The sequence below is a fragment of the Mus musculus genome, chromosome 4 (genome assembly GCF_000001635.26).
Source record: "Mus musculus strain C57BL/6J chromosome 4, GRCm38.p6 C57BL/6J".
NCBI classification, from domain to species: Eukaryota; Metazoa; Chordata; class Mammalia; order Rodentia; family Muridae; genus Mus; species Mus musculus.
Window position 1 is genome coordinate 44289773 of NC_000070.6, and position 144179 is coordinate 44433951.

At 44.9% G+C, this 144179-nt stretch overlaps 1 protein-coding gene and 1 non-coding gene across 3 annotated transcripts; one reads left to right on the forward strand and one right to left on the reverse strand.

Moving 5' to 3' along the window:
- Positions 1 to 11136: 11136 nt before the first annotated feature.
- Melk (maternal embryonic leucine zipper kinase) lies at positions 11137 to 74903 on the forward strand. 2 transcript variants are annotated; one of them, NM_010790.2, is made up of 18 exons: positions 11145 to 11300; positions 13799 to 13894; positions 16260 to 16345; positions 17218 to 17334; positions 19134 to 19277; positions 20518 to 20586; positions 22392 to 22484; positions 28252 to 28350; positions 34428 to 34496; positions 35869 to 35967; positions 43108 to 43194; positions 50854 to 50973; positions 55141 to 55251; positions 57352 to 57583; positions 60072 to 60168; positions 61170 to 61338; positions 71100 to 71203; positions 73938 to 74903. In NM_010790.2, exons 2-18 carry the CDS (start codon positions 13837 to 13839, stop codon positions 74113 to 74115), a joined length of 1932 nt encoding a protein of 643 aa, NP_034920.2. In that variant the 5' UTR covers positions 11145 to 11300; positions 13799 to 13836; the 3' UTR covers positions 74116 to 74903. The 2 variants fall into 2 exon arrangements, with proteins under 2 accessions (XP_006537703.1, NP_034920.2); XM_006537640.3 differs by lacking the exons at positions 34428 to 34496; positions 35869 to 35967 and having other exon boundaries at positions 11137 to 11300; positions 73938 to 74529.
- Positions 74904 to 122696: 47793 nt separating this feature from the next.
- On the reverse strand, positions 122697 to 122823 carry Gm24376. The gene has a single exon (XR_003955505.1). It is a non-coding gene; the product is annotated as a small nucleolar RNA SNORA17 (small nucleolar RNA).
- Between the last annotated feature and the right edge of the window lie 21356 nt (positions 122824 to 144179).

Consider the following 144179-nt stretch of genomic DNA (forward strand, 5'->3'; position numbering starts at 1 on the left):
AAACAAATTTAATTACTTTATTTTGTCTGTTTCTTTAAAAAAACTATTTAATTATTTTATGTATCTGAGTATCCTGTAGCTGTCTTTAGACACACCAGAAGAGAGCATCAGATCCCATTACAGATGGTTATGAGCTACCATGTAGTTGCTGGGAATTGAACTCTGGGCCTCTGGGAAGAACAGCCAGTGCTCTTTTGTTTGTTTGTTTGTTTGTTTGTTGTTTGGTTTTTTGGTTTTATTCGAGACAGTGTTTCTCTGTATAGCCCTGGCTGTCCTGGAACTCACTCTGTAGACCAGGCTGGCCTCGAACTCAGAAATCCACCTGCCTCTGCCTCCCAAGTGCTAGGATTAAAGGCATGAGCCACCACCTCCCCAGCCAGCCAGCGCTCTTAACCACTGAGCCATCTCTCTAGCTCTTCCCTGTTTCTTTTTCTTTTCTTTTCTTTTCTTTTTTTTTTTTTTTTTTTTTTTTTTTTTGGTTTTTCGAGACAGGGTTTCTCTGTATAGCCCTGGCTGTCCTGGAGCTCACTTTGTAGACCAGGCTGGCCTCGAACTCAGAAATCTGCCTGCCTCTGCCTCCCGAGTGCTGGGATTAAAGGCGTGTGCCACCATGCCCAGCACCTGTTTCTTTTTAAGATGGGTTTCAATATATAGCCCAGACTGGCTTTAAGTCATGATCTTTCTGCTTCTGCCACCTGAGTGTTAAGGGACAGGTATGATTTACTACATAAGCTAAATCACATTTCTAAAAAGTTGTGGGAAACTAGGTGCTGCTTTTAATCCCAGTTACTCAAGAGGCAGAGTCAGGTCAGGTTCATTCTCTAAGAGTTCAGGGCCAGTCAGGTCTACATATCAAGTTCCAGGCCAGCAGAGGCTACATAGCAAGATCATGTTGTTGTTGTTGTTGTTGTTGTTGTTGTTGTTGTAATGAGGAGGGGAATGGATACCACAGCAGGAGAACACTTAGTGGAGTCAGCTCTGTCCTTTTACCTTGACCTGCGTTCCAGGGATTGGATTCAGGAAACAGGTCTTTGTGGGGCAAACATCTTTTTGCCAGATCATCTCACAGGCTCTAATCATAGCTTTGGAAGGACTTTTGTTCACGATTTCGTTCCTGGACTTAGGGGTCTAGGCTGGTTCCATTTTGACTAGAACTCAGACACTGGGTTTTGAAGAAACCCACAAATGACAGTGAGTATATATATATATATATATATATATATATATATATATATATATATATATGTATAATCCTGGCATCCCGTGGGCGAGACAGAGTCGCAGTAGTCCAGGCTGGCTTTAAATTCTGTCTTTGTGAGGAGGACATTAAATCCTGATCTTTCTGTCTCCAAAGACTTTTAAAGTTTAACTGGGGATTATTCAAATGTTGGGGGTATAACACAATGTTAAACACATGTGTGGTGGTTTGAATATGCTTGGCCCATGGGAAGTGGCACTATTAGGAGGTGTGGCCTTGTTAGAGGAATTGTATCACTGTGGGGGTGGGCTTTGAGATCTCAGTGCTCATGGTCTGCCTAGTGTGGAAGAGACCCTCTTTCTGCCTGCCTGAAGGAGACAGTCCCCCTCCTGGCTGCCTTTGGATCAAAATATAGAACTCCTGGATGGCTCTTCCAGTAGCATGTCTGCCTGCAGGCTGCTGTGCTTTCCATCATGGCGATCGTGGACTGAACCTCTGAAGCTGTAAGGGGGCCCCAGTTAAATGTTTACCTTTACAAGAGTTGCCTTGGTCCTGGTGTCTCTTCAGAGCAATGAAATCCCAACTAAGACAATGTATGTTAATTACACATACATATATTATATGTTAATGTATATTATAGGTGTATAATATAAGTAATTATATATTATACATATTCTCTCTCTCTACATATATGTGTATATGTTCATGTATACCTTTTGTTTTCTTTCTTTCTTCCCATGGCTGAGAGCTTCACAATTGCTAGGCCAACACTGTCACTGAGTCATACCCACCACCCAATCCTGCATGCGTCACCCCTTCACCTCCTAAGCTGAGAACAGAATACAGGGCCTTGTGTTTTGCAGGCAAGCACTTCACTGCTGAGATAAATCCCCAACCCCCATGTATGTATCCTTTAAAAACATTTTCTTTCAAAGTTAAGCCCTATATGATCATGAGCCTATCCCAAATTGAAAGGTTGGAGGGATTGTGCAGGCACAGTGAAGAAAGTACTTGCTTATGTAAATGTGAGTACCTCAGTTTAAATTCCAAGAATCCATGTCAATCCAGGTGCAGTATTAAATATCTGTAATCCCAGCATTCCCACAGAGAGATGAGAGGCAGAGACCAGAGATAACTTGGATGCTCTTGAGCCTGGTAGTTTGTTATAGGCAGTGGTGAATAGCAAACTCTGTGAGGGGCTAGACTCAGTAGCTAGACACTGGCTGCTCTTTCAGGAAACCAGTTTCTATGCCTAGCACCCACATGCTATCTCAATACCATCTGTAATTCCAGTTCCAGGGGATGTGACAACCTCTCCTCGCCTACTCTGGTACCAGGCATGAACATTGTACACAGATACAGTCATATGTGCAGTCAAAGCGCACATGTGTGCATGTATACACACACACACACACACACACACACACACACACACACACGAAAGAGAGAGAGACTCTTTCTTCAAAACAAGGTGGAAAGCAAGAACCTATACTTACATTTGTCCTGTGACCTGCTCATGTGTGCTGTGCTCTGTGTGTGTGTGTGTGTGTGTGTGTGTGTATGTGTATGTGTGTGTGTGTGTGTGTGTGTGTATGTGTGAGAGTTCATATCTGGATCCAGAGCATTTGACTCAATGGCCTCACTTATGAGAGGCACGTGTTCTTTCGCCGAGCTCAGGTTTGGCCTTCTTTTTGCATGACAAGGATGCTTCATGGATGGTGCTGTGTGTGGTGTATGAGCCCATCAGGAGTTACATCATGATGGCCCTCTTTCTGTCCGTACCACTTTTAAGGTAGTATAATGGAATCGGTGGTTAGAGTATACTGCCACCAAGTGGTAACAGTTGGGTATGGGCACAAAAGGATATCCTGGGAAGGATCTGAGATCCTGGGAAGATTTTCCTACAGTGGATCATAAATTGCCACGATCCCCCAGACACGCTGAGGTGCTGGATATGGAATCTGGGCCTTGTATAAACTAGGAGAGGTATCTACCCCTGAGCTGTATCCCTAAGCTATCCAGTCTATATCACTACTTAAATGGGTAGATAGATAGATAGATAGAGAGAGTCTCACTCTGCAGCTGTGGTTGACTTAAAACTTGTGGGGCAAAACAGTCTGACTGCAAACTCGTGGCAATCCTCCTGCCTCAGCCTTCAAAAAGCTTGGATTGGATTATAGTTATGTGCTACCATACCTGGCACTACAATGTTTCTTTAACATGACATTTACAAGCATTAAAAAAAAAAGGGGGGGGGTCTTGTGTATCCTAGACTGGGTGTTAATTTACTATGAAGCGCAAAGATGACCTTGAACTTCTTTTTTTTTTCTTTTCGAGACAGGGTTTCTCTGTGTAGCCCTGGCTGTCCTGGAACTCACTTTGTAGACCAGGCTGGCCTTGAACTCAGAAATCCATCTGCCTCTGCCTCCGGAGTGCTGGGATTAAAGGTGTGCGCCACCACGCCCGGCTGACCTTGAACTTCTTATCCTCCTGTTTCCAAATCCAGAGTGCTGGGATTATAGGTAAGCCATCAGACCCAGGTTTCTGCAGTCTTTGGGATAGAAGCTGGGATTCATGCATGCTAGGCAAGAACTCTTCCAGCTTAGCTGCTCGAGAGTCTAACAAGCTACCTTTTAGAGTAAACCAATACTGTGACTCCACGGCACATTATAATAGCCAGAAGGCATTGAGCCCAAGACCCTCATACAGCATCCAGGATTACTAAAGCCAGGTATGTCAGTACATGCCTATAATCCTCTCAAGTAGGAGGTAGCTGCAAGTATGGGCCCAGTCTGGGCTAAATAGTGAGGCCAGCCAGCGCTGTATAACAGTGTGTGATAGATAGCAAGGGCCAGCCAGAGCTCCACAGCAAGATCCGGTTTTTTTTTTTTTTTTTTTTTTTTTTTTTTTTTTTTTTTAAAGATTTATTTATTTATTATATGTAAGTACACTGTAGTTGTCTTCAGACACTCCAGAAGAGGGCATCAGATCTTGTTACAGATGGTTGTGAGCCACCATGTGGTTGCTGGGATTTGAACTCTGGACCTTCGGAAGAGCAGTCGGGTGCTCTTACCCACTGAGCCATCTCACCAGCCCAAGATCCGGTTTTTTAAAAAACAAAACTGGGGCTGGAGAGATGGCTCAGTGGTTAAGAGCACTGGCTGTTCTTCCATAGGTCACAGGAGTGAGGGGTCACCTAGGGAGCATGTGTGGTGAGGGGTCACCTAGAGAGCATGTGTGGTGAGGGGTCACTTATGAAGCAACAGCACCACGGACAGGAACACCCCAACATGGAGGGTGACTTCCCTGTAGCTGCGTAGATTGTCTCCTCTCTCCAGTTTAACACCCATAATCAATGTGCTCTACCTCCAGTTCTTGTACAATAGGGGTACAGTGACATGCAGAGGGCTTAGAGGCAGACGGGGAACAGGTAGGAGCTCAGGTGAGAATCCATTAACCCTCCCCAATCTCTCCTTCGATGAAGAAATAACAGTGGTCAGAAAGCCTGATGTCTTGCAAGTAACAATTGTGATAAGGATAATGGACTATGCTCAGATGTTTGGGAGAACATATTGTGAACCATTTAATGTAGAATATATATAAAGAATTCAGGCTGGGCTTGGTGGCTCATGCCTTTAATCCCAGCACTTGGGAGGCAGAGGCAGGCAAATTTCTGAGTTCGAAGCCAGCCTGGTCTACAGAGTGAGTTCCAGGACAGCCAGGGCTACATGGAGAAACCCTGTCTTGAAAAAAACAAACAAAACAAATTTAGTACATTTTCTCTAGATTAGGACATTCACTCATATCTCATAGTTCACTAGTTCACCATCCAAAATCAGAAAATTTCACCAATCCCTGAAGTTGCTTCAAAATCAAATCCCTGAATGTTTTCTTTTTGCAATAGGATCTTGTTACATAGCCAAGCATGGCCTCTGACCTTGGCCTCCTGCATGCTGGGACTATAGACAGGTACCACCGCACTCAGCTTTGCTCTGAGCATTTATTATTTCATTCACTAATTTATCACAAGCACACATACACACACAGAGTAATGCAATAAAAATTTAACATATAAATGCCATAACATTGTAACAATGAAATATTCTTTAAAAGCGATTAACAAATATTTATGGGATGAGTTGGAGGCTGCCCAGATAACAAATATTTCTCCCTTTTGTTTTGTTTTTGTTTTCTGAGACAGGGTTTCTCTGTGTCGTCCTGGCCTTCCTGGAACTCACTCTGTAGACCTCTTGTAGCTGGCCTTGAACTCAAAGTTCCAGCTGCCTCTGCCTCCAGAATGCTCGGATTAAAGGCACATGACGTTACCACCCAGTTTGTAAATATTTGTAATTTGCTTATCAATTATTAAGTGTGTGTGTGTGTGTGTGTGTGTGTGTGTGCATGCCCTCATGAGTGTCAATTTATGGGAATGATTTCTGTCTTTCTATCATTTGGATTCTAGGTTTTGTATTGTTTTATCTTATGCGCATTGGTGTTTTTCCTACTTGTATGTCTTTACATGAAGGTTTCAGATCTTGGAGTTATATACAGTTGTGAGCTGCCATGTGGGTGCCGAGAGTTGAACCTGGGTCCTCTGGAAGAACAGTCAGTACTCTTAACCATTGAGCCATCTCTCCAGTCCCCATGTGGATTCTGCTTGTATTGAATTCAGATCATTGGTTGCAAGCACCTTCATCTGCTGGGACATCTCGATGGCCCTAAACTCAGCTTTTTAAAAAGTAGATTAAAAAAAAATCCATCTCATTAGAGAGCGGTTGACGAAGGCACCCAGTGCCTGCACACACATCTGCATACACACCTGTACACACCTGTACCCACAAAACCACAGGTATGTTAGTGAATACATCCTATCTCCTCACCCCCCCCCCCCCTCACAAGCAGACTGTTACCTGAGTTTTAATTTTGTGTGGTTTTCAGCTTGTAATTAGGTTGGCTATAAACTTCATTTGGTTTATAGTCTGAGGCTGGCCACCCTGGGTGACCTCACAGAGCAGAGGATCTTGCTATGAACAGTGCCTTCAGCCTGTGGACGGCAGCTTTTCTCTCCTGCTGTATTGATGACTCAGTCACACATGGCCACAGGGATTCACAGCTTTCCCTCCAACATTAGAGACTCACCCATGCTAACCCACCCCTGCCTTAGTAGGCCAGGCACATTCTCAGCTGAGTGGCTCCTCTGGCTTTCTCTGAAATGCATATCTGCTCATCTCTGCCTTCTGGCCAGCATCCCCAGAGAGAAGGCTAGTACCCAAACATGGGGTCTCCTGTGTGTCAGCCATTTCTCTCTTATATGTCCTCTGTACCCCATGCTCCCGTTTTGCTGAACAGGTCTTCCTTCCTTTCTTTCTTTCTTTCTTTTTCTTTTTTTCTTTCTTCAAGACAGGGTTTCTCTGTATAGCCCTGGCTGTCCTGGAACTCACTTTGTAGACCAGGCTGGCCTCGATCTCAGAAATCCACCTGCTTCTGCCTCCCAAGTGCTGGGATTAAAGGCGTGTGCCACCATGCCCGGCTAGGTCTTCCTTTCTTACCATCCCCTCCCTGTGTCCACCCAGATTGCTTTCCCCCACCTTTGTGCTTCTGCACACTTATTTCCCCCTGTCTGGAGAATATTAGTCTGTCTGTCTGTCTGTCTATCTCTGACTGTCTCTGTGTCTCTGACTCTCTCTGTCATTCTCTCTCTGTCTCTGTCTTTCTGTCTCTCTGTCTCTCTCTTTTTTTCTCTAGGCACTTTGCTAGGATGTCTCAATTCTGGTCAGAATGAATTGTTCCTCTTTGAGCTCTACCCGGCATGGCTGGCTGCATACACTCATGACAGTACTTCTAGCTTGTTCTTTATTAGCACTGCTTTCTTGTTTATGAGTTTTGCGCGTCTCTGAGCTCCCTTGGGCAGAAGCCACATCTCTTTTCTTCTTTTCGCTGGCAGTGCCTTGAAAAGGGCCTGGCAAAGGGTAGACGCTGGTGACTGCCGAGAGAATGAGGGCACAGATTATCCTGTGTGACAGGGCAGGCCCTCGCGTAAAGGGGTGACACATGTATGTGTGCATTAGTTGTTTGTAAAACAGTAGTGAGTTTTATCATTGCCACGAATGGTGGTGTTGTTGGTAGAGATGTTCCGTTTTAAATGGCCTGGCCTAGTCAGTTTAGACACTCTTGAAACAAGGAGCAGCAGAGTAGGAATTCAGTTTCCTTATTGCCTGAACAAGGAAATAAGCCCACAGAGGTTTTGGGGCACAGAGGCTCATGGCTCCTGCCTTCTTGAACTGGGCTGTTTTCTCTGCTGTAGTATTATTGTTTCTTTCTTTTTTTGTTTTCTCTATGTAGCTTTGGCTGGCCTGGAACTCACAGTGTAGGCTGGCCTTGAACTCACAAAGGTACATTTATCTCTGCCTCCTGACTGGTGTGATTAAAGCTGTGTGCCACCACCACCTGGCCTAACTATTCTTTCGAGTGTGGTGCTATTCAAAATAGTCGCTCAAAATCATCTTGGGAATTTTAAATAGATATTAAATTTTTTTCATCATAACCTTGATACACTTTCTAAATGGTAACTATTTTTGGTTGTTGGTTGTTGACTTTGTTTGTTTCGCCTTTTGAGGCAGGGTTTGTCCTGGAAATTGATCTGTAAACTCACAGAAATCCGGAAATCCACTAGTAATTTTAATTTTTTTCAAAACTCTATTTTTTAAAAGATGTATTTATTTTATTTATATGAGTACACTGTAGCTGTCTTCAGACACACCAGAAGAGGGTGTCAGGTCCCATTACCAACAGTTGTGAGCCACCATGTGGTTGCTGGGAATTGAGCTCAGGACCTATGGAAGAGCAGTTAGTGCTCTTTAACCATTGAGCCATCTCGCCAGCGCACAAACTGTTTCTTTATCATTCACACAGTTTCTTTCTCTTTTCCCCACTCTTCATATTTCCATCCTTTATATTACCTTAAGTTTCCCCCTTTGCTTGAAAATCTTCTATCCAGAATCCTAAAACCCTTCACTATTATAAACTAAATATCTAGGGGTATTCTAGTTTGCTCTCTATTGCTATGTAAAACATCATGACCAAAGCAATCTGAGGAGCAAAGGGTTTATTTGGCTTAGACATCATTGGGAAAAGGCAAGGAAAGAACTCAAGGCAGGAATGAGGAAGGTAGGATTAGAGACCATGGAGGAGTGCTGCTGACTGGCTTGCTCCTCATGGCTTGCTCAGCCTGACTTCTTACACACCCCAGGACCATCTGCCCAGTGGTGGCCCTACCTACAACAATTTGAAGCGTTCACATCAATCATCAATCAAGAAAATGCTCCATATAAGGACTGAGGGGATGGCTCAATGCTTAAGAACGTTGACTGCTCTCCCAGAGGACAGGGGTTCAATTCCTAGCATCCCTGTGGTGCCTAAACTAGGTTATCAGAAGCACTCTCTTCTGGTCTTTGGAGGCACTGCACACATGTGGTGCTAAGATATCTACACAGGCAAAACACACATACACATACACATACACATAAAACAAAATTAAGTAAAAACTAAAAATTAGAAAAAGAAAAAAAGAAAATGCCCCACTTGCTGGCCTATCCAATGGGAGGCATTCTCTCTCTCTCTCTCTCTCTCTCTCTCTCTCTCTCTCTCTCAAAGATTTATTTTTTTATGTGAGTACACTGTTTTCAGACACAAGAAAAGGGCATCAGATCTCATTATAGATGGTTGTGAGCCACCATATGGTTGCTGGGATTTGAACTCAGGACCTCTGGAAGAGCAGATAGTGCTCTTAACCACTGAGCCATCTCTCCAGCTCAGGAGGCATTTTCTCAGTTGAAGTTCCCTCTTCCCAGATACCTCTAGTTTGTGTCAAGTTGACAACAATACTAATCAAAACTGGGAGCCAGTGAAATAGTTCCTTTGTAGAAGTGTGTGAGAAGGGGCAGTATGTCATCAATAAATGGTGATGGAACCATTAGCAAACACAAGCTCATCTATGAAATAGGTTTCTAAAAGCCTGCCCTTGGACAGGCTTCATGAAAGAGATTGGGACTCTAAATGTGTCCATTGATACAGGTTCAACAAAATTGCACTAGGGCACGCCCCATGTTGTATTCTGCTTTATGATTATCTGTGGGGAGGGCTCACTAAAAAGCTCTGTACATTGGTACCCTCTGTCTCTTTGGTAGCTACTTTCAAAACCAGACAGTCCATGAAGATGTGAATTAACTGCTGAGTGTCAAATAATTATAAAGATGCAAATACATATGCATCTTTATTTTTTTCTTCCCCATGGTTGTAACTCCTAATATATATATTTTTTGAGACAGGGTTTCTTTTTGTTTGTTTGTTTTTTTTCGAGACAGGGTTTCTCTGTGTAGCCCTGGCTGTCCTGGAACTCACTTTGTAGACCAGGCCGGCCTCGAACTCAGAAATCAGCCTGCCTCTGCCTCCTGAGCGATGGGATTAAAGGTGTGTGCCACCACGCCCGGCTCTAATATTTTTCTGGTTTGGGCTGTCACTACAATTTAACTCATGCAACCTATGTAAGTTTTATAATGACCAAGCTCATGACTAGGTATAATAGGGATGCTATGATGAAAAATACTTCTATTGGCATACTGGGTGTTTATGGCGCATTGAATTTTTCTTTCTTTCTTTTTTCTTTTTCTTTTTTTCCAAAAATCATTTCTGTATTTGTTTGCAGGGAGGGGTAAATGAGGAAGTCAGATTTCTGGGGATTGAATTTAGGTTTTCAGGGCTGGTGGCAAGTATCTTTACCCATGAGCCACATTGCTAGCATCTTGATGGGTAGTTAATTTAGTTCCTAAGGTTTTATAACTTATAGCAACAGATTTTAGTAAGAATTATGAGATGCACAGGGAAAAGTGGCACAATGTTAGAGCTCTTGCTTAGAATAGCCAAGGCCAGGGAGAGCCCTCCCATGAACCAGAAGGGGGAAAAAGATCAGGGGAAAGAGGGGTCAATGGGTAATGGCAATTGGTACCAAGTTGACAGCTTGACTTGATTAGTTAGACCCATTAGGTGGCAAGAGAGAACCAACTCTTGAAAGTTGTCCTCTAACTGCCACAGGTGTGAAGTGACACGTGCCCCCCTTCCCACAAGCACGCACTCGAATAAATGAATGTAATGAAAAATTAAGAACATAAAAAACTTAATTATATGAAAACTTTTTTTTTTTGTTTTGTTTTTGTTTTTCGAGACAGGGTTTCTCTGTGTAGTCCTGGCTGTCCTGGAACTCACTCTGTAGACTAGGCTGGCCTCGAACTCAGAAATCTGCCTGCCTCTGCCTCCAAAGTGCTGGGATTAAAATATGAAAACTTAGCAAGTCAATGTCTTCTGGAAAAAATTTCCTTGTCCCTATGAGATATGCACACTGCAGTTAGTAAAGGCAAACTATTAAAAAAAAAAAAGGAAGTGAAGATGAGAGAGGGTTTTGGGTGGTGTGGGGAGCAAGAAGGGAGAATAAAGTGGATATGATCAACATACATTGTATACGTGTATGAAAGTGTCGAAGAATAATGGTATTTTTAAAAAAATAAAAATATTCTTAAAAAAAAAGAAAGAAGGAGGCAAGGCCTTAAGTCTTCAGTCAGTATCTTTTTTTTTTTTTTAAATTAGGTATTTTCTTCATTTACATTTCCAATGCTATCCCAAAAGTCCCCATACCCTCCCCCCCCCACAACTCCCCTACCCTCCCACTCGCACTTCTTGGCCCTGGCGTTCCCATGTACTGAGGCTTAAGTCAGTATCTTAAAGTCTTCACCATCACCGATCCTGAGCATTTGACATCCTACACATTTAGTATCCCATCAAAAGTTTGAGCCTATCTCGCCCCGCCCCACCATCGCTCCGCCCAGTTTTCTCCCGGCCCCGCCCCACCTCCCTGGGACTGGGCTCCCTTGGGCCCCGCCTCTTCCGGCCCGCGAGGTTTGATTCCTTTGGCGGGCGGAAGCTGCTGGAACTTGAATCCTGCAGAAATTCCCACCGACTTGTTCCGGCTTTGCTAGACTCTGCAGCCGGCTGCTTCACCTTCTGTCCTGTTCGGTCCTGTTCGGTCCTTGCTGGGCCCGCTGCCCTTCAGGTCAGTTCTTCCGTCCTCGGGCCGCACTCTGGGCCTCGTGGGGCGTGGCCGGGAGACGGAGTTTCCCTGGGGTTCCACCCATCAGCACTGTTCTCTGTGAGAACGTCTAGGTTTTTCGACCCTGGCTTTCACAGATGGTGGATGGTAGTTTTTTTTTTTTTTTTTTTTTTTTTTTGTCTCGGGTTCTGAGATGTATCTTGCGTCTTGAACTCACTGGTCTCGAACTCACTTTGTAGCCAAAGTGGTCCTTGAATTCTGGATCCTCCTGCCTTACCTTCCTGAGCGCAGGAGATACAGGCGTGAGCGCTCCCCACTCCCCATTCCCCGCTCAGCGGGTAATTGATAAAGTTTGACAGAGCATTTGACGCCCCGGAGGCTCCCATAATGGGAATTTCCAGTTCTGTTTCAGTGCTTTTGACTGTCTGCAAAAGCGATTCAGAGATGGGCTTTGAGGCACTTACACTTTTCAACTCAGTTTTCTGGGGTATTCCAGTTAAAAGAGAAATGTGTGTAACCCCTTTGTAGAGCCCAAATCCTTCCTCACCTTGCACCTCTAAAGCAAGTGGCCCGAGACTCGTATTGTAAGGACGCCCAGAGGCTATAGCAGTAAATGGAGGAGCCAGGTGGCTCCTGCCAAGAAGGGTGTGGAGGGGAGCAGTTCCCTGCTTCTCATCCCAAGGCAGGAGCTCACACTAAGGTGAGGTAGTGAGTGTTCTAGTCTCACCTTAGGTAGATTTCTGTGGTTAATGGAGGAGGAGGAAGAGAGGGTTTCAGAGGGGTCTGAAACGTTGGCTAGAGAATTTAGTCCCAACTTTTGTTCATGTTTTGGCTTCTGTTTCTTCTTAAACACCTTCGTGGAAACAGTGGCTCTGTCCCTTTTATCTATTATGAACCAACTAGATGGACAGGTTAGTCCCTAAATGCTTTTGGGAATGAATGCCTCTATTGCTGCTCTCAGAAATCTCCGCAAAGGAGCAGAAGGGTGCCGCCACTCAACTGTATTCTAAGGCCAGGTTGTAAGCCATTCTGCACTCTCATCTGAAATGACCAGATCAGTGTCAATGAGCACGAGAGGCAAGTTAATGTGTTTTGTAGTAAGTGATAGCATGGCTCAAATAACACCATACTGGTAGCAAAATACCCTCAGTTTGCCTTTTATGAGGACTCACTGTATAGTCCAAGCTGGCCTCTAACTCACAGAGATGCACCTACCTGCCTCTGTTCCTGAGTGCTGGTATAAAGGCATGTACCACAGTTATCTAATAGAATCACAAATTTCCCAATATCTAGCTAATTTCTTATTTTTTTCAGAAAAGTGTCTCTATTGCATATACCCCATTTCTTCACCAACTAGAGGAGTTCTGAGATATCATATTTTTGCTTTCTGTATTCCAATTTCTAGAAGGTAAACGGGATGTGTACAGTTATTTAGACCCAGCTTTATACCTACAACATGATCTAATCACTAGTCTCTTTTGGGGGGAGGTGGGGTGGGGTGGGCTGAGGCTTTGAGACAGGGTTGCTCTGTGTAGCCCTGGCTGTCCTGGAACTCACTTTGTAGACCAGGCTGGCCTTGAAGTCAAAGATCCACCTGCCTCTGCCTCCCAAGTGCTGGGACTAAAGATGTTACCTCTGCCCAGCTAGTTTTTGTAATAGTAGCAAAAATGATCTTCCCTGGATTTGAAGATGATATAATCTAGCCTTACAGTGGTGATACTCAAAGACATGGTGTGATTTCAGGGAAGAGGGTAGTCAGAAAAAAAAAAGGATTTAGTGTTTGTGCAAGTCTTTTCCTAGGAACTGGACATTTTAAAAGTCCGTAGGGAGGAATCTGTGAAGAAGTTAATTATGAGCCAAGCCTGGTAATGCAGTTGTAACTGTGTGTGTGTGTGTGTGTGTGTGTGCTACAGTGTGTGTGGGTGGAGGTTAGTTGCCAGCTATGGGAGTTGGTCTTTCTGTCATGGGGGTCCCATGGGGGTCCTGGGATCAAACTCAATTTCAGGCTTGGTAGCAAGTGCCTTTACCCACTGAACAAGTGGGTTTGTTGTTTGAGGCATAGTCTCCTGTAGCCCAGGCTGGAAGAACTTGCTGTGTAGGAAGACCTTGAGCTCCTGCTTCTACCTTTCAAATACTGGCATTACCGGCAAGTCCTCTCACCTTGGTAAAGTTCAACTCTTTATTGGAATTTGATTTGTATAGATGATATGAGACAGGAAGCCAGGTTTTGATTTTTGTTTTGTTTTGTTTTTGATTTTTGAGACAGGGTTTCTCTGTGTAGCCCTGGCTGTCCTGGCACTCAGAGATCCTCCTGCCTCTGCCTCCTGAGTGCTGGGACTCCTCCACCCAGCTCTGTTTGCTTGATTTTTTTTGCTATGGCTAGTTAGTGCTTCCATGATCATTTACATGCCTAAGCTTTGTGTTTACCCCTGTTTGCAAAGGGAGCTGGTGAGCTCTGACAGTCCTTTTATTAGATGTGTGCTATTTCTTCTGTGTTACAGGTTCTGGTTGTCATTTTGAATAACCTTCCAGGTGGACTATGAAAGATTATGACGAACTCCTCAAATACTATGAACTATATGAAACGATTGGGACAGGTAATTGTCATCTTTTTCTTGGAGGCAGAGTACGAATAAAGTAATTCAAAGTATGGTCTATTTGGGTGGTCATGAGGTTTTTAGTATAATTGATGTGGCTTAAATTTTTTCTTTATCTATAACTAAAAAGTTTGAATTTGCTCTTGCTTTTGCTCTTGCACTCTTGCTCTCTTGCACTCTAGCTCTCTTGCGCTCTTGCGCTCTGGCTCCTAAAGATGTAAGCAATAGAGCTCTTGCTCTCTTGCTCTCTTGCTCTCTGGCTCCTGAAGATGTAAGCAATAAAGCTTTTGCCGCAGAAGAAAAAAAAAAAAGTTTGAATTTATTTTAGTGTGTGTGTGTGTGTGTGTGTGTGTGTGCGCGCGCGTGTCTGTCTGTCTGTCTGGTGTGCATCTCTGTGTATGATGTATATGGGGAACATGTCACAGTATACACATGGTGGTCAAATGACAGCTTGTGGAGTAGATTCCTTTCCACCTTTATTTGGTTTCTGGGGCTGGGATGCAGGTTGCCAGGCCTGTGTGCCAGTTGCCTTTGCCTGCTGAGCCATCTCTTCTGATGCTCTGCCTTCTTTAATAAGCAGAGTAGAGCAAGGGTAGCTAGCCTATCAGAGAGAGGCTCACAGGTCACTACAAAAGTGTTGTATTTTAGTGTAACTAAAGCCATTGGAGAGTTTTCAGCTAAGGAGTGATATGGCCTTTTTTTTGAAAGGGTCGTCCTGGCTGCCTGAGAGTGAAGACCCTGGGTGGGGGAGGGCATAGCTGTCAGAAGCAATGGCAGGCAGGAGAGTCCATGCCAGGCGAGGATGGCAGCATGGTTAGAATGCTAGGGTGAAGCTAGTGAGACTGAGTTATAACATACAATAAACTGTGCATAGGTCTGAGTTTACGTGAATATATACATAGTCATGCACTACCTGCTCAGAGAAGGCTTGGGCAATTTAGTCAGAACCTGGGTCCTTTCCCCCAGGAAGTCACTGGTCTGTTTCCCCATGTAAGTAGGTGGGATTTGCCTATGAGTTGTGCATGGAATGCCAGAGAAACGAAGTCTCATGGTCTTGTGCCCAGCCACCTGGGAGAACAGTGGGGAAGACTATGGAAGAAACTATCAGAAACTTCTTTTTGGGTGTATTAATTTGAACATCTTTCAGATAGCTAGAAATATTTAATCAGCCTTTGACCCAGTTCTAATACATTTGTAGTTTTTAAGCTCATTGAAGTTTTGTATAATTTGTCTTCAGTTTTAGTAACTTTATATTGTGTTCTAGCATGTTCATAATAAAGCAAATTTTTTTTAAAAGATTTATTTATTTATTTATTTATTATATGTAAGTACACTGTAGCTGTCTTCAGATGCACCAGAAGAGGGCATCAGATCTCATTACGGGTGGTTGTGAGCCACCATGTGGTTGCTGGGATTTGAACTTCGGACCTTCGGAAGAGCAGTCGGGTGCTCTTACCCACTGAGCCATCTCACCAGCCCCAATAAAGTAAATTTAATTGAAGTATTAAACATGGAATATGGTTAAAGATTTACTTCTATGTATGTGTGGTCTGTGCATGGGTAATCCTTATGTCTGTGGGTGTCTGAGGAGAACAGGAGAGGGTGTCTGTGTGTCTGGAGCTGGAATGATAGACAGCTGTGAGCTGCCTGATGTGGTGCTGGGAACTGAACTCTGATGGTCCGTAAGAGTGACAAACATACTTTATTAGCAGCCATCTCCAGCTCCCATAGAGCATACTTTAAAAGAGTGAATTTTTTTTTTCTGTTTTTTTCAAGACAGGGTTTCTCTGTGTAGCCCTGGCTGTCCTGGAACTCACTCTGTAGACCAGGCTGGCCTCGAACTCAGAAATCCTCCTGCCTCTGCCTCCCGAGTGCTGGGATCAAAGGCATACGCCACCATGCCCGGCTGAGTGAATAGTTTTTTCCTACTTCTTTATTGTAAAATTAGGTATTTGCTGTTCATGGTAGGAAAACAAACTCTATCTATAACAGTGGTTCTCAATCTTCCTAATGCTGCACCTCTCTCATACAGGTTGAGGTGTGCCTCAACCAAAGAATTATCGTTGCTACTTCATAACTTTAATGGCTACTGTTAGGAATTGTCATATAAATATCTGTTTTCTGATGGTCTTGGTTTCCCTTGTGAAAGGATTGTTTGACCCCACCCCCACCCCAAGGGGTTGTCATTCACAGGTTGCAAGTACTGGTCTAGAAACATGGACTGAAAAGAATTTGCAATCCCGGCTAGCATGTTGGAAGTGACAAAAGAAAGGAAAATTTCCAGAAAAACGTGGCTTGATAAAGTCTTTTAAAACATCTGTGTTTGGGCCCTCATTTTTCTCCGTTTGCATTTTTCTGTACTCAGGTGGCTTTGCAAAGGTCAAACTGGCCTGCCATGTCCTCACTGGAGAGATGGTAGCTATAAAAATCATGGATAAGAATGCGCTAGGGGTAAGTTTGAGATGACTTTTTACCTTAATTATACAAAGTTCCATTGATACTTTTATGTATGAATTATAGTACGTTGGTCATATTTGTCTCTCATGACATTAAAAACTTAATTTTGATCAAGGTGTCCCTATATATAGCTGTCCTAGGCTCACCTTGTGTGGAAGTTGGCCTTCAGCTTGCGATCTCTGCCTCACCCTCATGATAGTTAGGGCTGCTGGTGTATGTCTTCACACCCTCCTAAGAAGTATATGTCTTCTCATATGTGTGTGTGCATGGCATGTGTGTGGGAACACATGTAGGTGTGTGTGCACGTATATATTTGAATGGTCCCTTTACATTAGTGTGAGATTCTTTCAGGAATTCTAGGCATTGTACTGTTGACCTACTATGTCAGTAGCTTTTTGTCACTGTGACAAATACTTGAGGGAAACAATTTGAAAGGGGGAAAGGTTGCGTTTTGTCTTGTGGTTTGCTTTGGGCCTGAGGTAAGGTTGGATGTTAGGATGGTTTGAGCTTGTGCTTCAGTGGCAGCGAGGAGACAGTGCGTTCCTTGGCTAGGAGGTACTCTCCTTTATCTCAGCCACGCCCAGGCTTACTGAGTGGAGTCACCCACGTTCAGTGTGGGTCCTCTCTGAGTCCTCAGCTACTCCTGGTGTGTGCTTGCTCGTCTCCACCCACGCAAACTGGCAGATTGAGTTTGCCTTTATAACATTCCTCAGGATACTAATTTTGCAAGGCTTTTCAGTTTTTTGAGCAGTTTGTTTTAGAGCTAGTGATAGCTGCCTAGTATGAAAGTTGCTGATGCTGATGCTGATGCTCGGGACACTTGCCAGAGAGCTTGTTGCTTATCTGAACCAATGTTTGTCAAACAGAGTGATTTGCCCCGAGTCAAAACTGAGATCGATGCGCTGAAGAGTCTGAGACATCAGCACATATGTCAGCTCTACCATGTGCTGGAGACAAAGAACAAAATATTCATGGTTCTGGAGGTTAGTGCTGGGTTCCAGACAACTGAAAGTTTTTGCTTGCTCTTTTAGTAGGTGAGAGAGAATTCTGTCTTCTTAGCTGAAAAGTCAGAATCAGTGTTTGTTCTAGTTTCCTTTCCGTCGCTGGGATAGCGTACTCCTTATAGAACATAATTGAGGAAGGGTTAGCGCAGTTCCAGGGTCACAGGAAGACTGAGAGGAGAGAGAAAGAAATAAATGCTTGCTTGTCTGCTTGTGCTCAGCTGGATTTCTCCAGTCTCATACGCAGTACAAGACCCCTGTCTAGGGAACAGTGCCACCCATAGTGGGCTGGGACTTCCCACATCAATGAACTTAGTAATGGCAGTCTCCCACAGACATACCCACAGGCCAGTCCCATAGAGTCAACCCATGATTCTCTGCCCAGGTGATTCTAGGTTGTGTTAGGTAATAAAGCTAACTGTTATTGTTATTTGTTCTTTTCTTTCACCTTTATGTGGGTTCCTGGGATGAAAGCCATCTTGCTGGCCCTTTTTGTGCCTTTTATTAGTATATATTAATTATATATAATGTGTTACATTATGATATTTAGTACATAACATTTTTGTATATGAAATATATTTATTTTATGTTTATGAGTATTTTTTACCTGCACATCTGTGTGCACCATTTGTGTACCTGGTGCCTAGTGAAACCATAGAGGGTGTTGGATCCCCTGGGGCTGGAGTAATAGACAGCTGTGAGCTGCCATGTGGGTGCTGAGAAGTGAACGTGTATCCTCTGCAAGAGCAGCCAGTGCTCTTAACCCCTCAGTCATCTGTCCAGCTTCCTATCTAATGTTTTGACCATATTTGACCATCTCTGTTACATTATTGCCTCTGGTCCCTTCTTCTCAGCTAGCCCTGCTTCTGCTTCCATGTCTTTGCTTTCTTTTGTTTTGTTTTCTTTTTTTTTTTTTTTGGGTTGCTTACAAGAGCATGGCTACCTTACTAATGACTGTATCCCTGAAGAAAATGTTTCTCCTCCCTTATCAACCATTAGCTATATAAATCCTGAAGAGGGGGCTTCGTAAGCTCTTTTTCTTACTTGCCTTTTCGCCTATAGATAAGTGCATGGTTTTGTGTCAGACATCTGTGTGCTTGTGGGCATGCACACTTGCACACGTGCGTGTGGAAACGCAGAGTGTCTTTCTAGCTTGTTCTTTCCCTTCCTTGTTAAGATCTCTCACTGAACCTGGGTTAGGCTGGCTGGCCAAGGGCCCCAGCTCCTTGTCACAGAGGCTTGTCCCTGCCTGTGCTGGGATGACAGCTCTGTGTTGCCAACTGCAGGCTTTTATGTGGGTGCTTGGGGGTCTGAACTCAGGACCTCATGCTTGTTCAGCATGAACCCCTAGGGGGCTCTTTTTAGGGAGATTGAAAATCAGTGGTCTTTGGACAATGACCAGCAATAATTACTGGAGAAACAATAATTGCTCCTGCTTTTCATTTTTAACTTTAGATGACTGTACGAAATGTGAATTTGTTAACTTGAGAATGAGTTTTAGTACTTTGCTATAAAAATATAAAGCCCAGAGTGAGTTTTTTGAAATCACAGTGGTAGTTGGTTTAACTTCTATTTATTGGTACTAAAACTGCTCAAGGGAAGACTTACTGTTCTCCTTTCTGGAATAATTACTGCGGTGTTGGATCCTGAGAGTGCAGTTCTCTCACTCAGTTACCTTGCCTTTAAAGTTAAACTAATATTGAGTTTGCAGTAGTTTTACTTTCCATTCCTGGGAAGTGATTTCTGTAACGTGTGTAAGTGTGAGTCTCTTGTTGTTGAAGTACTGTCCAGGAGGAGAGCTGTTTGACTACATAATCTCCCAGGATCGCCTGTCGGAAGAGGAGACCCGGGTCGTCTTCCGTCAGATACTGTCTGCAGTTGCGTATGTCCACAGCCAGGGCTATGCCCACAGGGACCTCAAACCAGTAAGTGGCCTTATCAGCCTTAGATGTTTACCTGGGAGTTCAGCACGGTATGCCTCATCTCTCCAGGTGCCCACGTGCTCTGCTTAGAAACCGTCCAGTTCTGCTCCTTAGATTCTTGTTATAGTCAGGATCTGGCCATTCACATTTCTTTCTTAGCATCCTCATGTACATGACATTATAGCTGCCCTTTGTCAAGATTTTATCCCTGGGAAAAATGAGCCATCCAGTATTTTCCATTCAGTGTTCTGTTTTTGTTTGAGACATTGTCTACCTACATAGCCCAGGCTGGCCTAGAGCTCATAGTATAGCCTTGGCTGCCCCCAGCTTAAGATACTGCTGTCTTAACCATCCAAAATGCTAAGATTATATTCCGTTAATTTCAAACCATTCCCCCCAAGAAGGGGGCAGCTCAGCAGAATTGACAGCTTGTACCTTAAAGGACTGATGAAAGATGTGAGCATTCCTTTAGCTTTTAGGATCCAGTGTGTGTGTGATAGTGAGTGTATATTTAAACGTAACTTTGTAAGACAGAGTCAGGAATGTAGAATCAGTCTGCAGCAGTGTTATCTCTTTTAAGTTTTTATACCGAACTCTTCGGTCTGAGTTCCATTTAGTCTCTCTCTTGTTTTTTTGTTTTTGTTTTGTTTTTGAGACAGGGTTTCTCTGTGTAGCCCTGGCTGTCCTGGAATTCTTTCTGTAGACCAGGCTGGCCTCGAACTCACCGAGACCCACCTGCCTCTGCTTCCAAGTACTGGGACTAACGGTGTGCCATCACTGCCTCTCTCCCCTTTTCTTTCTCTTTGTGGTTCTGGGGAGTAAACCTAGGGTCACAGGGTTGCTGGCACAGTGCTCTTCCCTCTGAGTGACATTTCCATTCTCCAGCCTTTTTCTCTTGTTTTCCTTGTTTTGTTTTGTTTTCTAAGTCAGAGTTTGGGGGATGGGTTGGGGAAGACAGGGTATTGCTATGTAGCCCTAGCTGACCTGGAACTCACTATGTAGACCACGCTGGTCTCAAACAGGTCCCCTTGCTTCTGCCTCCTGAGTACCGTCATTAAAGGTGTGTACTTATCCCTAGCTCTATTTTTTTCTTGTTTTTTAATTAGCTTTTATTTATGTTTTAACTTATATTGGATCTCAGCTTCAAATAGAAACAACTCTAAATTATTTTTAGAAATGGTTGGAAGTGGGGTATGACATAGGACATCAGAATACAGTTATCAAAATATCTTTGTTTTCTCAGGAAAATTTATTATTTGATGAAAATCATAAGCTAAAGCTGATTGACTTTGGTCTTTGTGCAAAACCCAAGGTAAGTATGGAAATAAAAATGCATTTATGTCTATAACTATAACTATAAATATCTATGTGTTATTTTTCACTTAATCTTTATTGTTTGGTTATGTCCATTTAGAGGAATATTAAATTTTATCCTTAGCATTAATAGTTTTATAAGTATGCTACATAATTCTGAGATGGAACCAAGATTGTGAGTCCCCCCAGGGAAGCTATGAGAATCTCGAGTGACAGGTAACATGAAGCCATTATGATACGATACTGAATCATGTGCTTGTAGTTTGAGTATTTTGCCACTAGATGATGCCTTTGTTCATTTGTGTACAAGTTGAGAATTGAGTGTGTATCTAGTTTTTGTTACCCAAGTGGTTATATAACTAGGGGTAAGTTATACGCCGAGGTGATCCTCTTTCCTTGTGAAAGAAGAGGGGAGTGGATGGCCATGGGCTTCTACAGTCACTCTGCTCAGGAGTCCCCTCATTTGCACTACGTAGTAAGTGCTGGTGTTCTTCAGCGTAACTTCTCTTTGAGGTGACTTTGAACTTCTCAGCTCTGCCGCTGCCGCTGTCTCCTGTGAGGCTGCTGGTTGGAGGCTTCCTTCTGGGTTCTCTAATGATGGCGCTGCGCTGCTGAGATGAGCTGTCTGTACTCATTAAGAATGTTGAAATTGCAGACTCGTCTCAGCCCTTTGTAGTCCCATGATTATTTCCTGCCCCTCAGAACTAGCAAGGTGCAGAGGGAAGCAGATTTTGCCTCTTCAGTTCTGAATGTCTGCTTCTTTCTGATTCTTCTCCCACTGATGTCTATTCTGAGATCACCAGTGGGGGCTTGTGTCGGGAAGCAGATGATTCAGAAGGCAGGTTTAAAAGGTTTTTTACAGACATAAAAGCTTATAAAGATCATCCTTTGGCATGTAAGTTATATTCTCCACAGGAGGTAGTGGGGATGTTTGTAGAAGACTCCCATTAGCTTTTTTGGTTTTTGGTAATGGCTGCCACAGATTCAACTCATATAGACAGCATCTAAAAAATGGGGAGGTTTGGGAAAGATTGGCCTCAGTTCTGTGGGGCTCTCACTGCGTCACCACGGCCTGGCTCATTTGTAAACAGAGTCTTAAGGTTTCTTGATCCTTTGCCTCTGGTAGAGCTCAGCCCAGGAGTGCAGCGGCAGCTTCGTTTTTAGAAGGCCTGTCTATGTTTCTGTGGGAGAGAAGAGGCTAACGGATCACCGGGGAAGGCGGCGATTGGTCTTAGCACAGAGGCTAGACAGTAGATTAGCAATGCATTCATTCTCCTATGCAGCAGTTGCTTCTTCCTGGGAACAAGAAGGAAGACCTTCTGTATTGGCAAAGATGTGATGTTAAAGCTAGGGACTTGAGTTCTGTGGGTATTCCTTGAGTTCTTGGGTGTGGGAAATCATGGGTGCTCGTATAAATGTGGGGTTGATTACTGTGCAGATGCGTATCTGGGGAAGTATACAATTGATCTGACCTATCTGAGGGGAGAGGATCTTCATGGAGCTCCAGTGGTATTGGAAGTGTAGAGAATCCCAACTGATACAAAGAACTGTGGCAGAATTCCTCACTTTGGGGGATAATTTTTCATCTATCCTCTCTTTGAGTTCAAAGGGGAGAATTTATTAAAGTTTAATGCTTTTAATGTTTATGTTTGTTTTCTGAGACTGGTCTCATGTGGCTGAGTCTGACCTTGAACTCCTGATCTTGCTGCTTCTGGCCAAGTGCAGGGATTACAAATGTGCAGGAGCTGAGACTCACTGTTCCTGGGGCCATAACTACAAGTGTTTGGTTTTTGTGTTACGCAGGGCAACAAGGACTACCATCTGCAGACGTGCTGTGGGAGCCTTGCTTATGCAGCTCCTGAACTAATACAAGGGAAGTCGTACCTTGGATCAGAGGTAATTGTTACTGATTAGTCGGATGTGTCTCTTCATCCTCATTGTGCTGGCTTTTGTTTAAAGTGGCTATAGTTTGAATTGGTTAGGTCAGCTAGGAAGGGTCCAAGGCGATGGTGTTGCGCCCAGTTTTCAAAGATGTTTATTAATTAGCACAGAGAAAAACTTATCCTTCTAGCATAGCTGACTTGTTTCTTTTTTTGTTTGTTTGTTTTTGTTTTTGTTTTTTTTTTTTTGAGACACGGTTTCTTTGTGTAGCCCTGGCTGTCCTGGACTTGCTTTGTAGACCAGGCTGGCCTCAGACTCACAGAGAGCCACCTATCTCTGCCTCCTGAGTGCTGGGATTAAAGGTGTGTGTCACCACGGCCAGCTTGCACTTGTGTCTTAGTTCAGTCAGCTATCTCATTCTCTGCAGCTCAGGTGGTGCTGATGTTAGTGTCATAAAGAAACAAGACACGAGAGGTCAGAAGCTCAGGACTGTGGGGCTGAATGCCTCCTGTCTTTCCTGCAGTCTGGTACAGGGTGCTCTCTGGAAAGGACTAGCACAGGTGGCAGCTGGGCTCAGCTTGCTTTACCTACAGCACCCACATTTCTCATGGAACATCTCTGGGCATAAGTGCTATGTGGGAGAAACTTTAGAAATACTAGCCTACTTAATCTGAAACAGGAATAGATGGGAATTTGTATATTTTTAGTGACTTCATTTTGATCTAAATTTAAAGTATTGTACAAAAATAGATTTAAGACATTTGGTATGTTTTTATTTAAATTTGTAATTATTTATATTCTTCCCTATTTGCTTTATTCTTTCTCCATACAATTTTATGCTCATCCTTCTTAAAAATCATATGAATGTGACCTGGACATCATATTCCTTTTTAATTAAGAATTTGCGTGTATTGTATTTTTTTATATATTGTCTCTTTAAAAACTGTTATATCTTTATTTTGTATGTACATTGGGGCAGCACATGCCCAGTGTACATATGGATGTCGGAGGATAACTTCTGGGGTTAGTTCTCTCCTCCACCATTCGGGGTCCAGGCACTGCACTCATCTCGCCAGGCTTGGTAACCAAGCAAGTGCCTTTGAGGAGCCTTTACCTGCTGAGTCATTTTGCCAGCCTGCATTTTTTTTGTGTATTTATGTTAAATGAGCCAAAATTTTAATTTGTTTATTTCTTGCTTTTGAAATGCTCTTCCATGACCTCTTGGCCTGAGATTCTTTGCCACAGTCTGTACCCGCTACATAGTTGCAACCAACTACTTTATGGGGTGAGGGTGGGATCGGGAGGGGAGGGGAGGGTATCCCACCTTGATAGCTGCACACACAGAGGCCTAGCTCTTTAGCTTGTTGTGTCAACTTTAGGTTGATTTGGTGCTCAGCACAAAGGGACTCCATCATCCTGGTATACATACAAACAACCTGATAAACACACATATACATACACAATTGGGAACAGACACACAAAGATGTGCTTGGAGCTTGCCTAAGGCTTTCAGTTCTGTGAATCATGTGCTAGGCTTTCATGGTTGAACATATTCTTTGGTTTTTGTTTGTTTGTTTGTTTGTTTGTTTGTTTTTTGGGGGTTTTTTCAAGACAGGGTTTCTCTGTATAGCCCTGGCTGTCCTGGAACTCACTCTGTAGACCAGGCTGGCCTCAAACTCAGAAATCCGCCTGCCTCTGCCTCCCGAGTGCTGGGATTAAAGGCGCACGCCACCACGCCCGGCTTGGTTGATCATATTCTTAAGCTCCTCCTGTAAAGCTGGTAGTGCACTTCCTGCAGCAGTGCCTTCCTTGGCCATGGAGGTGGCGAAGGGCGGGCGAAACTGAATCCTGAATACACTTTGAGGCCCTCACTGGGAGACTTGGCAATGGCAGGGAAAATGCTTATTTGTTTATTTATTTTGGAAGAATAGTTTATTGAGTATGCTGCAGGAGGGCAACAGGCTGGGTAGTAACTGGCATGCTGACTGTAGCTTTATCTATGTGTATTTTACTGGATATTAAACTTAGGGCCTTGAATATGTTAACACTATATCACTGACTAAATCACTATCCCTTTAGTTCTGTTGTTGATATTTTTTTCTTTGTTATTTTGAGATAGGATTTTGCTGAGTTTTCAGTTGGAAACCTGAGGTCCTCCTGCCTCAGCCTCCTGAAAAGGACGTTTTTTCGTGTGTGTGTGTGTGTGTGTGTTTGCTGTGTGTATGTCGGTGTTCATATATTTATGTGTGTAGGTCTGAAGTTGACATCAGGTTGATAGTTTGCGCATTATTGAGGCAGGGTGTTACTGAACCCTGGAGTTCTCCAGGTCTGGCTAGGTTGGGTAGTCAGGGTGGCAAGGGAAGCTTGTCTTTGACTTCTGGGCTAGGCATAGAAGTCACACCGCCTAGCTTTTATGTGGTTCTGGGGTTCTAAACTCCCATCCACAGATCTGCCTGGAAAGATGTTTATTCACAGAGCGAAACCCATTTTGGATCCTGTGCTGGACTGGAATTCAGTATGTAGCTCGGGCTGACCTTGAGTTTTTGGGTGTTCTTGCCTCATCCTCCCAGTGCTGGGGTTGCAGATTTAAGCCATTATGCTTCAGACCCTCTAAAACGTGCTTGTACCGATCATCTTTATAGTTGTATTATATTGGTTATTGTATTTTGTTAGCTCTATCTACATGTATGTATGTATGTATGTATGTATGCATGTGTGCATGCAGATGAAGGCCAGAGGACAGCTTATGGGGATTGGCTTTCTTCTTTCACTATGAGGGTCCTGAGAACTTAGGATGTAACCCTAGGCAACAAGCTTCTTTTCCAGCTGATCCTTTTTGCTGACCCTCTTGAGTTCTTTTTAATCTGGAAAACTTAGGTTTTCTTTGTTTCCCTTAATTTTTTTTCTCTGAGACAGACTATCATGCTGTAGCTCTAGTCGGCCCAAAGCGCATTCTGTAAGTCAGGCTGGATTCCCGGAGAGCCCTGGCCTCTGAGGGCTGGGATTAAAGGTATGCACCACAATGCCTGGCTTGTCTGGTTTTTGAAACAGTCTTATAGATCTCAGGCTGTGAACTTACTATATAGCCAAGGATGGCTTTGAACTTCTGACCTTGTCTCTACTTTCCAAGTTGTGGAATGACAGACACGTGCCATTCAGTTTATGGGGTGCTGGGGATCCAGTCATGGGCCTCATGCGTGCTGGACCCCACCCCCTCAGCTTGTTGGTTTTTGTTTTTGTTTTTGTTTTTTTTAATTTTAACTTTGGAAAAATACAGATAACATAAAATCGACCATTGTAATTGCTTTGCAGTTCAGTTTGTTAAGTGCTGTCACATTGTTGTACATTGAAGCTCTGCAGTGCTCTTTACTTGTACAGCTAAAACCCAGCGCTCATTGAACAATACTCCCCCATTTCTGCTTAATCTCTCTGGCTTTTGTTCCATTCTCTGTGTCTCTGAATTTGGTTATTCTGCATTAGGTATAATTTTAATAATTTTTTGTGACTATCTTATATTCTTCAACATGCCTTCCAGGTTTATCTGTGTTATAGAATGTGTGGGACTACATTCAGGCTTGTCTTTCAAAAACTGTGTGTCGTGCGTGCATGGCAGGGCATTCCCTGAACCGGGGGCTCACATTTTCTTGACTAGGCTGGAAGCCAACAGTCCACAGCAGTTTTCTGTCTGCTGTCCTTGGAGCTGGACTGTATAATTTTATGCAGGGTGCCAGTGGGTTCCGGGGCTCTTACTCTTGTCCATGGGAACCTGACTGTCTTAAGAACTGTACCAAGGAGTCCTCAGGCATCCTTGAAAGATGCAGAACCTGAGGCCTTGGAGGTTGTTTAAGTTGTGAAGTAAGCAGTTGAGATAATTCTGGTGTTGGCCTGCAAAGGGCACATTCCATGGTGGGCTCTCTGAGGTTCTCACAGATCCTAACGGGAAGTGTTTCAGCATGCTTTCTTCCCCCAGTTCTTTTTATCTTACTGCCAATCGATAGGTTTATTTACATTTACTTGGACTTATGATTTTAGTTAGTGTGTTCTCTCATCTTGTGTGAATCAGCAGCGAAATGAGGTGCTTGATGAGGCGACCTGAAAGTCTGGTTTCTTTCCAGGAGGAGGGTAGATTGTGTGGAAACATTACTATACTCTTTTCATCTTTCAGTTTAATCTCACACATAATCTGTTTTGACTTCTCGTGGTATTTGGTGTTCACTTCCTGTTTTGCCATAACTTAATGAATTACATGTTTGCATCTCTCAGGCATAAATGCTTAACTTTTGATCTACAACTTGGTACACAAATTACCTGTTGACTTGAAAGGCAAGCTTTTCACGTCCGTCCGACATCCTGGAGTCCTGGCTGGGCTCTGGTGTGATTCAATTGACAGCTCTACATCCGCTGTGTACTCCTAGATAGGCGAGGCTGTCGCATTGTTTAACTAGTTTCTCTTTTATTTGTCTTTGTCAAAAATGCAGTCCTTTACAAACTTCACAAGAATAAGTGAGGGTGGAGACTGACTGACAGTTAGGCACTCGATCTTTGGGCTATTCGCAGCACGGAAGCTGTGTTAGTGTTCTCTAAATCACCAGAACTTACTGAATGGAAGGAAAATACAGATTTATTAAACTGATTTATAGATTATAGTCCAGATAATCTGTTAATGGCTGTCTCACAAGGAAAAGCCAAGAATCCAGTACTTGTTCAGTCTATGAGGCTGAATGCCTTTGCAGTCCTGATCTGGTGCTGGTCTGAGAGGATTCCTAGAGAGCCTAGAAGGTTTTCAGTCTTCATTAGAATCCTGACAGTAGTGGATATGATACCAGCCGTGAGAGCAGGATAAACGGACTTGCCAGTGAGAGTAAGCAATAGCTTCATTCTTCCATGCCCTTTTATGCGGGCTGCTACTGGAAGGTGTGGCCCAGATTTAGGGTAGGTCTTCCTACCTGAAATATATATTCAAGCAAACCAATACTGTGGTTTAGTTGATTCTAGATGTATTAAAGTCGACAACCAAGTTCGGCTACTACGGGAGCCATGATTAATAATGAGGCATGTTTATTGCGCAAAGCGGGTCTTACTTGAATAGTCATTGCTCAGGACTCAAGGAAATCTCAGAAAGTTACAGCTTTTTTCTGAAGTTTAGGATTTGTAGTGCTGTTATGCTAATTTCTAGCCTACATATTTGAAAAGTCAGCCACTGAATTTTATTAAGATTTCTTCCTATGCAAAGGGTTTTGCATCATAGCTTAATTGCACTTTCAGATTAACAGGAAGTTGTTAGACTTGTTTTTGACATCTCTAAAGGTTTGCACAGTCGTCCTATATAACCTTAGCCTCTGGCAGCCTTAAACTCGTCTTTGAGAATCAGAGAATCAGAATCAAGGTTTTGTTTCTTTATGACTTAGTTTCTAGACCTTTGGGGATTCTTTTCTTTTTATCATTTTTGGTTTTTCAAGACAAGGTTTCTCTGTGTAGTCCTGATTGTCCTGTTTAGGTCTGCTGGCCTTGACCTCACAGATCATCAGCCTCTGCCTCCCTAGTGCTGGGATTAAGCAAACGCACCATCCTGGCCACCTGGGAATGATTTCTAGTCAGTATTAGCGTGTAGCTAGAGGAGTATACGGAATTGAACGTCAGCAGGCCTTCCATTGAGTCAGTGACTTTGGACGAATCTTCTTTTCTAGGCCTTGTGTTCAGTCAGAAGAGCGATTCTGTGATTCTCTTTTAGGTGCCCTGCCTTTCTGAAACGTGTTTTGTGTTATTTTTTTCTCCCTCTTAGGCAGATGTTTGGAGCATGGGCATCCTCCTGTATGTGCTCATGTGTGGATTTCTACCATTTGATGATGATAATGTCATGGCTTTGTACAAGAAGATAATGGTGAGTATATGAGTACAGAATTTCAGAATTAAAGCTGTCTGTGCTGCTTATTATGTGCTTGCATGTATAAAAGTACCAAAATGTTCCAGGCTGTTAGAAGATAAGACTATAGCTAGTGTTTGGCCATGGTTAAGGGGAAAATAGTTGGAGCCTGCATTTTCTTGACCTGGATGTTGGTCATACTTTTTGTATTCAGTTTTTGAAAGCTTACCAAGGTATGCATTTATGATTTATGTCTATCTCTCTTTATGATAGATATCATATATATGATATATATGTACGTATATATATATCATATATATATGCACACATACATATATACATATATGTGTGTGTATAAAACTTTCAGCTTATATTTTGTTAAACTCTTTGAGTAAGTACTAAATATATATAATATATGATATATGATATATGTCATAATATGTGTCATATAATATATATCATACTTACTTAAGGCCAGCCTGGGCTGCATGAGACCTTGATTTCAGAAAAGGGAACTTTTTGTTGGCATTGTTTTTGGAAGTGCCATCCATTTCTTATTCTGAGACCGGGCTGTCCCTAGACTCCTGTGAGTGTGAAAGAGGATCACACCTGGCAGAACCAAGCAGAGCTGGAAACGGAGTATGGAGGATGTTCAAGGTCTGCATCTTCATCAAAGCACTTGCTTTCCGATGGTTTTCCAGATGCTCCTGGCTGGTGGCTTGAGGAAGCTAGAATCTTACTGTGTTGAGATTACTCATTTTTTCTCCAGGAACCCCAAAGCCATTGTGAAAAGGACAGCTCAGTGGGTCATCAGAATCACCAGCCTTGGTGCCAGGCTGCACGGTGAGGGGTGAGGCAGATAGCTCACGTGCATACTTCATTTGCATTTAATAAAAGAACAAGGTAGCAGGAAAGATACACTGAGCAGTGCAGGATCACCTGAGTGTTTGCATCTTCAGCTTTAGGCTGCTATCTAAGCCACTCAGCTAAGATTTGAGGAGTGCTGTGCTTTTCCTGTCTAGACCTTAAATTACTCCGTTGTTTCCTTTCCTGCAAATTCACACTCATGACAGATGTGTCATTAATATGTTAATTATTAATATTGTTTAACTAGTATATTTATTTGAGTGCACTAGTGGATCTTGAATAAATCTTTTGGGGGCTGAAACTTACCTTAAAATAATATGAAAGTGCTCTGCCTTAATAGTAAAAACCAAGGTTTTATTTTTGGGCAAATTGAGTGCCTTTGCAATTGCATGAATGGTAGAACATGTCTAATTCTCGTTTGGGAGAGATTTGGCCTTCTTAATTAATATTATTTACTAATACTGTATATTCTTTGTTTTTCCTACTTTGAATTTTATTTTTTAGTTTTTCATGTATTTGCAAGTTGAAAATTGATTCAAATTAGGATTTTTATGCATTATTGTGGAATTTAATTTCACACATTATAGATTTTGAAATTTATTGTAATCTTGACTCAGAACTATTGTTCCGAGTCGCAGTGTAATACAGTCTGCTGGTTGAATCTAATTAAGGTGTCGTATCACTTGCATACAGTATGTATCTGCCTAGAATGTTCTAAAAATTCTCACTTAGGACTAGTACAACCCTCTCATCTTGGCTTGATTGAAAAACTCAGCAATATTTGACACATTGTGAAACTGATTTAAGAGGCAGCCTTTGTGTATCTTGCATTTGTTGGCTATCTTAACAAAACCCTGAAATGTAATTTTCAGCATGATCACTTAGAGATTGTGTTTTAATCTTATTAAAGTCACCTATTCATTTGCTATCACTGTATTTGAAGACAAGCATGACCATACTTCAGTTCTGGTATACAAGTATTAGAGTGGTCTACATAATTTAGAAGTCAAAGTTGGATAGTCAGAAGGTAAAATTTCTTACCAATTGTTACTTTCAAATTTAAGGGAAATGAGTAACTTGTTTCTTTATGCGATTACATTTTTATAATTTTATAGAGTTGACTATGGTGCTGTCATTGTGTGCTGGAGAGATTGCCTGCCTTTCTTAGCACCATGTACACAGTGAACAACTGAAGGCTGCTAGAATTCCCAGGATTATCCTTAGCCCAGAGATCCCCTTCTCCTCCCACTTGGCTTCTGCCCACTGTTGCTCTTGCTCTCATTTGCAAGGAAATCACCCTTTAAATAAAGAAGCAGGACTAAGGGGCACAGCCCTGGCTGGCACAGGGCCTTCTGTGGTGCTGCCCCTCCTCGCTGCACTGTTCCCTGAGGTCTTCTCTGTTTAGTCTTTGGATGTATTGTATATCTTACTGCTTAAATCACCCCTCTGTGTACTTGTGGGCTTCCTTGAGTTATATAAGCACAGCAGAAAGTGCTGCATCTCCCTCTCGTCCTTTTCTAGCCTTCAACATACGCTGTTCTGTAACATGTTTCTTAACCTTGGCTCTCTTCTTGATATTTGGGATGAGCTCACTCTTTGCTGTAGGTGATGCAGCGCAGAGCACTGGGGTGTGCAGAGCACAGTCTGTACTTACTAGATATTGGGAGCAGCCCCAGCCTGCACACTCAAGCCAAGCACAGACAGGCTTCTGCTCGAAGTTTCTCGCGCTGGGGTAGTGGTACACAGACTGTGGAGTACTCCCACCCTTAGCTAGCAGTTTGGGTCCTTTTTTCTTTCTTCCTTTTATTTTTATTTTTTATTCTTTTGGGTGTTAGTTTAAGGGCATAACATTTCTTTTACTTTGGTAGTTAGGAGCCTATATTTGAGTATCAGAAGAGCTGGGAACCTGGAGCCAGACTCTTCCTTGGGAAGAGAGGCTGGTGGGAGAGTGGCACCTGAAGGAAGCTGTGGGAGTTGCTTAGTGCTTCTAAAGTCAAGGACTTGAGGGTGGTGGCTTAACACGATTCAGATATGCCCTCTCACAGTTGCAGGTGGGCACAGTTCGGTGTAAAGGGGGTCAGGGTTAAGCAGACACCTATAGCAGTCAGCATGGGGGTGCCCAGAGCACAGCCTGTCCAGTGAAAGGCATGGCAGAAGAGCAGGGTCTGCTCAGGCACTCAGGTAGGCGGTGGCCATTTGATAAGCAGGTAGGCAGGCCCATCTCTTCTCGCTGTGGCAAGAGCAAGCTGAAGTGTGTGAGAAGCAGGCGGATAGGCAGATGGCTGCCTGTGTCCTTGAAGAAGTGCTGGGGTAACAGGTGCAGTACCACATAAAGGTTTTCTCAGTGTGGGTTTGGGATTGAATTGTGGGTGCCCAGCAGGTGTGGCTGGTGCCTTTATCCACTGAGCCATGGGTTTTGAGTGGTCTCATATAGTCCAGGCTGACCTAGGACCTGCTGTGGATCGTAGGGTAGCCTTGACCTGCTTTCCTGTCTCTAGGATTATAGGTGAGTGCCGCTCCTCCTGGTCCTCTACAGTGCTGGGGACTGACCCTGCCTTGCGCATGGTAGGCAGTGATCACCAACGGAGCCACATCTCCATATCTAAGTTTTTGTTCCATTAGTTGAATATAATTTCATGCTTATTGGCCACTTAAATGCCTTGCCAGTATTCTTTGCCTGCTTTCTTTTAGAATATATGCTTTTTGTCTAATTTCTTCCTTTAGTCAAAAAATATGAATTGAGTACCTTATGCACACTAGGACCAGCCACTGTTCAGGTCAACAGAATGGCACAATCCTCGTATTAAGGAGCTTGTGTCTGAATGTAGTGAGGCATAAAGTGTAAATTGAGAGTGGTACTAGGGCTGTAAAGCAAATAGGAATGACTGGTGTGGGGCGCTGTGGTAAATATGGGCAGGCCAGGGTGGGCCGATCTTCACTGGCATTAGGTGGAGATCTGAGGAAGACTGCCACATACACTCTGCTGGCACCCAGCACAGCATGACAGACAGGCAGAGGGAACTGAGTGCCGAGGCCTGAGGTAGGCTGCTTTCACTAGTGACTGTCTATAGTTAGGAGATGGAGAGTTTGAGAGGTAGCAAGAAGCGGAAACAGACCACCGTGAGCCAGATGGGGAACCACTTGGGGGAAGGCTTGGAGTGGTGAGGTGCCATGACTGTCCCACTATTTGAAAAGAATGTAAGCAGTAATGAGTGAAGACTAGACTCTAGGCCACAGTGATGCAGTCTGGATGATCAGTTAGCAGCCTCACGCAGGTGCCACAGGAGGCGTGCATGATAGATGAGGATGCTGGGGATATTGTGAGCACAGCCAGGATGCTGATGCGTTGAGTGTGGGTTGAGAGGAAGAGTTAGGAGTTGACAGTTGGCAGTGCTCCCCCCACTCCCCGGGGCAGGGAGGCAGTGAGAGTGGCTGCGGTGGTGATACCCGAGTGACTCAGAGACCTTTCTGTGTGATGAAGTGTGGGTAGTATCCTTTCACTTCGGCAGAAGAGGCTTTTCCCTGATGGCTGCTAATCTTGCTAGTGTTTTGCTGTTCAGAAATGTAATGTGTTTATTTTGTGGTGATAGTCTTACAGTTTTTGGTTTTACCGTCATGTCTGAAAAAATTCTAAAAGCAATTTCTCTTGCATTTTTTTTTTTTTTCTTTTTGGTTTTTCGAGACAGGGTTTCCCTGTGTAGCCCTGGCTGTCCTGGAACTCACTCTGTAGACCAGGCTGGCCTCGAACTCAGAAATTCGCCTGCCTCTGCCTCCCGAGTGCTGGGATGAAAGGCGTGTGCCACCACCGCCCGGCTCCCTTGCTTTTTAAAAGTATTCTTAGGATTTTGTATTTGCATTTAATTTGGGTGAAGTTAGTTTTCATGCATGCTATGAAATAACATATTAAACTTTAGGTTTTCTCAAATAATTATCTTGTTATTCTAGCATCATTAAAGAATTTGATCTCTGCTCTAAGAAATTATTATATCATTTCCCCAGAGTTGGGAAAGAGTGTTTGTGGCAGGTCTATCAAGAGGTATCTTGACCTGAGTTAAGGTTTAACAACCTCCTGGCTTTGCCTTTGGTTGATGATAGAGTGACCACAATGTCTCAGTCAACCAGGTTGTAAGCATCTCTCTCCTCAGTGACCTCCATTCCCTCAAAAATAATTTGCCTTACAAAATGCTTTTAGATGGCTCAGTGGGCGAAAGCTCGTGTGCCCCACAAACTGATGACCTCAGTTCAACAACCAAGAGGCGCTGCACAGGGGAGGGGCCGACTCCTCAGAGCTGATTTTGGACCTCCACACATGGACCTGCATCTACATGTGCATGCTCACACAGTAATAATGTCTTAAAAAAGAAATTCCAGGACAGCCAGGGCTACACTGAGAAACCCTGTCTCGAAAAACAACAACAACAAAAAAAAACACACACAAAAAAATTGGCTTTTTTTCAGTTTGCTTTAGTGATTTTCAAGCATCATTTTTGTTTTGTTCCAGGGATGGGGACCGAATCCAAGGTTGTAAACATTTGCTAGGCAAGCTCACCACCACCGAGCTCATTCGCTATCCACTGCGACTTCTGTTTATTTGTTTGTTCAAGACAGGTTTCTCTGTGTAGCCCTGGCTAGCCTGGAACTCACTCTGTAGACCAGGCTGGTCTTGAACTCATAGAGATGTACCTTCCTCTGCCTTCTGAGTGCTGGGATTGAAGATGTGTGCCACCACCACCACCTGGCCACTGTGATCTACTTTAACCACATGTCCTGCTATCAGATACATTTTGCTGTTGCTTCACTGTGTCACCTGATAATTGCTCTGAGATGATTAACTCCACTTTGCTTTAGCAATATAAAACGAGTGTCGTATTCTCCTTGCTGTTCATGTAATAATGGTATGGATTCCAAAGCTTCAGTGTGTGTGTGTGTGTGTGTGTGTGTGTGTGTGTGTGTGTGTGTGTATGTGTGTGTATGTGTGTGTGTGTGACTGTTACAGTCTCAGTGCTGTAGTCCTTTTCTGATACGTGGATAATTTAGAGGTGACGAAAGGATTTAATTTACTGGATTTTGTTCTTTTCAGCAAGAACTGGGAGTTGTTCTTGGTGTCGACTGAATCTTGTAGTTGGTTAGAGAAAGTTAGAGATGCAAACCTTAGCAGCCCATTACCTTAGAATACCAGCAAGGTGGGTTGGACCTAAGTCGTCATGTTTCCTTTGCTTTTTTTCTAGAGAGGGAAATACGAAGTTCCTAAGTGGCTCTCTCCCAGTAGCATTCTGCTTCTCCAGCAGATGTTGCAGGTAAAGTTTGCTATTTATTTTTAAGTTATAGAAGCTCATAGTAATGGTTTGATTTAACTTTTAATATCTGTGGAACTGCTGCATTTATTGTTTCCTGTGAGCTTAAGAAGGATTCCATTCATCATGTATCTTGTTCTCTCTGGGAACCTCTACTAGTTATCCTGTAAGCACAGTTGCTCTAGACTTTGCCTGTCTTAGACGATGTGCCCTTTTCACATTTATTTATTTATGCATGCATTCATTCATTCCTTCATCCACTCAGCAGTCATTCTGTTTTCTCTAGCTCTTGCATGTTAGGCATGTGGAAGCCACCGAGCAAATGCTTGGATGAACTGATGTGTAATCTATGGCCTGTGATCTAGTAGAGTGCTTTTCAAACGTCACCATGTGTCAGAGTGGCCAGGTGGACTTGTTAGTGGGCCCCATTCTATTTGTCTGATCTGACAGATCTGGAACAGGACCAAGCATTTGCATTTCCAAAAGGCTCCTGAATGGCGCTGATGCTGATCTGATGTTTTGGGGCCACTTTGAAAATGACTCTGATGGGATGAAGGTGAAAGCCTAGGTATTCATCCTATTAATCAGTCAGTAGTAGACTTATCTCCTAAACTATTGGGATCTATAAAAAGAAAGGGGCATGTCTGAGCCGACCGCACTGCTCTGTGGAATATTTTAGATACAGTGATTGGAAATGCTTGGAAAATGAGTATCTTATTAGTGAATCATTTTACTCACTGTGTTACCTGAATGTCTTCCAGTTTTCCAATGATTAAGCCATCTTTACCTTTAATTTAAAATGTACCTCAGGCTCACCCACCTTGATTAAGTAGAACCAGACCACCAAATCTCCATAGTGAGATTGAAAAATGCCTTGGCCTTTCTTCTGGACCCCAGACTTAATCTTTGTTGATTAATTTTTCTCTCCTCACATCTGAACATCACAAATGGAAGCGAAAGGTGTGCTTTTCAGCTTGTTCTATGTGATTGTGAGTGAATCGGAAGTAGAGATTGCATATTCAGTGTGAATGCCCTGCGTTGCGCTTACTTGAATACTAAACTGGTGAATCTTTCCCATGAATAGGTTTTCCAGCAAAAAGACTATTACATCATACAATAGATTGACTGAACTTCATGAATAATGTCCATACCAATGAAGTTCGTGTTTGTTAAACATTTATCTTGTAGGCCTGTGTTGGTTGCTATAGTTTTCTTGCCTCAATTGCCTTTTTAAAAGAATTCATTCCAAGGCCATTTTAAGGTCTTTGACAGCGTTATTTGTGATGATAACATTTACATCTATTCTGGTGCCTTTTGAGTTTTCAGGAGAAAGGTGTTATAGTCTCTGTTTGAAATGTACTTTAATGGCCACTAGGTGGACCCAAAGAAACGGATTTCTATGAGAAATCTCCTGAACCATCCCTGGGTCATGCAAGATTACAGCTGTCCCGTGGAGTGGCAAAGCAAGACTCCTGTAAGTATGCTGAAACTACCCAGTAGTTTGTTTTCAGAAGTTTGTGTGACTTCAGAACCTGCATGCTCTAAAGTATGAAAGAAAACGTATTTTGCATACTTAACCTGGACTGATGGTGGAGACTTAGCCCAATCCTATCCTGCCTGTCAGTCAGTCTCTGGGCCAGTGAGTGGTCGCTCAGCCTGTACTGCACACAAATCACCTGGGACCTTCAGAAGCAGACCCTGCTGGGAATAGCGACGCCTGTCTCTAAGTCCAGCACTTACTGCCGTCTCCCATTCTACAGTACTCAGTGAGCACATTCAGAAGCTCCCGGGTACAGTCAGGGTTGTGGACAGTGCTCTGGAGTTGCTGCTGCTGCTGCTGTTGTTTTGAGACCGGGTTTCTCTGTGTATCAGTGTCTGTCCTGGAACTCATTCTGAGATCCAGGCTGGCCTTGAACTAAGAACTCTACCTGCATCTGCCTCTGCTTCCCAGGGTTAGGATTAAAGGCCTGTGCCAGCAAGGCCTGAGTGCTGTGGAGTCTTGAGGAAGTTATTTAACTCTGCTTGGCCTGTTTATTCATTTGTAGAAATAGGTTGAACTTGTTCTGCTTTCCAGAGTTATGAAGTTACATTAGTTTTCAGACATCTAAGCCTGAGGAATGTTTTGCACCCTTAATATATATTTATTAGCTCATTAAAAAGTAACAGTAAAAGTTGAGTGTAGTGACACATGCCTGTAATCCCAGCACTTGAGTCAGGAGGATCGCAGGTTTGAGGACAGCAGGATCTATACACTGAGACTATCTCTAAAGAAAAAACAATCAAGAAATCTGTTACACATTATGAATACATATTTTCATGAAGAAAAATCATTTAAAAATAATTTGTCAAAGGAGTGGCGTGTTGATGACTTTCCGAGCTTCGGCGAGCCTGGTATAACAGGGGATGTCTGTGTCGTCTTTGGTTTCTGCACTTAGAAAATGCAGCCTTACCCAGACAGAGGGAAAAGGGCAAGTATCTTAGTAACCTGTCAGGTAGTTTGTGATGATTCCTTAATGCTTGGTTGTTTCTTTTTTCTTTTCTTTTTAAAAAAATCTTTGTTTTAGTTTATGTGTGTGGATGCCTGTACCCTGTGACCAAAGAGGACAGAAGGGGACGTGGGGTCTCCTGGAACTGGAGTTGGAGACGGTTGTGAACCACCATGTGGGTGTTGGGAACCGAACCTTGGTCCTGAGTTATGAGAACAGCATGTCTAGCCCTCAGTTTGGTGGGTTTTGAAGGTGGAGTTTGGAGTCACATTGTTGAACACTGTGGATTCTCCCATAAAGCCCAAGAGTCAGGTCTTTTCTTCATGTTCCACTCTGTACTGGTCATGTGGAAAATATTTGTGCACTGAGTTGTGCAGGTTTTCCAATGCTGACACATTTTTTTGACACAAATACCATCAGTTAATTTACTTTGTTGAGCTTTGACAAATTATTTCTCAAATACCCAAATTTGGATAACCAGTAAGGAATGATATTCCATGACTATAGATTCTTTGCTCAGACAGCAATGGCTTTGCATCCGACACTTCCGTCTTATATTAAACACACACATGCACAATGTTGACATGTAATAGAATAATTCTTTTCTTTGCTTCACCAAGGGTTTAATTGAAACCGACATATCAGGGGAATCGTGAGTCCATGCTTTCTACAGAAGCCCCGTTTCACTCATTGCTGTTGTGCTATAGCTCAAATGTCAGCACTGGGGAACTGTGAGAAACACACGTGTTATAAAAATGGTGTGAGCGCCTCAGGACACTGCAGACCACACTCTAAAGAGTGGTCTACTATACATGACATTCTCCTCATTGCTCTCACAGGCACATGTGGTACACACACACATGTGCACACACCATATACACCCTGTACACACACTTGCACACATGCAGCTTAACATATGTAGTTAGAAACGGCAAGAGTGTCTTTATAGGCTTTTCAGGTAATTAAGACTGTTCTCCACTTCTGCAATGGCATGTGTCTTGCCACATGGATTGGAATAGCTTGGAGGTGTGTCTCAGACATGTTACATGTAGACAAATGGTAAGTTTGTCTCTGGAATAATCACACCAGTGAAGAGAAATACTCAGTAGCCAGCTAGTCTTAGAAAAGTTGACTTTTGCTTCAGGCCGCTACTCTTGTCCCCATGTTAGGGCCATACAGGCTGGACTAACCTCCTCTCCCCCATTTCCCTGTGATGGTTAACTCTCAGTGTATCTCTTATCCATATTCTCCTTGGTTCTCCATGATTTAATGGATATCTATTGAGTAAATGCAACCTAATCTAGTGATTACTAATGCCAGAGCCTAAGAACCATGTGAATATCTGAGCAGGTCAGCAGAAAGAACAGGGAAACTGATGTGCCCCTTGTGAGGTGGAGATTGGGGGTGCAAATGCCTGTGTTCAACCATTGGGGGTCATCATTTCTCCACGTGTAGAAGGCTTCTATCTTTTGAGCCATGATTCTAATAGAATAGAATACACTACTATTCATGTTAGAATAGACACCAAAATGAAGTATGTGTCTCATTGTTTGTTCTTGAGACACAGTCTCATGTAGCCCAGGCTGGCCTCAGACTTGTGTAGCTAAAGCTGGCATAGAACCTCAGGTCCTCCTAACTCTGCTCCTAAGGACATTCTCCCATTTAAACAAACATCAGAGGGTTTGTGTGTTTGCTTTCTGTTCTTTGTTTTTAAATTTGGGACATAGTATAAAGTAAGATGTAATTTTCAGTGTTCCTTTATTCACATCTTAATATAACTGCTGGTCAGCTGTGGTGGCACAGATCTGTGATCTGAGCTCCTTGGGAGGCTGGGCAGGAGGAGGACTAATTTGAAGCTGATCTTGTGTCTTGGGAAAAAGACAGGAAAACAGTGAACTGATAATCTGGATCTGGGGCATCGTTGTCATCCTAGCTCTTGGGAAACCAAAGCAAGAGGACTGCCATGAATTGAGGCAGCCTGGGCTACCGAGTAGTTCCAGGCTAGCTATGGCTACAGTGTGAGACACTGTCTTAACTAAACTATTGCTCAATGGTTAAGAGCACATATTTACTATTCTTGGAGAGAACCCAGGTTTGCATCCCAGCACCCATAGCAAGTGGTGGCTTACAACCTTCTGTAACTACAGCTCCAGCCAGGGATCTAATACCACCGGCCTCCTCAGGCCCCAAGACACACAGACACACACACACACACACAGACACACATAGACACACACACACACACACATAGACACACACAGACACACACACAGACACACACACAGACACACACACACACCCACCACCGGCCTCCTCAGGCCCCAAGACACACAGACACACAGACACACACACACACACACACCACCGGCCTCCTCAGGCCCCAAGACACACAGACACACTAGACACACACACACAGACACACATAGACACACACACAGACACACATAGACACACACACAGACACACACACACACACACACACACACACACACACACACACCACCGGCCTCCTCAGGCCCCAAGACACACACACACACATGTGCAGAGCAATACAAATAGACCTTCAAAATTTGCTAGTATTTGTTGCATTCTACATTAGCGTGCTACTATGGAATGATATGGGTAGAAGTCTTTGGGTAGTACTTTTCGGTAAAGTGTTGTTCTGTAGCCTCTGTTAACTCATCCCACCCTTGTACTAGCTCTCTGAACGGGGGCTATTATTGCCCTCTTTTGCAGATGGAGCTAAAGGATGTACATTTTCATGAAGTAACACAGTTGAGTGGCCAGTATGCATAGAGTAGAGAACCAGAATTTGAATCCAGACAGGGGCTGCGGCCTGGAAAGGACCTGAGAGGTCAGTTGATTTAAGTGCGGGCCTGTATCATGCCCGACTGCCACATTCCTGGTCTGGTGTCTCCTGAACGAACCGTAGACAGGTAGCATCATGGCGTGGTAGAAAAGTCTGAGCCAGGAATCAAAATGCCAGTCTTGGCTGGGGTTGGGGCTGGGGTTGGGGCTGGGGTTGGGGCTGGGGTGGGGCTGGGGTGGGGCTGGGGTGGGGCAGATGTACTTCATTTCATCATCCCTAATCAGCACTTTGGTTAGTGTCCTGTCTGTAGAGTCGGGGTACCTTTCTCCATCAGATTACTCATCGCTCTCCTGCCTCACAGAGCTGTTGTGGGTGAAATGAGTTGTAAACAGAGGAGGTCTAAGGATTGTTGTCGCCTTTTGAAGGATTTGCTTTTTTCTTTCAGTGTGTGTTATCAAGTATGAACTATAAAAATAATGCTGATTTACTTGGATATTTAAGGCATAGATGCTGTAATAATTCTACGCATGATCTCCTCGTGCTATTTTCATGCACAGGTCTAGTACCCTAGTATTGTATCAAATAGAAGTTATATTCAGTTTCATTTTCTGCCCTAGTGAACAGGAAATGTAGCAGGCACGGATAATCCAAAATAATTGGCTACCTTTGGACATGCATTTGTGTCCTTAACCTAACCTGAGTGCGCAAGCTGAGAATTCAGAGCACCATCAAACTGCCGAGCCCCTCTGCGGGACTCGGTTTGAAATGAGAGACTTTCTCAGACCCTTGTCACCCTGTCCTTTTTAGTCTAGCTCAGGAGTCCAACAGAACGCACAGTGCCTCCTTCGTGCCTGTCCTGCTTTTCCTGTGATAGCATGTGTAGATGCACAGGGCACGGCGGCTGGAGGACAGGCTCTTGTCTGTTTCCTTTAAAAACGTGGGGCTTTTGTTGTGTTTTGCATTTATTTATTTTTGTGTGTGTGTGTGTGTGTGTGAGAGAGAGAGAGAGAGAGAGAGAGAGAGAGAGAGAGAGAGAGAGAGAAACAGTATGTATGAGAGAGAAAGAGACAGACAGAGAGAATGTGTAGGGCAGAGAAGTCAGCTCTTTCCTTCTATCCTGTGGTGTTCACAATCCCAGGCCATGGAGTTTGGTGGAAGGAGTCTTTACTTCCTATGCCATATTGCCAGACCTGGTTTTTTTTTTTTTTTGTTTTTGTTTTTGTTTTTGTTTTTTCCCCTTTCTTTTTCTCATTTAAAAATAGGGTCTCCCAAAGCGGGAGAGATGGCTTAGCATTTGAGGGCACTTACTGCTGTTGCAGAGGACTGGGTTCAGTGTCCAGCACACACATGGTGACTCACGGCCATCTGTAACTCCAGTTCCAGGGTGGTCTGACACTCTTCTGAACTCTTTGGACTCCAGGACTTTGGTGTTGCACATACACACACTCAGGCACACTCAGGCACAGACAGTTAAAGTCCTGTGTAGCCTGTGTAGCCTTGAGTTTGCTGCATAGCCCAGTCTGGCCTCGAACTCTTGATCCCCTTTTCTTAACTCCTTGAGTATTAGAATTATGGCTGGCATCATACCTGGCCGAGAAGTATTTCCTGCTTAGGGCGTAGCTTGGGTATGGAAGGAACTCAGTATTTTTCTTCTTCCTTGAGCAGTGACATCAATAGGAAGAGGCCCAACTGGGTGTTGAAATGTTTGGGGCTTTTGAGGTTGAGGTCATCCTAATGAGGTATCTGTACTCTGAGAGTCACAAAAGCTAAAGCAACACATTGAATATATGTCTTAGCACTCTGGAACTCTCCAGTGCCACTAATATAAACCTGTGTGGGCTGTCCTTTTTTTTTTTTTTTTAAATGACCCTTGAGTTTGTGCTTGTCCCAGCCAATAGCGTAAGTTTGTCTTGCTCTGCTGAGTTTGTTCTGGAATGGAGTGCCATGCACTGGGTGGCTGGGAGGCTCAGGCACAGCCTGCCAGGTGTCTGGTCCCTGTCATCTCACCTTCCATCTCCCAACACTCAGGTTGCTCATTAGGGGTCAGCGTCCAGTCTTAAAGGAACACAGACACTGGACCACAGAAAGGTAGTCGTCTTCCTGTTTCTCTCCGTTCATGAAGGTGGGATAAGTTTCTTGGGAGCTCACTGTCACTTGTGTGTGGCACATGAGGGTGGTGGTCGCGATAATGCTCTGCCTTGTGCAAGGCAAACGTCTCCTTCATGCTGTGTCTGATTCCAGGTTGCTCATTTGGAGGGGAAGAGTGGCTGTAACAAGAATATTTAAATTTCTGAAAGATATCAAGTTAAAGAGGAACTAGAATTGTGTGTATTAGTAAAAATAGTTAACCATTTGTTGAGGGCCTTGTCTGTTTTAGCTATACTTGAGCTTTCCTGAGTTACATGTGTGGCAAGGCATGTACCATGTCTTTTACAGATGGTAAAACAGGCTCAGGGAGGTGTACTGGAATATTCAAGGTCAAATGGGTATAAAGTGATGTCACAATGAAAACCAAGATCTCTCTAATCTCAAAGCCTGTTATCTGTCAGGCTGTGCTGACTCAGTAGTGAGAGATCCCATGGAGACACTCTTAGGTGACAGAGAGGCCGAGCACCCCAGCTGTCCCACTTCCCTTCAGAGGAGAGCTGGGAGCAGAAAGTAGACCGTTCTGTTCAGGAGCTGTTGTGGGGAGAATGGAATATGGCTTACTTTGGAAGCCATATTCCTCATGATTGTCTTCACACATCATCTTCTGAGGGTTTTCCAGCCCAGACAAAGCCACTCCTGTCATTTTGTTCTTAAGGACTTGGTAATTGCCCTTAGGCAAATTGAAATTTAAGTTGAGTTTCAGTGTGTTGACATTACGGTCTGCTGTATCTTCAATGTGACTGGCTCTGCTGTGTTTGTCACACACTATCACATGGCCTACTGGGATTGTGCAGACCTAAACCTGCCCAAAGTGCAACACGACAAGTCAGGTCACCCTTTGACCACTTAGGAAAATGCTGACTTCTATACGTGGCTACTGTCTTGTCCCTTTGCTGCACAGAAGCACTGACTGTCAGTCAGGGGACGGCATCTGAGAGCCAGACACGAACTCCCTTCCTTGAAATGGTGGTCGGCCTCTGATGGCTGGGAGTAGCGAGGAGGCTGCTGCGCTGATAACGTAGCTCACGTGGGTTCGGGGCCAGCACTGCAAAAAGAAAAGAGTCATAGGAATGTTAATGTGTAGCCAAAAGTTTGACAAGCTCGTGATTATGCTGATTTTAACTTTTAGAAGAGCACATATGCAAACAGTGTATGAAATTGTGTTTTGTAGTTGACTCACCTCGATGAGGATTGCGTGACAGAGCTTTCTGTACATCACCGCAGCAGCAGGCAGACAATGGAGGATTTAATTTCGTCGGTAAGAAATGCAGCATGAACTGAAACATGGTGACTTTTGTTTCATCGTCCTTCTGTTTTGTTTGTGATTGACAGTGATGTAGCATTTTTAGGACCATGGGCCATCATGAATGTAACTGTGGCAGTGTATATTCGTGTATGAGACAGTTCTTTCCTTGCATCTTCTGGATGATGTTCTCTTAAAACCTTCGATGGCTTGTTTATTTGCTTGTTCTGTGTGTATGTGTGTGGGTGGGTGAGCACGTGCTGCGGGAAGTGTGTAGAGCTCAGAGGACAGCGTGTGGAAGTTGGTTCTCTCTTTTTACTCAGGAGGTCAGCCTGATGACGAATGCCTGTACCCCCTGAGCTCTCTCAGCATTCCTCGATGTCCTCTTTAAATAAGAACACTCTGCGCTTTGGACATTGGTTAGAGAGATGTGATGTTTACACAGTTGAGAATCAGAGCAAGTTAATCCACAGGGAAGTGGTAGTGCTTGTTGTCATGGTTTTGAAGTTCTCAGACGCAGAAATCTGGTTCTGCAGTAAATATGAAGAAGGCAACATACTTACACATGCTTTCACATACGTCCAAGGGTAGGCATGTAGCCAGTGGTAGAGTACTTGCATGGTATGCTTGAAGCTCTGGGTTCTAGCTCTAGCACCAGAACAAAACAGGAACAAAAAGGTTTCTTTTCAAACAAACAAGGGGCTTGTATTGTAGTCCGGGTAGTAGGCTCCAAATAACATGCCCTATACTCTCTCTGTTTCTGACTTCTTTGTCTGTTTTTCTGTCTGCATATCTCTCTCTCTCTCTCTCTCTCACACACACACACACACACACACACACCCCACACACACACCCCATACACACACCCCACACACACACACATACGAACGTATGCACGCACGAAACCTTGATGTATGCATCTCTCTCTCTCTCTCTCTCTCTCTCTCTCTCACACACACACACACACACACACACACACACACACACACACACGAACACACACACACGAACACACGCACGCACGCACGAAACCTTGATGTATGCCTCAGCTGGCCTTACCCTGGAGTTCACTGTCTACCTTGAACTGTCTTCCTGCATCTGCCTTCCTGGCACTGGGAACACAGGCATCTGCCACTGCCCAGCTCACACCATAGTTTTCTTTCCTAAAACAGCCCTGTGGTCTGCTGTTCATCGTCCAGCTTATGAAGCTCATGGTTAGGACAATATTGGCACGATTTCTGATGTTGGATTGCTTTTGCTTTTTCAGGTCCTTTATATCCACATGAAACCTGTAGTCTCCCTAGAGATCACAACTCTGAGTCCCATCTCGGGTAGCAAGTGAGGCTCATACCTCCATGTGCTCCTGTTCAACACTTTGTCTTTGTCACCCGTGCTTTGTATTTTTGTTTGTTTGTTTGTTTGTTTTGCATAGTCCAGTTTAGAAATCTTAACAGTTTGTTTTGAAACAGCTTTACTGCTTTGCCATGAGAGCTTTGCAATGTGAAGAAACTCTGAGTGCCGCCATGCAGTGGTTCTGGGCCATGGTGACAGAATGTCAAGAATTGGAAGCTAATGCAGACTGTCTTAATGTCCCCTTAGTCTCAAACAGTACAAATTTGAAATTTCTATTTCAGCAACCTAAAAATTTTTGCATGCTTTTTTGGGAGGGGGTGGGGGATAATCTTTAATTAAAAATTACATTTAATGCCACCTGTAATCCCAGCCCTCAGAAGGCTGAGGCAGGAGAGAGACCGCCTCACACTGGCCAGCCCCACAGCCGTGGGAGCTCACTCCTATAATTTCAACTTGGGAAGTTGAAATGAGGAATTTGATGCTAATCTGGGCAAACCTGGGCTACATTCTGAGACTCTGTCTCAAAGAATGAACAAAAACCAGCTCCTGGTCACCATGTAGGATTAATGCTGCCCTTGGCTCTAGAGAAGTTTCTTACTGCAGAGGGAGGGAGGCAGTCAATGCAGAAACCTCTAACTGGTCAGAGTGATGGCGCCGTGTGTGACCCCAAATGAGCCATCACCTTCTCCAAAGCTCAGAACATGTAGAAACATGGACAGAAAGAGTGTATGAGTGTATGAGCCCGAGGATGGGGCTGTGCTGTGAAAGATGTCTTTCTGGCCTTTGTACTCATGCCCTCACTGCACAGGATCGGCCGGTCAACGTTTCATTGTGGGTGGGACGATTGGCATTAATGGTTTCAGGGGAAGGTGCCATTTTCTCGGTGCCGTAGTCACTGATAAATTGGCCACACTCCAGCAATAGCCTTCACCCAGTGGGCCACACACAGCCAGCAGGGTGGGAGGAGAAGGCTTGTTGGGAAGAGGGGTTCATGGGAGTGGGCGTGGTATGAGAGGGGCTTGGGGCTGACAAAAACTAAAATTCATTGGGTACATATGTGAAATTCTCAAAGAATAAAGGTAGGGTTACATAGGTTTTATATAATTATTTTTCTTTAGAAAGGTTGAGGTTCAGAAAGTTCACATTTGTTCTAAATACTTTCCAGTTTGAGATAGAAGCCAGCTCTGTATAGCCGAGGCTGGCCTTGAACTTTCAATCCTGCTTCAGCCTTCTTAGTACTGGAATCACAGTGTCACCATGCCCAGTCTTTACTTTCCAATTAATTAATTAACTAATTAATTAAATTTGGTTTTTTTTGAGACAAGGTTTTTCTCTGTAGCCCTGGCTGTCTTGGCTGTCTTGGAACTTACTCTATAGACCAGACTGCCCTTAAACTCAGAGATCTGCCTGCCTCTGCTTCCTGAGTGCTGCGACTAATGGCATACAGGGCTTTTACCTTCCAGTTTAAAGATCTTTGGTGATCCACCAAGGTTGTTATAATTGCTAAGGAAGTTTGGAGCTCTGCCTTTGTTTTGGGGCTACCTTGACCAATCAGTTCTCGTGCCTTATGCTACTGTGGTACCATTGATCTTTGTGACAAGACAGAAGAAACACTGACACACAGACGGAGGCTCTGCAAACACTCCTAAACTTTTCCCTTGTCTGTCTGCTTGCTTATTTTGAGACAAGATTTTGCTCTATAACCCAGGCTGGTCTGGAATTGCCTGTAAAGTCCAGGCTGGCTTCGTATTTCCACCAGCTTTCCTGCCTCAGCCTCCTGAGCGCTGGGATTAAACATTTGAGTCACCATACATGACTTCTAAATTATTTTATTGATAAATGTTTCTATGGAGTAGTCAGATTCCCCCTGGCTTACAGGTTGGCCCATGTCATTGTTCCTGTCCTGGAGTCCCAGCAGTGGTGCCCCGCTTCTGGCTTATCACTGCCCTCCTCTTCCTGCTCTGAGTGGTTCTCCCGAGGGCCTGTGAAGCTAACATTTAACTTCGAGAGGATTGTAGCGCCCTGTGTGGTGGTGCGCCCTTTATTCCTGGCACTCAGGATTCCAATGCAGGCAGATCTCGTGAGTTCACAGCCAGCTTGGGCTACATAGCAAGTGCCAGGACAGCCAGAGCTGTGCAGAGACCCTCTCTCAACAAACCGGGGAAGTGGTCAGTTGTCAAGACAGCTCAGTGGGTAAAGGTGCTTGTTGCCAAGGCTGACAACCCGACTTCGAGTCTGGAACCTACAGAGTAGAAGGAGGCTGTGGACCCTTTGGCTTCCGTGTGTCCATTCCCCCACATAAACTTTTAAAAAGTTAAAAGTGTTTATAGTTCTCTAGAGAGAGAACTTTTTCCTAACAGGCAACCCTATCAGCATCAGACATTTGCTTTCAGAGGAGGGAGTGACCCAACAGGTGAGGATGCAGGGGGGAAGCCACTGCATTGCTCTCTCTCCCCTAGCTTCCCGGGCCCTCATCGAATCGGAGGGGTACAAAGGGACCACAGCCCAGAGGGTTTATAAGTGGATGGCTTTTGCCAAGGGAAAGAGGAAGCACAGGCACGTGTAGAGAACACGCATAAACTGTTGTGAGGTAATTCTACCAGGGACATATGGACGTTCTTAAAGCTGAATAGAAAGTCTGTTCTAAAATATCTAGAGCACTATCCTCAAATCATTCACAGTGCTTGGATTAGGTTAGTATAGTGACAGCCTCCTCTTTTATTTTGGTGGTACTGGGGGGTTGAACCCAGGACCTCAGGTGTCCGGATGAGTGCTGTACAGCCTGCTAGCTAATGTCTTTCTTATCCTCTGTCTCTGTCTGTCTGTCTGTCTCTCTCTCTCTCTTTCTCTTTCTTTCTTTCTTTCTTTCTTTCTTTCTTTCTTTCTTTCTCTCTCTCTCTCTCTCCCTCCCTCCCTGTCTGTCTGTCTGTCTTTCTTTCTTTAAAAGATTTATTTATTATTATATTTAAGTACACTGTAGCTGTCTTCAGATGCACCAGATCTCATTACGGATGGTCGTGAGCCATCATGTGGTTGCTGGGATTTGAACTCAGGACCTTTGGAAGAGCAGTCGGTGCTCTTAACCACTGAGCTATGTCTCCAGCCCATTCTGTGTCTTTCAAACAGGGTTTGTTTGTTTTTATAAATTTGTTTTCAAAAGGTGGCAGCACACGTGACACGATGGATGTGGAGGATCTTTAGTATAATTGGGGAAAAGGAAGGATTTAGTTCTGCAGTTCTTTCTCTGAAGTCTTTTCTGCCCCCTGCTATGATGTGTACAATAGTCAGAATTCCACTGTAATTATCACAACATACAGTATTTTATTCTCTTTCTAGATTGAAAGGACCAGCATGAAAATTTCAACTCATTTATTATATGTGAGCCTATGTAAAATATTAACTGACAAAATAACAAAAGCTATGCCCTTTGTGCCACGCCCTTCTTGAGAGCACATCATGGCATTAAATATTACTCCATTATTAAAAGTTAGCGCCTTTTTTTTTTTTTTTTTTTTTTTTGGTAAGTACAGAAGCTCGTAGTCTGAATTTACTTTGAGTCTGTAAGTATTTTCTGAAATCTCATTAAAACAATAGAAAAGGACTTTAAAAAAATTAAAAGCTTTCTAGGACACATATATAAACAGGAGACAAATGGACATCAAGAAATTTTTTAAATTTATGAAATAGGTCGCAGAGGATAAGAGGAGTTGGGAGAAAGCCGACGGCCACCTGTTTGTGAGGGAAGAGGTAATGGGGGCACCGACTCGCGCTCTAGAATTCCGGGAAAGGGTCAGTTAGCAAGGAAGAAGGACGAGAACGGGAAGGCATGGCAATCAAATACATAATGCAGGAATGGGGAACTGGGTAAAAAGAATAATATTTTCAGAACTAGGGGAAGCTAGTTAGTTCTTAAAGAAGATTAAGGTGTGTTCATAAAGAACTTTTTAAGTGCTAGCCCCCAGAACTCGAAACTCTCCACAGAAATAAAAAAAACTCAGTAGAAATGTTTGAAAATGAAGTTAAGGTGAAGTTTTCAAAAGTAGGAGTAAGAAACAAAAGATACAAACTGAGAGAAGGGGTAAGAAAGCTGTATCGTGACATTTTAATTGTAGTAAGAGAAGGCTAAACAGTGACATGGTCAGGGGAACCATCAAAGGAAATGGACCAGGATTTAGCATTGTGGATGAAATCAGATACACAAATCAATGTCTCCTCTAGAGGGATTTCAGAAAGCTGGGGAGGACCACAAGTTTCAGAGACAAAAACTAAGGCCATATACAAAGGCATGGGAGCTAGACTGTGTGTTTGTATGTTAGTATGTATATATGTATGCATGCATGCATATATGTGTGGGTTATTTTTTTTTTTTTGGTTTTTCGAGACAGGGTTTCTCTGTGTAGCCCTGGTTGTCCTGGAACTCATTCTGTAGACCAGGCTGGCCTCGAACTCAGAAATCCACTTGTCTCTGCCTCCCGAGTGCTGGGATTAAAGGCGTGTGCCACCATGCCCGGCACGTGTGTATTTTTTAAGACAAGGTTTGTTTATGTAGCCCCGGCTGTCCTAGAACTTGCTCTGTAGATCAGGGTAGCTTCAAACTCAGAGCTCTCCTGCCTCTGCTTCCTAAGTGCTGGGCTTAAAAGCGTATGCTACCATCCAACCTGCGTTAGACTTTTAAAAATAGCTATGCTAGAATCAAAAGGAATAGTATCTTCCAAACTATAAAAATTGTTATTGGTTTGTAATTCTTTACTTGACCAAACCAGAATCAGTCATAAGGACAGAATGCTGTCATATATCAGACATGCACAATTTCAAAACATTTATCTCATGTCAACCCTCAGAAAGTTACTGGAGGATGGTTTCTACAAGAGTGTCAATCAAGAAAGAAGACTGCTTGGGTACATTGTAGCATGGAGGAGAAAAAAGGTGCTAGGCTGGCAGGTGGCACAGGGAATGCCAATGGGAAATGTCTCTAGAAGGGAGGAGGTGGGTTAGCCAATGTATTGAGAATGTTGAGAGGCAAGTCTACTACAATTTGTGGTAGAATTAGAAAAATGAGGCACTTAAAAATTTAATTTCAGAGCCGGGCGTGGTGGCGCACGCCTTTCATCCCAGCACTCGGGAGGCAGAGGCAGGTGTATTTCAGAGTTCAAGGCCAGCCTGGTCTACAAAGTGAGTTCCAGGACAGCCAGGGCTACACAGAGAAACCCTGTCTTGAAAAACCAAAAAAAAAAAAAAAAAAAAAAATTTTTTTTTTTAATTTCAGGAGTGGCATCGTTCTAAAACATCAAAAAGAAAAATACAGGAATCGAGACTCTTTATTATCTTCTGTTTTAGTGTCTTTTTGTTTTTAGTTCTTGTGTGGTTTGGTTGCTGGGCTTGTAGCCAACCAGTGTGGCTGATATTAAGGTATTAATCCTGGAGGTGGTGATGCTGCTCTGAGTACCTCCCTGTCCCCGTCTTAGATACTCTGTGTACTTCCCCGATATCTTATTGTTACTTTTGTGGTGCTGGGGATGGAACTCAGAGTCTTGCAAGTGCTAGGCAAGTACTCTTATCATTGAGCCACTTCCTCAGCCCTGCGTCTCATAAATTGTTAAACAGTTAACTAGTGATGTTATAAACATTCATTCATTCATACATACATACATACATACATACATACACACACACACACACACACACACACACACACACACACACACACACACACACACAGTCTAGCTCCCATGCCTCTGTATATGGCCATAGTTTTTGCCTCTGAAACATTTGTGGTCCTCCTCAGCTCTCTGAAATTCCTCTAGAAGGCCCGAATGCCTTATTGGCCACCTCTTGGTCTCTATTCTGACTTGTTGTATTGGGGTAACAATACAGTATTTAAAACCTACCTCTTTCTAGTTGTGAATGCTACTTATAAACTCATAATGATGTAAATTTGATTTAGCTGCAAATGATAAAATTACCAGAGGAGGAGGAGATGAGAAGATGTATGTAGGAAAGATGTTGTAATAGATCAAATTTTTTACTTCCCATACTAAGAGTTCTATGGGGGAATATCTGAGGATAAGACAACTTGAACTACAAAGGAAATTAGCTTAGAAATATTCAATGGAAACAAAATAGCTTTTAGGTGTTTAGAAGTTCTTTCTGTGCAGGGCAGTTTTAGGTGTGCAGGTGTGATGTGGAGAAATGTTAAGTGTCACGTCTGAAGCTGTTGACTGAATTCTGAATGCCTGTGGCACTGAAGAAAATAATTTAAAGTAGAGTACTGTTCCTTCACACACATGAGTGTGTTGACTGCCTGGTTTCCTTTTCCCTCAGTGGCAGTACGATCACCTCACAGCCACCTACCTTCTGCTTCTAGCCAAGAAGGCCCGGGGGAAGCCGGCTCGTCTACAGCTCCTGTCCTTCTCTTGTGGAACCGCCAGCACCACTCCAAAGGCAAGTTGTAGAAGCCCTGTGTGGCCACCTGCTCACCTGGCCTGCAGCCTTAGTCACGAGCAGACCCACCACCGCCAGTATGAGTAAGCCAGATGCAGATGCAAGAAAGGGTGTGTCTTCTGCAGTGCTGGGATTGAAACCCGGGCTGTGCACATGCAAGCCAAGTACTTGACCACTGTGCTCTTTCCAGGGGGTTTAAACATCGTGGTGAGAAAAGTGGGAGTTCTGAACTTGATATGGCATTTAAACAACCCTTCCTCTGCCCCCTTTCTCCTTTTCCTTTTTTGTCCTTTTATAGCACATCGTGCTTATTGGGAAATAGATTAACTAAAAGAAAGTAATAGAATTTACTTAGAAACCTGCTAGCTACAGATGATAGAATTCCTCTTTTTAAAAGATTTGTCTACTTACTTATTTTAATGTATATGAGTGTTTTGTTTGCATACGTGTGTGTGTGTGTACCACTGTGCGTTGCTTGGTGCTGGAAGAGGCCACAAGAGGATCTCAGATCCACTGGAAATGGAGTTAAAGATAGTTGTCAGCCACTTTCTGGGTGCTGGGAATTGAATCCAGGTCCTTTGCAAGAGAAGCCAGTGTTTTTATCCACTGAACCATCTCTTTGACCCTGGATAAAGTTACCTCTTCAATGTGTCTTTCCTGTCTCTGCTCTGAGTACTTGACAGGGCTTTAGAAGGGAGTCAGGCCTGTGAATACATGATGTTCTGCATTTTATATGACAGGGACTACTTGAATATGAACACTTTCATGCTTACCTCACTGTTGAGATTTAGGTTTCTGCAGTTGTCAAAGCTCGAGCAACGTAAACTCTACTAGAGTAGGTTTTAAGCAAATTGTGATTCTTTTACGTGTTTCCTCTGTCGCGACTGTTGATAGTGATGGAGTTTCTGTATTGTAAACAACATGTCGTTCCTCTTAGGCTCCTAAGAGATTTGTTTTCTCTTTAATTCTCTCTTCCATACTTGAAATCTATTTTATATCACTTGTTTATTTGTTTGTCTGACTTATTTATTTTATGTGTATGAGTACACTGCAGGTGTTTTCAGACACACCAGAAGAGGGTTTGTTTGTCTGTGTGCGTGTGTCTCATGCTTGTGTGTGTGCACTCGTGCCACAGCATGCAGGTGCTCAGAGGAGAGCTTTTAACAACTGATTGTCACAGGGGGTTGAGTTTATGTTCTTAGGCTGGCACCTTTCCCCACTAAGCTATTTCTCTGGAGCCCCTCCCTGCATGCCCACTCTTGCTTAAAATCTAACGGACAGTTGTTGGAAGGCTGAAGCAGGAGAATTACTGTGTTCTGAAGCCAGCATGGGCTACATATATGAATTCAGGCCAGCCTGTGGGTACGGAATGAGACCCTATCTGTAAAACAAACTGCTTGAGGACTTTGTTAGGTGGGTGTGGGATGCTGGAATATAGTCTTCGCTCAGTTTAATTCAGACTGCAGTTTAATGACTCCAGTGTTAGGAAACATACAGTAGGGTTGCAGCAGTTGCTCAGCGGTAGTGGGTTCAGTTAGCATGCATGCCTGAGGCCCTAGGTTTGATCCCTAGTATCACAGAGAACAAAAGGAAAAAATCAGAAAGGAAAATTTATTTTTGCTATCCTCAGAAAGCCACAATTGACCTTCTTTATATTTATTTGATATAATCCAAATGGCCCTAAATTAAGCCCCCTTTTTAAGATCTCAAAACTTTTTAAATATGTTAAAGCCATTGCCTTCATGGTCTCTAGTTTGTTTTAATTCCTCCTTTAGAACTATTTCATGGCCTGTCAGTTATGAGCTGTGGGTCAGGTGGATGTTAGGGTCCTGACAGACCTTGTCCACCTCCTGTCTTTCCTCCCTTCTTGATATTTTGACCAAACTCTGGAGTAAGAGTGTCAGGCAGTTGACCACTGTGTAAGTCTGTGGAGTGAGGTACTCTCACCTCCAGGCTGTAGGCTGTGAAGGCTTGGAGAGTTCTGTTAGGCTGCTGAGTGCCCCGTGCTCTTCCTGTATGTGGAGTGAATCAGCCCATCACCTTTCTGGATGCTTTAAAGGGTCAAATCCTTTTAACTCTAGATTCATTTGGGTCCAGGAGGACATAAGAATATGAGCTTTGTTTCTGGGTACCTGCAGGAAGGAATGATTTACCTCTCCATCGAATAGTGACTTCAGCCAGATACATTCAGTTCAGGTCCCTGGTGCGCTGGCCTGAGCCTTGGGTTTTCTTGCTTTTGCCTTTACATGGTCTCAGTGAGTGGCTTCTTTGATACATAAAGAATCCATGTGGGAAGATCTGAGAAGATACACCTGACTTCCATTCACTACTTAGTAAACATTTACCTAACCATTGTATTATTTGGGCAGTCATGTTACTGAACCAATTTTTATAGCAAATAGACATTTTAGTGACCAGAAAATAAGCAGAAATCAAATTTTGAGTTCCTTTTTGCTGTTTGTGCTAATTAGTGAACTTGAGCAGGCAGTATAGTTTCTTTGCATTCTGATAGGATGGCCTCTTTTCCTGTGGTTTTGTTTTTAAGAGAATTAGTAATTCTGACTTACCAATCAATTGATGGTGCTTTCATAGAGATAATTATTAAAGTCTGAGTCAGGAATCACTGAAGACCACACAGTTGTGAGCAGTAGTGTTGCCAGGCACCGTGGCCTTGGAGAGCAGGTTTATCTGAGTTGGTACTTGCTCTTGGAATAGTCGCGCTGAGGGAAAACACAGACACACAAGGACTCTGTACCTCAGTGGTCGAGGTGAGGACTTTGGGAAATAGGAGTGACCACCATTGGGAGATTCAAACTGGATCAGCAGTTGAGTCTGAGTTTAGAAAAATGGAAAAGAGGGAGTTGTCAAATTAGAAAGAGAATTCCTGTATAGAATTGTTTAGTCAAGTCAGGTGTGTCGGCACACACCTTTAATCCCAGCACTTGAGAGACAGAGGAGTTTGAAGCCAGTCTTATCTACAGAGTGAGCTCCAGGACATCCAGGGCTACACAGAGAAACCCTGTCTCAAAATACAAAAACAAACAACCAACAAGAAGACTCATTCAGTCAGGGACGCTGTGTGGCAGTTTTGCCTGCTGTAGAGTCATCACCGCCATCCTTTGCACAACACTGAACTTCTGCCGACCTGCCCTAGACTTAGCATCAGTGTTCTTCTCAGCCTGGCAGTCTACGTATGCAGTGAGTTCTCACTGATAGTACTCGGCAGCCCCGGAGAACTCTCAGGGTACGTGAGAGGGTAGGAAGGTTCCCTGTTTGAGGAATATAGATCTGAGGAGATTTGGCCTTGAACTCAATTAGCTGTAAGTCTGGGTAAAGGGGTGGATGTAGGTGTTAGGAATTGAGTGGTACTCCACAGCCTCAGCCTTTAGGCTGTCTAACATACTTTTAGTTTGTACAGGGGAAGGATGAAGGAAAGTAAGGTGTTCTGTTGGGAGTGTTAGCAGAAGGCCCACGGGGCCTGTTTATGGGCAAAGTATTACCATAGAGCCCAAGTGTCCTATTTATGGGTAATCTTTCATAAAGCTAACTTACTCCTGGCCAAAATGATGAGCTTTTAAAATTTACTTGTACTGTGTGCTTTTAATGTTTTCTTTTTTAATTAACACCCTCTTAGCCTCTATAGGCACCATTTATGCATGGGGCACATAGACCTGTATGCAGACAAAATACTCTTAAACATAAAATAAAAATTAAACAAATAAAGTTTTGATTGAGATTGCATAATGTATGAGTGGGGGTATATATCCATGCCATGGCAGGGTTTGGAGGTCAGAGGACAGCTTGGTGGAGTGAGTTCTTTCCTTCCACCTCCATGAGTTCTGGAGATCAAACTCAGGTCACCAGGACTGCAGGGCAAGCGCTTTTACCTACTGAGCTACATGCTGGCTCCTGGTAGGTGCTCCTCAGTGTCAGAGGTTATGTCCTTTCCAGCTTCTGCTTTGGTGAGATTATACTTGTGAATTTGCAAACGAGGTGTCTAATATTGCTGTGTAATAGTGACAAGCTAAGTCAGTCGCATTCCATATAACCTCTAGCTTGTCTCTGTGTCTGCTTCCAGACTTTCTCCCTGTGCTTGGGATATGCTGCTGTAAAATTGGAATCCCCATGTTGTTATTGCTAACTTCTTTTGCCTTTTTGAATTAATAGTCAAAGAATCTGAGCCTGGAAGATATGAGCACAAGTGATGATAACTGTGTGGCTGGATTGATAGACTATGAATTGTGTGAAGATAAATTATTAGCTCCCAAGACGCCACAGGTGGGTAGTTTTATTACTACTTAAAGCAGAATGCATGTCTTAATTATAAACACATCTAGCCCAACAGGAAATCAGGTCTGTGCTTGTAAATTTATTTACTCTCTAAGCCACTGAAGACATTAATGAGAGATTATTGGAATATTAATGAGGGGGAAGTCAGTGATTTCCAAGTTAAGAAAACCAAGATTCCATTCTGGAGCACTTCACTGCCTCTGCCCTCTTTGATGAACTGGAATTTGCCTGTAGTTAAATAGTTGAAATTCGCCCTTAGAGTGTTTAGCTCTGTGTTTAACAGTATAGAGCCACCAGAAATTGTGACACAGTAATTCTGTTGCCCTCTCAAGGGTCTCTTGTGTCCTTCTGTGAACGCCTTTCCTCTTAACTCAGGGCAGCGGCAGCGATGTCTCCTCCTCTAGCGTTCTTGTCTGAAGCCGACTTCACGTTTGTTGTTGGACTTCTCAGGTGTGTGGCTCAGAGTTTCCACCAGTTTTTTTTTTTTGAATGTGAGGTTTTTTCTCATTATAAGTTTTGTCTTTATTCTGTTTTCTTTCTGTTCCTCGGAGTAATTTTGACCCACCTGTTTCCAGTGTGCTGATTCCCTTTCTAGTGGTTCCTGACAATGCTGTGAATTATTCTAATAAGTCAGTCACCCCCTCCCCCCTAGTGTGTGTGTGTGTGTGTGTGTGTGTGTGTGTGCGCGCGCGCGTGTGTGTGTGTGTGTGTGTGTGTGTGCGCGTGTGTGCGCTGTGCACATGCAGCACACCCCCATGTGTGTCTGCCCTCCCCACGGCAGGGCCTCGCCATCACTGTAGTGTAGTGCCGGTTCCCCTGGAACATACAGTATAGTTCTCAGACAGCTCCCTCATGCCTCTTCTATACCACTGTGCACAAGTACTTTTTAAAATATCACTATACTTTTCAATTTAGAATTTCTGGGTAGTTCATGTAATTTTATCTCTGTTGATTCTACGGTGTTGCCCTTATACTTCAGTTCTCTAGAACCTAGCATCTTATTTGTTAATCCCAACTTGTTTATCTTGAGTTGAACTGAACTCTTGAGTTGAGAAAAATTTGGCAGGATATTCTGTTGTCTTGTTCTTATAGTCTGATCTCAAACACTAACATATATACTCTTCATTTGATAATTTTGATAGCTGATATTTTTCTGGTCTGATTTTGAGTCTTTATTTTTATTTAGTAGGAACACACACAGGCATGCGTGTGTGTGTGTGTGACAGAGAGAGACACGGAGACAGACAGACAGACAGACACACACACACACACAGGTCTACATTGGGTGTACTTCTCTATTATTCTCCATCTCATTTCCTGAGACAAGGATCTCTCGTTGAACCCAGAGCTCAGCAGTTAGCTAGAGTGGCTGGCTACGGTGCTTTAGGGATCTGCCTGTGTTAGTGCCTTCCCCAGGGTTATAGACGACCATCACACCCACACCAGCTTTTACATGGGTGTTAGGGGCCAGAGTACAGGCCCTCATGCATGTACAAAAGCTATTTTTCTAACTGAGCCATCCCCCCAGCTCCTGTTAGAATTTTTGTTTGTTTGTTTGTTTTTTAAGACAGGGTTTCTCTGTGTAGCCCTGGCTGTCCTGGAACTCACTCTGTAGACCAGGCTGGCCTAGAACTCAGCAATCCACCTACCTCTGTCTCCTGAGTGCTGGGTTAAAGGTGTGTGCCACCACCATCTGCAAAGAGTATTCTAATACCTTTATTTTTTTTTTTTTTGGTCCCAATCACTGAGAAAATGTTTATTTTTGGTACATATTAGAGTTAAACCATGACAATGTAGGTATTAAGAAACATGACATAGGCTGTGTGTGGTCATTCCCAGCATTGTCTGGGATCCTGAGTGTGTTTAAACACCCATTCTGAAATGGGGAAATCCCTGCTCGTAGAAAAGACAGATGATCTACCTGTGCCGAGGAGAACTGAAGACACTGTCAGGCATCCTGGTGTGCCAGCAATGTCCTCTTGGTGGCCTTGAATTTTAATAAGAACAGTACAAGTAATTTGCTGATTATTAAGGTATATTGTAAAGAAATAGGCTTTTCTCCTTTATCTTGGACCTTTTTTCCTCTAGGTTACCAAACACTTGGCAGAATCAAATCACGCAGCATCTAAATCACCAGCGCCAGGGGTACGCAGAGCAGTGGCAAATAAATTAATGGACAAAGAAAATGTGTGCACTCCCAAGTCTTCTGTGAAGAATGAAGAGCAGTTTGTATTTTCTGAGCCGAAGATTCCAGTTAGTAAGAACCAGTATAAGAGAGAAATACCCGCCTCACCAACCCGTTTCCCAACACCTGCAAAAGGTATTTGCTAGGAAATAAGCAGAGATTTAAAGGTTCAAGTGTAATTCTTACTGTTATAAATAATACGCTGGCTTTTGGAAATATGTAGCCTTGTTGGCTTCAGGGGTGGGTCAGCTGCCTTTATCTCAGATTCTTGAATTAGTGGAAATGGAGATAATACTAAACTTGTAATTCACAGTGGTGCTCTTTCTTTCTTTTCCACATCTAAAGATTTATTTTAGGTGTGTGTGTGTGTGTGTGTGTGTGTGTGTGTGTCCCAAAGGAGTCTTGCAGAGAGAGGAAGGCGCCCCTGGAGACGGAGTTACAGGTAGGTGTCAGCCACCAATGTGGGTGCTGGGAACCAGACTCTGGCCCTCTCTGGAAGCACAGCCAGCACTCTTAGCTGCTGCGCCATCTCTCCAGCCCCTCTGTCACATTTGTGTGACTGAGTCGTTGCAGTAGGATAGCAACTTAGAGTGTGCCATGTTTCCATGTAGGAATGGAGACTTAGAGGAGTGGGGGGCTTTGCCGAGGTCTTGCGTCCAGGCTCAGCCTACTTCACCCGCACTGGGACTCACTCAGGCTGGGGTTTCTGCTGAGCTCTTCTTACTCTCTGGTTCTCCATCCTGGTCATCTATCGGGTCTGCCCTGCCCCTCAGTATCCTGGAGTCCAGAAGGCAGGGGAGTCTGTGACTCCTTCCCAGCCTTCAGGTGACATGTCTTTCTCTTCGTGTCCTCTTTGGTGTAATGTCTACCAGTTTTTAAACCGTTTCTCCAGGACACTTAGTGTTATGGTTGCTGTCTCATCTGGACACATTCTGCTGTGTCAGTGTGAGGCCAGTTTGCTGGGACCGGGTCTCTCCACGACAAGTAATCCATGTTTGCAGCGGAGTGCTGGGACTGAAGGCGCGTGACACCACTGCCCAGCTTTTTGCTTTTTCAGACTCTCTCATGTAGCTTAGGCCAGCCGTAGACTTGCTGGTATTGTGTGAGAATGACTCTGAACTCTCGATTTTCTTACTTCCACCTCCCAAGTGCTAGGGTTGTAGATGTGTACCTTTTTGCCTGGTGGAGAGAGGTGGGGATAGAGATGGGGAGAGGAGAGGGGATGAGAACGACTATGTAGGCCAGGAGTCATCCTTGACTGTATTCTTCAGGAGCCACCTACTTTACTGAGACAGAAAGTTTTAGTGGGCTCTGAAGTTTATTTGGCTAAGCTGGTCAAACATCACACATCAGGAGCCCACCTATCTCCGCCTCTGCCTCTCTAGTGATGGAATTACAAGTTCATTCGAAACCACACCAGGCTTTTTTTCTTTTCACTGGGGTGCTGAGGACCTAAGCTCAAGTTTTCAGTTTTTCATAGCCGGCAACTGTCTTAGTTAGGGTTTCCTTGCTGTGAAGAGTCACCGTGACCGAGGTAACTCTAATAAAGGCAAACATTTAATTGGGCTGCCGTACAGGCTCCAAGGGTCAGTCCATTGTCACCATGGAGGGAAGCATGGCAGTGTGCAGGTAGGATGGCACAGGAGAAGCTGAGAGTTCTAGATCTTGTTCCAAAGGAAAACAGGAGAAGACTGGCTTCCACGCAGTTAGGATGAGGGTCTCAGAGCCCACTCCCACAGTGACTCACTTTCTCAAGCAAGGCAACACCCACTCCAACAAGGTCACACCTCCTAATAGTACCACTCCCTGGACCAAACATATTCAAACCACCACACCAATCCAGCCATTTCCCAAACCTCATTCAGGAATTAAAAAGAACAGACAAAACAACAACAGAAAACCTCTTGGCCAGATAGGGTTTTTTATATACTTTTTTAAAAAATTATTATTATTGATACTTTTAAAGTGATTGTAAAGGTTTTGGAATGTGGACAGTTTGAAGTGTAGTTTACACAGCTTATCCTTGCAACATTGTGTTAGTGAAAAGCTTGATATTAGTAGCTATTTTTCTTTAAACACAAGAGCTTCCACAGAGAGCAAGTGGCTGAAGATGCAATTTGTAGTTCCCATGAGTGCATCTTACTTTTTTTTGATGTGAATATTAATTCCTGCATGTGACTCCTGTGTCCAGGCTGTAGTAGTTGTCATAGGACAACTATGTATGGTAACATGTTCTGTTAGAATACAAAGATAAAGACGTTTTTAACAGGCACTTTTAGTTAGCTTTTTTTTTTGTTCCTGTGAAACTAGGGAGAATAGAATTAATTAGTTAAAAACAAAACAAAACCCCCACTTAAAAAATGTTATCAATATTACTATTAAAGGGAATAAAACGTGTGTTTTGCTGGGGATTGAACACAGGACGCTGGGCATGCTAAGCAAGTGCTCTTCCACTCAGTACAGCTGATGGAGCTGTAGAGCACTCAGCCACCCTGCCAGCAGTATAAAACTCAGACCAGAAAAGACGTTAGTCAGTAGTAACCGGACCTGTTGATGCACGTCTGTTGCGGACCATGCTGGAGCCTTGTCAGCTACATGTGGTTTGTGTTTATTTTTCTAATAGCTAGAGCCCAGTGCCTGAGAGAAGCCCCGGTTAGAACACCAGGGAATTCCGCAGGAGCAGACACACTAACGACAGGTGTCATTAGCCCCGAGAGGAGGTAAGTGCTGCTCTTCCGACTCCATTCTTTAGTGTAGGCCATGGGATTACTCTTCTCATCTGGGAGAAAAATCAGCAGAGGGAGCCAAGACAGATGCTGCTGGAAGCGGGCATCTCTGTGTGAGGACGGCCTGGGGCTGAGCATGGCTACTGGAACAGCATGGAGTCAGAAACTAATGACTTCCAGCACAGCGAGCCAGGAAGGCAGGGACCCTGCCTCTGGCTATCACTTCCTTCTCCAAGGCCACTTAGGTCCATTTCTCTGCCAGTGGAGTAGAGGTGCAATAGTGAAATAGTAGAGGTGAAAATAGACTATAAACTGGTTATTGGATGCTGCTGCAGGTATTATCAGTTTTTATGTTGTTGATACTGTGGTTGGATAAGAAGATATTCTTACTTGTTGGATGTGTACACAGAAAGAAGTGTTTCAGAATAGAAGAATTATGATACCTTCTGGCAGCTAAGCAAGTATGTAAATGTACTTAATCTGTGTATTGTCTATATACACAGAGAAAGCCACTGACCAAATATTAGCAGTTGTTGGCCCTAGGAGGATATGTGGTATTCTGATGTCTCTATGTTTGATTTAAACAAAAAAGTGAAAGGGCTGAGCCTTGTGGCATAGCATAGGCCTGGATCTCACCTACTTGGGAGGCTGAGGTAGGACCACAAGTTCAAGGTCAGCCCGTGTAACTTAATGAAGATCCTACCACAAAAATAAAAAGTAAAAAGAAGCATTGGTAGAATGCTTTCCCAGTATAAATGAAGACCTAGGTTCAATCCCTGACATCTCCCAAAAATAGAAACAAAATGAAAGGAAAGGGAGACTGATGCAGCAGGCGGAGGCCCTGTCTGTTGGAGATGGCTTTAGTGTCCCCTCCCCAGGGGGATTGAGGTGACCTGGCTGGCTCACCTGTCTATGGCCCTTGGTGTATGGAGGAGCAGGCACGGGAACTGTGAGGGCAGCAGGGCAGTGCCATTAGTGCTCTGTTGGTTTTTAAGGTGCCGTTCAATGGACGTGGATCTCAACCAGGCACACATGGAGGATACCCCGAAAAAGAAAGGAACCAATGTGTTTGGGAGCCTTGAGAGAGGACTGGATAAGGTTCTCACTGCGCTCACAAGGAACAAGAAGAAGGGCTCTGCCAGAGATGGACCAAGAAAGCGAAAGGTAGGTGGGCCAGAGTCTGTTACAGATTTCAGAAGCTGACTCTTAATAAGTGTATCTAGCACCGCCCTTCTCTGTTTGGTTGGCTAACCCAGGCAGTCTTCTTCCCTCAGCCTGCCAAATGCTGGGGTCACAGGCATGTGCTGCCATGTGTCGTGCTTGTCTGTCTGGGGTGTTTCCATCCCACCTCCCATGTTCCTGTGTGTGCACACATGCATGTGTGTACATGTGTGTACATGTTACTGTTGATCCAGGGGCTAACACAGGGTGTCAGGTTTGCGGATCTGAGGCCCTCAGCCCCTTGAGATCGTCCTTGGTGGGGGTAAGAAGGTGCAGAGTCAATGACAGACTCCAGAAGTCAGGTCAGAGGCAGGAGCAGACTCGTTTATTGCAGGATGGAGAGTGCCTTTATACCTTTCACCTGTGTCCTATTGGTCCATGACATCTCGTTCCCTGTAGCTGGCACCATCTGATTAGTTGTTCCAGTCATGGGCTCTGTTTCCAGGAGTCAGGCAGATTTCACGGTTGCCAGATGTAGAGGTAGCTGTTGTGCGTGCGTGGGCCACTATGGGCCACTATGGGCCACTATGGGATAGGCTGACTGGTTCCTCCTACACATGTCAAATGCTTTGACCTACTTAGCTGTCTTGCCAGTAGATGTTTTTGCTTTTTAAAAACAACTATATCAAGTAACGTTACTGTTCTTTTTTTTTTTTTTTTTATCTTTTTTTTTTTCCATTTTTTATTAGGTATTTAACTCATTTACATTTCCAATGCTATACCAAAAGTCCCCCATATCCACCCACCCCCACTCCCCTGCCCACCCACTCCCCCTTTTTGGCCCTGGTGTTCCCCTGTACTGGGGCATATAAAGTTTGCAAGTCCAATGGGCCTCTCTTTCCAGTGATGGCCGACTAGGCCATCTTTTGATATATATGCAGCTAGAGTCAAGAGCTCCGGGGTACTGGTTAGTTCATAATGTTGTTCCACCTATAGGGTTGCAGATCCCTTTAGCTCCTTGGCTACTTTCTCTAGCTCCTCCATTGGGAGCCCTATGATCCATCCATTAGCTGACTGTGAGCATCCACTTCTGTGTTTGCTAGGCCCCGGCATAGTCTCACAAGAGACAGCTACATCTGGGTCCTTTCAATAAAATCTTGCTAGTGTATGCAATGGTGTCAGCGTTTGGATGCTGATTATGGGGTGGATCCCTGGATATGGCAGTCTCTACATGGTCCATCCTTTCATCTCAGCTCCAAACTTTGGCTCTGTAACTCCTTCCATGGGTGTCTTGTTCCCAAATCTAAGGAGGGGCATAGTGTCCACACTTCAGTCTTCATTCTTCTTGAGTTTCATGTGTTTAACAAATTATATCTTATATCTTGGGTATCCTAGGTTTGGGGCTAATATCCACTTATCAGTGAATACATATTGTGTGAGTTTCTTTGTGAATGTGTTACCTCACTCAGGATGATGCCCTCCAGGTCCATCCATTTGGCTAGGAACTTCATAAATTCATTCTTTTTAATAGCTGAGTAGTACTCCATTGTGTAGATGTACCACATTTTCTGTATCCATTCCTCTGTTGAGGGGCATCTAGGTTCTTTCCAGCTTCTGGCTATTATAAATAAGGCTGCTATGAACATAGTGGAGCATGTGTCCTTCTTACCTGTTGGGGCATCTTCTGGATATATGCCCAGGAGAGGTATTGCTGGATCCTCCGGTAGTACTATGTCCAGTTTTCTGAGGAACCGCCAGACTGATTTCCAGAGTGGTTGTACAAGCCTGCACTCCCACCAACAATGGAGGAGTGTTCCTCTTTCTCCACATCCACGCCAGCATCTGCTGTCACCTGAATTTTTGATCTTAGCCATTCTGACTGGTGTGAGGTGGAATCTCAGGGTTGTTTTGATTTGCATTTCCCTGATGATTAAGGATGTTGAACATTTTTTCAAGTGCTTCTCTGCCATTCGGTATTCCTCAGGTGAGAATTCTTTGTTCAGTTCTGAGCCCCATTTTTTAATGGGGTTATTTGATTTTCTGAAGTCCACCTTCTTGAGTTCTTTATATATGTTGGATATTAGTCCCCTATCTGATTTAGGATAGGTAAAGATCCTTTCCCAATCTGTTGGTGGTCTTTTTGTCTTATTGACGGTGTCTTTTGCCTTGCAGAAACTTTGGAGTTTCATTAGGTCCCATTTGTCAATTCTCGATCTTACAGCACAAGCCATTGCTGTTCTGTTCAGGAATTTTTCCCCTGTGCCCATATCTTCAAGGCTTTTCCCCACTTTCTCCTCTATAAGTTTCAGTGTCTCTGGTTTTATGTGAAGTTCCTTGATCCACTTAGATTTGACCTTAGTACAAGGAGATAAGTATGGATCGATTCGCATTCTTCTACACGATAACAACCAGTTGTGCCAGCACCAATTGTTGAAAATGCTGTCTTTCTTCCACTGGATGGTTTTAGCTCCCTTGTCGAAGATCAAGTAACCATAGGTGTGTGGGTTCATTTCTGGGTCTTCAATTCTATTCCATTGGTCTACTTGTCTGTCTCTATACCAGTACCATGCAGTTTTTATCACAATTGCTCTGTAGTAAAGCTTTAGGTCTGGCATGGTGATTCCGCCAGAAGTTCTTTTATCCTTGAGAAGACTTTTTGCTATCCTAGGTTTTTTGTTATTCCAGACAAATTTGCAAATTACTCCTTCCAATTCGTTGAAGAATTGAGTTGGAATTTTGATGGGGATTGCATTGAATCTGTAGATTGCTTTTGGCAAGATAGCCATTTTTACAATGTTGATCCTGCCAATCCATGAGCATGGGAGATCTTTCCATCTTCTGAGATCTTCCTTAATTTCTTTCTTCAGAGATTTGAAGTTTTTATCATACAGATCTTTCACTTCCTTAGTTAGAGTCACGCCAAGATATTTTATATTATTTGTGACTATTGAGAAGGGTGTTGTTTCCCTAATTTCTTTCTCAGCCTGTTTATTCTTTGTATAGAGAAAGGCCATTGACTTGTTTGAGTTTATTTTATATCCAGCTACTTCACCGAAGCTGTTTATCAGGTTTAGGAGTTCTCTGGTAGAATTTTTAGGGTCACTTATATATACTATCATATCATCTGCAAAAAGTGATATTTTGACTTCCTCTTTTCCAATTTGTATCCCCTTGATCTCCTTTTGTTGTCGAATTGCTCTGGCTAATACTTCAAGTACTATGTTGAAAAGGTAGGGAGAAAGTGGGCAGCCTTGTCTAGTCCCTGATTTTAGTGGGATTGCTTCCAGCTTCTCTCCATTTACTTTGATGTTGGCTACTGGTTTGCTGTAGATTGCTTTTATCATGTTTAGGTATGGGCCTTGAATTCCTGATCTTTCCAAAACTTTTATCATGAATGGGTGTTGGATCTTGTCAAATGCTTTTTCTGCATCTAACGAGATGATCATGTGGTTTTTGTCTTTGAGTTTGTTTATATAATGGATTACATTGATGGATTTTCGTATATTAAACCATCCCTGCATTCCTGGAATAAAACCTACTTGGTCAGGATGGATGATTGCTTTAATGTGTTCTTGGATTCGGTTAGCGAGAATTTTATTGAGGATTTTTGCATCGATATTCATAAGAGAAATTGGTCTGAAGTTCTCTATCTTTGTTGGATCTTTCTGTGGTTTAGGTATCAGAGTAATAGTGGCTTCATAAAATGAGTTGGGTAGAGTACCTTCTACTTCTATTTTGTGAAATAGTTTGTGCAGAATTGGAATTAGATCTTCTTTGAAGGTCTGATAGAACTCTGCACTAAACCCATCTGGTCCTGGGCTTTTTTTGGTTGGGAGACTATTAATAACTGCTTCTATTTCTTTAGGTGATATGGGACTGTTTAGATGGTCAACTTGATCCTGATTCAACTTTGGTACCTGGTATCTGTCCAGAAATTTGTCCATTTCATCCAGGTTTTCCAGTTTTGTTGAGTATAGCCTTTTGTAGAAGGATCTGATGGTGTTTTGGATTTCTTCAGGATCTGTTGTTATGTCTCCCTTTTCATTTCTGATTTTGTTAATTAGGATTTTGTCCCTGTGTCCTTTAGTGAGTCTAGCTAAGGGTTTATCTATCTTGTTGATTTTCTCAAAGAACCAACTCCTCGTTTGGTTAATTCTTTGAATAGTTCTTCTTGTTTCTACTTGGTTGATTTCACCCCTGAGTTTGATTATTTCCTGCCGTCTACTCCTCTTGGGTGAATTTGCTTCCTTTTTTTCTAGGGCTTTTAGATGTGTTGTCAAGCTGCTAGTATGTGCTGTCTCCCGTTTCTTCTTGGAGGCACTCAGAGCTATGAGTTTCCCTCTTAGAAATGCTTTCATTGTGTCCCATAGGTTTGGGTACGTTGTGGCTTCATTTTCATTAAACTCTAAAAAGTCTTTAATTTCTTTCTTTATTCCTTCCTTGACCAAGGTATCATTGAGAAGAGTGTTATTCAGTTTCCACGTGAATGTTGGCTTTCCATTATTTATGTTGTTATTGAAGATCAGTCTTAGGCCATGGTGGTCTGATAGGATACATGGGACAATTTCAATATTTTTGTATCTATTGAGGCCTGTTTTGTGACCAGTTATATGGTCAATTTTGGAGAAGGTCCCGTGAGGTGCTGAGAAGAAGGTATATCCTTTTGTTTTAGGATAAAATGTTCTGTAGATATCTGTCAGGTCCATTTGTTTCATAACTTCTGTTAGTTTCACTGTGTCCCTGTTTAGTTTCTGTTTCCACGATCTGTCCTTTGAAGAAAGTGGTGTGTTGAAGTCTCCCACTATTATTGTGTGAGGTGCAATGTATGCTTTGAGCTTTACTAAAGTGTCTCTAATGAATGTGGCTGCCCTTGCATTTGGTGCGTAGATATTCAGAATTGAGAGTTCCTCTTGGAGGATTTTACCTTTGATGAGTATGAAGTGTCCCTCCTTGTCTTTTTTGATAACTTTGGGTTGGAAGTCGATTTTATCCGATATTAAAATGGCTACTCCAGCTTGTTTCTTCAGTCCATTTGCTTGGAAAATTGTTTTCCAGCCTTTCACTCTGAGGTAGTGTCTGTCTTTTTCCCTGAGATGGGTTTCCTGTAAGCAGCAGAATGTTGGGTCCTGTTTGTGTAGCCAGTCTGTTAGTCTATGTCTTTTTATTGGGGAATTGAGTCCATTGATATTAAGAGATATTAAGGAAAAGTAATTGTTGCTTCCTTTTATTTTTGTTGTTAGAGTTGGCATTCTGTTCTTGTGGCTGTCTTCTTTTTGGTTTGTTGAATGATTACTTTCTTAGTTGTTCTAGGGCGTGATTTCCGTCCTTGTATTGCTTCTTTTCTGTTATTATCCTTTGAAGGGCTGGATTCGTGGAAAGATATTGTGTGAATTTGGTTTTGTCGTGGAAACTTTGGTTTCTCCATCTATGGTAATTGAGAGTTTGGCCGGGTATAGTAGCCTGGGCTGGCATTTGTGTTCTCTTAGTGTCTGTATAACATCTGTCCAGGCTCTTCTGGCTTTCATAGTCTCTGGTGAAAAGTCTGGTGTAATTCTGATAGGCCTTCCTTTATATGTTACTTGACCTTTCTCCCTTACTGCTTTTAATATTCTATCTTTATTTAGTGCATTTGTTGTTCTGATTATTATGTGTCGGGAGGAATTTCTTTTCTGGTCCAGTCTATTTGGAGTTCTGTAGGCTTCTTGTATGATCATGGGCATCTCTTTTTTTATGTTTGGGAAGTTTTCTTCTATTATTTTGTTGAAGATATTAGCTGGCCCTTTAAGTTGAAAATCTTCATTCTCATCAATTCCTATTATCCGTAGGTTTGGTCTTCTCATTGTGTCCTGGATTACCTGGATGTTTTGAGTTAGGATCCTTTTGCATTTTGTATTTTCTTTGACTGTTGTGTCGATGTTCTCTATGGAATCTTCTGCACCTGAGATTCTCTCTTCCATTTCTTGTATTCTGTTGCTGATGCTCGCATCTATGGTTCCAGATCTCTTTCCTAGGGTTTCTATCTCCAGCGTTGCCTCGCTTTGGGTTTTCTTTATTGTGTCTACTTCCCCTTTTAGTTCTAGTATGGTTTTGTTCATTTCCATCACCTGTTTGGATGTGTTTTTCTGTTTTTCTTTAATGATTTCTACCTGTTTGGCTGTGTTTTCCTGCTTTTCTTTAAGGGCCTGTAACTCTTTAGCAGTGCTCTCCTGTAATTCTTTAAGTGACTTATGAAAGTCCTTCTTGATGTCCTCCATCATCATCATGAGAAATGTTTTTAAATCTGGGTCTAGATTTTCGGTTGTGTTGGGGTGCCCAGGACTAGGTGGGGTGGGAGTGCTGCGTTCTGATGATGGTGAGTGGTCTTGATTTCTGTTAGTAGGATTCTTACGTTTGCCTTTCGCCATCTGGTAATCTCTGAAGCTAGCTGTTTTAGTTGTCACTGTTAAGAGCTTGTTCTTCAGGTGACTCTGTTAGCCTCTATGAGCAGACCTGGAGGGTAGCACTCTCCTTAGTTTCAGTGGGCAGAGTATTCTCTGCAGGCAAGCTCTCTTCTTGCAAGGCAGGTACCCAGATATCTGGTGTTCGAACCAGACTCCTGGCAGAAGTTGTGTTCCACTCACTAGATGTCTTAGGATCACGTGTGGAATCTTGTGTGGGCCCTTGCGGGTGTCAGGCGACTCAGCTGGCAAGGTAGCCCAGGGCTCGAGTGGAGTGGAAGGGGTTTGTGCCCCAGATCAAGCCCGGGTAGCCTGCTTCCCTATGTACTGCAGTCTCAAGTTCCGCGCGATTGGATTGGGGCAGGCGCTGTGTTCCACTCACCGGAGGTCTTAGGGTCCCGTGGGGAGTCCCGTGTGGGCCCTTGCGGGTGTTGGGCAAGACTCTGCTGGCAAGGAAGCCCGGGGCTCGAGTCGAGCGGAAGGGACTTGTGCCCCAGATCAGGCCCGGGTAGCCTGCTTCCCTATGTACCGCAGTCTCAAGTTCCGCGCGATTGGATTGGGGCAGGCGCTGTGTTCCACTCACCGGAGGTCTTAGGGTCCCGTGGGGAGTCCCGTGTGGGCCCTTGCGGGTGTTGGGCAAGACTCTGCTGGCAAGGAAGCCCAGGGCTCGAGTCGAGCGGAAGGGACTTGTGCCCCAGATCAGGCCCGGGTAGCCTGCTTCCCTATGTACCGCAGTCTCAAGTTCCGCGCGATTGGATTGGGGCAGGCGCTGTGTTCCACTCACCGGAGGTCTTAGGGTCCCGTGGGGAGTCCCGTGTGGGCCCTTGCGGGTGTTGGGCAAGACTCTGCTGGCAAGGAAGCCCGGGGCTTGAGTCCGTTACTGTTCTTTTAAAAGATTACTTATTAGTTCATTTATGCCCTTTTTGATAGTTAATACTTGCATATTCTTATATGGTAGATTTTAAGAATGCAGAGGTGGCCTGGAGAGATGGCTCAGTGGTTAAGAACATTTGTTGTCTTGCAGAGGACCTGAGTTCAGTTCCCAGCACCTACATGGGGGCTCATAACCACCCACAATTCTAGTTTCAGAAGATCTGGTGCCCTCTGTAGCCTCTGCAGACGCGAGGCACACATATCCTGCACAGATGTGCAAACAAAACAGTCATACACATAGCATAAAGTAAAAACCTAAAAAATATTTTCTTAAAGAGTGCAGAGGTAATTTAGGTATAGTTGCCCTCTTCAAAGAACATATAACTAGAATTCAAATACCTTAATCACACAAATTGATCACAGGACAACATAGAGGTGGGGAACATGGGATATATATGGGGAAGGAAGAGCTGCCTTCAGGCTGGAGACCTGAGCGTGGCTGGCACATTACCGATACCGTTATAGGTTCTCATGAAATATTTACATTCAAGAAAAGTAAATTTGAATTTTTAAAAAACAGTTGTTTAAAAATAGTTCTGCTTATGGAGGTCAGAGGACAGCTTGCAGGAATCTGGCTTCTCCTTCTACTGTGTGGTTTCTGAATAGCAAACTCTGGTCGTCCTGCTTGGGAGTAAACTCTTACTCATGGAGCCATCTTTGCTGTCCTAATTTGAACTTTGCATTGTAGTATGTTTGGGGAAGACAGTGAGGCAGGCTGGAAGGCCCAAAGCCTGGCTAAGAGGCTCGCTTCTTATTTAGTAACTCTGTTACACTTTAAAATAGTTAAGCTGTTGATGTAGACAAGATACTTGGTGGGGAAGGAGAAAACAACCTATTAGAAGTACCGGGCGTGGTGGCGCACGCCTTTAATCCCAGCACTCAGGAGGCAGAGGCAGAGGCAGGCAGATTTCTGGTCTACAAAGTGAGTTCCAGGACAGCCAGGGCTATACAGAGAAACCCTGTCTCGAATAACCAAAAAAAAAAAAAAAAAAAAAGAAGTGTCTCATCACTGTTTTATGTCGTGATGAGATACTATGACGAAGGCAACTCTTATAAAAGAAAGCATTTAGTTGAGTCTTGCTAACAGAGGTTTAGCCCATTATCATCATGGTGGGAAGCATGGCGGCAGGCATGGTAGGCGTGGTGTTGGAGAGGTAGTTGTGATCTGCAGTCAGCAGGAAGAGAGCCTCTGGAACGTGCATGTGCTTCTGAAACCCCAAAGCCCACCCCCAGTGACACACTTTCCCCAGCAAAGCCACACCTCCTAATCCTCCTAATCTTTTGAAATAGTCCCACTTTCTGGTGACTAATCATTCAAATACATGAGCTCATGGGGCTATTCTTATTCAGACCAGCAGTGACATTCTGTTGGTCCTCATCAGGCTTGTAGCTATATCATAATGAAAACACAAATTCAGTCCAACTTTGAAAATCCCAAAGTCTTTCATAGTCTTAACATTACTTAAAGTCCAAAGTTTAAAGTCTCTTCTGATATTTACACTAATCTCTTCAACTGTGAACCTCCCAGAACGCGGGTCACACACTTTGAACATACAATAATACAAATGTACATTACCATTCCAATAGCGTGGGAAGGGAACGTAGCAAGTAAAGTCTGGGTCAGAGCTAAGAAACCAGCAGGCAATTGCCAAATTCTGCATCTCTGTACCTGGTGTCAAAGTTCTTCAGGTCTCTGACTCCCTTTAGCTCTGGTGACTGCAGCACTCTTCTCTCTTGGGCTGGTTCCACACCCTGTTTGCAGCTCTCCTTGGTGTCCCACAACTCTGGTGGCATCTTCAGTATCTTGGGGTCTGCAAGGCTTCATTTACCCTTATAGCTTCACACGGTGGCCTCTCCTGTCCTCCATGCAGGAACACCTCTGACATGTCTGACCTCAGCAGCCTTCCTTAGCCCTGGAAGGAGATTTCACACCCTCCTTTTTTATCCTTGTTTCTAAAGACACGTATACACACACACACACAATGAAAATGTAAGTTGGAAAATGTAAAAGATTGGTAAGACAGGAAGATGAACATGTACAGTTGACATGAGGCTGGTGAGAGGCTCAGTGGGTAAAGACGCTACTGTGGAAGCTCAGCGAGCTGAGTTCAGTGTTCAGTCCCCGGAGCTCACGGGACGGCAAAGGGGGAACAACGTCATATACAGTGCGATTCACTCATGCTCACACATATGTCATGTCTACACACACGCACTTTTTATTTGAATGGGGTTGTTTCTGATGAAGCCAGTCTCCCTGGCTTCCCCCCTGCTGTGCTAATGCGGCTGGCTGGCTGGCCCTCCTGTGTTTTCTTCAAGTGTTCTTATTTGAAAAGGTGCTGTCTTGGGTTTTTGTGTCGCTGTGGAGTTCAAGTCCTCAACCTTTCTCTCTCTAAGCTGCACTACAATGTGACTACAACTCGCCTGGTGAACCCCGACCAGCTCCTGAGCGAAATCATGGCTATTCTTCCAAAGAAGAACGTGGACTTCGTACAGAAAGGGTAAGAAGCTCGCCGACTGCCGCCGATGCTGTCACTCTTCCCCTTCCTGTTAGCGCACTGTGGTTGTCTCTCCCTCCTGCCCCGCTGAGAATGCCCTGCAACCACCGCTCTCCAGAGGGGGCTGTGCCAGTGCCATTGCTCATGCTGATTATCTTATGAGCTGAGAACACTCATGGTCACCACTTTCAAGGTTAGACTTCCATCTCAGAATTGGGAAACCGGGACTTGCATTTGTTGTAAGACAATTCTCCTGTACATCCTATAATTTTCTGCTTTATTTTTACTACTTATCAGTTGAATTATTAACCAGTAAGACACTTTGGACAAGTGAAAATTTGTAGCTCATATCTTTGTGACTACCTCATGGAGTTTTGGTAAATTAAGGAAGTTATTTTGACTGAGTGTCCCTGCTGAGAGGCTCCGTGTGTGCCTCGTGGTCTGAGGAGCTAGGTCTCCTCGGAACATGCAAATTGTTTCTAAGAATTTCAATAATTTATGTCTTTAAAATGACTTAATTATTTTAATTTTAGTTTTTATTTTACGTGCATGGCTGTTTTGCCTGCATGTACATATGTCTATCACATATGTGTGCCTGGTGCCTACAGAGGCCAGGAGAGGGGCATCAGATCCCTAAGAGCTAGAGTCACAGATCACTGTGAGCTGCCCTGTTGTTGCTGAGAATTGAACCTGGGTTACGAGCAATCTTTTCTCCTAGCCATTGAGCCGTCTTTTCAGCCCTACTCATTTATCTGAAACACAGTCTTACTGCGTAGCCCAGGCCAGCATGGAACTCCCGATCTGGACCGCCTCCACCTCGCAAGCACTGGGATTACAAGTATGCTATCATAGCAGCTTCTAAATGCCTTTATTACAGCAGCTGTGTACATACTGACAGCATGCAGATAGGATCATTTAGATGGAGTTCAATTTCTTTGTTTGTTTAGCCTTTTGAGACAGGACCTTGTACTGTAGTCCAGGCTGGCCTCAACTTTTGATCCTTCTGCCTCAGTACCCTGAGTTCTAGGTTATCTTGGGTTGACCTGGAACTCAGTTAACTAATCCAGGATGGCCTTAACCTTTCGATTCTTACCTCTACCTCCCGGCTCTGGGTCGCTGTGGCCGTTAGAGTAAGACTTTAGGCAGTCCTTTGTGAAGGGATCATTACTCAGGCGCTGCAGGTGTGTTACCTATGTGAACTCTTGCTTTTCTCTTTTCAGCTTCATTAGAACATGTTTCTCTGACTCACTCTTAGTGCTTTTTACGTGTGGTGCTGTTTCCTTGGTCCCAGAAGCTCTGGCTGACTCTCCGAGGCGGGGGGATGATTGCTCCTTTGGCTTGTGATTCGGCAGCAGATCACTAGCTGACATCCACCCAGTGTTTTGACCTCCTGATGTCCTGAGCCACCAAAGGGTCTTGACTCTGTTCTGTTCCTTTCTGTTTGTGTTTACCTTGTGGCAAAGCTTTCCTGTGTGATGTGGTAGCTCATTCTCTTTGGTAAGGATGGATCACTTCCCACAGAACTACACTGCTTTCATTTGCCTGTGAAGACCCTTCGCCATAGGGTGTTCCTTATGACATTTCTCAGGCTGGTTGTTTATTTCTAAGGCTTTATGTCCCTTCTCCCACCCAGTCACTATAACTAAGGAAGACAAAGAGTAATGTTTTGTGAAACTTGATAATAAGTGATAAAATCAGTTGCAGTTGTGCTTAGTAGCACATAAGTTATTGTGAGTTTAAGGCTGGACTAAACTATATAGTAACTTCCAGGCTAGTCTGGGCTAGATAAGATACTATTTCTTGTTGTTTGGTGGTTTTCTGTTTGTTTGTTTTTGAGACAATCTCAGGTAGCTCCGCTGACCTCAAGGGTCCTAAGTAGCAGTGTGGAGCAGGGGAAGACCTTGAACTGTCTCTGTCTTACAAGTTCTAGGAGTCCATGGCTACAAGACCCTATGCCAAAAAACAAACCAGAAATGTCCATACTTCTGAGAAATGATGCCTAATCATACGCGTAAATAGTTAAGAGAACTTAAATCTAAAATAAACTCTAGTGTTTCTTGTGGCTGTTATGTATTGAAGATCAGTAAGACATAACTCATTTAAAATATAAAGTAAATAATAATTTTATTTATATGAATTCAATTCATGCCACTTTCATAGTCAAGGTCCTGTTTTGTGTCGCTAGGGAAGGGAACCTGGCAGCTTTGATATGCATGCCCTATGCTTCCAGCAGGACCATCTCCTGGTCTTTTTTTGCTTTCCTTTCTACTGTAAAGTGTTATAGTAAGCATAACTTCTACACATGTATTAGAAAAATCTGAAGGCAAGTCTTCCTAGAGAGTTAATTGCTTCAGCTGTACGTAAGTGAAAGTTACACGTCTTAGAGAGAAGAATATTCTAAAGTTCCCTTGTTTTCTTTTGTTGGGAATGTTGTGGAAATGGCCTCGTGTTCCTGGACTACACATAAAATACCAGGCTGCCCGGGCATGCGTGTCGTGTGCAGCTGGGAGAGGAGGAAGGCTTTCCTGTGGTCTGAGAGCCGAGCACTGTGATCACCGCACTCTTAGGGTCACCACTCAGCACTGTAGCACAGCCAGGCCAGTGGGAAACTATGGGGAGTGGATTGCTAGAGCAAAAGAATGCCTCACTTCCCCACCAGCTCCTGGGGGTCAGGAACCCCCTTGCATCATCCAGAACACTTATGGCTCCCTAACTGCTGGTGTCTTGTGTCTTACAGTTACACTCTAAAGTGTCAAACGCAGTCTGATTTTGGCAAAGTGACAATGCAGTTTGAACTGGAAGTGTGCCAGCTGCAGAGACCTGACGTGGTAGGCATCCGGAGACAGCGGCTGAAGGGTGATGCCTGGGTTTACAAGAGATTAGTGGAAGATATCTTGTCTGGCTGCAAGATGTGACCGATGACAGTGTCCGTCTGCCCGGATGAATGTGGGTGTGATGTTGCACACAGGAAGACTGTGAGATTGGTTCCATTTGGGGGCCATTGGATCTATGGAACTACAAGCTCATTTAAATAGCCATCTTCAAGACCAATGTATTTTTGCTTTTTAAACAAAAATTTTTACTTTGTGGCTGAATCCAAGGCAACTGTTCTGTCATTATCAATTACTCTCTGTTTTAATCATGGGCTTGGTATGTTAGTAACTGTTTTTATATTCACTTCCATCAGGGGATGCCAGCTCTTCACTGTGACTCATTTTGATGTACAGTTTCTTTCTGAACTAAAACCATTTGTGAATATATCAAGCTCTTTTTTGTATCTGATTTTGATCCAAATAAAACCTCGAATGGCTTCCTGACTGTTAAGTAGAGACTATTTGGAGTGTGTTTTATCTGTTATCAAATATGCCTTGGGCAGAAAAACAGATAAGAATTCATTTGCATAATTTTTTCCTGTCTCTGATTTAAGTAGGATTTATTGAGATCGTTAACTAAGTCACAGCTGTGGTTACCAGAGTTAAACAACACATTTAATATGTGGAATAAAAGCGTATTGACTTCAGTAAGTATGTCCAGTCAACAATGATAAGTATCCGAACTGCAGGCCCCATGAAATGTTACTTTATGGTAATCTCTAAGTCTCAACGATGGCCCCAGATTTGTATTTTTATTTCATTTTATTGGTCTCTAAAGGCCAGAACTCAAGTTACATTTGTATGGATTTTACCAATTAAACTAGTTGGAGAAAAAAATAGCACTGTTTCTGGTCAGTAGCAAGGGGGTGTTTGTCATTCATTTATTCACTAAACATTTACTGAGTGCTTACACGTGTTTGCTTCTGGGGCTGAAGCTGGTACTGTCTAGCAAACCAGGGAGTTCAGAGTCTGCCATGAGGGCCAGATGTTTTCGTATTCACACATGATCTGAAGGTAGGAATGATGTCTTGGGGAAAATAGCATTTATTCTTGACAGATCCACAGGGAGACACTGGACAGAGGTGGGGCGTATGCTGTTCTTAACAGAACATACGCGAAGGCAAAGCAGTTTCAGGTGTAGTGAATAGAAAGTTTAAAGGAAAATGGAAATGACATTAAGTGTTGAGAGAAAATAGATGAGATGGAAGTTTAGCCAAGAATAAACCTGGGAGGAACTGAACCCCCTACTGAAGAGAGTACCTGGGGTAAGGAAAGCTGACGGCAGGATCTTAAACTCTGTAGTGACAGCTTTATTGACATGTAAGTCACACACTACAGGCTCCACCTTTTAAAATATTGACAATTCAGTGGTTTTTAAAAAGCATACTCATGGGACAGTGAGATGACTCAGCAGGTAATGGTGCCCGCTGCCAAGCATCCCCGAGCCCACATGGTGCAGAGAACTGATCCCAAAGCTGTCCTCTGTCTGCATGCACACATGCCATGGCGTGCCCCCCTTTCCCCACTCCTCTCCCATGAGGGCTGGAGAGACGGCTCAGTGGCTAAGAGCACTGACTGCTCTTCCAGAGGTCCTGAGTTCAATTCCCAGCAACCACCTGGTGACTCAAAACCATCTGTAATGGGGATTTGATGCCCTCTTCTGGTGTGTCTGAAGACAGTGACAGTGTACTCACATACATGAAATAAATACATTAAAAAAAATCTTAAAAAAAAATAAATAAGGACTGGGGTATGGCATCCGAGAGTGAGAGCCGGAGCTGGGATCCCCAGAACCCCTGCAAATGTCTACCTGGAATTGTAGCCTCAGAAGGTGGAGATGGAATTCCCCAGAGCAAGGTGCAAAGTCTAAATTTGACCTTGCTCAATGAATATGGCAGAAGAGTAATGAAAGGTGGTTGCTAGTACCAACCTCAGACTCTGATGTGCACACATGCGAACATATAAAAATGGGAAAAAGCAAAGCTTACTCATTGTTCTGCCAACATCACCACAATCTGATTCTGTAAGACTTTTATCCTCACAGAAACTGCACTGCAAAGACTTGCTCTCCATTCCCCCATTGCTCATCCATATCCCTGATGGGCACGACTCCGCTTTCTGTCTTTTCAGACTATCTATTCTGCATAACTCATATAAATGTGCTCCAGTCTCACTCTTGCTTTGGCAAGTAGCACAACCCAAAAGCAACTTAGGCATGCTTCAGATTACACTTCTGGGTCACAGTCCATCACTGAAGGGAATCCAGGCAGGAACTCAAAAGGCAGAAATCATGAGGAAACACTATTTGCTGGCTTTCTTACAGACCTGTGCTTACTGTCTTTAGGGTTTTTTTTTTTTAATTATTTCTATGTGTGTGTCTATGTATGGACTTGTGGATGTTAGAAGAGGGCATTGAATTCCTTAGAGATGGGCATAAGTTGTGAGCCGCTTGAATTTGGAATTGGATTGAATTTGAATTTGGAAATTGAATTTGGGTCCTTTGGAACAATGTGTGTTTTTAACCACTAAGCCATCTCTTCAGCTCCAGCTAGCTTTCTTTTCTTTTAGAATTATTTATTGTATGCATGTACACTGTCTTCAGACATACCAGAAGAGGGCGTTAGATCCCATTACAGATGGTTGTGAGTCACCATGTGGTTGTTGGGAATTGAACTCAGGACCTCTGGAAGAGCAGTCAGTGCTCTTAATAGCTGAGCCATCTCTCCAGACCACCCCTACCCCTCAAGCTAGCTTTCTTAAATGGCTCAGAGCCACCTACGTGAGGAATGGTGCTGCCCATGGTGGGCTGGGCCTTTCTGATCCATTAATGATTAAGGTAATTCCTCACAGAAGTGTCCACAGGCCATTCTGATCTAGGTGATTGTTCAGTCTAGGCTTTCAGATGATTCTAGGCTGTGTCGGGTTGGCAAAACTATCGAGGGCAAAAGGGGGTTTGAGAGAGAGCTCAGTGGTTGAGAGCCCTTGCTGCTCTGTCAGATCCCCACACCCACGGCGGCCAGCTCATAGACACCTGCGACTCCACCTCCAATAGAACATATGCACGCACACAAATATTTTCAAAAGAGAAAGCAAAGATAATTAGGACAAAATGTGGTCACGTGTTACTTTCGGGATCTAATTTCTTAATGATTCCAAGACTTGTTATGATGCCTGTATTAGTACTTCATCCTAATTCGTAGCTGAGTAATAATACTCCATTGATGTTTACAAGAGCGATAAGCACTCTAAACTCCTGCGCCATCTCACCAGCACCTTAGTCTGTGCTTTTTGTTTGTTTGCTTGTTTATCTTTTTTATGTCTGTGGGTTTCCTAACTTGATGGTGAATTTTGAGGAAAAAAAGTTATAATTTTCTGAAGCCCAGGTTACTTGTTCTTGGAAGGCATAAGACGGCGAAGGCATTCTACCTCTACCTCCATGGGGAATTGCGTCGTCTAGGAAGTGAATCTCAGAACTATGTTTACCAAAACCCACAGTAAATTCATATAATGCAAACCCCCGTATGTTAGTATCTCACTTGGGGATTTTGACGAGAGAGTTTAGGGGAGCCTAGAAGACACCAGATCCATTAAGAGTCCCGAGCATAACAGGGTCTTCACCGGTGTGGCTTCCAAGTCAAAGAACAGATAGCAGAGAGAAGATCAGCTGAGCTCAGAAGTTTTGTGTATGAAGAGCGTTACACAGTCATTTACCATGCGGAATTTCTGGAGTGTAACTTCTTTCATTTAACATGATTCTGAGATTTGTTCATGCCATTGTCTATATTAGTAACTCATTTTTATTTTTGAATAATGTCTATCAGTGCATCCTAATCAAAAAATCTAAAGTACTCCAAAATGGTGTGTATGTGTGTGTGTGTATGCATATGTGTGTCCAGCCCCTTGGTTCTATTCCTCTAGAGAACCATGACAAATGATATTTAAGGAAAGTCTCTATCTATCTATTTATCTATCTATCTATCTATCTATCATCTATCCACCTATCTATTTATCAGTCTATCTATCATCTATCCATCTATCTACTATCTATATATTCCTCTATCTATCATCTGTCTATCATTCATCTATGTAGTGACTTTCCTAAATTTATATATTCTTTTTTTTTTAATTTTTTATTAGGTATTTAGCTCATTTACATTTCCAATGCTATACCAAAAGTCCCCCATACCCACCCACCCCCACTCCCCTACCCACCCACTCCCCCTTTTTGGCCCTGGCGTTCCCCTGTACTGGGGCATATAAAGTTTGCGTGTCCAATGGGCCTCTCTTTCCAGTGATGGCCGACTAGGCCATCTTTTGATACATATGCAGCAAATTTATATATTCTAGTAGCTTTTTGAGGTAGATTTGTAAGTGTTTTCTGTACATGTAACTATATCATTTGTGAACACAGGCATCTTTTGCCTTTTCGAATCTGCATGCCCCTTTTCCATTTCTTATTATATCATTTGGGCTAGGACCTCCAGTTGTTATGGTTAGTATCAATTATCAACTGAACAGAATGTAGAATTGCCTGTGGGGTATTGTCTTGACTGGATTAATTGGGTGGGAAGGCACCCCCTTAAATATGGATGGCACCTTTTCTTGGGCTGGGTCCTGGACTGGCTGAGTTGTCGATGTCTGCTTTGTGCCTGTGGATCCTGTGTGATCAGGCACAGTGACTGTTAGCTCTGCCAGAATAAACCCCTTCCCACCTAAGTTTTATCGCACTGTCAGGAAAAGAGACTAAGACACCAGGATATTGTTGTAATAAAAGTGACTTTAAAAGATAACCTTCTGCCAGGCAGTGGTGGTATACGCCTTGAATCCCAGCACTCGGGAGGCAGAGGCAGGCGGATTTCTGAGTTCTAGGCCAGCCTGGTCTACAGAGTGAATTCCAGGACAGCCAGGGCTACACAGAGAAACCCTGTCTAGAAAACAAAAACAAAACAATAACAACAACAACAACAAAAAGATAACCTTCTGCATATTCTTCGGGGGTTGTATGGTTTTTCTCTTAGACTGGAGCATGCGAATTATAACAATTTTACTTAAGACTTTTTGCACACAATGTAAGGGACAGTGGCAGGAACAAAAGTACTTCTTGCCACAGTTTTTGAAATTCAACCTAGGGTCTCTCAAATATAAGCAAGCACTACCACTGAGCTATATCCCCAGCCTAGAGGTTTTTCTTCCTCCCTCCCTCCCTCCCTCTCCCCTCCTCCTCGCCCTCCCTCCTTATAACAGTCTCACAGGATGCAGCCCTGGCTTTGTACATCAGTATCCTGAATCCTGTGCCTTTCTCCCATCAAGAACTTACCCTTAATACAATTACTAACATAGTCGGATGTATAGCTATCATTTTGCTATTCATTTTCCCCTTTTATACCCACCTTTGCCTTCCTTTCACTGTGGTATTACTTGCTATCTGTTATACAGCTGTTAACTCTTTTTAAAGATCTGTTTTATGTGTATGGGTGTTTTGCCTGCATGTATATTTATGCACCACATGCATGTCGTGTGTCCCGAGAGACTGGGAGAGGCATTAGATCCTCTGGAACTGGGGTTATAGGTGTTTGTGAGCTGCCATGTAGGTGCTTGGGACTGAACCCAGGGGTCCTCTGCAAAAGCAGCCAGTGCTCCTAACCCCTTAGCCATCTCTCCAGCTCTGTTAACTTTCTTTTTAGTGAGTACACCAGATTAGTGTGCTATAGCCCCCAAATGGCTTTCTAAGCAGTGAAAACCTAATTAATTATGTTTCTCCTTGTGGTGGTTTGGAAGAAAATGGCTCCCATAGGCCCACAGAGAGTGGCACTGTTAGCAGGTGTGGCCTTGCTGGGGTTGAGCTTTCAGCTCTCAGATGCTCAAGTCATACCCAGGGTGGCATTCTCTTCCCGCTGCCTGTCGAGATCAAGATGTAGAACTCTCAGCTCCTGCTCCAGCACCATGCCTGCCTGCACACTGCCATGTTTCCTGCCATGGTGATAAAGGACTGAACCTCTGAATTTTAAGCCAATCTGGCCCCAATTAGACATTTTTTTTTTATATATATAAGAGTTGCCATGGGCATGGTGCCTCTTCACAGCAATCAAACCCTAACTAAGACCCTCCCTCCCTCCCTCCCCTGCCTCTTGCCATTTGCCTTGATTTTGTTTTTTTTGTTTTTTTTAAAAGATTTATTTATTTTATGTATCTGACTACACTGTAGCTGTCATAGCTGTCCACAGAAGAGGGCATCAGATTCCATTACAGATGGTTGTGAGCCACCATGTGGATGCTGGGAATTGAACTCAGGACCTCTGGAAGGGCAGACAGTGCTCCTAACCGCTGAGCCATCCATCTCTCCAGCCCCATTTGCCTTATTTGTGTTGCCTACATCTTGAGCTCAATCTGCCCGGCTGTTGCTGTGTTTCCTAGCTTTCTATTTACCCACATGTCTACCCTTTCCACTGCACTATGGGTCAATGGAAAGGGTAGACTATGTCACCTTGGGTCAGCTACGGTCACCATGGCTTTTGATTTCTGCATGAAGTGCTCTTGTTGATTTTAGAGCAGCTTTTCCAGGATAAATTCTTCTATTTTCTGTTTATCTGAAGCCACCTTTACCTTGTTTGTATTTTTAAAGCTTTCCCCACTACTATAGAATTCTAAATGGGTACAGTTGCTTCTCTGTTGTCCCAAGTTTAACGGTGTAGATTCCATTGTAACCTGGATCCTAGAATTAATTTTTGGGAGGCGTTAGCATCTGCCTTACTTGGAAGAGGATGCTTGCTGCATTTCTCAGCATATTTCTCTTGTCTTTAATTTTTTTTCAAGTAGGGTGATGATGTAATTGTTTTGTTTTTTCTCGAAATGTATGCTGTCTGGGCTCTGTTGGTAATTTTCTGCTACCTTTTATTAGTTTAATTTTTTTTTTTAGGTGTTACCTTTTAAAATGGCGCTTTTACTCCCCCCCAACCCCCTTTTCAGTCTGATTCACCCCAGAGCCTTGTACATGTTAGGCTAATGCCATGTCAGAGGTAAAGCTCCAGCCACTCCGCACCCCTCGTCCCCTGGGACTGCAGTCACACGTAAGTGACACTTTCCCTGCTGTCTTACATCTTTGGTACTTTTTGTTGGTTTTTCTCTGTGCACCTCACTTTGCTGACCTATCTTCCTATTCATTCATTTTGTCATCTTTTATGTCTAAATTGTAGCTATACTGATCAGTCGGTATATAGAAATTATAAATGTAGACATTATACACACACACACACACACACACACACATATATATATATACAAGCTTTTTATTGATTCTTTCTGAATTTCACATCATGCACATGAGCCCCATTCATCTCCCCATCCCTTCATATCCACCCTCAGTCTTTATAGCCTCCCCCCCAACAAAATAAAATAAGTTAGAATAAACAAAACAAAATTAAAGCCATCTTGTCATAGAAGCTGCAGTGTGTCACAGTATACCCGTCACACAGTATACACATCTTTACTTGCGAATGCCCATTGCAAAGAGTCACCGGTCTGTTCGAGGCCTCTGGCTTCTGCAACATCATTAATACTGGATCCTCACCAGGACTGCTCTCTGATATCCTGTTGTTGTCTAGTGTCATGGAGGTCCTGCAGCTTTGTGTGGGGAGCGGGTGTGGCGGCAGTCCCAAAGGCGCCAGGGACTGCAGCTAAGTCATATGACTTGCACCTGACTTCCTCATATAAGACACAAACATCTTGAGTGCTGCGCAGGTGTACCAGGATACAGGTGAATCCAATTTGGTGGAGATTTGCCCCTGCTGCCCTGATTAGCTGAAGCCTCGTGACTGGCGAGGGGGCGTGGCCTGCGGTGCGTGGATGAGAGAGAGTATAAAAGGAGTGAGAGGCCCAGGGTTCGGGGGAGATATAAACAAGAAGAATCAGGACTGAATAAACTGCTGTTAGAAGGACTGGTGGTCGCGTCGTTCTTGCTGGTCGAGAGCGGGTGCAACAGCTTTGGATATGCAGGACCGTCTCTTTCACTTGAGTTAGCAGATCCTAGACGGAGTAGATGTTGGGGTGGGCTACCCCAAAACTCCAATCTGGGCCTGGGTGCAGCTGAGTTGCTCAGCCTCCAGTGCTCTCACACCTAAACCACTGGGGCGAGCTTGCCAGCACTGCCCCAGCTAGCTTGCCTAATGCTTCAGCAGGCAGGTCAGCTGCCCTGTGCAATGCCCTTGGGGTACCAGGGCCAGCTCTGCTGTGCTGCCCAAACAAGGTGCAGGGCCTGCTCTTCAGAGGGCTGTATCAAGTGAGGGGTGGGGCCAGCTCTCCAGCTCTCATGACCTCAGGGCCAGTCCCCCCTGCCTTTGGAATTATATTTTTAACCTTTAAATTTATTTATTTCAAAATATGATTGTTGGGACTGGTGAGCTGGCTCAGCAGTTAAGAGCACAGACTGCTCTTCCAGAGGACCCAGGTTCAATTCCCAGCACCCACATGGCAGCCCACAACTGTCTGCAGCTCCAGTTCCAGGGGATCTGACACCCTCACATAGACATACAGACTGGCAAAATACCAATACACAAATAAATCATTTTGAAAAATGATTGTCTTGAACATAAAATTAATAGATTCTCTTTTAAGTCTTTGCTCGGAAGGGTCGGTTTTGTTTTGTTTTGTTTTGTTTTTTGTTTTGTTTCTGGTGGTGAGGATCCAGTCCCAGGTAAGCACTCTGAGTAAGCTATATCTTCGGCCCACAGTTTTTTCTTTTAATCCCCCTTTTCAGTGATGGAAATGGAGCCCAGGTCTTCACATATGCTAGGCAAGTGCTCTCCCACAGAGTTGCAGTTCACGCCTTCTTTCTGAGGGAAGCTCTCACTAAGTTGTCCTGGCTAGCCTTGAACTTACTTCAGAGTCCCAGCTGGCTTTGAGTTCCATATAAAGCCAAGGATGGACGTGAACCCAGATTGTCCTGTCATGTATTGGAGTTACAGGCGTATGCCACCACACCCATCTTTATTTTCATTTTTTTTTTTAGCAATTACTTATTGAATGATAGATTTTTATATATTAAAGGTTGCCAGAATTGTAGGTGATACCTTCTTTCAAAAGGATTTATTTATTATCATTTATTTTTTGGTTTTCTGAGACAGGGTTTCTCTGTGTAGTCCTGTCTGTCCTGGAACTCACTCTGTAGGCCAGGCTGGCCTCGAACTTGGAAATCTGCCTGCCTCTGCCTCCAGAGTGCTGGGATTAAAGGCGTGCGCCACCACTGCCCGGCTCTACTCTTTTCTTCCAGCAAGAGAATCAAGGGCAATCACTTCCATCCTGTCAAGCCTGAACTGAGGCTTGCAGTGGGCCAGGGCTTCTGATGTCCAGGATGTCCAGTACGTCTCAACCTCAAAGTAGATCCTGACATCTAAATTTTGCCTTCTGAGCCCTCGAACATTATAGGAACGATTTATAAGTAGCTGTTGGGCTTATTGATTTTGACTTTTAACCTTACATAGCTCCAGAATTTACAAATACTTCAACATTTTTATTATTTTATTTCGTATTGGGGAGTTAACACATGTATCCCCATCCCGTTAAAACAATTTTACTTCATTTTGGGGTAGGGTCTTGGTGGTGGGAGGATGAATGCTTTTGCCTTAAGATCAAGTATAAGGGAATGCAAGGTGGGTCTGCTCAGAGCTGTTGGGCCATGAAATGAAAAGATCTTAGTATTGGAAGTGGGAGCAAGAGCTGTAGTTGTAGACGGTATGACCTCGTGGGTAGAAAAACACTACACACAAAACTACCTGGGTGAGTAAGCGCAGCAGGGCCGCTGGATAATGTCAAAACCAGCTGTGTTTCTATGTGTGAACAAGTCAGTCGGAAGGTGAAATTACAGTAAACAATTTTAAATAGAAACTACTTAAGAAATAACTATATAAGGTTGTACTCTCTGGGGCTGGAGAGATGGCTCAGTGGTTAAGAGCACCGACTGTTCTAGAGGTCCAGAGTTCAATTCCCAGCAACCACATGGTGGCTCAGAACCATCTGTAATGGGATCTGATGCCCTCTTCTGGTGTGTCTGAAGGCAGGTACAGTGCACTCACATACATAAAATGAATAAATAAATCTTTTAAAAAAAGATTTGTACTCTTAAAACCGTAAAGTAATATCCCGCGCTCACGGATATGGGAGGGGTTAGTGTTCCTGAGACGGTGGTGCCTCCAGCTGGTCTCCAGTGTGAGCATCCTTCCAATCCCATGTGGTGCTTTTCAGAATCGGACAGGCTGACTCTAAGATTCATGTGCGCAGGCAAGGGACCGAGAATAGCCAAAACACTTTTGAAAAGGAGCAGGATTGGAGGGTTCACCCTCCTCTCAAAGCCAAAGCCCCAGAGATCAAGACAGGGCTGCCGGGAATGGCTGGAGGATATAAATGCTGGTCTCAGAGCAGAGTTCAGAAGTGAATGCGTTTATTAGTTTATTAGTTTTCAAATTCTGCTGTCAGATTTAGTGGCTAACCCTCCTCCCACTCATCATCATCATCATCATTGCTTACAGCTCTATAGGTCAGAGGTCGACCACAGGTCTCACTAGGTTCAAATGAAGGCCCTGATAAACCTGGATCATTTTCTCTAGACCCTGGATAGATACATTTGCTTATCTTCCCCTAAAGCGTTCCACATTCCCTGACTCACGGATCCCTTCCTTCAGGTGGGAAGGCAGCACAGGTGGTTTCTCTTCACAACGCGCTGATCTGAACCTGATCGCACGCCCTCTGAATCTGAGAGACCACCTTCCGCCTGGTTCAACTCACTTCACATTCCAGAAGAGGAACTAGAGGCTCTCAAACGGTTGGTGACTGTGTGGCGGTGACAGCAATGAACAGGGAGCACAGGGAAGTCTTACGTGGTTAAATTATATGTGGCAGGTGCCACATATATATCTGGTCACCTCTACATGGGGGACACTTGGATTTACCAAAAATCTGTAGAACTTTATAGCACAAAGAGTGTATCTTTGTGTATGAAATCTTGTTTTTAAACCCACTCCCAAGGTTGGGAGATGCCAGGAGGAGCGTATGCTGTGATGAGAGACTCTCTGTGAGCAGGTCTAGGAAGCACGCTGATGTGAGCCACTGCAAATGAACGTCTGTGATACAAAAGGCCAAGAGGCCAGACGCTGCATGTTAGTTGAGAAGGCCGTTTTCCTCGCAAACCCAAGTTACACATAGAATTGACCCCCTGCAGCTTATTATAGACACAATGGGTATGTGTGGGAATGTCTGTCTGTTCATCTATCTATCTATCTATCTATCTGAGATAGTGTCTCACTATGTAGCCCTGGCTAGCCCTGTATTATGTCGAGCCAGGCTCCCCTCAAACTCTTTATGTAGCTGAAGATGGCCTTAACTCCTGATTCTCCTGTCTACACCTCCTGAGTGCTGGAATTACAGGTATATGCCACCACACTCAACTTGGATCTTGGTTTCCAAAACAATTCTCTAACAAAAAGAATCAGGCCTTGTTATAGGATGACTTGTTATAGTCATTTAGATGGGGGGAAACATACAAAATACGCCTGGAATACTGGACTAGATAAAAGCAACAGTAACACCAGAACCCACATGGCTGGGTTTATGTCACTAGTGGAAGAGAGCAAGTAAGATTTGGGGAGTGTTTAAATTTTTAGAGTATATGGAATGGCAGGTACTCTAGAAGTTCTGTTATGTCCTGATAGAGTGATGTTGAGCGACTGGGCGTCTCCTCAAAGCGTCAGATGCTCAGCTTCACAGTGAACAAAACAGCGCCTTCTTCCAGGGAGGCTGTAAGCTCAGGGAGAATGAATGGGCAGCATAGGGGTTGCCCAGAGAGAGCGCTGGAAGCCCACTGACAAACGAGTGTGCTCCTACCCCACTTTCGATCTCTCTACCAGCAAATTCAGCTGTCCACACCCCACAATGGTCTGCTAGTTCACCCCATACCCTTCACTCAATATTCATTCTAAGGCCAGCTGTGGTGTACTTAAGTACTGGCCTTTACTTTGAACGTTAGCAGAAAGACCACTGGATTTGGTTCTAGACCGGTTTCTGCTTTGTGACTTTGGATAAGTCACTGCCTATTTCTGGGGTGCTTATATAAACCTCACATCCCTATTTTGGGGTCCCTCTAAGCAGACCCTACCGATACAGGCTGCCTTTGTAATTTGTTTTTTAAGATTTAGTTATTTTATGTATCTGAGTACACTGTAGCTGTATAGATGGTTGTGAGCCATCTTGCTGGGAATTGAACTCAGGACCTCTGTTCTCTCCAGCTCCTGCTCGTTCAGGTCCAAAGATTTATTTATAATCATATGTAAGTATACTGTAGCTGTCTTCAGACACTCAGAAGAGGGCATCAGATCTCATTATGGATGGTTGTGAGCCACCATGTGGTTGCTGGGATTTGAACTCAGGATGTTCGGAAGAGCAGTCAGTGCTCTTAACCGCTGAACCATCTCTCCAGCCCTGCCTTTGTAATTTGTAATGACAGAAGAGATTTAGCCAAGATAGCCAATGGGGCATCTTAAACACTTTTGAGCCATGGCACAGGCTCAAATCCAGGATTCCTTTCCAGGACCCTCAGGCCTGGGCATCTACCCCTCCATTAGAAGTGCTGGTCCTGTGACCTTAGTGGCATTCTGGTCTGGTTTTTATACTCTGAGAAAACACAGCCTTTTTCCTTTATGGAAAAAAATAACTTGCATAGAAAGCCATCTGAGCAATGAGACAGTCACAGAACAGAAAGACAGAACTTCATAGGAGACTCTTAAAGAAGTGGGACTGTTATTAATACTGTTCTTGGATTGGCCCGGAGATAAAGGAGCTCCCAGAAGGCCCTGGCTGTGCTATGTCTGAATGTGTTCATGTCCAAGGTTAAAAAGAAAAAATAGAAAAAGGAGAATGTTCAAGAAGGAGCTGTCCATCAGGGTTTGATATCCTAATTTTGTTTTTCCATTTTAAATCTGCTTAATGGTCGATTGGGTTTTGTGTGGGGCTAGCTGTTAGAACCAGGAAGCAACGATGTTTTCAGGATTTCGGAGACCGGGCCTTGGTACGAAGGTCTGCTTCCCTCCTCACCCTCTCCTCACCCTGCCTTGTCCTTAGCTGAGAGAGTTGGTTTTTTTTTTTTTTGAGAGAGAGAGAGAAAGAGAAAGGTGAAATGGAATCACAGGGAACAAGTCCAGGGTGGCGAGATTCCCCATCCATCATGGCTTCTGACCGTGAACAGTTGGCGCCTTTCTCTCTACACTGGGAGGTTTTTTTTTTAATTAACCTTTTTTCATTTTTCCTACTTTAGATCTTCACATTATAGTCCTTTGTTCATCCTCTTCTTTCCTCTAGATAATGAAAATGGATCTAATATGAACTTAAGCTCACTTGCCCTGGGTCATTGCCAGTGCTTAATAAACTGTATTAGTATTTGTAGTAATGATAATAACCCACAGATAATGATGTCGCTAAAGACCAAAGGGTCCCCTTGCATGAGACACCCCCGCTTCCAGTCGCCTAGCCCTGCCAGATTTAACGGGGACCTTGACTGCTTCAGATAGTCATTGTCCCCTTTAAATTACAAAGGTTTCATGGAGACAGGCATTCTTCACTTAAGGTTTTCTGGACGGCCTGATGTGCTGGGCTCTGGATAACCTTGTCCGATGTCACCATATGTCATACTGCCTCTCAGAAAATTGTTCCCTGATGTTTGCAAAAATGAACTACTTAAAAGAAAACTAGAAGAAATCCCTTTTGTGCACCGAACAACACACTTCGCTATTGGAAATGATTACACTCAGGAGAGCGGGGTAGGCCGCACAGGGACTGGAATCTGTGTGGCAAGAGGAATGGCGGAAGGGATGGAGGTGACCCAGCAGTCTGTGGAAGCATGGAAGAGGGGTTTGACCACTTCTGGGAGGGTCTGTGGGATACACAGAATACCAAATGTGGGTGTGGCTCTGTGTGATTTTACCTTTAGCTGTCTGGAAGGAAAAAAGTACTTGTCCTGAAAGTGACAAATTCCCAGGCCCTTTTGTACTTAGGCAGAGCATCCACTGGATGCTGGGCACGAGGCTTACAGCTCCAGGTCTCAGTCACTCCAAGTTCCCTCTGAATCCTGAGAGTCAGGAACTGTGGGTTTTTAATACATATTTTTAAGAAGATTTTTTTAAGGGTTGGAGAGATGGCTCAGTGGTTAAGAGCACTGACTGATCTTCCAAAGGCCCTGAGTTCAAATCCCAGCAACCACATGGTGGTTCACAACCATCTGTGATGGGATTCGATGCCCACTTCTGGTGTGTCTGAAGACAGCTCTAGTGTATTCATATAAAATAAATAAATAAATAAATCTTAAAAATATTTTAAAATTTTATTTCATATGTATTGGTGTATTGCCTTTGTGTCTATCTGTGCACTACTACTTATGGTCAGGGCCAGAAGAGGGGGGCATTAGATCCCCTAGACAGAGAGTTGTGAGCTGCCTTGTGGATGCTGGGAGTCAAACCTGGGTCCCCTGGAAAAGCAGCCAGTTCTCTTAGCCACTAACCCAGTGTTGAATTTTTGCAACCAAGTCCATCACAGCCTCCCATGAATGTGCTGAGGGCTCTGTGGTATCTCATGCTTACATGGTGTGTCTGTGAATTCACATGTGTGTGGGTGCACAGGTGCATATGTGTGCATGTATGTGTGTGCCTGCTCATGGGGGGGGGCTGAGGCTGACACTGGGTGTCTTCCGTGATCGCTTTCCACCTTGCTCACCCATTCCAGCTAATCTAGCCAGGCAGTTTACCCTTGGGATCTCCTGCCTTTGCCCCTTGGGTGCTGAGGTACATGCCTGCCTAGCCTTTGACACACATCCGGGGGATCTGAACTCAAGGCTTCACACTTGCGCAGTAAGTGCTTTATCCATGAAGCCATCTCTCCAGACCTCCAACATGATTCTAGGGAGCTGAGTTGACTCGTTCAAGGAATATGATCAGCATCCCGACAGCTTTCTCTGGGCGGCATCTTCCTCCTCCAGCATGGATTATTAGCAAGCTATTTTTGGATTATCTCGGCAGCACTCCATTTTCAGTACATGTGCTAAGCACATCTTACATTCTTAACACTGTCTGGCAAAACTGAAAACCACGTCTGATCTTAGTATCTCTCCAATTTTGTTTAATGATTACTTTTTTGAACAGGTCTCACTTAACCAAGGCTGGCCTTGACGGTGTAGCCTAAGATGACCTTGAACTTCTGAGTCTCTCCTTTCACGTGGGTGCTGTGATTACTGACGTGTGCCACCACGCTCAGCCTGTGTGATGCTGGGGACTGAACCTAGGGGTTTGTGCATGCAAGGCAAGCACTTGGCCAACTGAGCCAGGTATGTCTCCAGCTCTACTTGGGTTTTTTTTTTTTTAAGATTTATTTATTATAAATTAAGTACACTGTAACACTGTAGCTGACCTCAGACACGCCAGAAGAGGGCATCAGATTTCATTAAGGGCGGTTGTGAGCCACCATGTGGTTGCTGGGATTTGAACTCGGGACCTCTGGAAGAGCAGTCAGTGCTCTTAACCGCTGAGTCATCTCTCCAGCCCCTCTAGCTTTGTTTTTAAGCTAAGCATGAGATGGCATGAAATGCCTCAGCACAGTACAACTTGGTGGGTGGATGGGGGGGCATGACACACTTTGCTGCTCAGTTTGGTACCTGAGCCCTCCCCTGACCCCTGGGAGGTCAGTATCGATACGATGACCTTTGAACTTAGTTAATAAGTCATTTGACTTGGAAAAAAAAATCACATCTCTTTTCTGAGCCCTGTATCCCTCATTGATAAATGAGCAGGTTACACTAGTTAGACTCATGGCGGCTCTGTCACTGAGTGCCCCTCCCCATTGCTTGAGGAAATCTAGACATTTATGCCAGCCATTTATGTCCTATATAAGCATATATTTAAGCTATCAAAATCGACTTTGTTCTTGGCTGAATGCTGTCTCTCCTCTTCATGCACTTGATTCTTAAGCTCGCCATCCCTTAAATGTCGAATCTTCTTTTCCCCCCTAAATTCTCTAATAAAGCTTATTATTCCCACCATTTATATTTAACATTAAAGTTTAATCATGAAGTTGTTCACCATAGAAAATTATTAAATAAGTGAGTTTGGAATGAGCTTCAGCAGCTGAAAAACATGAGCGAGTATTTTAGAATAAGCTCAGAAAAGACATTTATGCATAGAAAACAATGGAGAATCACAATTAAGAGCTCTGGGGAGCTCAAGCCGATTTGTCCAGCCATTACATAGTCATTTCAATTTAAATTAAAATTGTAACTATTTTCTAGTCTACTAAAATATGAGGTGTCACATTAAGAGTTTTAATGGTGCGTTCTCTGGGGAATGCAGAAGCGGGAGACTGTAGCTCATAAATAGCGATACGGTGCAGGGAGAATAAATTCTTGGCCCAAAATGAATATGATCAAAACAGAAATGACAGCGGATTATCTTATTCCCTCTAGTGAAGCGCAGCTCACACATTAGAGCACAGAGACAGTTCGCAGGGTGCCCAGCTCCATCTCACTTTGTCAGAACTGACGGGGAGAACACAAAACATTTGAATGGGTTGATAGACAGGCTCAAGCGAGGCCGTGTGTTTTGTTCCCAAAGTAAAGTATGGTTTTAACCACAGAAAGTAACATTTGATATTTCTGAACCAGTGGGGAACTGAGCCAGTCTAGGTTTTAACCACTGTAGAACACGCCCACGGTAATCCTGACTCTGGAGGAGGGTGGACAAGGACATCAGAAGTAGTCACATAGCTCGACGGAGTAAGCGGACCACGGGCGTGTGCGTGCGTGCGCGCGTGCGTGCTTGCGTACTGGAGAGCTGGTCAGGCTGGACGGAGGCCCCGTGACTGGACACAGGCAATTTGGAACCTTGTTAGATTATAAGTGAGTTAAGATGAAAGAACATTTGGAACCTTGAGAAGAGGTAAAGCGACAATAGGAATAAAATTTACTAAAATGAAAACCGACCGAGTTCCCTGGAAGCCAAATGAAATGGAAAACTTTGTAACTGTGATTTTCAGAAGGTTTTCCTCCCGATGAGTTCCTGGAGCAATGATCCTCAAATATGAATGTCCATTACAGTGATCTGGGGGATAATATTGATAAATGAGCCCCACCCTAGACATTCTGCCTAACTTGGTCGATCGGGCAGGGAATGTACATGTGTGCTCTTAAAAAGCCTCTCTTGAGGGCTGGGTTCCAGTCACACTTATTCTCCCTGGTTTATGGAAGGCAAATGAATATTCAGTGTTCTGTAGAAGATACAGAGATCCTTTACAAATATTTAAATTCTGTTCTAAATTTTTATTTTTTTGTGTGATATGGTGTGTGTGTGTGTGTGTGTGTGTGTAAGAGTTGGGTTCTCTGGGACTGGAGTTATAGATATTTGTAGCTGCCATGTGGGTTCTGGGAATTGAACTCAGGTCCAGCAGGGGTTACATAGTGAGACTCTGTATCAAACATAAATGTATATAAATAAATCAATAGAAAACAGAGCTGTACACATGGTTCAGTGGGTTAAGAGTGCTTGCTGCACTTTCAGAAGACCCGAGTTCAATTCCCAGCACCCACATGAGGCAGCTCACAATCACCTGTAACTTCAGCTCCGAGGATCTCTGCAAATGCCAGCATGTACCCACACTTGCACACAGACACACATATACATCATAAGAAATAAAACAAACCTTTAAGATAATAGGAAAGATGAGCTGGAGAGTTGGCTCAGCTAAGTGTACTTAGTGTTTGTCCCGTGGACCCAGGTTTGGCTCCCAGCACTCACATGAAGTGGCTCACAACCATCCGTAACTCTAGTTTCATGGGACCCATCACCTCTGGCCTTTGGTGGTATCTGCACTCATGTGCACATACCCACTTGCACTCTCGTGTGCTTGTGCACCCCCCCCACAACTAAAAATAATAAAAATAAAAATTTTTAAAGATATATTTATTTTATGTATGTGAACACACTGTTGCTCTCTCCATACACACCAGAAGAGGGCATCACAGATGGCTGTGAGCCACCGTATGGCTGCTGGGAATTGAACTCAGGACCTCTGGAAGAGCAGTCAGCGCTCACCCTCAACCTCTGAGCCACCTCTCCAGTCCCCCAAATCAAATTCTTTTAAAAAACTAAAAGAAAAAAAAAGGGGGGGGGTGGTGCTTGAGAGATGGCTCAGTGGCTAAGAGCACTGGCTGCTCTTCCAGAGGTCCTGAGTTCAGTTCTCAGCAACCTCATGGTGGCTCACAGCCATCTGTAATGGGACCCAATGCCCTCTTCTGGTGCGTCTGAAGACAGCTACAGTGTACTCATATACATAAAACAAACAAAAAACACCTAAAAAAAAAAAGATGTGAAATGCTTACCCATCCACTCAATTATCAGGCTGCTGGCCTACACAGTCCTTGTCACAGTACTGGTTCCTTCTGGTGCTGGCCCCATCTGAGCAGGACTCCTGGATTGCAGTTTCTATGTACTCTTTAAAATCTGCATATGATTTAGACATTCAAACAACTGGAGCTTATTTTTAATTTTAGTTTTATTTAATGAAGACTTTTTTCATATATGGCTTTATTAATAATATCACAGTAAGTTTTGGAATTCATATATGTACAAATTTTCTTCATGATATTGGCTGAAATAATCTACTAGAAGATAAACATTTCCTGTGAAACCCGAGTCTTAAAACTAAGACATCCCACCCGGAAGAGATTAACAGGAAGGCACTAAGAGTCTACGATGGGAGAATCAGAGCCAGAGTGAGCGAGAGCAGCATGGCACTGGGTGACTCAGCAGCCGGGAGGAAGATAAACAAAACACGGGCAAATGGGCTGGAGAGATGGCTTAGTGGTTAAGAGCACTGACGACTCTTCCTGAGGTCCTGAGTTCAATTCCCAGCAACCACATGGTGGCTCACAACCATCTGAAATGGGATCTGATGCCCTCTTCTGGGGTGTCTGAAGACAACTACAGTGTACTCACATACATAAAATAAATAAATCTTAAATAAATAAATAAATAAATAAATAAATAAATAAAAGAACCATGGGCAAAGGAGACCCTAAGAAGCGGAAGCGGAGAGGCAAAATGTCCTCATATGCATCTTCGTGCAAACCTTCTGGGTGGAGCATAAGAAAGAGCACTCGGATGCATTTGCCAGCACCTTGGCCTTAAGACTTGCATCAGAGAGATGGGACTACATCTGCTGCTAAAGAAAAGAGGAGATCTGAAGGCGTGGCAAAGGTTATCATGAAAATCTACATCTCCCTGAAATGGGGCACCAAAAAGAAGTTTAAGGACCCCAGTGCACCGAAGAGGCCTCCTCCTGCCTTCTTGTTGTGTTCTGAGTACCGCCCCCAACCTGCTGATCTTGTGAAGAAGCTAGGAGAGATGTGGAACAGGTATGGCTGCAGGTGACAAGTGACAAGCAGCCCTGGGAGGAGAAGGCTATGGAGCTGAGGGGAAGTGAAGTTTTTTTTCCTTATCTATCAAGCATTTAAACACCCCCACCCCATACACAACTCACTCTTTTTAAAGAAAAAAAACTGATTTGTAGGGCTGTGTAAGGTTTGTTTTTAGATTGTACAGCGTCTTTTATTTTTGTTTGTTTGTTTTTGTATCATTAACACAACACTGAATGTGTCTCTAGATAGCCCTGTCCTGGTGGTATTTTCAATACCCACTAACCGTACCTGGCACAGTCTGGGTTTGTAAATTAGCATGGAAATTTAAAGCAGGTTCTTCTTGGTGCACAACACAAATACACACACACACACACACACACACACACACACACACACACACACACATATATATTATATGGGACAGTAGGGTTTTTGTTTGCTTGTTTTGTTTTTCATCTGCATCTTATACACAGATAATTATTGTTGTTAACTAAATACCACTCTAATTGCAAAAAAAAGAAATGTACGTGTTTTGTTGATGTTCTGAATGCTTCTAAGTAAATGCAATTTTTTTATTTAAAAAAAAAAAAAAAGAGTCCAAGGTGGATGGCCAGGGTTGAGAACTAAGTTAGTAAGAACTTTTGACTGTAAAAAATAGGTCTTCAGTAGAGGAAGTTCAGAGAGTGCACTCTGAATTAGTCTAGCACAGGCTATCCTCATTCTCACCTGCTTTACCTCTCATGGTGTTGGCAATGTGTCCCCTCATCATCGCAATGTGGGTGAAGCAGCTCTGAGCACCATGTCTGCTGTCCAGAGCAGGGGAGAGAGCAATGGGAGATCCATCCTGTTAGTCTCTCTCTATAGGAGGAGCAAAGCCCTTTACACAGGACCTGTCATCTCAGTAGTGGAACTCCTTACCTGGCTGTTCAGACCCATGAAGAGGCTGGGAATGGTGGCTGCTTGCTTCTGTTGCTTTAGTCATGCAGAGATGGGAGAGAGAAAAGGCCTCTGGGAAGGCCAATAGCATCTAAAGCCCACCATACCCTCAAGGGCAAGGTCTCTCAATCTCCATAAATTGCCAGATGTGGTGGAACAGGTCTGTGGTCCAGCACTCCAGAGGTGGAGGAGGAATACGGGGGTAAGTCGCAAGCCAGCCTGAGGTAGGTACGTAGTGAGACCCTGTCTAAAACCAAACCAGAACGGATGCCCAAGAGAAATAAGTGCCTGCCGTAATTGGAAAAGGACTTCTGACAGCTCTGTAGCTTGCACTTGAAGGTGAGATTTGCATGCAGGCTTGACTGGAGAGAATGTCTTTGGTGATTCTCAGGGCACTGAGGCAAGCCCAAGTCTGACGAGTTCTGCAGCAGAAAATAAAGTTTCCTTTATAGCCAGCCCAGTGCTTCAAAATGTCTGACTGCGGCATCTTTTTTATTAACGCGTAATTGTGTGATGTGTGTGTGTATGTGTGTGTGTCTGTTTGACTGTCTGTCTGACTGACTCTGTGTGTGTACACCTCTGCATCATCCTCAAGGACTTCTGTCCACTTTGGTTTGAGACAGCCTGGGAGGCGGGGCAGTGATCCCTGGGATCCTATTGTCTCCCCCCAGTCACTGGCATTATAAGGCAGTGCCACCATTCTCTGCATTTCACATGAGTTCTGGGTTTTGAAGTCAGGTCTTTCTCCTTGCAAAGTGAGTGCTTTAGCTATCCCATGAGCCCCACAGTACCTTTTTTTTTTTTTTTTTTAAAAAGGACCAATCAGAAACTCATTACTATGCTGTGGAGCCAGGGCTCTGTGTGAGCTTCGGGTATCATGGCTTTGTTAGATTAAACTCACTGAATCTTCACTGTTAACACTTCACACCACTCACATGCCATCTGCCATTCACTCCTTGGTCTCACTCATTCCAATCTCTCTCTCTTTCTCGCCCTTGCCCTCTCTCCCTCTCTAGTTTGTAATCTCCCATCTTCTCCAGACCTTATTTGCTGTGTATCCTGTTCCTGAGGTTTGATATGAAATATCCCCACAGGTCCCTGTGTTCTGTTGAGCACCTGGCCCTAGTGGGCAACACCACCTAAAGAAGTTATGGAATCTTTAGGAGGCAGAGCCTGGCTGGTGGAGGTGGGAGGGGGCAGGAGGAGGGGCGGGGAGACCTTTTAGAGTCAGCCTAGCCTGGCCACTTCCGGTCCTTTTCTCTACTTCCTGAATCACCAAGAAGTAAGATGCCACCATGCCTCTCTGGCCACGGTGGACTGGACCCTCAGAAGCTGCGAGCCAGAATAAATCTCTCTTCCCTCCAGTTGCCTCTTCTGACATTTTGTCCTATCTGTGGAAAAAGTGACTACTTAAGAGCTGTCCTGTTTGCTTTTATGATACCACAACTGCAAAAACAAGTATGGCGGGTGTACTGGCTAGTTTTGTGTCAACTTGACACAGCTGGAGTTATCACAGAGAAAGGAGCTTCAGTTGAGGAAATGCCTCCATGAGATCCAGCTGTAAGGCATTTTCTCAATTAGTGATCAAGGGGGAAAGGCCCCTTGTGGGTGGGACCATCTCTGGGCTGGTAGTCTTGGTTCGATAAGAGAGCAGGCTGAGCAAGCCAGGAGAAGCAAGCCAGTAAGGAACATCCCTCCATGGCCTCTGCATCAGTTCCTGCTTCCTGACCTGCTTGAGTTCCAGTCCTGACTTCCTTTGGTGATGAACAGCAACATGGAAGTGTAAGCCAAATAAACACTTTCCTCCCCAATTTGCTTCTTGGTCATGATGTTTGTGCAGGAATAGAAACCCTGACTAAGACAGCGGGTATCATGTGAGAGCAGGGGTGGTGCCTTGGTCATCTCCAGTGACCAGGACAGTGCTAGCATCCAGTAGGTGCCCACTATACATTTGTGAATGAGTCTGTCCCACCCATGGTAGACTCAAGAAGCATTTGTGTTAAGAGATGCGTTTTGTTTTCCCAGTCTAATCTTCCAAACGGCATCTTTTAGGATGATGCCCTGGCCTCCTATTTACCCCCTGGTAATCGGTCCAGGAGTGGGTACCTACACCAGTGCACCCCATTCCAAGGGCTCTCAGAGTCGGATAGGAAGGGTGGCCATAGTTTTTTTCTTACCAGTTGATAGAAAACTAAGAGGTGAAACTTATGAACTCTTGGCTTTCATATTTCTTTCTCTTTGAGTCAGAGACCTGGAAAAGACGAATCCAAGAGAAGAGAGAGAGAGAGAGAGGAGAGCCATGGCTTTTACCCAGTTACCCCATCAGAGAAGGAGGATGAAGGAGGGCTCGGGAGAACCTGAACCTGGGAGTCTTTTCATCTTCCTAACAACGTCACTCTTTTTTGTTTTTGCTTAAGCTTACTTGAGTTTGGTTTTTACCACTTGTGAGTCTTAACTAATAAAATCTACTGAATGAGTTAATTATTGATTATGATTCAAGTAGAAAATGAATGGAGGCCCGAGGCATTTGGGTTTATGGACATAATAAAGAACACAGTGAACCGGGGAAGCCAAACGAAGTGAACCGGGACAGGAGCACAGCAGGCCCAACTCTCGACAAAGGAAAACCCACTCTGTTTATGTCCAAGGTGGTTCTCAGGGTCAAATGCGTGAAGAGATGTGATTGGGCTTGGGTATGAAATCAAGGAGAATTGTCTAATAAACCTAAGTATTTATTCTGGGGGGTCGGGAGAAGACTACAAAAAGCCAAAGCACAGGCATTACCACACAGTCCCGATGGCTTGCCTTCGTAGCTGTCATCATGCCCACACCCCCTGCGCCTTCCCCACAAAGAGCTTTATCCCATGCTGCCAAAGCACCTGTCCCATCTGCATCCTAGAGGTGTATTCAAAGTCACCGGGCTCCTAGTCCCTGGTCTGCCCTACTAGGAGATGCTCTCAGACTGTGAAGGACACACTCGGGCCACTATAGGATGACTCTTGTGACTGAATAATGCATGAAGCCAGCAGATGCCAAGTGGGAGCTTCCTTGAGTGGGTGGTGGGTTGAGAACAGGGTCCTGCCTTCATCAGTGGGGACCTGGCTATCCCATCGTGGCATCTTTCAGGCGAACCATTCAGTCCATATGGATGAAGGATCTTTATGGAGTTTCCTTAAACAGCTCTCAGCTGGCTGGAGGGGGGATGGGCTGGCAAATAAGACAATGTCATTTAAGCGCACAGAGAGATTCTTAAGTCTCCTAGGGCCACATACTGTCTCAAGGTGGCAGAGAGACCAGAGACAGTAATCTGACAAGGAAACCGGGGTCCAAAGAGAGTACAAGTTGCTCGGGAGGTGACCAGTCTTCCAGGTTGGCAGTCTTTCAAAATACTCCTAGGCTGACTAAAGTCACAAATTTTTTTTTTCTCAAAATACCTTAGGATATAAAGATGATTCCTCTAGAAAAGAATGTGGCATTCTGTTTCCCAGATCTTTCATCAACCAGAATAACCTAGGGAGAGGCATTTCAGACAATCTCCAACTCCACTTCAGAGGAGGCTGCTTCGGCCTGGCCAGGGGCTGGGAGGCTGGGTGGTTAGATATTTCCTCAGTAATTCCTCATGAGTGGTGCAGCGTGGGGGCTGCTGGATGGATGAGGGAGGATGGGGTGTGAGTCGGGCCCCATGTGCTGCAGTCTGGACATCACTCCAACTCTTCCCTGTCTTTGAATCTTACATTCTAGGTGACCCCAACATTGTCTCCATGTCTTTTAACACCCCCCCCCCCCCCGGGAAGGACTGAGCTCAGCAACCCCCTGACCCGCAGGGCTCCAAAATAAGGAGAACTCTAGTAGAGCTGACAATGTAGCTGCCGCAGTGTACCTGGCTTCACCCTCGCCCGTGTCTAACGAGCTGGCTCTTTTAAACCATCCACTCCTTTACCACACAGCCATCTTGGGGAACATGGAGTCACTTTGGTTATATAAGGCACACGGAATGACTGCACCTCACTAGGGAATGTGATTGATCGTGAACATGTGACCCACTGGGGGCCAATGCAGCAGCAGGAGGGTTTACTAGGGGCTTCTGGGAAAGGAGGGTATTGTGTGTTAATAGGGAGATTCCAGAAGGGACACATTTTGTCTTTGTTTTGTTGGTTTTTTTGAGACAGGGTTTCACTATGAAGCCCTGGCTATCCTGGAACTCACTCTATAGACCACACTAGCCTCAAACTCAGTGACTGACTGCTTCTGCATCCCGAATATTGGGGTTAAAGGCTGCACCACCACCACCTGGTTTTGTTTTGTTTTTTGTTTTTTTGAGACAAAGTCTCACAATCTGCAGGCCAGGATTGTCTGGAACTTAAAATAACCTCTTGAGTTCTTGGATTATAGGTGTGAACTGTGAGCTGCCACGCCTGGATGCGGCTCTTTTTTCCTTACAGATGGAAGCAGAAAGCACACACATCTCTCACAGGAACTTTTGGATGAAGCTATTGACCACAGAGTTGAAAAACATCCTCCTGTTCACTGGTCAAGGCGATTGATCGCCTTCGAGTGTTTAATCAGTTCCCAAATCCCAATCCTTTAACACCACAGCCATTTCCTCCTTGATCATGTGAACATCCTTTGGAAAAACCTTTCACGATCATGGACTGAACTGTACATGTGCTCCCAAAATTCATGCGTTGAAATCATACGTCAGAATGTGAGGGCTGATTCAGTTAGGGTGGGATCTACCCAATGAGACCCGTGTCCTTATGAGAACAGGAAGATGGGGTGTGCAGAAATGCACCTGGGGAAAGACCAGTGGAGACACCGGGCAGAGAGTCATCTCTAAGCCCCACTGTCCCATCTTGATCTTAAACTTTTGGTCTCCAGAACATGAGGAAATACATTCATCTAATCTGAACCACCTAGTCTTGTTCTGTGGTCCCTGAAAACTAATACTCCAGACATCCCTCCCCCAGACACTTCTGACATCCCATTGGATGATGGGGTCCTCTGATCTGGCTGCAGACAAGAGAAGACATAGTAGACTGCATAGGAAAGTTTCTGTGTGTGAGGCTGGGGGTGGCTCACTCCATCAGCTATCCACTTTCAGTCACCTATGTACGTTCAAATGCGTGGGAGACTGGGAAATGAGCTACCTGCTCTGGCCAAAGAGGAAACGGAGGCTGGGGAGGTACTGTAGTTGGTAGAATGTTTGCCTAGCATGCATGACATCCTAGATTAAATTCACAACACCGGTGTATAACGTGTCTGTAATCCCAGCCCTTAGGATTTAGAAGCAAGAGGATCAGAGCTGTGGAGATGGCTAGTGGGGTAAAATGTTTCCTGAGCAAGAGTGAGTCCCTAGGTTTGGCTCCCCAGGGCCCATAGAAAAGCCGAGTGTGGTAGCATCCTTCTGTAACTTCACTAGTGAAGGCAGAGGAGTAGAACCCAGGAACCCAATGGCCATCCCGTCTAGCCAATCAGTGAACTCCAAGGTTAGTGAGAGACATGGTTCCAAAACCTAGAGCGGAATTCAAGCTCACCCTAGGCTACTGTAGTGGTTTGAATAGAAGCGATCTCAATAGGCTCATAGATTTGAATGCTTGACCACCAGGGAGTGGCACCATTAGGAGGCGTGGCCTTGCTGGAGGAAGTGTGTCACTGGGGTGGGCTTTGAGGTTTCAGATGCTCAAGCCAGGCCCAGTGGCTCACTCTTCCTGCTGCCTGTGTGTGAATCTTGGTGTAGAACTCTCAGCTACCTCTCTAGCACCATATCTGCCTGTGTCCCTCCATGCTTCCTTCCATGATGACAATGAACTAAACCTATAAAACTGTAAGCCAGCCCCAATTAAATGCTTTCCTTGAAAAGAGTCGCTGTGGTCATGGTGCCTCTTCAGAGCAACTGCCCACTAGGACAGCTACATTGTGAGTGTGAAGCCAGTCTGAAACACAGGAGACTCCATTAAAGAAAAGAAGAAAGAAGAAAGTCAGGAAAATAATTGGTTTGTGATTCTCTGGAATCTCTAGTCTCACCAGAGAGAGAAGGCTCTAGAATGCATGCTGTTGAATCCACCACCAGTCTGATGCTTACTTCTAGGACAGCACCCTGCCCTTTACTACTGAACATTTTGTGCGGCTGTGTGAGCACATCGCAGGATTAGCAGATAGCAGCCACTCTGCATGAGAGTAGAAGTTAGCCTTGCGGTGGAATGGCTACTGGCTTTCCTTTCTCCATAGAGTGAGTCAGTGAGACATCTTGTAAGATGATCTTAAATCTGATAGTACAAAGCCAAGGAGGGGAAAGTTATTAACAACCCCACCCCTTGCTTTCAAAGCAGAGCGATGTAGCACAATAGTAAAGCCAAGCCTTTATTATCATGTGCAACGAGAGAGAACAATAAAAACTCTATATCTCCCCATCTTCTTGAAATTTTTAGAAAATTTAGATTCACTTGTTTTATGTGTATGAGTGTTTTGTCTGCATGTCTGTCAGAACAGTACACAGTACCTGTGGAGGTCAGAAGAGAAGGTGGGTTTCCTTGTAGTTACAGTTGTGAGCTACCTGTGTGAGTGGTGAGATTTGAACCCAGGTCCTCTGCAAGAGCAACAGGTACTCTGAGCCACTGAGCCTTCTCGCCAGCCCTTCTGCAGGTCTTAGTATCTCAACATGGTTAATGCTTGCAGACTGGACAAAGCATGCTTGACGGCCGAGGACATCACCTGTTCTCTGGTTCTGTGCTATCCTCCCCAGCTCAGTGGGGTCCTGCTGCACAGTCAGGAAGCTCTACCCTTGTTGCATTCTTTCTTCTGCTCTCGGGCCAGATCTTCCCAGCTCAAGACCAGCACCTCCCAGTTAAGTTCTTGTCTCCCTCACTGAAAGGAGCATGCTGAAGTAAACCTGTCCTTTACCAGCAACGTGAGTTCTGTGGGCTCCCACAGTTGTGTTCATAGTATGTGTTTGTGTTGTGTGTCTGTGTTGTGTGTGTATGGTGTGTGTGTATGGTGTGTTTGCATGTGTTGTGTGTGTGTTATGTGTGTGTCATGTGTGTTGTGTTATGTGTGTTGTGTTATGTGTGTAGTGTGTGTGTATGTTCTGTGTGGTGTATAATGTGTGTGTGGTGTGTTTGTGAGTGTGTTACATGTGTTATGTGTGTAGTGTAGGTGTGTGGTGTGTTTGTGTGTGTGATGTATGTGTGTGTGGTGTGTGTGTGGTATGTGTGTGGTGTATGTGTGTGTGGTATATGTGTTGTGTGTTGTGTTGTGTATGTGTGGTGTGTGTGGTGTATGTGTGTGTGGTATGTGTGTGGTGTGTGTGGTGTGTAGGGTGGTGGTGGTGTGTGTGTGGGTCTGTGTGTGATGTGTAGGGGTGTGTATGGTATGTGTGTGTGGGGTGTGTTTGTGTGGTACATGTGTGTTGTGTGTTGTGTGTGTCTGTGTGTGATGTGTAGGGGTGTGTATGGTCTGTGTGATGGGTATGTGGTGGGTCTGGGGTGGTGTGTTTTTTTCCATCAGTAGAATGACAGTTCTACCCTTTGAGTGCAGGTGTGGCCTGACCCACATTCACCCCTTATCCTAGGGCCTTGTTTTCCACAGAGGAGAAGAGCATAGTAACCGAGGGGCAGAAGTCCAGAGCAGCAGCAGGCCCGGAAAACCTGCTTGTGGAAAGCAGCCTCCAATGTGCTGAGGTGACACACACTAGATCACTAGGTCACCACCATCTCCGCTCCTGGCAATGTTTTGTTTTGTGACTAGCTTACTGCAGTTGGCATGAGGCACACCATGTTCATCCTTGTAGCATGTATCAGCGTGTCCTTTTTCTTAAAGGCTGGATACTAACCTGTTACCTGCACCTTGTGCGTTTTGTATACTCTCATGTGTCAAGGGAGCTTGGGGTACTTCTACTTTGTGAGTATTGCTGCTGTGAACTTGGCTATACGATGTCTGTTTGGGCCTTTGCCTTCAAGTCTTTTGAGGTTATACCTGGAAGTGGACACCCCCCCCGCCCCCCCCCCCCCCCCCCCGCCCCGATCCTCCGGCACTCGTACCTGTGGCTTTTTTAAGGGCAGCTATACTGTTCTCCATGGTGGCTTCACCATTTCCTATCTCTCCCTTCTGTTTTAAAGCTGGAATCCATCTTCTCCAGCATCCCCCTTCCGTTCCAGCCCAGGCACCCACCCCGTGCATGGAGCTCGTGCGCCCGCCCGCCCGTCCTACTTATTAGAGAAACAAAGTTGCATTAATAGTTAAAAGTGTGGTAAGGTTGGGCTTGGGTCTGGCAGGGGGTGATTGATGGCCTCCATTACACCCCATTAGATATTTTATTCTTGTTAAATGAAGAGCAGCCAACTTTGTCAAGTATTTTTAGTTCCCTCTGGTCTTATTGGTCCGATCTATTCTTCAGGATGGTCTGCAAATGGCCACATATGGCTGGGTGTCTGCAGGACGGATGGCTGTGCAGCTGGCGTTCATTGGCCACCAATTTACCCTGGCCCCCTTCATTGTGAGCCTGACAGCGCTGGGGAGCCTTGTAGATCTAACCAAATATATCTATTTTCTAATTGTCTATTTATCACCTTCTGGGGATTTGCAGGCTTCCTATCCGAAGGCAAAGGGGGGACAGCCTTGAACAATGATCCTTGTCAAGGCCCTCGCTCGCTCTAAATTAGGGCCTAGTTGCTAAATAACTAATTTAGTCTTGCTATCAAGCTGAAAAAGTGGGTATTCAGTGCAAAGTGCCAGCTGGGGAATTGATTATGTCTTCTCTCAGCGAGCGAGATAAACCTGCAGCCGCGCCACTGTGGAGGGCTGGAGACAGCTCCCCCGGGGCGGAGCAGCGCAGCGGGCGCGGCGTGGCAAGGTTCGTCTCTAGCCATGCCAGGCCCACCCCACTGCGTGGCAGCTGAAGTCTGAGGCGCAGTCCTTTCCATGGCGACCGCGGGAGTCTGCCCCTCAGAGTCCCCTCCCGGGATGCTACCGCTTCTTGGAGCTGTGGGGACGTTGACATCTGTCAGAGCTGGGGACCAAGGTGAGTTTCAGAGAGTGGAAAGGAAGGTCATGCTGACAGCTCCAATTTCCAATTAGAGTGAGATTATTTAAGGTGGGCCGGGCCAGGGACGTGGGAAGGAGGAGGAGAGGAAATAAACTGGCTTGGGAAGATGTCTGAGTAACAATAACTGCCCCGTTTTGGAGGTGGTGATGCAGACTTTGGGTTTTCGGTCTGAGGAATCTCATGAGGACGCTACGTTTGTTTCGTCGGCCCTCTCCTCTGTCAGGCACTGTGACGGTAGCCTTCAGATCCGAGATCACGCATCCTCTCAGTCTCCGGGCCCAACAAGTTCTACCTTGATTTGTCCTTTGAGAAGAGGAACTTTAGAAATGGTGTCTCTTGCTGGGCATGGTGGTGCAGACCTTTTGCAGAGGCAGGAGGATCACTATGAATTCACAGCCAGCCCCAGTACAGCTAGGACTACACAAAGAGATACTCTTAAAAAGGAGAGGAGAGGAGAGGAGAGGAGAGGAGAGGAGAGGAGAGGAGAGGAGAGGAGAGGAGAGGAGAGGAGAGGAGAGGAGAGGAGAGGAGAGGAGAGGAGAGAAGAGAAGAGAAGAGAAGAGAAGAGAAAAGAAGAGAAAAGAAGAGAAAAGAAGAGAAAAGAAGAGAAAAGAAGAGAAAAGAAGAGAAAAGAAGAGAAAAGAAAAGAAGAGAAAAGAGAAAAGAAGAGAAAAGGGAAGGAAAGGAAAGGAAAGAAGAGAAAAGAAGAGAAAAGAGAAGAAACGGAATCTCTTCATCTATAAAAGCTTGGAGTCTGCAGCATCTGAGATGAGCCACCATTGTCAGTCAATTTCTATTAATGCAGAATTCCAAACACAGGATGGACCTTGGATGGACCAAGACCTGCTTTTACCCACGACCCTTTAGCAGAGAGGGAAACTATTCTTCTGTGTGGTTGTTATCTGGCAGAGACAACTTCAAAGGAGCACGGCTTATTTGGGCTCACAGTTTGAGAGCGTCTTACATCCCAGCCAGGAGGCTCGGCCCAGCAGCTGCCTCTGTGGACGGCAGAGGCTTTTCACATCATGGTGGGCCAGGGAGTTAAGAGCACACTGGAAGTGGCAGTTGGGCTATCTGTAATGACTATGTTTCTATAACTAATCTATAATTCTCCCACCCCATCACATCTACTAAAGCCTCTCAATATGGAAATGCCATCTGGGGAAGAGGCGTTCAAACCAGGTGACTTGTTGAGGATATTTTAGATTTAAACCAAAACAGAGATCAAGCCTGTGGTCTGACCACTGATAACACATGTTTAAAAAGACCTTTCCCTTCATAAAATTACATTCATAAATACTCCATTTATTTACATAATTTAAAAATCAATATAGCATTTTATCTGCCACACAGTGCAAAAGTAAAAGAAAGTAATTTTAATGAAATAATATGCACTCCAAAATTTAAATGTTTCATTATCACTCTACGAGAAAGCAAAGGGAGGCAGTAAGGAATTTAACCTTCCTTCCAGTGAATGTTTGAATGTAAGAAAAAAAGAAGTTGTATTTGTGTGAATGTTGATGCTATTTTCTCTTTATCTTTGCCACTTTGAAATGAGAACTTAAAAAAAAGGTACATTGTAGACAGAATTACTTTGAGGATGACAGCCACAAAAAACACAAATTGTGGCATTGGTGACTTGGACACCAGGGACTGTGCCCCCACCCCCGCAACGACGTAAAAAAAAGTAAAATAATAAACACAATAATCTGAAAATAAAACTCTCCCCCAACCCCCTCCCCTCTCCCTCTCCCCCCTCTCCTCTCTCCCTCTCCCCTCCCCCTTTCCCCCAAGTTTCCCCTCCTATTGGTTTCATTCCTGGAAAAGTCGCTATGAATAAGACCAACTGCATCTATGTTCCCGAGGCAGCAGAATTGGAGTCTGTGTCTACGTAACAACAAGAGGTTTAGCCCTCGATGACCCTATTCCCAAAGGTCAAATGCAGTGTGGTTGTGAGATGGGGAGTGTCTAGCATCCTGCCTTGCTCTTCCTCCCAAGCCTTGGCAATCAACGTGTCTTCTTGGAGGATGTCAACATGACTCAGTGGGTAAAAGTGCTTGTTGTCCAAGTCTGGAGACCCAAGTTAAATCCCGAACTCACAGTGAGCTGCTTGTGGTGGCCTATGTGGGTCACATGCTGAAGAGCTAGTGGCAGGAGGATCATCAGAACCTTCAGTAGAAGGGGGAAGTTGGCTTTTGAATATTGTTCTCTTACTTCCACACTTCTGCAGTGGTACACAGGTACTTGCATAGACACACACACACACACACACACACACACACACACACACACACACTACTTATGTACTAATACTGAATTAACAACAGAAAAGTGTACCTGTTGGGAACAGATCTGTCCCACTGGCTGTCACTGAACTACATAAAGTCAGTGGGAATGTGGTGGCACACACCTGTCACCTCAGCACAAGAGGCAGAAGGAATGCTACAAGTTCAAAGCCAGTGTGAACTGTGTAATAAGATGCTGTCTCAAAACAACAACAAAGGCAAGAAAGTAAGTAACAGTAATTACAACAGCCAGAATAAGGTCACATTGGTTTGCAGGGAACGTCGCTCATTGGCAGCTGGCTTGCTTAGCAATGAGGGCCTGGGTTTGATCCCATACTTTAAAGAGAAAGGAGGAAGAAGGAGGGGGCAAGGAAAGAAGAAAGCAGACCTGGAATGTAGCGCTGGAGAGCTGGAGGGGCTCCTGGGACTCACTGGCCAGCCAGCCTAGCCCACTTGGTGAGTTCCAAGCCACTGAGATACCTGGTCTCAAAGCCAAGGTGAGGCTGGACAAAGTGGTGAACGCCTTTAATGCTTGCCTTACATGAGTTCAAGGCCAGCTTGGTCTACAGAACTAGTGAAACCAGACAAGGCTACACAATGAGAGGAGGTCTCAAAACCTACCACCAACCCAAGGTTATCCCACAGCTTGCAAATGCCCATATGCACCCACACAAGAACACACACAAGAACACACACAAGAACACACACAAGAACACACACAAGAACACACACAAGAACACACACACACACACACACACACACACACACACACACACACACACACACACACACACGGTACAGGGCATAACCTTCTGTTTGCTGCGGACAGAGGAGAGGAAGCAAGAGAAACATCAGCACATCAACCAGAAGATATAGAGAGATGCATCCCAGAAATCCTAGCTGAAGGATCTGATTCCTGGGGATCTAAATTCCCAGGAATTAGAGTTGATTGCAATTTTCTTTTCCCTCCCGTGTGTAATCAATTATATCATTTTGTAATAAGGAAAACAAACCGAAGACACGATTTTTATGATGTTGTACTGAGAGCACTGTATCTGAGTAGGTGGCCCAATTCTTAAACTTTATGGTCCCTAGCCATCCAAGAAAGCTGTGTCCTTCCAGGGAACACCTGGTTCTCTTTTTGTGTTGTGTTCTCCATCTTCTGGGGAGCCTAGGCTCTTACAGGAAGGGCTGATGATGTGAGTTCTAGGTCAGGCGCCGTTATTCCCAAATTGTGTGGCTCTGGGGATCAAGTCCAGGGCCTCACGCATTTGTTCTTCCACTGACCCACATCCCCAGTCCAGCTCCCATTACCTCTCATGAGGCCCCTATCGGGAGGCATCATTACTCATTACTGGTCATGTCTTCTTTTCTCTGTCTCTGCACCCTGCCCACCTCTGTTTGAGACAGGTCCGGCTACATTGCCCAGGCTGGGCTAGAACTCTGTTCTCCAGCCTAAGGCTACCCAGTGCTGAGATAACAGCTCTACACAACTATGCACAGTTATGCTTTTATGTTTTAAGAAGAAGATCATGGCCATAAACCTGGAATGCCACACTGAAGCTAGCTCTGAGCCACTAAGCAGAAGTATGCTACCGATGGCTAGTTATTTATTGGCCAGATTTGTTTGTATTTTTTTAATCATTATTTTTTTTTTCTGAGACAGGGTCTCAAATTGTTGTAGTTGAGGCTGGCCTTGAACTCTTGATTCTTTTGCTCCTGCCTTGAGCTCTGTAATTACAGGCAGAGCCACCATGTATGTCCTCAGCTCTACCAGCCAGTTTACATATAAGTTAAACAATTTTTGCATGCATACACACACATACACATACACACACACACACACACACACACACACACACACACACACACACACACACACAGGCTTGCTTGTTTGCCTGTGGGCACATATGTGCAACAATATTCATGTGGAAGTCTGAGTCAGTTCTCTCCCTTCACCATGTGGGGCCCAAGGATTGACTTCAGGTCATCAGGCTTGGTGTCAAGTGACTTTACCTGCTGAGCCATCTCTCCTGTCCTCATGTCTTTAAAAGTCTAGCTGAAAGGGGAGCATAGTGGAGTACACCTTTAATCCCAGCACTTGGGAGGCAGAGGCAGAAGGATCTCTGTGACTTCAAGGCCAGCACAAAGCTACACAAGGTCTACAAAGCAAGTCCAGGACAGTCAGGGCTGGCTACACTTAGAAACTCTGCCCCCAGCCGGGTGTGGTGGCCCACGCCTTTAATCCCAGCAGTCGGGAGACAGAGGCGGCAGATTTCTGAGTTCGAGGCCAGCTTGGTCTATGAAGTGAGTTTCAGGACAGCCAGGGCTATACAGAGAAACCCTGTCTGGAAAAACCAAAAAGAAAAAAAAAGAAAGAAGAAGAAGAAGAAGAAGAAGAAGAAGAAGAAGAAGAAGAAGAAGAAGAAGAAGAAGAAGAAGAAAAGAAACTCTGCCTCCAAAAACCAAAGGGGGGTTTGGGGGGAGTAGTTGAAACTCAGCTGCCTGGAGTTTTACTCTGGTGGGATTCAGACGAACGCCCTCTGCTGATGGGGTGGGCTCAGCAGGGTGGCAGACCCACAGACTCCTGCAGTGCTCACACCAAGGAAGCTACGGGCAACCATGGCTTCCTCTCTGGTTTGGGCCTGGGTAGAAGTTAGAGCTCAGTTTTCAGGGGAACAAACCCTAGTGGCAGCCCAATCTCAGGGGCAGGGGCAAGGCTTCACCTAGCATCTCTCACAAAAGAGGCATGTTTCTTCTGCTCAAGTCTTCGCTGGAGCCCCTGTGTTTCACGACTTTTCGGAAATCACTTAGTTTTTTTGACCCACAAAGGACCACTTGGGAACATCTTCGTCCGAAATAATCTCCATCAGTGATATGTTTCAAATGCGTATAAAGGTCACTTGCTGGAGCAAACGGAGAGAGAGAGAAAAAAAATCACTAAGCTCAGATTTAGCGATTTTTCCTTATAATTGCAACATTGGATGCTGTAAACAAGCCTTTTAAAGATCCCTTAAAAAACAATACGCTAAATGGCCGCTTTGCAGAGCTCATGAATAGAGAATGGGTACTTGCGGCTGGGAGTATAATTTCCAGTGACAGTCTCATCCGTGGATACAAAGTGCCCTGTATCATAGATGACTTAGGCGGAAGCTAAGAGGATGCTCGCTGGAAAGCCAGCCCTGTTAGATGATATCGAGGTGGCTTTGCTGGTGACAAAAATGCCTGTGAATACAGTTGCTGCAGAAATTAATGTGAATGTAGAAAAAAAAGAGGGAATTCTTCAAAATGTGCTTGTCATTTGTGTTAATATTAATAAGATTTTGTAATTCAAGAATATAAATTTATAGACACCATGCAGGTGGATTAATGTATTTTCTGTAAAGGATTTTAAATATGGGTGAGATGAAAAAATGTTAAATTAACTAAATATTATGAGTAGACTTTTGATGTGCTCATCAGTAATCTGGAAAAACACTGTAAGTTAAAAAACAAAATCTTTTTTGTGGGGGTCTGGCAAGATGGCTTGTCAGGTAAAGGTACTTGCTGTCAATCACGCTGAGCTGGGTTAGAGCTCTAGGAACCATATGGTGTAAGAGAATAAACTCCTGAAATTTATCCTCCAGCCTCTATATGTGTATTCCCCCCATCATACACAGATGCACAATACACATATAAATATACACATACATGTATATACATATATATATGTCATACATACACATTTACATATGTAAGTAATTGTAATTCAGGAGTTTGTTTTTTAAAGCTTTTTCTTTTTTGGCTGGGGGAAACTCTTTGCTGTGAAAAAGCAGAGCTGTCTGCATTTGGGGTTGTCCAATGGTTAGACCTGTTTGCCGTGGACCTACTATGTGTCAGGTATGCTATCAAACGCACAGTGAAGGATCCTGGGTGGAGGAGAATGAATGGTCCCGCACCACCAGGGAATCTCCCCTGGGTAGGTGGGGAGAGAGCCTGCTGAAATGTCTTCATTTGCCTGACAGGAGAGGTGAGCATCCACCCAGGGTCACACAGAAGGAAACCTTTGGCAGGGCAAGGGAGGACAACAGATACCCAGGCCAGTCTGATCTGGTAGCTAAAGACCACCCTTCCCATGCACTGAAGTCCCCACCCCTGAGCCTGAACTTGGTGCAAAGAGAAGCGAAGAGCAAGCGCTCCCCGTGGGGACATGTCTCCCCTGAAAATCTAGCATTTATTTGTTGAGGGAGACTGGTGTGTCCAGTGGAGCAAGCTCCATCAGTGAGGTGAATCATTTTTTTTTTGCTCAGGGGTGCAGAAAAAGGAATTGAAAAGAATCTCTGCCCCTTCTGGAATATCTTAACACTAGTATTTAGGATGTTTTGCAACAATTGAAATAATCGCAAAGGCTCAATGTCAAGTGTGTTAGGAAAATAGTCTTTAGAAAGCTGTCATTGCTGTTTTAAATGAACCCAATAAAATACAAACATCAGAGTTGTTGGCTACACTGCCATCCTTTTAAAAAACACACAAATGAGCTCTGACTTAACAGTGGGAAATTACATTTCCGATCCACGTTCCCCACAGATTTTTATCCCAATGTAATGTACTTTTATGCTTGAAAATTTTATTGATTTTTTCCATCATACTTCTCTACAACAAAGAGATGTATATAAATTGGATTTAAAAAAATTTACCCCAATCATGAACCTCTAAACTTAAAATGTTTCTTCTGGATTGAGTGGCGTTATTAAATATTACTAACACAAGTTTGATTTTTTTAAATTAACATAAATGTACTAAAACTGTATAGGGGATTATTAAACAGTTTAAAGTGCTTTATGTTTTGTTTTGTTTTGTTCTGGTGTGTGTGTGTATGCATGTGTGTCATTGGGTGTCCCCTTTTATTTATATAGACAGGGTGTCCCCTGTCAACCTTATTCCCTTGAAATGGGGTACCTCACTGAATCTGGAACTTGTGGGTTATTTTGGGTAGGCTGGAACCCGACAAGCCCCAGCAATCCTCCTGTCTCTACCCCCTGTCTCCCAGTGCTGGGGTCATGACATGTGTAGCCATACTAGCTCTGTTTGAATGTAGGTGCTGGGGTCTGAAGTTGGGGCGCTTAAGCTTGAACATAAAGCATTTTTACCCACAGGGGCATCTTCCGAGTGCCCCTCTTTTTCCCTGGGAGACATGATCCACCTCTGGCCTTGGCTGGCCCAGAACTCATGGTGATCCTCCTGCCTCTCTCCCTTCTAAGCACTAGGATGGTGTATATGCACTACCACCCTTGGTTAAATAGCTAATTCTTATCGGAAATATTTCTCCTGGCATGACGGATGGAGGCAAAGCTGTCTCATGCAGCCATGTAGGCAGGCTGTGGTCACAAAACTCTCAGGAGAGCTGTTTGTAGAGACTGTTATGAACGGGGCAGCCTCTGGAGTTCTAGAGTGGACACTCTACATAACTGTATGGGGTGGTCTTTGTTGGGATGGGTGGGGTAATGGTTAGAGTTACTGAAGAAGGCATTGAGAACACCATTTATATGATGTAGAGGTTCTGACTCAGTGACGCATCACGGTAAGATCCAGGTGACAAAGATGTGAGTCTTGCTGCACAGGAGAGGGTTACACTAGGAAAGGTGGGAATGAGAGCTGGCAGGGTGCTTCTCCAGAACAGATGTGTGAATACCAAGAACCAGGAGCCTGGTACCTTTAAAGCTACCTGTGCGGACTCTCCCCAAGAAGTGTCCCTCCATGGCTGTGAACCTAGGTCAGCGAGCGGCACACTTGAGTGTTAGTGCTGGCTAACCTCAGTGTAGTGGGGTCTCTCTACCATTTGACAGGCCTGCTGCTCTGTGATCTGCGCCTTCTGAACCAGGACCCCGACCCTCAGAGCCCACTACAAAACCAAGATGTCGATGTGAGCCTGGCTGGTGTGTCATCCCAGATTAAGGAAGCACACATCGATGTGTTCAGGACTCCACAGCAGAGCAATACGATCTCAGTATTTGACTAATCACAACCTGCCCCCAAACAATGTAAAGTAGGTTCTATTGCTCCCATTCCACAGATGAAGACTCAGGAAGCAGAAGTTAAATGATCCTCTTAGTCACACACAGGTACGTGAAGAAGGAGTCTTTGAAACCCATCTGGCTCAGCCTGGCATTGGAGCCCGGACCCCTTCCTGTCCCCCATGTGTTTTTATACAAAGGGAGAATGGAAGGCCTGTGTTTAGGGCCTACTCTTTGTTCAGTGTCCAGTTAAACCCCAACCATAGCCTCCAGAGTGAATGGAATTGTCATAGACAAGTTAAACAAATCCCAAGGGAGTTAGCAGTAAGGTAGAGTTTGGCCTTGGGTCCACCCATTGCCAAAGAAGAGCCTCTTTCTCTCCCTTTGCCACTCCTGTGCCCACAACCAAGCCCATGTCTTAGCACAGAGCTCAGGACTCTTTGAGTGTCTTTTCATAAACCACTTGGGATTTTCCTAGGAGGAATAAGGGGGAAATTTTGGTCTTTGAGTCCATTTGGTATGGCCATATTCCCCATAACTTTAATTTAATCCCCCAAATGCTTTTGATCCCTGGCCATGTGCCCAGTCCCCAGTTTAAGGCAGGTGATAGAGAAATGATGACTCGTGTCCCTCAACTGGTGCCATTTCCATGCAGCCTCACCTTATGTCCCCCAAAGACTATGGTCAGTACAGAAGTGTGGGAGTTTGAGGTGATTCTGATGGGACGATCTGGGAAACATCATGAACATGGCCAAGCTGAGACGGCGTGTTATTGCTGCTTAGTTAATTCTGCCAACATGCGCAGATTAAAGTGAAAGGGGTTAGAGAATGGCCAGTAGAGGATCTGTTAGGGCCCAGTCAGCTGCAGAGTGGGGGGACCCCCAGATCCTGCCTGTGCTCTGAGCTTAATAACCTACCCAGCCTTACTAGCATGCTGTTCAGGGTATTAGCTTACCTTGTGAAAACAATTCCAGCCAAATACGATTTGGCTTCTCAGGGGATCAGAGCATCTGTGGGTATACCTCCACGTCACTCTCCTCAATTCTCTTGTAACTAGTAGTGCTGTGAGGAGGGCGGGGCTGGTGACTGGGGTCCCCTCAGGACCTTTCAGATGGGAACAGTTATGAATATTACTAAACACACTGAAATAAAATAAATTATATATATATATAAAAAATCCTCTGCTCTCTCTGGGTAGCTCAGGTGACAGCTGGGAGCACGGTGCCTCTCTGGTGCCCCTTGTGGTGGGAAACGGAGCCACACCTCGAAGACCCTTCTGCCCCTTCGCTGAAACACAGGCAAGGAAGGCATCATCTGACCCAGAATCCCCTGCTTAGAGGAGAATATTCTGTGCAGAGGGTTTTAGCTCAAACCCTGGAAGGGCATGACTAGGGAAGGACAGGGGACCACACTGGGGAGCTGCTCCTAGCATGTCCCAGGCTGGAGGCAGCAGTTAAGGCTGCCTTCCTCAGCCTCTTTGGGCCATTTGTTTCAAAGGGGAGATAAGGAGCTCAGAGGCCAGCCTTGCTCTGATGGCTTTCTATCCGGCCTCTCCTGGAAGCTGCTTTGCAGCCCAGGGTGGCCTTGAACTGCCACCGTCAGCCTCTAGCGTTCCTGTTCTTTTGTCGTCTTTGTTTTTCTTCCTTCTGAGGCAAAAAACAGAATTTTGAGAAATTCCTTAACTACTAGAAGATTTTTTGGGAGCATGTGCAGGGAATCACGTTCTGCCCGGTGTGTGATGCCGACTGCATTTGGGCTGCGTTTTACCCAGGAGGAGACTTAGACTTAGAAATCCAGTTATGAGAGACACATCTCAGCTGGTCCTTTGTAGGATCTAGCTTTGAACCCAGGTCTTCCCGACTCCAAAAAGTACGTTCTCTAAATGATGAGAACAACCTTCCAGTTCCCTGCCTCTCTGAACCATGAAACATGTCTGTCACTCAAACAGAGCAGAGCAGGGAGAAGCGCGCCACTTCCTTTAATCTACATGTGCTTAAATGCAGCGTGAGGTCGAGTTCCTACCAAGCTGTGTGGTCATGTGCAGTTGTTCAGCCTCTCTGGGCCTGAGACCCTTCAGCCTCAGAGAAAGCTCATGGAATAGATGATTTCTCATGGATTCCGTACCTGCTAAAGCCGTGGGCTTCAAATGCCGCAGCAAATTAGGGGTTTTGTGGCGCCGCGGCCCATCCGATCGTCTCCCGAACTTGACCTTTTCTTAAATTCGTTTCATTACGCTCGTACTCATAAGAATGCGTTCTCATTTCATGGTTCCTATTTTAGTGCCCGCTCTTCTGGCTGCTGCTTTTCCCCAGTATAATTTTTTGTTCCATTAATTTCAAAGGACCATTTTGCTAGATCAGAGTGTTAAGACTCATTTACACCTCTTCCATTTGTCTAACCAAGCGCTCATCCATTTCTCCCCAGAAATAATTGTATATGGTCCGCTAAGTTTAGTGTTCAAATCTGTTTACACTTGGGGCTGCTCTTTGCTGTGGGAGGGGGGCGGGGCCAGCTGCAAATGGCGCTTATTATGTCTGTTTTCCCAGCTTTTCCAGATACCTGCTTTCTTCCTCCCCAGCAGCTGATTTCATTTTTCATCGAATTTTGTTGTCTTCTCTATTAGAGACAGGCGTAAAGAGAGAAAGCACACTTCTTATTTCTTCTTTACCTCTGGGTCCCCTGGATATGATACAGGACCCTTCTTTATCTGTGGTTGCCCTGGGTATGATGGCGGTGCCCCCTTTCCTTTATTCTAAGACATTCTCTGTTAAAGTCTTGCCAGGTCTTTGCCTGTCTCCCAAGTCGTGGAGAGTGGGGAAGGGGAGGGCTGGGGTGGGGCACGGGGGTAGGGAGGGTGGGGGGCAGGCGTGAGAAGGCAGAGATGGGAAAGAAAACAAATGCAGGACAGAAGCAGAGCTCGAACAGTGTGCAGTTTGAGGACATAATGAGAACCAGCAGAATCTGCAGATCCTGGGCTCCTGGAAGTGGCTGGAGCCCTGGGGGATGTGGGGATGAGATCTTGGTTTTCAGGGACTGCAGCTCTGGGTGGGTTCCTGTTCTGTTCCACCAGAAAGTAGCTGAGCCTATGAGCACATTCCTCAGTCTTTTTAGCCTTAGTTTCTTGGCTGGGAAAGTGGGGTAATTATAGATTCTGTGGTCCAGGATCACGAGGCGACTTTCTCCTTAGTCATCTAGTGCATTGCTTCTAAGGTTTGCAGAGCCCACGCTGTGTGCTAGAGATGGAGCAGAGGGTAAAGTACATAGCATCTCCGTCAGGGTAGGGTGATCTATGTCCACTTAGTAGTCGTGTAAAATGGACAAGGACTGTCAGGGAGTCAGCTGCACCCTCAACTGTGGGATCTGGGTGGGTCTCAGTGGAGGAGTCAGGAGAGTGAAGCAGGAAGTGAGGCAGGGGCCTGGGGACCACAAAGGGGTTCCCGGTTATGGAGAATCTGGAGCTTTGGAACAGCAGGGCTGGCCCTTTCACATATCCTAACCATTTGCAGATGATATAGATTTTGGGGTGTGCCAATTCAGAGTTCTGGATCTGGGTCTGGATGGTACTGAGCTGGCCAGCCCATTGGGTCTCCTTTATCCACAGCACCGGGGCAAGCTCTCCAGCACTGCGCCAGAGAGGCCACCCAATGCAGCTATCAGCAGGAGGCAGGGTCAGCTCTTTTGTGCTCATGCCCTCTGTGCAGGTTCACCCCTATCTAAGCTTCCAGAGGGAGCTTCATGGTGCTGTCCACTCAAGGTGCAGGGGACCCACTCTTCCACAAGTGCTGCAGCCTGTGAAAGGCTGGGCCAGCTAGTGCTCCTCAGGGGTGGCTCACCTGTGTCTTCACCATCAGGGCCAGCTCTGCTGTGCTGCCCAGACAAGGTGCAGGGCCAGCTCACCTACTATCATGACCTCAGGGCCAGTTCTGTCAACTGCTGCAGGTGGTGAGGGGGGAGGGGCATCACCAATGCCACTCATGGCAGAGGAGTGTCAGGGTCAGACCTCCCTCACTCTGTCCTCAGGGCTGGCTCACCCACTCTGCCTCAGCCAGAGCCAGCACTACTGTGCTGGGCTAAATAAACTATATATTTTGAGCTGTCACAGACATAGTAGACATGAGGTGGATATATCTTGTCAAAACTTATTCCTCCCCATTATCTCCTTGGTTATATTCTTTTGTGTTCTCTCTCTCTCCTGTTTTATTTATTTTATTTGTTTGTTTATTTATTTTATGAATGTGAGTGCACTGTCACTGTCTTCAGACACACCAGAAGAGGGCATCAGGTTCCATTCCAGATGGCTGTGAGCCACCATGTGGTTGCTGGGAACTGAACTCAGGACCTCTGGAAGAGCAGTCAGTGCTCTTAACCACTGAGCCATCTGTTATACCACCCTGATGGCAGGTCTCTGGGAAACATCCTCCATCGGAGCTGTGTGGTGTGGCAACAAGTGGGTTTCTACAGCCCGCCTGTGCAGTGCGCTGGAGAGCCGGTCTGTAGGTAGCATGGTGGTCCACAGATCTTGGTCTCTTCCTCCCGTGCTGCGCTGCCTGCCTGCATGTGATTTGATTTGATTTTTTTTTTTTAACTTATGAGTCTTAGGTAGGCATTAAGCTAGGATAAACAAAGGACTGCCATCTTCTCTGTCCTTGACGGGTATAAAAACACTAACACCAACAAGATGTCTCTTTGTCCTTTGGCAGGGTGTGTGTGTGTGTGTGTGTGTGTGTGTGTGTGTGTGTGTGTGTGTGTGTGATCAGTTTTAAATGCCACAGTGTGAGTGAACAGCTTAGGCTGTGTGGTGGTCCTGAGAAGAAAGTTTGCTTTATGAATGCTATGTGACCGCATGCCAGTCCTTAAGGGCACGTTCTCAGTCATCTGTGGAAACAGAGGCTTCATTATAGGGACTGGAGAGATGGCTCAGCTGTTACGTGGCAGGAGAGCACTTGCCAAGCACCCCAAATCTGGAAACTCAAAATTGCCTGTAACTCTAATTCCAGGGGAGCCAGGACTGCATCTAGCCTTTGGAGGCACCAGGCACACAACAGTGCACACATTCTCCTCTCTCTCTCTCTCTCTCTCTCTCTCTCTCTCTCTCTCTCACACACACACACACACACACACACACACACACACACACACACACAGAGACACACACACAGACACACACAGACATGTACAGACAGACAGACACATCTGACAAGGAGAGAATGCCTCTTTTCACTTTCAGACAGGAAGGGTAGGAAGCTGGCTAGAGTCCCCTCAGCAGGATACTGCCTGGTAACAGTTGACCCACTGGCACAGTCCCTGAGAGAGCACCCCTGAGACTCAGTGGGTTGCAGTGAGAACACCCTGCCTGGCCCACCCGTGCCCACTTTTATTTCCTCATAGGAGTGCAGGCTTTCCCTTCAATGTGGTCCCATTTGTGGGAAAAGCCTATTTGGTAGGCTCCAAGTGCATTTCTTCTAAGAACTTTGTTTTGTTTTATTTTTCAGGTTTTTTTTTTTTCTATGTAGCCCAAACTAGTCTGGAACTCACAATTCTCCTGCCACAGCCTTCCTAGTGCTGGGCTCACAGGCATGAGATGAACCACCCCAGCTTCAGTGAGCCTTAAAGGCATCTCCCGGACAGCCATTGTGTTTGATCATGCTCCAAAGAAGACCCTACAATGTGAGGCTGTGAGTAGATTCCCCTTGTGTGGGCATGACTAAGGTCAGTTCCGGGGACAGTGGTAGTTTCTATTCAGGGTGCTGAAGTGGCATGGAGCTAAATACTCAGGGAGGAATGAGTACTGAGAACACTGTCCACTGGAAGACTAGACACCAGGGCATTTAGGGTCAGCTTGCTGAGTCATTCATTCACTGCTCACCGTAAGGCCTAGGGATACCAACTAAGCAGGCATTTCAGGGTGGACTACAGCCCAGGGTCCCACCTGCTGGAAGTCTGAGTGCTTATGAGGACTGGGGACAGAATTAGAAACCCTTCCCTTGGAGAAAGGCAGAAAGTCTCTTCCAGTTGCTACCGAGTTGGCTGGAGAGCTGACATGACTGTTAAAAAAGATACTTTATGCCAGGTATGGTGGCTCAAGCCTTTAATCCCAGCACTTGGGACACAGAGGCAGGCAGATATTTGTGAGTTCGAGGCCAGCCTGGTTTACAGAGTCAGTTCCAGGGCAGCCAGGGCTACACAGAGAAACCCTGTCTCAAAAAAGCCATCACCACCAACAAAACATCATTGGTGAATTCCTACCCCTTCTCTCCCCTTCCTTCCTTCCTTCCTTCCTTCCTTCCTTCCTTCCTTCCTTCCTTCCTTCCTTCCTCTCTCCCTCCCTCCCTTTCTTCCTTCCTTCCTTCCTTTTTCGTTGTGATCTCCACTGTGTTTTTGATCTTATAGGAACAATGAACTAAAGGGAAGCTACACAATTCATGAATCTCTCTGTAAGCTCATCTCTGACCTTCATCATCTCTCATTATTCAGCTTCCAGGTTTAGTCACTAGAAAGATGGAGTGAGAATAAAAGGTTTAAAATATTTTTAAGTTCCAATGATTTTTTTGAAGATCAGAAATCACTGTACAGATTAATCACACAAAACATTGGACACGGAAGTCTTAAATAGTACTCATTGAAGCAGCGTCTGTTTTTGAAGAAAAAATTCCTTTGCTAATTTAATTGAGCTCTGATCCTTTAGCTTAATTTTTTGTTAGAAATAGTTGTTTTTATTTTTCATTGAACAAAAGTCTAGAAAAATACAAAGGAAAAATGAAAGAATAAAATAAAATGAAAATCCACAGTTCCATACCCCCCCCCCCCAGACATCTTCTCCCCTAGTAACATCACAGAGCAAGAGTAAGGCTGGGTATAACATACTGTTTATTTCACTATTTACCACCACTACTACCACTACAACTACTATTTTGCCGAGACAGGGTTTCTCTGTGTAGCTTTGGCTATCCTGGAATTCACTCTGTAGACCAGGCTGGCCTCGTACTCATAGAGATCCACCTGCCTCTGCCTCCTGTCCTGAGTGCTGGGATTAAGGGCGGGGGCCTTATTAAATTAAATTAAATTAAATTATTTTTATTGGGTTACTTTTCTTCTAAAAGCTTTAAAGGGCATGGTGGTGCACCCTTGTAATCCCAGAATATTGAAGACAGAAGGCATCTGGGGCTACAGAGCATGAGAGAAAGGGGGAGGAAGGGAAGAAGGAAGAGGGGGAGAGAGGGAAGAAGGGGGAGAGAAGAAGACATGGAAGAAGGGAGGAAGGGAAGAAAGGAGAGGGGGAGGGGGAGAGAGGGGGAGAAAGTGAGAGAGAGGGAGAGAGAGAAGAAGGGAAGGAAGAATGGAGGGAGGAAGAGAGAGGGAGGGAGGGAGAGAGACAGAGAGAGGGCTGGAGGGAGGGAGGGAGGAAGGGAGAGAGAGAGAGAGAGAGAGAGAGAGAGAGAGAGAGAGAGCAAGCTAAGGATGTGGCTTAGTGGGTTAAGTGTATTCTCTTTAAGTAGGAGAACATAATTTTGAACCCCAGAACCCTTAAAAAGTCAGGCACGTGAGCTTATGCCTTTAGCCCCAGCTTTGGGGATGAGGAGTCAGGACCCAGGTGTTTGCTGGCCAGCCCATCTAGCAAAAACAATGACCTTCAGAAAGAGATCTCAAAAAATAAGGTAGAGACACCATGAAAGACAGATGTTCCAATAAAACTCGGTCTTATACATGCACCTGCATGGAACAGCGTGCCCTCCCAAACACACACACACACACACACCACACTACCTACACACACACACACATACACACATACACACACACACACATACACACACTACACACACACACTACACACACACACATACACACACACACTACACACTACACACTACACACTACTACACACACAGTACACACACACACACTCACACATGTACACACACTACACATACACACACTACACACACACACTACACACACACACACACTACACACACACACACACACACATACACACACACACTACACACACACACACACACACACACACACATACTACGCACTCTTTAAACTTATCTGTGAAGGTAAAAAGGCAAAAATTCAAGTTATGATTAGTATATATTAAAATTTTTTATTAAATTATTCTAATAAAGTTTGGATTTAAAATTTATTTTAAAAGTTCTGATTAAATCTGATTAAATATTAAAAACAATAAAACCATGCAGCCTGATTGGTGAGGCCCGTCTGGTTTTCAGTGCTGTCTCTTGTGTATATCATGCCTAGACCCATGTGTAGGCAAGAGTGAAATGAATTGTTTGCTGTCGTGACACTGTCCTCAGCCCTTCTGTGAGACTGTCCCAAGTGTCCTGACAATTAGCAAGTAGCTTTGGCGTCTGAATTAGAACATGGAGCAAAACAAGGAAACAGAGACTCACAAGGCCACTTTGCCGGGTAAGAAACACAGGTACTGAGTGCTATCTGATGGGAGCTGTTTGAGAAATAAAGCTATCTTTTCTCCTGTGTGCATAGCATGTCCACTGCTCAAACATCCAGTCGTAGTCCATGCCACACAGGGATACAGCATTGGAATTTGGTTCCCCTTTGTCTCACATATAGAGAGCAGGAGATGGAGACCTGTTTGCTGGGGCTGACTTTGAGGGTTCCATGATGCAGCATAAACACCCCAACACCGGGAGCGGAAGACCTGGCCTTCTGAATAAGCATGTTTATGAGATGCAGTCTTAACTGGGGCAAGGTCTAATGGTATATATGTGTATGCATAGTTTAACGCATGTACTCATTGGCCCCAGCCATTCTCTTGTCTCTGCTCCCGAGGTGCTGGGGTAACAACCATGCTAGCACTTCCAGTTCACATTTCTACGTAGGCTCTGGGAATCAAAACTCAAGGGCTTCTACACACTGAGCCACCTCCTCAGGCCTGAGGTTTAATTTTTAACTAATCTTTGGAACCATGAAAGAATATTAATTGAAATTTGAAAATATTGGGAATGCATTTGATGTATTATTGTCATTTTCCAAATAATCCTTTCCTTTTTAAAAAATACTATTTATTTATTTATTGGTGAATTTCCCATCATGCATCCCAATCCCACGTATCTTCCTCTTCTTTTGTACCTGCCCTCCACCCTTGCAAACTCCCCATCAACAGAGGAAAAAAATATCTTGTTATGGAAGATGTAGTGTGTCACATGTGTCCCACCCTTTTGTCCACACTTCTTTGCTACTCTGTCAATGCTGTCAATACTGGAATTGGGACTCCTCTCAGATAACCTGTTGTTGCCCTGTGTCATGGAGATCCTATAGTGTTGGATTTGTAGGACCAGTCCCTTCATGCACTCCAACTGTTCGTCCATGGGGTAGATGTTGGGGTAGATCTGGGCCTTAGAGGTATCTCAGCGGGCAGCCCCCTAGTTCCCCAGCTTTCATGCCCTCAGGGCCAGCTCATTAGCAACCCCTGCAACCAGGGCCAGCTCAACCCTGCTGCCCAAGCAAGGTGCAGGGCCAGCTCTCCCGAGTGTTTCAGCTGGTAAGGGACATGGTCAGTTTCCCACTCTCATGACCCTGGGGCCAACTCTCCAGCCTGCCATAAATAGTGAGGGATAGAGGAAGTGGGGAAGGTGTCTTGTCTCTCTCGTCTACATCATCACTCAGCAAACAAGAGGCAGGGCCAGCTGTCCTGTGCTCATGCCCTTGGGCTGGGGCTGGCTCACCTGCAATCCCCACACCCAGGGCCAGCTCCATATGCTGTTCAAGTGAGGCTCAGGGTCTGTTCTTCCTAGTGTTGCAGCAAGTGAGGGGCAGGGAGAGCTCTCCTGCTCTCATGACCCTCATAGGGACCAGCTTCCCCATCCACTCTATTGATGAGGGCTAAAGGAAGCGGGGGCTGGGCAGGCATTGGGCTGTAAGAAGCCACAGAACCCTGCTCCGGGGTGGGGAGGCATAGTATGAGGTCCTGTGGACCTGCCAGAGTTGGCTCGAGGGTCCCTGAGCCTGCACGGAGGCCGAGGACGACAGGTTCTCAGGCTCTTGGACACTACAGGCTGCTGCTGGATGCTGAGGAAGAGCTGAGAACAGTGGAGAGCTCCAGCTGGGTTCCTTGAGGGTGGTGGCTAGAGTGTCTCTTGGCTTGCTCCAGCGGTCTTGGCTTAGTGAAGGCCACGTCTGGGAGCACAGGGAGGCCTCCTGCATGAAATTAGATGCACCTCTCTTTTGAGGTAGACCTGGATCCCTATGAGAAGAGGCAGTCCATGGTTTTGAGGCTTTTATTGTAGAAAGGCGGGGGGGGGGGGTAAGGGAATGCAGAGAGAGGGGGAGCAAGAGGACAAGAGAGAGAGAGAGGCAAGAGTAAGAGAGTAAGAAAGTAAGAGTGAGAGATGAAGGATGGGGCAAGAAGCCCCTTTTAGAGTGGGCCAGGCCTACCTGGCTGTTGCCAGGTAACTGTGGGAGTGGAGTCTAGACAGAGTACCAGGAGCTTGGGGGCGTTGCCCTACATGACTGATAGCCACAGAATTATGGAGTTGGGGCCTTGTGTCAGGGCCTTGTGTCTGGGAGCATAGCAAATGGGCCTTTTGTCCCTTGCAGGAACACCTGCTGGAGCTGTGGGTTTAAACTTAGCTAGTCCAGAAAACAGGCTGCCTTTCATGGTCCCACAGTGGTCATTACAGGCTAGCTCTCTATCTGGGCCCCAGGGTTATCTCAGGCTTGCTCCTTGCCTGACCCTCCCAAGTGGTTCCATTGGAGGGTCCTCTGTCTCAGGCTCCTTTCTGCCTGGGGACACATGGTCCCAGGTGGGGCTTTTCTGGTTTCCAGCTTGCTCTCCTTCCTGGGAGCCCATCCAGGCCTGCCTAGTGCTGGACTTGTGGTCATCTTAGGCTAGGTCCTTGTCTGGACCTGGCACAGGACTGATAGCCATCTCAGGCTAGCTTTTTTCAGGTTATGTTGGGCTACTAACACTCAGATGTTCACAGGTCAGAACACTGAGTGTAGACATGGCTTCTCTCCTTCCTGCCACCTACTGACACATGTGACACAGCAGCCACATTTGCAGTCTCTAGGTGCAGGGTGATTATTTTCTTTAAAATATTTATAAATACTAAAATTTTAGCAATTGGGCTAGAGAGATGACTCAGCGGTTAAGAGTACCGACTGCTTTTCCAGAGGTCCTGAGTTCAATTCCCAACAACCACATGGTGGCTCACAACCATCTGTAATGGGATCTGATGCCCTCTTCTGTTGTGTCTGAAGAGAGCAATGGTGTACTCATATACATTAAATAAATAAATAAATAAATAAATAAATAAATAAATAAATAAATGAAAGATATTTATCATTAAAAAATTTAGCAATTGTACAATAGTCCATAAACTGGTATCTAATCATTTATTAATCCAGTCCTGTATGGATTTCCAGGTTTCATATTTGAATTCTTTCCTCTAAACAACACCATAGTGAACACCCTCCCATACCCCTGGGGCACTTTCTGGAGCTGACATCACTAGGTTGAAGGGGACATTGTAGTCAGCAGGAATCTTAACTAGCTGTTCTTCATCTTCAGGTTTTGGGATGGAGCCTTGGAGAGCCACATCTGTTAGCAGGGCTAGAATTTCCCCAGACTAGCTGTCTTTACACAGTCCTGGCAAGGGGAAAAGCCACAAGCCAGTCCCGAGTCCGAAGATCCATCCAGACACACCCAGACCCTGTAGGGACACCATGACAACCCCTTTCCATTTCATTTCTTTGGGCTCTGCTCTCGAGTGCTACATTGAGCTCACTTGTTCAGTCTCTGTTCTTGCCTCTGTTAGGGTTCCTACTATTGTGAAGAGACACCATAACCATGGCAACCCCCCTTTTTCTTAAAAAAGAGTTATTTATTTATTATATGTAAGTGTACTATAGCTGTCTTCAGACACTCCAGAAGAGATCGTCAGATCTCATTACAGATGGTTGTGAGCCATCATGTGGTTGCTGGGATTTGAATTCAGGACCTCTGGAAGAGCAGTCAGTGCTCCTAACCTCTGAGCCATCTCTCCAGCCCAAACAATATATTGCTTATTTTAAATTAATGTTTAGGTATACAGGTGCTTTGTCTGCATGTATGCTTGCAGACTAAACAGGGCATCAGATTGTGAGCTGCCATGCAGGTGCTGGGAATTGAACTCAGGACCTTTGGAAGAAGGAGCCAGTACTCTTAATCGCAGAGCCACCTCTTCAGCCCCCATGGCGACTCTTATAAAGGACAACATCTAATTGGGTTTGGCTTATGGTTTTAGAGGTTTAGTCCATTATCATCAAGGCGGAAAACATGGCAACATCCAGGCAGGCCATGGCGCTGGAGAGAGAGCTGAGAGTTCTACACCTTGACCTGAAGGCAGGCAGAAGGACCTCTTCTACAATGGTGGAGCTTAAGCATTAGGAGACCTCAAAGCCTGCCTACACAGTGACTTCCTCCAACAAGGTCACACCTATTCCAACAAGGCCACACTTCCATCTTGCCACTTCCTCTGGGCCAAGCATATTCAAATCATCACAGTTCCAAAAGTCCCTCTGCTGTTGCACAGCTGTTGGGGGCTGGTATGTTTGTCTGCCAGGAATGTACAGGTGTTTTAGTTTTCTTTCTGTTGCTGAGATAAAGACACCATGGCCAAAAGAAACTTGGAAATCAAAAGGTTTGTTTGTCTTACACGGTATGAACACAGTCCATTACTGAGGGAAACTGGTGTCAAAACTCAAGACAGGAACCTGGAGACAGGAACTGAAGCAGGAGCCACGGAGGAATGGTGCTAATTGATTTGTGTATGACAGGACTCAAGACTACCTGCCCAGGGGTGGCACCTCCCACAGTGGGCCTGATTCTCCTACATCAATAACTAGTCAAGAAAATGCCCCCTCCTCGTGTCCCAATCTGATGGAGGTGTTTTCTCAACTGCAGCTGCTTTTCCCTAATAATAAATTTGTGTTCAATTGACAAAAAACTGGCCAGGACAATGGAATACAAGGGGCAGAAGAACTGGCCATTTGTTCCACTATAGAGTGCAAAGAGACATGGAAAAACCTTCTGGATGTTTAGTTTTTGACTCTTAATGGACCGTCAATCCACTGTTACCCATTAGTTTGGAGAAAGATCCCAAACCCATGTGTACTTGGTTGAATAGTGACACCCTCCTCCCTCCATCCAAATTGTCCACCTAGGATATGTGAATGTGGCATCAGATCTTGGCAGATATAATTCAATAAGATGATGCTGTACTGGATGGCATCAAATGATGGTGTTCTTCTGAGAAAGAGGGCTACAGAAACCCATGGGAAGATGCAGGTAGAGAGTGGAATGGACGTGACATATAATGCCTGGAGACACCGGAAGCTGGGGGCAGGGCGAGCAGAATCTACCCCCAGAGGAGTTAAAATAACCTGGCCAGCAGATATCCAGAACAGTGGGGCAGTATGCTTTAAGTTGTTCTGAGCCATGCAGTTGGTGGCAGTTTGTGACAGTAGCCACAGCAAAGTCTAAGACGATGACTCCGTGGGGGTGCCAGGAATCACAGTGTTGGTGTACGTCTGTGTGGGTAGAGCTGAAGGGTCTGTACTCTTGCCTCTTCTCAGGGGCTGATTGGCAATATGACCATGGGTGAGTCCCTTGCCCTCCCTGGGCTTTGATTTCTCCGCCTGAACAGGAAGCTGTTGGACTAGCCCAGTAGTTTTTATAACTCATTCTGCTAACTTCTTAAAATTGTGTTGTGCAAAAATCAGTTTGTTTTTTTAAAAAAAAGAATCAGTGCTTTGGAGGTCAAGCTGTCCTTGACAGTTTGTACCTGCCTCAGAACCCTGGATCCTGGGAACAGGGCTAGGGCCAGGGACTATCAAGCCCTACATGCCATGCCCCAATCTGTCCCTTCATGTGGCACCTAACTGCTACTTCTGGAACCGGCCTGCCCATGTGGGGAAACCCAGGTTTTTTAGTTTAAGATTTATTCAATGTGTACAGGTCTTGTGGCTGCATGCATATAAGTACACTGGTGGGCAGGAGGGCACAAAGGTGTTGGGTCCCCTGGAACTGGAACAGATCATTGTGAGCTGCCATGTTGATGCTGGGAGTCAAACCTGAGTCCTCTTTAAGAGCAATAAGTGCTTTCAACTGTTAGGCCATCTCTTCAGCTTCTAGAAAAACCCATGTTTGATAGATTCTGAGTCCGTCTCAAGACTTCTTGGCTCTTACTACGACCCAGAGCAGCTAGATTCTGTCTCAATGGACAGGGCGGTGCCGGGTCTCAACAGACCAGATGTTGGTCTGATTGCTCAGGGATTTCAGATTGTTCCCCACAGGTCAGAAACATTCTTTTCTTCATGTTCTCAAGAGCTTACAGCCCAAGGCCAGCCTCCTCAGACTGACTTCTCAACCTGCCAGTGTCATCTTCAAGTTCTCTTGAAAGCTCATTGACTGTAGCTTCTTGTATCTTCTCCCTGAAGACTCCCAACTTTGGGGCCCCACTGAACTCAGGCTCCCTCAAATCTGTGTGGCAAAAAGTTCTCTCTCCATCTTCCACCATAACCCCGAAGAAGCAGACAGGTCACGGCTCTGCGTAGCCCTGGCCTACAGACAGCTCAGCTCTCAGGCCTCCAGGGCCCACGCCTTCCAGCTCTGTCATGATGTGAATATTAGATTCTCATACACATGGACCTTATCCCATGGACTAATGTTCGTGAAGCCTTGGTCCCTGGCTAGTGATTCTATTTTGGAAGGTCCTAGAAACTTCAGGAAGTAGGTCGTTGCAGGCATGCTTTTGAACATTGTCCAACAGGACATAGAAACCCTCTACCACATGTTTGTGCTGCAGTCCTGGCTGGGCTGCTCACATGGGCCAGGCAACCCTGGTACTGAAGCTGAGCAGAAGAAAGGACATTGTCCTCAAGTACTCTGGCCACAGTTGTGCACGCTCCTTAGGCCTTTGTGCCTGCACTAGTCTCAGGCCTCCAAACTGGGAATACATTCACTGGCTACAATAGAGACAGCTTCCAAGGCTGTATCAGCCACACAGCACTGACTCTGCTCAAGCATGCAGTCAGTCAGTTGGGGCTGTTGTAGCAGAAATATTAAGATCAGGGGATTTATAAAGAATGCAAATTTATTCCTCACAGCCTGGAAGCCCAGAGTTACCAGTCAAGTTCTAGTATTGTGAAGCCCTCCTGCTGAATCTTCACTGGACAAATGTTACCTTGGTGCACCACCTTTGTATTCTAAGCACTTAAAACGCCCTCCTGGTTCTGCTACTTGGAACCCTGCATCTTAGACCACACTGAACCTCAGATGAAATCTGGTTAGTTCTGTTTTTTTTTTATTGTTGTTTTTTGATCCACAGTTTCTCTGTGTAGCCTTAGTTGTCCTGGAACTCCCTATGCAGGCCAGGCTGGTGTCAAACTCGGAGAGAGATCCATCCACCCATGCCTCTGCCTCCTGAGTGCTGGGATTAGAGGTGTGCGCCACCCCTACACCAGTTCTGTTCTCTGGAGAGCTTGAGCTTTACTCTGTGCCCTGCATATTGTTCTACAGCAGCAGCATCTGTGGTCAGGCATCACATTCCAGTAGCCTTCCTGTACCAGGTACCTACTAGACCCAGTGCCCACTAGAGCTAGTAGCTGAATTGGCAGGCTGCTGACCCAAGTTTTACAGGACCCAGCTTGGGGGGACACTGTCTACCTCAGCATTTTTATAGTTTACCAGCAACTCCCCCACCCCTAATCTGTAGGTTTGTAGGGTTTCTTTTGGGGGGAGGGCTGTGTGTGGTTCAAGACAGGGTTTCTCTGCGTAGCCCTGGCTGTTCTGGAACTCACATTATAGACCAGGTTGGCCTCGAACTCAGAAATCCACCTATCTCTGTCTCTCAAGTGCTGGGGTTAAAGGCATATGCCACCACCGCCCAGCTAGCTTTGTGTTTTCTAAGATAAGAAATGCCATCACAAAAAAAAAAGAAAGAAAGAAAGAAAGAAAGAAAGAAAGAAAGAAAGAAAGGAAGGAAGGAAGGAAGGAAGAAAGAAAGAAAGAAAGAAAGTGCCCTCACCTGAAGGCTGCTGACAGCAGGGCTGGACAGCTCCCAATATATAGACTACAGCTAAACTGGGCCAGGCAGAGGGTCTGCGGAGGGGTTGGGCTCTGAGGACACTGAACTTGTGCTGAGTCCTGTGGTGGCTCTGGTATTGAAGTAGCTGATGCTCGCCATCAAATAATCAAGGAAGGAATGAGTCGCCTTCGTGATTGTTTAACTGGAAGCTTGTTTTGTTTGTGCAACTTTCACACCAGCTTTGACAGGACATGTGTGCCCATCTTCTGGGTTTGCTGGGATGAAACCTGGGAAACCTGGTGGCTTCAGACAACAGAGGTGCATTCTTTCACAGCCTGAGAGGCCAAAAACATGGACTTGATTCTATTGGCTAGAAATAAAGCTATGTTCTGGGCTACTCCCCCTAACAACCTAAAGACTCTAGGAAGTGTCTTCTTCAAACTGATAGCTTTGGTGGCTGCCAGCATGCACAGGTCATGTTTCCTTCCTTTCCACTCTCGCCTCTGTGGTCATATCACCATGATTTTTCTGCAACGAACACCTCTCGCTCTCTCTTGTGAGAACATCATTAGGATGTTCTCCAGAGAAATGAGGAGTCTCCATCTCAGAATCCTTAATTCGTTTAGATTATTCCTACAAGGGCTATTTTGCTAAGGCAAGACTTATAGCGGTGAGGACTTGCTATTTTAAGGGCTACTTCAGCTTACAGTGAAGGTGATGTGTATACAATGAGTCTTGGCAGAGTCCTGTTCTGTCTGCTCCCCACTTTACAGTCATAATAGCAAGACAGAGACACCTTACCCTCTGCAGTGACTTCTTGGGGAATGGGGAGATATGGAGACATAAATAACTTCAAGACAAGTGCTCAGCTAGAACTTGCAGAGAGACACAAACTAATGGGATATGGAGATGAGGTAGGGACCCCTGCTCAAATTCTCTTATGTGCCCTGGGGAGACAGAGAAAGAATAGAGGTTATTCCTACAAGCGCCCTTTTTGTGTTAAAAGTGAGGATGTCCTCACTTGGCCACTATAGGACATGTGGATGATACATATAAACAAAACTAAAATTGCCCATTGTCAGTATTTTAGTATACTTCTTTCTGCATACTGTTTTGTTGTAGCCCACTTTTAAGGAAACCAAATAATGAATACTTTGTATCACTAATGGTTTCATGGAACTGTTAGCCAAATGAACAATATTCCATCAAACATCATGCTTTAGCCAATCCCTAAGGACCCCCTTTTTTCCTTTAAAAACTACTGCCGCAGAGTCAGGTTCTGGTTCCTAATTTTCTAACCTCCATCACCACCACCACCTTCTTTCTTCTTTCTTCCTTCTTCCTTCTTTCTCCTCCTCCTTCTTCTTTCTCTTTCTCTTCTTCCTTCTCCTCTTCCCCTCCTCTTCCTCTTCCTCCTCCTCTTCCTCCTCCTCTTCTTCTTCTTCCTCCTCCTCCTTCTCCTCCTTTTTTTTTCTGTGCAGCCCTGGCTGTCCTGGAACTCACTCTGTAGACCAGGGTGGTTTTGAATTCAGAGATCTGCCTGCCTCTGCCTCCCAAGTTCTAGGATTAAAGCCACCACTGACCAGCCAGTCTTTGTTCAGACAGTCACTTGTTTTCTGTAGATGGCTCCAAGTTGTGGCACTGCTGTGGCAAAAGGCAAGCTCATTTTTGACAGAAACGCAGCCTCTGTGGGGGTTGGCAGGCTGCAGCCTCAGCAACAGTGTTAGGGAGCCCCCGTAACTCCCCACACTCACCAGTGCTGGCTTTGACCACCTTGGAGCTTTCCACAGTTTGATTGCCCTCCACTGCTTTGATCTGTATTTCTAAGGGCACAAGGGATTTGAAACGTTTTTCTGTGTCAGCAGGCCACATGACTCTGTTGCATCTTCCCTAGGGAAATTTTGTCACGCCCATTGGCAGTTGTTGACAGACTTGACAAAGCCATCTTGTGTACCAGGAAGAGATCTGGTTAGTGAGGAAGTTGAGAGGCAGTGAGGGTGAGCGGCTCGTCCAAGGTCCCGCAGGCAGACACAGGCTGGGGCCGAGCCCACAGTGCTGAGCTCTGGAGTCAGCCCTCAAACACTTCTGCTGTGCCACACTGATAGATGACCCTCGTCTTTGATTCTTTGGGAGGAAAATCCAAGCCTGCCTTGTTTCAATTTAGTCTTGATTCTTAAAATAATCTATCCTGGAACATTTAGTGGGGTTAGCAGAGAAAATATGTTCTATCAGTGCTAAAGGAGCCAGAAATCCACGGTGGGCTGTGACCCTTTAAGAGCGTGCCCTCCGCTCTGATAAATCAGGTGCTGGAAGTCTGTGTGGGTGGTTAGTGCTGACGGCTGTGGGGACAGCCAGTGCAATTATTAGCGGACTGCTGTGGCTGGAGATGAGCTGGCTCAGCGGGCACAGGAGCACCTGGATCCCCCCAACAGGGGCTGGGGGGTCACCTATCCCCACACAACCACGTGCCCCAGAGATGTCTCAGCCCTCCATCTGATTCTGTCCTGTGGCCACCTACAACGGTGGGGGTGGGGTTGGTGGACAGGATATAGGAAAAACTGGACCTAAAATCTGGTTCTGTGTGGCTTTCTGTGTGACCACAATCAACTCCTGGCATCTCTGTGGTGGCACTTGTCCTACCAGAAGGCAAAGCAGGAAGGTCATCTCAGGGAACTGCAGGTGATCTCAGCAGCTAGGGGGCTCTCATCTCTCTCTTCATCTGACAGATTGTACCTCCTCACAGACTGTGTGTGAGGTCTCTCGGTGCCATATCTATAGAGCTGGGTTGCCTATGTTACAGCTTTTATACTGTAATCACTTGTGGGTTGGGGGATATCTGGTGGTGATTATCTGTGTTGCTCTGTAGAACATCACTACAGCCTTGGTCCTTAACACACCACACATGTACCGTGTTCTGCACATGCGCTCATACTGTGTGACGCTCCCACCAATGCTGTGTGAACTCTGGGGCTTCTATCTGAGGTTGTTGTATGTTAGGAACTGCAGTGCTTTACACGCAGAGAAACGTAATGGCTTAATTATAGAAAACAAAGACTCCCGCCATTCCTCGGCATTTAAATGTCAATTAGCCTATCTTTCCATTGTGCTGTCTTAGGGTGGTTGGCTCTAAAAAGTTGCTGTTTGAGCTCTTGACTCAAGGCTCATAAAGATCATTACATGAATTCTGGCTTGGGATAAGGACAGAATTTCCAACAATTTCTGAAATTGCCCTAAGCATATTTCTGCCATTTTATATTACATATTTATGCAGAGCGGCATCCTCAATATTTACAATTATGAAATCAAAATACTAATCAACTCCAAAAAATGTTAGCGATGCATTATGTCCTACAATATCAAATATTCAGCTAGGATTTAATTCTTTCTGTAAAAAAATAAGCATATTCATCTCATTAGTATGTAAATTTGCTTTTGTCTTTAACAAATGGTAAAATTATATGTGCCAAAGAATTGCTTTAAAACACATTTCTTTCTAATTTGTTATCAGTAAATGTTTGATTTATATACCTATTTTATATACCTAGGATTCTGAGTTTGCACACATTTCTTGGGTGAAAGCGATCACAGATGGAAAGAGTGTGAGAAGCTCTGTCTCAGGAGATACCCATCCATGGCTGCTCAGAGCCTATCCTACAGACCCCCAGGACCAGCACCTACAGGCTGTGGCTGCCTTGCTTCCTAGCAGATATCACTGAAGAAATAACAAAAATCTCAGCTACCCTGGCTGTAAGGGATTCAAAAAAAGCCGTCTGTTCTCCTATCCTGAAGCACCATGGGCTTCTCTACCCACTGTGGCCATTCCTATTCTATCCTTCCCATGATGGCTGTGTCTGTGGGCACAGTGTCAGGCTTGGGTGTCCCCGAACTCCCGGAGGAAGATTCAGGTCTCTCCCACTTTCAGAGTTCTCCAAATCCAACTAAGCCTTTGCTATCCCTGTAAGCCTCACCTAGCCTGAGAGCAGAGTTCAGGGCCTTTCTCAGGGACCCCTGCAGCATCCGATCTTCATCTGTGTTCTCTTCTTCAGCCCAGGCAGTTTTTAGTATCCTCTGGGGTGGACTCGAGGCTGGGACCAACCACAGGGAATGCTTTCAATTCATTTGTCCCTTTCTCTGTCTTTTCTTCTCCTTGCCCCATTATTCTGAATGTGCTGAAATTACCTCATTGTCTGGGTTTGTAGTCTAAGTGACCAAAACACAAAGGCTGTTGGCTGGAGAGATGGCTCAGTGACCAGAGTTCAAATCCCAGCATCCTCAGCAGCCAGCTCACGACTGTCAATAACTCCAGCTCCAGGGGATCTGACATACTCTTCTGGAAATCTGTAGCCATCTATACTCATGTGCACATACCCACACAGAGACACGCATACACATAGTTAAAAATAATAAGCACAAATAATTATTTAAAAAAAGATAGCAAAAGCTGTAAGGAAACGTGAGAGGAAGAATATTGCCACCCGGGAGCATTAGCCTGCCACTGTGAGAGGGAAACTTGGGGGCTGGCTGGTGCAGGGTGGATCTGAGCTGATGGGACTAGCCGTTGGCTTTTTTTAAAGTCACACCCTGATGCCAGCTTGTCTTTAGGTGACACCATCTTCTTGCATATGCTTCTTACTCCTCTTGTTCTCCTCTAACGTAACATTCTGGGCAAGACCCTGTCTCTGTTCCTTACATCTATACACAGACGCAAAGGGCTAATGACTAGATTCAGTGGGGACTAAGGAAGTTTGCACTTACCACCATGGGTCAGCATCACGGTCAACCCTGGACCCACACTTAACGATTTAGAAATGTCTTTGCTGCTTACGTCTATTGGTGTATCAATAGCACATTTATTTACTTATTTGAGGGTTTTACTGACCTATCCTAGCTGGCCCGGAACTCACAGAGACCCACTTGCCTCTGCCTCCTGTGTGCTAGGAGGTTTTTTTAAAGGTAAGAAATACTTTGTTATGGATCAAATCTGCACTCCCTCTCCCACTCCCCACCAAAAAAAAATCCTCATAGTGGAGTTCAATTCTTTTTGTGGGCTAGGAAAGGTATGAAGAACACCCGGCAGTAGTGGTTAAAGGTAATGCCATTAGGATGTTGTCTGATGTGGCTGGGGTCGGTTTGAGTCTGAAAACCCCATCCACTACTTATGATTTGAGTGCTTGGTCCCTAGCTGGTGGCCTTGAATTTGAAAGGTTCTGGAACACTGGGAGGTGGAGCCTACCTGCAAACAGTGGGTGAAGGGATGGGTGGGAGGTAGATGACTCTTGGCCACTCCTGGCTCTCTGCCTCCAGACTGTTGTAGTGAGACCCACTATGCTCTGCCATTGCTTCCCATACTGGGGCCAAACCATCTGAAACAGTGACTAAGGATAATATTCCATTTGGTTATTTGGACAGATATTTGCTTACAGTGATGAGAAAGTAACTTATGCACAGGAGAGCCACAGGTTGAACTCTGGTGTCTTCATGAGAAGAGACTACAGGGCACATTCATATATGCATGTTCATGCTCCCTATCTCTTGTCACATGATACCTGAGCCCACCTAGGATTCTGAGGGCAAACAAGTTATCACCAGCTTCTGTCCCTCGACGCTGGACCAAAAGTGTGAGTGACAGTAAACCTGCTGTCTTTATAATGCCCCCCTTTGAGGAATTGTGTTATTTCCAAGAGACGATGGGCCAATGTGTTCTTACAGACAAGCTAAAAAGGAGAAAATAAAAATTGTGACCAATCCTAATGTTAAGGGAGAGCCCTTCTAAATGTCTTGTGGTCTATCTCTGTCTCTGCACAAGCATTTTTCGTTTTTACAGGCTATGTGAATTCTTTTTAATTATATTAATTATAATATACAAATATATAATACATATTTAAGTATAATGTTATTATAATTTAAAAACTATAATTTTGTTTCTGTTCTACTAAATATAGGTCTACAGTATCATTTCCAATAGCCACATACATGGTAGTCCAGGAGGTGCAGAAATATAGCCAACCACCTCCCCTCATTGGATTTTCAGGTATCCCTCATGCAGTTTTGTTTTGTTTTGTTTTGTTTTGTTTTGTTTTGTTTTGTTTTAAAAGATTTTATTTATTTTATGTATATGAGCACACTGTAGCTGTCTTCAGTCACACCAGAAGAGGGCATCAGATCCCATCACAAGTGTTTGTGAGCCACCATGTGGTTGCTGGGAATTGAACTCAGGACCTTAGGAAGAGCAGTCAGTGCTCTTAACTGCTGAGCCATCTCCCCAGCTCTCCTCATGTGTTTTTGTCCCACTGATCAATGTGCAAGCTCTGACTTTGGACTCTCGGCTTGAGATGGCTAACAGCATTTCGATGACTCTCCTTGGGAGAAATCTTCCCGTGATAGCTGTATGCTTCTAGGATTGCATTCCCATAGATACCCCGGAAAAGGAGCAGGGGGGCTGCTTTTAAGTAGATTCATTCCCTGGCCTTTTGATGTGTGTTGAAAACAGACCCAGGGAGAGAGGAGAGAGCATCTTCAGAGTTAGCTGTTAGGTAACTCTGGCTGTTAGGTAACTCTGGTTGTTTTTCTCACTGGAGGGGATGGCACTGGCTGAGAGGATCTGTGTGACACAGAGGAGTCACCCACACTCTGGAGCGCATCATTAGAGGAACGAGGTAGTTTGCTTTGGAGGGATTGGCTTGTTGGCAAAGGCAGGGCCATTCTGAACTCCCTTCAATTTCCACCCGCCTTCCTTTCAAATGTCATTCGAGCTTAAGATTCCCCTAAACTTGGGGATCAGAAACCTAAGGACAGGCGGATCTGTAACATTAGTGCCCTTCTGCTCCTTGAGATGAGGGATTTTATTTATTTATTTATTTATTTATTAAGACTTACAATCATGTTCATGTTAGGATATTTAAAAATGCAACTTGGCCTTGACGATGGACCAAGCTGGGCTTTTGCAGGGAGGCTCTGATGGATTCCGTAGTGGCACACCTTTTGAATCACTGAAGCGTGCTGGCGGAATTTTAAAAATAATTGTCCTTTTTACTGATGTAACACATGTCATCAAAATTAAAAAATAAACACACTTTACTACTTCCCAGTACGTTCCTCCTCCTTTCCAAGGCCAGATGGGGATTGCTTGGCTATTTCTGGCGTATTTCACGTATTTAATAACGCCCTTGGAGGTTCTTCCAGATAAGATGAAAATATGGGATTGAACTCTGTCTATAGACACCACTCTAGGAAAGCTTGTGTGTGAGTGAGTGTGTGTGTGTGTGTGTGTGTGTGTGTGTGTGTGTGTGTGTGTGTGTTACTCAAGTAGGGAGCATATTGTTTTAGAAGCAGCTGGGACTTCAGGTCAAAAGGTTTGTACTTTTTATATTGAGCAACAAAGGAAATTGTTTCTCCACCTCCCCACCCCCACACTCCGCTCCTTTTGGGGAGTGGGGGAGGTGAGAGTCCAGCCAAGAGCAGTTCCCTCAACAGTTCAGCACTGGCTACCTCGCGGAGCTGCCGCGAATGCAAGAAAATAATTAAAGCTTTAATTTATTTATACATCTTCTCCACAGATATTATAGATCCAGCAACTGCCACTTTCTAATTGATGCGCGCAGCCCGGGCCTGAGCGGGTGGCAGCTCCGAGGGCCGAGAGCCGGATCCGTGAGGCCGCCGCCCGGAGGGGCCTGAGACCCCCCGAGGCGAGGGACCCCGGGCCGGGCTGTCACCCCCGCGGTGGGAACAATGGGGCTGGCGGCCGCCGCACCTGGGTGATGGGCACCTCGGAGCCGCTGCGGGACTGAGGACCTGACAGGCGCGCGCTGCCTCCTTAATAGACTGCGAGCGAGTGCTCCGGGAGAAGTCGGCGGCGGTCCCCGAGGAGCTATCATCAGGCGAGTGGTCCCCGGAGCAGGATTTATTAGCAGACAGGATGGGGAAGTTGATTAGCCTCAGCGGCTGAACGGACATCCTGTCAGCCGGGTCTCTTAATCCAATCACTTACCTGTCGGGCCGGTGGCCGCCCGCCCCCCACAGCCGCCTCCAGCCCTCTGCAGCGCTCAGCGGGACGCGAGCACCGGCCTGCAGCCGCTGGCTGCTGGGACCAGGGGACCCAGGCCAAGTCTTCGACGGTCCCGTGCTGGGCTCGCTCGCTGCCGATGCAGCCTCCAAGTTCTTCTGTCCCAAGACCCTCTCATGAACAGAAACTCAGCCTTGGTGGCCCCCTATTCCTGTCTCATTTGACCCAGCTCCATCCTGTGTTGAGCTCTCTTTAACACATCTGTTCCATGCAAATACCTTCCTTTATCCCGAACTTCTGTTACAGGGTCAATCTAGAATGGCTGTTCCACTTTAAAAAAAATAATTTTACAATATTTTCTATCACAGTCTCTTCAAGATCCCTTCCTCCATCCAACATCCAATTTTATGTTTTCTCTTTCTTAAAAAAAAAAAAAAACTAAACAAAACCAACCAACAAAAAAGTGTGTGCTCCCCCTCCCACACAACAAATAAAAGACGGTGGAGTCTGGTTTGTATTGAGCGAAAGACCTGCACATGCTCCTTTTAAAAATCCTGTTTTCTGCTTGGAGAGCTGGCTCACAAGCTCTTGGTGACATCTTCCCTCCGTCGAAGGCCTTGAGTTCAGGTAGAGTATGTCTCCACCCTCCCTCCTTTACTTCCAAGCTCTGTACCCTTGGCCAGGTGTCCCCATCTGGGACTTCAGCCTCTGTACTAACATGTTCCTTATATCCAGAGGACACAGAGGGTGGGGGAGCTACAGGATGCCTGGTCCTCCCCTATACAGGCTGCTTTGTATGGTCTTACTCTTTTCAGTGGACTAAGTTCACTTAGTGAAGTGGAGTAAGAGCCAAGTTTTCATCTTTTCTTCCTTCCATGCCCCTACCCTAGTACTAAGTGCAAGCCTGAGCAGACAAAATGCTTTAGTGTTAGCTGAATGAAGGAAGCATCCACAGACCATGCTGTGTAGTGACTGGAAAACTCTCTCTGAGTGACCCACAAGGCCCCATCTCTGGCTGATGTGAGTACTGAGGAAGCAGAAGAGTGAGGGCAGGCATTGAGATGTGTGTTCTCTTCAGCTCTTGTCAAGAGTTTAGGAATTCAGACCCTATCGATTTACTGGGTCTTCAAAGCCATCAATCATCATTAAGAAACAGGACCTGAGCCCCAGGATGGGGTGCCTAGCACTAGGTAATGGAAGATTTCACACACACACACACACACACACACACACACACAGAGAGAGAGAGAGAGAGAGAGAGAGAGAGAGAGAGACAGAGACAGAGACAGAGACAGAGACACACAGAGAGACAGAGACACACAGACACAGAAAGACATAGATAGACAGACAGACAGACAGACAGACAGACAGACAGATAGATAGTGCTATCTAGCAACAGCTTGCAGCTCTGCTCCACCATGTAAAAGCCAAGAGCATAAGAAGGCCTCTGTATATTACCCCCTCTCTCCCTCCTATTCTCTCTTTCTCTTCCCCACGTGTCCCCAGCTGGCATCTTCCTCTCCTCTCTCTGTCCTTCTCTGTGTCCCTCTTTTCTCTGCCTCTACCCCCATTCCCAGTCCCCTTCCCTTCCCCCTCGAGACATGGGAAATGTCGGTCCTGAGCTCTCAGCCTGTGCCCTGCCATCCCCACTGACTCCCCCTCTTCCTGCTCACCTTCATCAGTCTTGCCTGACTGAGTGTCAAGGTCACAGCTCTCTAATAGTTCAGGTCATCTTTCTTTCTCTTAAAAAATTAAAACAAGGGACTGGAGAGATGGCTCATTGGTTAAGAGCACCGACTGCTCTTCCAGCAGTCTTGAGTTTAATTCCCAGCAACCAGTGGTTGCTGTAATAGGATCAGATGCCCTCTTCTGATGTGTCTGAAGAGAGTGACAGTGTACTCACATACATAAAATAAATAAATCTTTGTAAAACATCAAACAACTAACAGTAATATTTGTCAGCTACAGCTGTCAGGCGACATTTTCCTGCCTTACTCCTTAAACATTTCTAGCAATGCCCAGGTAATGCAGAGGTGGTGGAGGACAGCAAGGATGTAGAAATTCAACCTCAGTTTCTTCATCCACTAAATGGGGATAATTAGCCAAAGATCACAGAAGAAGAAATTTAACAGTAATTTCAGGTAATTCATAGAAATATGCTTTTAAAAGCATAGAATTATACAAAGTCGCGCAGAATTACTATCACGAAATTATCCTAAAATATGGGTTACCTTCAGGTTTGGGTGCTGGGGAGCTGCGGTGACTCCCATCCTCAGCAGGCTAATGGGGGAACAATGTGAGTACATTAGCTGCCAGGACACCAGCAGAGGAAACTGGGTCCTGAGCAGGCACTGGGGTAGTGATAGAAGAGCAGCTTCATGGAGGTGGCACTTCACCTTGAAGAGAAGTGGGTTAGAGTGGTCCAAAAGAATCTCAGGCAGAGGGGACAGTGAGCAGGGTGCCTGGCAGCGGGAAGGTGGGTGGTGTGGTGCTGGTAAGAATGTTGGGGGAGTCCTGCTGGGATCAAGTTTGAGTTATCTCCAACCCAGGCAGAGAGTGGGTGCTCAGGAAATGGGTTGTTGAGCCAGAGGACAGCAGTGTGTGTGTGTGTGTGTGTGTGTGTGTGTGTGTGTGTGCCATGCCAGCACCTGCCTGGAGCATGGGCCTGGCAGGCAGGCAGCTTATTCTTCCCTTAACATCTTTTAGTGTTCCAGGGTATCCCAATGGCTAAGAAATACATTATTTCTCAAACCAAGTGATCCCTGATTCTCATAGGGGTCCCTGCTGTCCCTTAGACTGCCTGCTTCTTTGGCCCCACATTGCCTAGAGCTTCGCATGCTGGTGCAAGCTCCGTAGTGTTTGTTCTGTGTGTAGATGGGGATGTTGGCACCTTCTGAACGAGAGCTCTGTGCACAGGCAGAGAATACCCTGTCCAGGAAGATGCTGCTGCTGCCGGGGCAGGGCCAGAGTCCTAGAAACAGGGCAACTTGAGGCCTGTCTATCTTCCTCTGCTGCTGTCTATGCTCTCTGTCTTAGTCCATGAACTCAAGATCAGGAAACCAGTGATGAGCAATTCTCCCCTCTGATGATCGGGACCAAGGCTAGTGGCTACGAGGGACAGACTGGGAGGGGGATGCACACAAGTGTGTGTCTTAGGGTAGTTTCAGATCCAGATATCATAGAAACCAAACCCTCTAGAGCATTCACCCCCACCCCACCCCACCCCGTTCCTCCTGGATCCCACCTTTCTGGAGAATGGAAGATGACAGGCAGGTGCTGGCCTGGCACCTGTTTGGGAATGAAGGGAGCCTCCAGCTTGCTCTGGTTCTGATGGAGAGAAGCAGCTAAAAGTTGGCAGATGGCCATGTGAGGAGGTCAAGGCTTGCACTACATCACCTTCACCTGCTCCAGCATCCCTTCTGACCTCTGTGCTCTCCAGGGAAAAGAAGTCAAGGTGATGACGAGACACATCTTCAGCACCCCAGCCATCACTGCAGTAGAGAGATGGACTCAGAGCAGGTGGATTGCTTCAATTATGATAGATGAAGATGGTGACAGCTCTCAGGAGAGCTGCAGGGACCTGGCAAGTGCTCACTCAGCTATGACTCCTCTGGTAGCAATTTGACAAGATCAGAGCACTTTATGGAAGTAGAAAGTTTGGGGACCTTGGGGTTTGCTTGGCCCGGGGGCTCTGACTGCTGAAGTCCTTTGCCAGTCACATAGGGTGACATGAACACTGTGGGCAGCCCACCTAGTAGGACCACTATGGGAGAGGCCGGAGTCATCTGTGGGAAGCTCGTGATGCCTTCTGTCCCTGGCCACCAAGTCTGGAACTTTCCTGCTCCGTCTCCCTTCGATACCACAGAGGAAAGTCTCAAGTTCTAACCCAGAGGACATCATTGTGGCTTCAACCACAGTCTCAGAAAGTCTCAGAAGACAACTGGGCATCTCTTTTAAGCCAGGCACAGTGCTGAACACTGAGTGGGTGCAGTGTTGAGCTAGAGAGTGTCTCACTCTGTGTAGATTCTGAGGAGACCAGGCGGCTATCTGGATATGAAAATGGACCTGTCACCTCCCTCTCTAAGCTTAGGTTGGACCATCTATCTCTTCCTGAGGATGTTGTCTGGGCATTTAACTGAGGTAACCTACACAGAGCACGTGCACACACATGCATACGCGCACACACACACACACACACACACACACACACACACACACACACACACACACAGTTTATCATAGGGCATTGTTTAGTAAATGCTGCTGTTTCTCCCTCACTGGATAAGTTTCCTTCTGTGAATTTCTTTATTCACTCACTGGGCTCGGTCAAGCACTTCCTGTGTGCCAGGCCCTGGGCATGGCTCCTGGGAACTCTGTGTGACAGCAGATGAGGCACTGACAGCTTCCTGTGCTCAGGGATTGAGGATTTGGTTGGATCCGACAGTGGATCGGCCCTCGCTGCCCTTGGTGGTTTCTGGGCAGAGATGTGTGTCTTACAGGAGGCTAGAAACAGCCTTGGCTACAGTCCTCCTGGACTAGAAGCTGAGGCTCTGGTGACCACGGGCCTTCCAAGTGTGTGTTTGTATGTGAATGTGTGTGTGTATTTGTGTGTGCATGTATGTGAATATATGTGTGTATCTATGTATGCATCTGTGTGTGTGTGTGTGAATGTGCATATGAAAATATGTATGTGTGTGCACATGTACATGCATAAATGCATGTGTGTGCACATGTACACTTATGTACATATGTGTGTGCATTTGTGTTGGGTTCTTTGCATTCTCTTAGCTCTGAAGTCAGATTTCAGGTAAATCCAGAGAGAATCGGTCCCAGAGTGGGAATGGAGCCTCAAATGTGGGCAAATCAGCTAGAGGTGATCAGTCCTTTGAATTCTTTATGAGTGTGTGGGTAGGTGTGTATGCATGTATGCATGTATGTGTGGCGGTCAGAGGACAACCTCCAGTGTTGGCCCCTCAGGCCCTTTCCATTTTTGTTTGATAGAGTCTCTCATTGGTCTTTGAACTTCACCAAATAGGCCCTGTTTGTTGTCCTGGAGTCTGTGCCCCATCTCATCAGTGCCTGAATTACAAGCATGTGCACCGCTCTGCCCTGCTTTTTATATAGGTTCTGGAGGTCAGGTTAAGGTTCTCATGCTTATAAAACAAGCTTTACTGACTGAGCCATCCCTTCAGCCCCCATCCTTCAGATTCTTATTAAGTGGCTGCTGTCTACTCTGGTAGAGAAGGGGGAGGGGCGGTTAGGCTGGACTAGGGAGAGGCAGAGGAGACTTAGCAGGCTCTGTCTCTAGGAGTTCTGGGGCAGCTGATGGAGGGTAAGTTGACAAGCATTGTTTCTCACATAAGTGACTCAGGGGGATGTTGAACAGGAGCTTGGAAAGTGTTACGTTCACACCTCCATGGAGGAGGACACCTGGGCAAACCACTCCCCACCTCAGATCCTCCTGCATAGCCCTCTTCTGGATAAGATGCTGGCAGGTTCGTGTCCTTCCTTACCCTGGGTCAGCATCCATGGGAGACAACCTATACGTCTCCCCAGTAACTGTGGTTCTCATTCAAACTTTCTCTTGCCTTAGACAGCTGATGGCATCCTCAAGGAGGCTGCTGTATACTCCACCCTAACTCCAGGGCAAGGCACAGCCCTTGTCTTTTTTATCTTGTTTTGTTTGATTTTTTTTTTTTTTTTTGAGACAGGGTTTCTCTGTGTATCCCTGGCTGTCCTGGAACTCAGTCTGTAGACCAAGGTGGCTTCAGGCTCAAAGATCCTCTTGTGTCTGCTTCCCAAGTGCTGGGATTAAAGGCGTGTGCCACCACTGCCTGGCTTTGTTTTGGTTTTATAAGTTGCTCACACAGTGTTTCCTGTGCAGATGTTGGATGCATACAAACATATTTTGATAACCGTTTGTCATAGTTTAGGTCTCAAATGCCCCCTACAGACCTATTCATTGAACAACCCATGTCTCTATTGGGAGGTGATTGACCTTTTCGGGGTAGGACCCAGTGAGAGTAAAGTCACCAGGGACATGAAGAGGGCCAGAGGCCACCAAGCAAGCACCTGTTCCTTCCAAGTTGATTGTCTCAGGGATTTGCATAGTGGCAGAAAGCTGGTCAGTCCACTGTTGGCATTTTGGCTGGAGGAGAGGTTTTAATGAGGATGCTAGAAATATTAAAATCATTCACTAGCTGTGAATCTTGGGGAAGCCACACCCTTCTTTTGCCTTAATTCTCTTTTCTACAGAACGGGGTATTGTTTCTGTCTGGTCCCCACCCTGGGATTGTGGGACATGCTGACTCCATGCGAATCTTATAGAGAAGACTGTGGGGGCGGGGGGTGGAGTTTAATCCAGGAACTACTGGCAGAGGCACTGGCAGAACTTCATCCTGCTTTTCAGCCACCTGTTGCTCTAAGGCAGATGTGACAATTTGGGACACTGTGAAGTGTACATAAGATACAGTATTTACTACCCAGTGCTTGTATCTAGATATTGTTAGAGCATTTTTTTTTGTTGGTTTTGTTTTTTCTGTTTCTCTCTTGCTCTGCCTTCAGGACACCTCTTTGCCTGCAGTGGGCTTGCAAGCAGATGAGTGGCATTAGCTTGACATAACCTAAGCTAGAACCCGTGGACCTCAGGGGAAATCTTTTTTTTTTTCTTACATTCAGATTTTAATAAACTAGAATGACAGTCTTTAAAACAAGCATGCTAGCCTATAATGAATATAGTATATACAGTATTTAAACACTTGGAACTATATATTATACTGTAAAAGCAAACAGCACAACACTCGTCAGACTCATCAACTTATGGTATACTACCTCCCAAAGTGAAGACACAAACAGTAAAATGCACCCATGGTTTAGATAGATATATATCGTCTATATATTATATATATCCCTATAATATATATAATATATATTTATAAAATATACATACATTTTAGACATATTTCAAATAAAGAATCATTATCTCCAAAAGAAATTTATAGCAAGAATACTGAAGGAATGGAAGTCAGATAAACAAATAATTTCTCACAAAGTTCATTATCAGTGATACAGCTCAATTTCCCCCTTTTAGTTACAACTAAATGATTACAAAAGCTAAATACTTTGCGTAACTAATTATCTGTTTAATGGCAAAAATTGGTAACTTTGTTCAATAGAAAAATACTGAAGGTCATCCCATCACCTATTTGTCTATGGTTTGAGTAGCAAATGAGCTCCAAGTGACAGCTGCATTTTGAGAAGTACTGTAAGCTCCCAGAGACACATCCACAGCACTGAAAATAAGGCAGGGACCTAACCTACCTGCTGATTTTCATATTATTCCAAAACAGCTCACTCAAAACATTTACAATCTGGTAAATAACCATGAAAGTATTTCAAGGGTTTTGAATCTTGAAACTGTTCATCTTGTGATTTTTCAATAGGATGGGGAAAGTCAAACACACGTACATGCTACCATCCAGTTGGAAGACAGTTGGCTTATTTCTAGGTTGACAGCAAACAGGGTTAGTTTAGAAGGCTCTCTTTCTCCGTGCAGTCTTCAATGGCACAAAACATACTTCCTAAACAACTTTCAACAGTTCTGTCATTTGTACTACACTTTGCCTATCTTAGGATTGTGTCCCACCCATTAACAGGAAAACTTCAATTACGAGGCACAGAATGAACAGGGCAGACTCTCCTGGGTTCTAGAGTGTTGATGACAAGAGTAAAGAGTAAGACGTACACTGAAGCAGTAACTGTGCTCAGCCATCATAAATATGCCGCTTACGACTGGAATCTTCTAATATTCTACAAATGTTAATAAATCTCAGGGGAAATCTTGAAATCAGGACACCGCTCATCAGGCCTTGACCTCTTCTGCCACACCCTGTGCTCCAAGAACCCCGCAGGCCAGATGGCCAAACCTCAGTCCAGAGCAATAGATCAGGCCCGTGAGCAGAGAAGATTCTGCACATGTCATTCCCCACTATGTCTCTTGCCTGTCTTGCCTCTGGGCCAAACTGCCTCAGATTAATTTGCTTGTCAAGGTAATGTTCCACCAGTGCGGGTATAGCAAGTGGCTTTGGAGCTCGCTTCACCTGAACTTGACCCTGCTCTGCCTCTTTCTGGTTCTCGGTTTCCTCACCCGCAAAGGAAATGGACTCTGGAGCAAACAGGATGGGGAGACATGGCATCTGGGTGCACTGGTGGCTTTTCTGCCTCCTTGAGCATATCACCCTCTCTGTGTAAGTATTCCTCAAGGTTGGTGGTCACAGTGCTGAATTGCTCTGGTCAGAGCACTTGACCACGCGGAGCCAATCAGAGTGTTCTTGGGGATATTCTTTTACTGCAGCTAGAGAAAA

Excerpts from the sequence above, each read along its gene's own strand:
- Melk (NM_010790.2), top strand. The coding sequence starts at position 13,837 with ATGAAAGATTATGACGAACTCCTCAAATACTATGAACTATATGAAACG. Across the intron at positions 57,584-60,071 it reads TTTCCCAACACCTGCAAAAG|CTAGAGCCCAGTGCCTGAGA; the intron begins GTATTTGCTAGG and ends TTTTTCTAATAG. Across the intron at positions 60,169-61,169 it reads GTCATTAGCCCCGAGAGGAG|GTGCCGTTCAATGGACGTGG; the intron begins GTAAGTGCTGCT and ends TTGGTTTTTAAG.